Source organism: Notechis scutatus, chromosome 2, assembly GCF_049901735.1.
Source record: "Notechis scutatus isolate UNSWTSFEM ecotype Mainland chromosome 2, rNotScu1.2, whole genome shotgun sequence".
Lineage (NCBI taxonomy): Eukaryota > Metazoa > Chordata > Lepidosauria > Squamata > Elapidae > Notechis > Notechis scutatus.
In genome coordinates this window covers 9,279,356-9,409,624 of record NC_142010.1, presented here as the reverse complement: position 1 = coordinate 9,409,624, position 130,269 = coordinate 9,279,356, and the positions used below count along the sequence as shown (strand labels likewise).

Sequence of the window (130,269 nt, the reverse complement as noted above, 5' to 3'; positions counted from 1 at the left end):
CCCGGCCACTTGCCTCAAAGGAACAGGCAGGATTCAGCCAGTTGGGACTAATCCCATCACTGCCTGGCTCCACCCTCACCTGTTTTTCGGCCTGTTTTTGGAGCATATTCAAGTTGCTTTTGGGGCCATTATCAGGCTACTTTTCAGGCCGTTTTTGGCTGTAAAAAAGGCCTGAACACAGCCCAAAAAACAGGCCGCAAGTGACACTTTGAGGAAAATTAAGATTTGTATTGATTCCCCCCCCCCCCCAATTATTGTAGCTGCCTTTTCAAATTCATGCATCTGGGGTGCCCAAAGGCAGCCTGTGAATAATCCTTAAGAATAGATCCCGATAAAAAAGAGGCATCAAAATAAAAGTTCCAAAATGCTCAAACTTGTGGACCTTTAAAAAATTTTTACTTCAAAACAAGCCGCCATGATGGAGAAATGAAGATAGGGAGAATACAGTCTCATTTGTGACTAGAGAAAAAGTGGAATTACAAAGTAAAGGAAGGCAAATACTGAAAAATAAATATAAAGCTCAAATACCACAAGGCAAAAGAGAGAGAGAGAGAGACATGAATAGTTTTATTTTGGTGTTGAGTAACAAATATGCCTCAGGAAATTTTAGTAGGACCTTTAAACCTTTGGAGTAAAAGATTTTTTTCTAGCCAAAAATAATGAAGATTTCACTGGTTTGAAAAGATTTGGACACAACAGTTCAAGAAAAAAGAGATTTAGCTACAATTAATGAAACCACTCACTGGGTGAGGCTGACTTGGGACAGCTGGGTGGGGATGGAATAAGTCGTACTGGCTAACTCAAGGTGGGGAAAATTCATTGTCTTGTTCCCAGCCTAGGCATGATTAACAGTTTGCAAGCTCAGATGTGGATAAGACTCCAAGCTTGGTGTGTGTGCATGTGCATGCACAGCATGCCAAAGAAGACATTCTTCTCCCAATTTCAGAGGTTGGGATTTATTTCCCTGTCCGGTACCCCCTCCCAGCAAAGAAAGAGGCGGAGGAGGACATTGCTGAGCGAGGAAGGTTGGAAGAGGAAGCTTGCGGGGAACAGTTTCCTCTGAACCCAACTTCTGCCTTGACAGATCTCTGGAGAGCAAGAGGTAGTGGCAGAGGAGCAGCACTCCTCAGTCCTGCATGAGGGAGGCTGGCCCTTTTTGAAAGGAAATCCTTGTTTCCAGCCCTGTGTTGTAAAGATGCTGGCTTGTTGGGCAGTCTTCCCTCACACAGCTCCCCTGCCACCCTTCTTTCCTCTCCAGAGATCTGTCAAGGCAAAAGATGGACCTGGAAGAAACTGCTTCCTACAAACTTTCTCCTCCGTGCTTCTACATGCAGCAGCAGCAGCACCCTCCAACTTCTGTGAGGGGGGCAGGTAAGGCTGGACAGGGGGATCCAGAGGTCTCCAGCAGAGGAAGGCAAGACCAGGACAAGCACCAAAGCCTCGTCCACGAGATAAACCTCACCATCCCTCTCAGGCCACACAGAGGACCCTGGATGGTGGCGTGGACTGCCCGGAGCCCTGGGCAATGGAGGGCAAGCACCCAGACCGGATCAGACCAGCTTTCCCAAAGGGGTGCTTGGCCATGCTTATCTCCTCGAGGTTGCTGCTGCTGTGCTCGCTCTTCTTAGCCAGATTGCTCATAGTGGGTGTGGGAGGGCAAAGTGTGTGAGTCAGAGGGAGGCTCACTCCCTTTCGATGCAAGGAGACCCGACTTTGGAAGCAAAGCATCCTCACTGTTAGATGGGAGAACGTGATAATTGTATTTAGTATTTTGGAATGAAACAATATAATGAAAAACAATAATATTTCTACATGTAGAAAAGTCCTTTGTCTATTTGGACTTAGCAAAAAACCACAAGCAGGATTAGGGATCCACACTGTTCAGGTTTGCACGAGAAAGGCAATTTATGCATACATATCTAAGAAGGTCTACAATTTATTTGGATTATGACTCAAATGGTGCTTGTATGAGATTTTAGACAACTATGGGTAGTCCTTGATTTATTACAGTTCATATACAGATTATTCAGTTACAGAAGCACTGAAAAACGTGACTTAGGACCATTTTTCACACTTATAAACAACATCCCGATGGTCACCTGATCAAACTTCAGATGCTTGGCAACAGATTCATGACAGCTGCAGTGTCCCTGGATCATGCGATCACCTTCTGTGAACTTCTGACAAGCCAAGCCAAGCCAAACCAATGGGGAAGCCAGATTCATTTCACTATAGTGTTACTAACTTAACAATTACAGTGATTCGGAATCACTGGGCTCAATTGCAGTCATAAACTTGAGGACTACCTGGATTTCTCATGGAACTCTACCCACATTTCTTGATATGGTTTCTCCCACGTGTGGTTCCTTCTATGGCAAGTAAGAGCATTACTCCCTGCAAAGCTCTTTCCTCACTACATGCATACACTATAGTTTCATATGGTTTCTCACCTGTATGGATTCTTTTATGAGAAGTGAGATCACAACTGTTTGTAAGGTCCCTTCCACATTCCACACATTTATATGATTTATCTTCCATCTGGCTCCTCTTGTGGGAATGAAGACCATTACTACGAGTAAAGATCTTTCCACACTCCATACATTGATATGGTTTCTCTCCTGTGTGAGTCCTATTTTGGGAGGAAAGATGACTACTCTTCCTAAAACCCTTCCCATGCTCCATGCCTCAATATGGCTTCTCTCTTGTGGGAAGTAAGATGACGGTTGTGAGTAAATGTCTTCCCACACATTCATTTATAAGGTCTTTCTCCTGTGTGATTCCTTCGATGGATTATAAAAGAACTCCATGAATTCATATGGTTTTTTCTCCTGTATGGATCCTTTTATGGGACCTGAGAATACAACTCTTTCTAAAGCCCTCTCCACACTGCAAAGATTTATATGACTTCTATTCTGTGTGGCTCCTTTTGTGGTAAGTAAGACCATTGCTACGAGCAAATCTCTTACCGCACACTATGCATTGATATGGTTTCTCTCCTGTATGGATCCTTTTATGAGTGATAAGAGCAGAATTCCATATGAAGCCCCTTCCACATTCCACACATTTATATGGCTTTTCTCCTGTGTGCCTGCTCTTGTGGGCATTAAGATCACTTCTATAATTAAAGCTCTTTCCACACTCCATGCATTGATACGGCTTCTCTCCTGTGTGGATCCTTTTATGGTTGGTAAGACCAGATTTCCACCTGAAGGTCTGTCCACATTCCACACATACATATGGCTTCTCTCCAGTGTGGCTCCTCTTGTGGGCATTAAGACTACTGCTGCAAGTAAAGGTCTTTCCACACTCCATGCATCTATATGGTTTCTCTCCTGTGTGGATCCTCTTATGGATAGTAAGATTACTACTCTTCGTGAAACCCTTTCCACACTCCATGCATTTATAAGGTCTTTCTTCTGTGTGATTCTTTTGATGGATTATAAGTGACTCAGAAGAACAGAAGATCTTTTCACACTCATCACTTTTTGGTTGCTTCTGTTCTACACATTTCCTTTTCCCCACTTTCAGATGGATCGCTTGGCATTCCTCCTTGCAATTCTTATTCTCTTGCCCATTAAAGCCTTGAAAAAGGAAAATGAGAACTGTAGCAAGAATAGGGGAACAGTCAAAACTTTTCTTCTGAAATTTAGCCAAAGAATCATCAATATATTTCAGCTGTTTTGTGGGCAAACATGAAAAGTCCAAACTAAGATTATAACAGACCCAATTCCAACTGTATCCCTAATGATCTTCCTATAATAGGATTGGATCACAACTCTGATCTAACCTTTGACTTGGGACAATTCCATGGTGCCACAAACTCCCAAAGTGTATTGGACAGTGTATCATGCTAGGGCAGCAACGTACTCAGCACTTCCTAACTTCAATCAAAGTCTCGGCTCCACTTGTCCGCAGAGCAGAATCTTTGAAAGTCAAAGGGAATTTTTGGATGGCGATTGTTCCCCACCCTCAACTTAGTCTAATGTCAAACTCGGTACACAAGTGGGCATATCTCTAGGAAGGGAACAAACCTCTCAGAGGTCATCCGATAGCAGCTCAGGGCTATCAGGAACCCAGTGACCAGGGTAGCGAATCCTGGTAGCCAGAACCTTCCTCAGTACATTCAGCCTCTTCCTCACAGTCTTCCTAATATCTTCAATAAAATGCCATTTTGCATTTCATGAGCAGAAAGTTATTTTAAAAAACAACAATTTCCTTTATGCAAAAAGCCAGATTATGCAGTTTTTCAGTTTTGTTTCAATAAATTTCCTTCTTCCATAACGTCAGTTTGGTCAAAAGGTTAAGACACCAGGATAGAAAGTAATAAATTTACAGACATTTCTAAAATTTTGTTTTCCCTTTGTCATTATTGGGTACTCAGTGTAGATTAATGAGAAAAAAATCATTTCCATCAACTGTAGAATCAAGCCGCAGCATAACAAAATTGACAAAAGTGAAGGGAATCTGAACGTCAACTCATAAAACATTTTCTATGCCCGTTTTATAGTTGCCAACAGAAAGGGGGGGGGGGAGGAAGGAGTTTGAAAGAGCAGTGCAGCAGTTTGGAAGCGAAAGCACATTCCATGCATACTTTGCAAAGATTATACTAAAAGACTGGAGTTTCTGCCGCATAAAACTCCAATTGGAGAACATGATTGATGACACTTGGCTATGGATGTGTTTCGTTGGAGAATATTATGATACACCCAGAGAGGTGGGGGAAAACCAGTCTCAAGGATGATGGTGAATTACGTGTCTCAAAATCGGCTACATCCAGGTCATGCCAATATGTCGCTCATAATGAATTCTTTGAAGCTTTTTGAAGTTTGGCTCAAGGCTCATGATTTAATTAAGATGATCATTGGAATCCTGACACTGAATACCTTCTGAATGCACTGTATATCCTTCCTTTATTTTTTGCAAATAATAAAGGCAGCAGACAAACCCAATATTCCTTCCTCCTGCTATTTTCCCAACAAAAACTCTGTGAAATGGGTTGAGCCGAGAGACTTTTGGCCCAAAGTCACCCAGCCAGCATTTATGCCTACTATTCACAGTCACCAAGTTTCTAGCCTGGTTATCGTAACCATTTGCCCAAAATGATGTTATTGAAGAAGGAAATACATTTGAAGAAAAATTGGAAAACTACATAGCCTTCCTTTTTACATAAAATAAATTATTTTTTTAAAAAAATGCTTTCTGCCCATACAATACCAAATATTCATTTCAGCAACTGTAGAATCATGCTGCAGCATAATAAAATTGATAAAAGTAAAAGGGGTCTGAATACTTTCTGAATGCACTGTAAATATGTGATTTTATTCAGAAGTCAATTTTTCCTGAGCACAGAAAGGTTTTCTTACCCAGAGAAAGGAGATTCCTGGAATTCTCCAGCATGACTGCTGTATAGAGCTCTTTTTGGTCAGCATCCAGTTGAGACCACTCCTCCTCGGAGAAATACACCGCCACTTCCTCAAAACATACAACATCCTGAACAAGGAAAAAAGTTTCCCTATTAACAGATAATCCCAAGAATAATTTGATAGTTTTAGTTCACCAATTCTAGGACAGAGATCATGTGAACATAATGGGCATCCTCTGCAGAATTAAGAATAGGATCTCACCGCTTTTGGCTGATGGCACAACTAAATCAGGTTTGATCAAGCTGGAAGTGTTTGGAATGTCTTACGGTGCAATCAGCTAAAATAGCGTTCTTGGTCAATTTATAGCTGGGTCTTAAATCCACTAGTTATCAGTGACTCACATTCTTCCGAGGATGGGCAGAGGAAAATACTGGCAAAACCCACCTGAGAGGTTTCAAAAACCAACAAAAAATGATATTTTTTTGGAATGGTCTGTGAGAATAACCCTGGGAGACAGGAGGAGGAGCCCTGATGCTGACAAAAGTCTGGTCAATGAAATCTGATGTTGAAGCAGGACAGGTGGAGAAAACAGCTCACAAAGGATCCCCTCAGAAGGGAGAATGTTCAGTGACCTGATATCAAATTTGTATTGCTTAGAAACAGCAATTTTATACACTGAACTCTAGAACAAAATGAAATCCATCCAAGATTCAGGGACCTTTTCCAATGTTTCTTCTTACCTGAACTAGCAGTTCAGCTAACCCTTCAGCTCCAGCACTAAGAGGTGATTCTAAAAACTCCAAGGACAGCTTTCTACTCTCTATGAGAAAGAGAAAAATTATGGAAGCAGATTTGTTAAAGAGACAATACAATGAAGTGGAACGAAAGAATCAGCTAAATGTTGAAATCTCACCTCACACAGAAGGAACTTTTCTTACCTTGCGTAGCATCTTGACTTTGACCTTCCTGGAAGTTCTCCCTGAAGAGCAGCTCTTGAGAAGGTCTGAATGAATCTTTCCTCCCCTTGGGATACTCAGTCACAGCTTGCCCGCATTTCTGGACATGGTGTGATACGAGAAACAAGGGAAGAACAGACACAGAAATGAATTATCATACTGCATCTTCGAACTAGCAGTCCCCAATGTCCATTACTGAAACTCGAAAGAGAATGGAAGAATTGCCCCAAATACATCCTCTGGAAGAATAGAACAAATTCTCTTAGAAGTTAATAATCTCAGAAAATTCTGCCAGAAAGGAATTTACAAATTCAGAGAGATCCTCTTTAGAGCTCTCATGATTACATTCTCCCACCTGCAACTCTTTTTGCATGTTTTCCTCTTCCTGAGTCAGCAAGAAGCCTTCAGCCAGGGACACCGCCTGGGAACTGGTCTCTGCTCCACACTCCCGCACCCAATTTGCCATCTCTGGGGGAAGCACGGCCAGGAATTGTTCCAGGAGCACCAGGTCAAGCATCTGAGCCTTTGTGTGTTTTTCTGGTTGCAGCCACTGACAACAAAGATAGTGAAGCTGAGTGCAAACATCTCGGGGACTGCTCCCCTCTGCACTGATGTATGCCTCTTCGGGGATCTTCTGCCCGGGATTCATTGTCCCCCGGGATTCATTCCTCCCACAGCTCCAAGGCTGAGCAGATGGAGGGGCTTTTCTAATTTCGGCATCTGCTGGGTGTTGTCCCTCCATCTTCTCTCTGGTCTTTAATACAGCCCCAAAATAGACCCTTGGATCTCTACTGGTCTTTCTGTTCACAAGAGATCTGGCCAAGCTTTCCAAGGTCACTCAGCTCCCTTCCCAGACAAGATAATTAAGATTCCAGAAGAACCAGTATTTCCAGCTAACATACCTGAAATTGAAAACAAATAATTTAGGGTGTTTGCTAATGTGATTAATTGAACTACTCAGCATCCTTATCAAGAGAGGGAAGGGAAGGGAGAAGGAAGGAGGGGAAAAAAGAGCGATTTGAATGAACCTACCTCTACATATGGGGAAAATTGCAGAGATTGATTATTAAATTTTAGTTTTTATTTTTGTGTCTTATTATTACTATAAATTAATCTAGGCAGCAATTATACATAATGGTCCTTCTTACTATTTCCCACCAAAATCCCTATGACGAGGATTGGGCTGAGAGTTGGGATGGTCTCAAGGCTTTCATGCCAAAGGGTGGACTAGATGTTAATTTCTTGGTTTCAAGCCTACTGCTTTCACCACTGAACCAAATGGCAAACTATAATTTTATTTAATATAATTTAATAGACAGTTTAATATCATTTCTATGACTGCATAGTTAAGAACGATTGGCACAGTCCAATTCATAAATGTCCCAGGTCACAAACAGCAACTGGCATGGAGGACTCTTAAAATCCACTTAATAACCAAATAAATAAACAAGGGATTGGAACACCCAGGCTTTACAAAGGCCAAGCTTAACAAAACAAAAACAACTGGCCTAATCGGGGACATAGTAACAATGAGACACCTCCCTCCCCTCCTCTGATACCTTCCTTATTTATCTGCAGACACAGCCAGCTAGTGATAGTGGGGAAAGGCGGGGAAAGGCGGGAAAGCAGGAAACCGAGTTCCAGTCCTTGCACACCTTGCACACCTTGCACCTCCTTGCACATGGCAGTTAGTTGCAGCCTTTGTACTCTCGCTTCTCTGTGCCTAAGAAGGGGGAGGCGAGGGGAACCCCTTCTGAAAACGGGGCCAATAAATATGCAGGAAACTGTGCAGAAGTCAAGGCTTGGAGGCACAAATCTCTGCTTTGCAAAGACGACCTCTCCTCCTCTCCCTCCCACGCAGAGCTTTTCCCATAGAAATGGAGAGTAAATGGCTCCCTCCTTTCTCACACACTGATTTTTTTCTCTCTAGGGGCAGCGGGAAGGATCCGAAGCTCTGCTACCTCCCCTACCTGGCCCGTGCATGCACAGGGGCGGTAGGAGAACATGAGACCCCCTGCCTCCCCCCAACCCACGACTCCAAGCCTGATGGAAGTTTTGCGGGTCTCCATGCGAACCTCCAGCACGGGAGAGAAGCGCCATCACTGAACCCCGACTCACGTCTGGATCTCGGACCGTGGACTCTTCCCTGCAGCCTCTTCCTTTGCTAGAAAGACTCAGGGGGCAGTAGAATCGGACACCATGGAAACAGCGGATCAGCTTTCCAGCCTTTCCGGGAAAATGATTCAGGAAGAACACCTCTCTCTTGACTTGGGAAAGAGACCGGCGCATGCTCAGTTCTATTCTAAGGGGGGGGGCGGAAGAGCTTCCCGGCTCTTCTATGGAGCCCCCTAGAGGATCCTGTGCGCATTGCGAGAAGACCCTGCAAGGGCGCGGGACGTCATATTCCACGCGGGTCTGGGATGATCGGCGTTAGGCTAGAAGGAAAGGTTCCCTGTAAAATTGCCTGTCTAGAAGGGAAGCGGCAGGCGTCAGTTTCTAGATTTTCCTCTTTTTAATCTCTAAGAACCGTCTGTGATCTTGTGAAGATTGAGAAAATCTCTGTGGAGACTCAAAAATCCCTTTCCTGAAGAGCAGCTTCTCTGAAGGGTCTCTAGGGATTCCCAGAAGGCATCAAAATGAGCAAAATCCTGTCAGAAATGGCAGGGCGGTCAAAAGACAACGAACGAAACTCTATGAAATCCAGCCTGTGTCTTGTGCCTGATGGCAAACTCAGCCTTGAAGTGAGGGGAGGTGGGTGGGTGGGAGCTGGCAGAGACACAGAGGAAAGCTACTTGTTGAGGAAAATTAACATTTGTATTGGTTTTTCTTTTTCAATTATTACAGCTACCTTTTCAAATTCATGCCTCTGGGCAGCCAAGGGGGCTTGGAAACCCTAAAGTCAGCCTGTAATAATAATAACCAATGAAGATCCCAATGAAACAGAAGCATTGAAAGAAAGTACCAGTGAAGATCCCAATGAAACAGAAGCATTGAAAGAAAATACCAAAATGAAGGGAAAATTCAACCTTTAAAAAGTTGACCTTTAAAATTCAAGGCGCCATGATGGAGAAATAAAAATGGGGAGAGTACTCATACGTGATTAGTGAAAAAATAGAATTACAAAACGAATTTACTAAAAATAAATATAAATACCACAAAGCAAAAGAGAGAGAGAGATAATTATTTTTGTTGTTGAGTAGGGAATACGATTCAGGAAATTTGAATATGAACCTTAAGACCTTTGGAGTAAAAGATTTTTTTTTCCTAGCCAAAAGAAATGAAGATTTCAGTGGTTTGAAAAGATTAGTCTGGACTTGGAGGTGGACAGTGCAAGAAAAAAGAGATTTAGCTACAATTACTAAAAGGAAGGCTGCAGGGAAAATTGTGGTGAAGAAACAATTTTAAAAGAATGGCTTTAACTTCTCATTCTGCCTCAGTTCTTTTTCAGACCATTTCTTGATATATAAAGGTTCCTTTAAGTCCCACCTGACTAATTTTGTCAGTCTTCCATTATGAAAAAAAATCACATGATTACAAAACCGAAATCACTGCCATGAGCCAGCAGTGTGCAGCAGCAGCGAAAAAAGCTAATGCAATCATAAATTGTATTAACAGAGGGATACAATCAAGATCAAGGGAAGTGCTAATACCACTCTATAAAGCCTTAGTAAGACCACACCTAGAGTACTGCATCCAGTTTTGGTCACCACATTATAAAAAAGATGTTGAGATTCTAGAAAAAGTACAGAGAAGAGCAACCAGGATGATGAGGGGACCGTAGGCTAAAACATACAACAAACCGTTGCAGGAACTGGGCTTGGCTAGTCTGGTAAAGAGAAGGACCAGGGGAGACATGATAGCAGTCTTCCAATATTTGAGGGACTGCCACAGGGAGGAAGGGGTCAAGCTATTTTTTAAAGCGCCTGTAGGCCAGACAAGGAATAATGGATGGAAACTGAACAAGGAGAGATTTAACCTGGAAATAAGGAGAAATTTTCTGACAGTGAGAACGATCAACCAATGGAACAGCTTGCCCTCGGAAGTTGTGGGAGCTTCATCACTGGAGACTTTAAAGAAGAGATTGGACTGCCATTTGTCAGAAATGGTGTAGGGTCTCCCGCTTGGGCGGGGGGGTTGGACTGGATGACCTACAAGGTCCGTTCCAACTCTGATTATCTGTTATCTGTTATCTAAATGTTTTCAAAGTAGCTCAGTCCTCTGAAATATCGGATCCAGTGCTGGGCTGCACATTTTTTAACAACCGGTTCTCTGGCTGGGTAGATGTGGCCGGTTGGTCATGTGATGGGGGGGTGATGTCACTCATCACACCCACCCCTGCCTCCTCAAAGGAACAGGCAGGATTCAGCCAGTTGGGACTAATCCCATCACTGGCTGGCCCCACCCTCACCTGTTTTTCGGCCTGTTTTTGGAGCATATTCAAGTTGCTTTGGGGGCCATTATCAGGCTACTTTTCAGCCCGTTTTTGGATGTAAAATAGGCCTGAACACAGCCTAAAAAACAGGCCGTAAGCGACACTTTGAGGAAAATTAAGATTTGTATTGATTTTTTCCCCCAATTATTGTAGTTGCTTTTTCAAATTCATGCCTCTGGGGTGCCCAAAGGCAGCCTGTGAATAATCCTTAAGAATAGATCCCGATAAAAAAGAGGCATCAAAATAAAAGTTCCAAAATGCTCAAACTTGTGGACCTTTAAAAATTTTTTACTTCAAAACAAGCCGCCATGATGGAGAAATGAAGATAGGGAGAATACAGTCTCATTTGTGACTGGAGAAAAAGTGGAATTACAAAATAAAGGAAGGCAAATATTGAAAAATAAATATAAAGCTCAAATACCACAAGGCAAGAGAGAGAGACATGAATAGTTTTATTTTGGTGTTGAGTAACGAATACGCCTCAGGAAATTTTAGTAGGACCTTTAAACCTTTGGAGTATTTTTTTTTTTTTCTAGCCAAAAATAATGAAGATTTCACTGGTTTGAAAAGATTTGGAGACAACAGTTCCAGAAAAAAGAGATTTAGCTATAATTAATGAAACCACTCAATTGGTGAGGCTGACTTGGGACAGCTGGGTGGGGATGGAATAAGTCGTACTGGCTAACTCAAGGTGGGGAAAATTCATTGTCTTATTCCCAGCCCAGGCTTGATGAACAATTTGCAAGCTCAGATGTGGATAAGACTCCAAGCTTGGTGTGTGTGCATGTGCACGCACAGCATGCCAAAGAAGACATTCTTCTCCCAATTTCAGACATTGTTGGAATTTATTTCCCTGGCCGGCACCCCCTCCCAGCAAAGAAAGAGGCGGAGGAGGACATTGCTGAGCGAGGAAGGTTGGAAGAGGAAGCTTGCGGGGAACAGTTTCCTCTGAACCCAACTTCTGCCTTGACAGATCTCTGGAGAGCAAGAGGTAGCGGCAGAGGAGCAGCACTCCTCAGTCCTGCATGAGGGAGGCTGGCCCTTTTTGGAAGGAAATCCTTGTTTCCAGCCCTGTGTTGTAAAGATGCTGGCTTGTTGGGCAGTCTTCCCTCACACAGCTCTCCTGCCACCCTTCCTCCTCCCCAGAGATCTATCAAGGCAAAAGATGGACCTGGAAGAAACTGCTTCCTACAAACTTTCTCCTCCGTGCTTCTACATGCAGCAGCAGCAGCAGCACCCTCCAACTTCTGTGAGGGGGGCAGGTAAGGCTGGGCAGGGGGATCCAGAGGTCTCCAGCAGAGGAAGGCAAGACCAGGACAAGCACCAAAGCCTCGTCCACGAGATAAACCTCACCATCCCTCTCAGGCCACACGGAGGACCCTGGATGGTGGCGTGGACTGCCCGGAGCCCTGGGCAATGGAGGGCAAGCACCCAGACCGGATCAGACCAGCTTTCCCAAAGGGGTGCTTGGCCATGCTTATCTCCTCGAGGTTGCTGCTGCTGTGCTCGCTCTTCTTAGCCAGATTGCTCATAGTGGGTGTGGGAGGGCAAAGTGTGTGAGTCAGAGGGAGGCTCACTCCCTTTCGATGCGAGGAGACCCGACTTTGGAAGCAAAGCATCCTCACTGTTAGATGGGAGAACGTGATAATTGTATTTAGTATTTTGGAATGAAACAATATAATGAAAAACAATAATATTTCTACATGTAGAAAAGTCCTTTGTCTATTTGGACTTAGCAAAAAACCACAAGCAGGATTAGGGATTCACACTGTTCAGGTTTGCACGAGAAAGGCAATTTATGCATGCATATCTAAGAAGGTCTACAATTTATTTGGATTATTACTCAAATGGTGCTTGTATGAGATTTTAGACAACTATAGGTAATCCTTGATTTATTCCAGTTCATATACAGATTATTCAAAGTTACAGAAGCACTGAAAAACGTGATTTAAGACCATTTTTCACACTTATAAACATCCCAATGGTCACCTGATCAAACTTCCGATGTGTCTGGGTGAGATTCAGAATAATGTCAGCTGGTGCTCCGTTCAAAATCCAAGAAAGAAATACTTAGACTCTTGTAATTAGAGAAAAGATATCTTTTACTGGAAGTCAAGTGGTAGCAACAAGAGAATTCTGAATCTGAGGAAATAGGCACGTACATCACATATATCAAGGGAGTTAAATGTTCCCACCCCCAATAGTTCAAACTGTTCTTCCAATTAAAAGTTGTGAATCTCATCATGTGGACATCTTCAGGTGGTTATGATTAGTTGACCTTGGCTTACTCAGATAAAGGTTTGCAGTTGCGCAGAGAAGAGAAAGCTAAGCAAGAAATAGAAACCATCCTCAGTTTATACAATATTAGTTAATAACACTTTTCCCCTTTCCACCCCCCACCCCCCCTTATTCATGACAGCCAGAAAGAAGCAAAGCAAAGGAAGAGGATCTTAAAGGCTTACAAGATGCTTGGCAACAGATTCATGACAGCTGCAGTGTCCCTGGATCATGCGATCACCTTCTGTGAACTTCTGACAAGCCAAGCCAAGCCAATGGGGAAGCCAGATTCATTTCACTATAGTGTTACTAACTTAACAATTACGGTGATTCGGTTTAGAATTGTGGCAAGAAAACTTGTAATATGGGGAAAACACACCACTTAATAACTCTCTCACTTATCAACAGAAATGTTGGGCTCAATTGCAGTCATAAACTTGAGGACTACATAGATTTCTCATGGAACTCTACCCACATTTCTTGATAAGGTTTCTCCCCCGTGTGGTTCCTTCTATGGCAAGTAAGAGCATTACTCCCTGCAAAGCTCTTTCCTCACTACATGCATACACTGTAGTTTCATATGGTTTCTCACCTGTATGGATTCTTTTATGAGAAGTGAGATCACAACTGTTTGTAAAGTCCCCTCCACATTCCACACATTTATATGATTTATCTTCCGTCTGGCTCCTCTTGTGGGAATGAAGACCATTACTACGAGTAAAGATCTTTCCACACTCCATACATTGATATGGTTTCTCTCCTGTGTGAGTCCTATTTTGGGAGGAAAGATGACTACTCTTCCTAAAACCCTTCCCATGCTCCATGCCTCAATATGGCTTCTCTCTTGTGGGAAGTAAGATGACGGTTATGAGTAAATGTCTTCCCACACTACATTCATTTATAAGGTCTTTCTCCTGTGTGATTCCTTTGATGGATTATAAAAGAACATGAATTCATACGGTTTTTTCTCCTGTATGGATCCTTTTATGGGACCTGAGAATACAACTCTTTCTAAAGCCCTCTCCACACTGCAAACATTTATATGACCTCTATCCTGTGTGGCTCCTTTTGTGGTAAGTAAGACCATTACTACGAGCAAATCTCTTACCACACACTATGCATTGATATGGTTTCTCTCCTGTATGGATCCTTTTATGAGTGATAAGAGCAGAATTCCATATGAAGCCCTTTCCACATTCCACACATTTATATGGCTTCTCTCCTGGGTGGCTGCTCTTGTGGGCATTAAGATCACTTCTATAATTAAAGCTCTTTCCACACTCCATGCATTGATACGGCTTCTCTCCTGTGTGGATCCTTTTATGGGTGGTAAGACCAGAATTCCACCTGAAGGCCTTTCCACATTCCACACATACATATGGCTTCTCTCCAGTGTGGCTCCTCTTGTGGGAATTAAGACTACTGCTGCAAGTAAAGGTCTTTCCACACTCCATGCATTTATATGGTTTCTCTCCTGTGTGGATCCTCTTGTGGATATTAAGATTACTACTCTTCATGAAACCCTTTCCACACTCTATGCATTTATAAGGTCTTTCTCCTGTGTGGATTTTCTTATGCACATTAAGATGACTGCCACAAGTAAAGGTCTTTGCACACTCCATGCATTTATAAGGTCTTTCTCCTGTGTGGATCTTCTTATGCACATTAAGATGACTCCTATAAGTAAACGTCTTTCCACACTCCATGCATTTATAAGGTCTTTCTTCTGTGTGATTCTTTTGATGGATTTTAAGTGACTCAGAAGAACAGAAGATCTTTTCACACTCATCACTCTTTGGTTGCTTCTGTTCTACACATTTCCTTTTCCCCACTTTCACATGGATCGCTTGGCATTCCTCCTTGCAATTCTTATTCTCTTGCCCATTAAAGCCTTGAAAAAGGAAAATGAGAAGTGTAGCAAGAATAGGGGAACAATCAAAACTTTTCTTCTGAAATTTAGCCAAAGACTCATCAATATATTTCAGCTGTTTTGTGGGCAAACATGAAAAGTCCAAACTAAGATTGTAACAAAGACCCAATTCCAACTGTATCCCTAATGATCCTCCTATAATAGGATTGGATCACAACTCTGATCTAACCTTTGACCTGGGACAATTCCATGGTGCCACAAACTCCCGAAGTGTATTGGACAGTGTATCATGCTAGGGCAGCAACGTACTCAGCACTTCCTAACTTCAATCAAAGTCTCAGCTCCACTTGTCCGCAGAGCAGAATCTTTGAAAGTCAAAGGGAATTTTTGGATGGCAATTGCTCCCCACCCTCAACTTAGGCTAATGTCAAACTCGGTACACAAGTGGGCATATCTCTAGGAAGAGAACAAACCTCTCAGAGGTCATCTGGACTTGGTGATAGCAGCTCAGGGTTATCAGGAACCCAGTGACCAGGTTCAGGAGGGAATAGCGAATCCTGGTAGCCAGAACCTTCCTCAGTACATTCAGCCTCTTCCTCACAGTCTTCCTAATATCTTCTTTATGAAGTGAGTATTTTGCATTTCATGAGCAGAAAGTTATTTTAAAAAACAACAATTTCCTTTATGCAAAAAGCCAGACTATGCAGTTTTTCAGTTTTGTTTCAATAAATTTCCTTCTTCCATAACGTCAGTTTGGTCAAAAGGTTAAGACACTAGGATAGAAAGTAATAAATTTACAGACATTTCTAAAATTTTGTTTTCACTTTGTCATTATTGGGTACTCAGTGTAGATTAATGAGAAAAAAATCATTTTCATTTTCATCATTTCAATCATTTCAGTCAAGCCGCAGCATAACAAAATAGACAAAAGTGAAGGGAATCTGAACGTCAACTCATAAAACATTTTCTATGCCTGTTTTATAGTTGCCAACAGAAGAGGGGGGAGGAAGTTTGAAAGAGCAGTGCAGCAGTTTGGAAGCGAAAGCACATTCCATGCATACCTTGCAAAGATTATACTAAAAGACTGGAGTTTCTGCCGCATAAAACTCCAATTGGAGAACATTTGATGACTCTTGGCTATGGACGTGTTTCGTTGGAGAATATGAATTATGATACACCCAGAGAGGTGGGGGAAAACCAGTCTCAAGGATGATGATGAATTACGTGTCTCAGAATCGGCTACATCCAGGTCATGCCAATATGTCGCTCCTAATGAATTCTTTGAAGCTTTTTGAAGTTTGGCTCAAGGCTCATGATTTAATTAAGGTGATCATTGGAATCCTGACACTGAATACCTTCTGAATGCACTGTATATCCTTCCTTTATTTTTTGTAAATAATAAAGGCAGCAGACAAACCCAATATTCCTTCCTCCTGCTATTTTCACAACAACTCTGTGAAATGGGTTGAGCTGAGAGACTTTTGGCCCAAAGTCACCCAGCCAGCATTTATGCCTAAGGCAGAACTACTATTCACAGTCACCAAGTTTCTAGCCTGGTTATCGTAACCGTTTGCCCAAAATGATGTTATTGAAGAAGGAAATACATTTGAAGAAAAATTGGAAAACTACATAGCCTACCTTTTTACATAAAATAAATTATTATTTTTTTAAAAAATGCTTTCTGCCCATACAATACAAAATATTCATTTCAGCAACTGTAGAATCATGCTGCAGCATAATAAAATTGATAAAAGTAAAAGGGGTCTGAATACTTTCTGAATGCACTGTAAATATGTGATTTTATTCAGAAGTCAATTTTTTCTGAGCACAGGAAGGTTTTCTTACCCAGAGAAAGGAGATTCCTGGAATTCTCCAGCATGACTGCTGTATAGAGCTCTTTTTGCTCAGCATCCAGTTGAGACCACTCCTCCTCGGAGAAATACACCGCCACTTCCTCAAAACACACAACATCCTGAACAAGGAAAAAAGTTTCCCTATTAACAGATAATCCCAAGAATAATTTGATAGTTTTAGTTCACCAATTCTAGGACAGAGATCATGTGAACAAAATGGGCATCCTCTGCAGAATTAAGAATAGGATCTCACCGCTTTTGGCTGATGGCACAACTAAATCAGGTTTGATCAAGCTGGAAGTGTTTGGGATGCCTTACGGTGCAACCAGCTAAAATAGTGTTCTTGGTCAATTTATAGCCGGGTCTTAAATCCACTAGTTATCAGTGACTCACATTCTTCCTAGGATGGGCAGAGGAAAATACTGGCAAAACCCACCTGACAGGTTTTTCAATGGTTTATTTTATCCCCTGAGGGACCAAAGTGCCCCAACTCCACACCTTCATGAAGGAGTTGGAAAATCTGGTCAATGAAATCTGATGTTGAAGCAGGACAGGTGGAGAAAACAGCTCACAAAGGATCCCCTCAGAAGGGAGAATGTTCAGTGACCTGATATCAAATTTGTATTGCTTAGAAACAGCAATTTTATACACTGAACTCTAGAACAAAATGAAATCCATCCAAGATTCAGGGACCTTTTCCAATGTTTCTTCTTACCTGAACTAGCGGTTCAGCTAACCCTTCAGCTCCAGTACTAAGAGGTGATTCTAAAAACTCCAAGGACAGCTTTCTACTCTCTATGAGAAAGAGAAAAATTATGGAAGCAGATTTGTTAAAGAGACAATACAATAAAGTGGAGCGAAAGAATCAGCTAAAATTAATGTTGAAATCTCACCTCACGCAAAAGGAACTTTTCTTACCTTGCGTAGCATCTTGACTTTGACCTTCCTGGAAGTTCTCCAAGAAGAGCAGCTCTTGAGAAGGTCTGAATGAATCTTTCCTCCCCTTGGGATACTCAGTCACAGCTTCCACACATTTCTGGACATGATGTGATACGAGAAACAAAGGAAGAACAGACACAGAAATGAATTATCATACTGCATCTTCGAACTAGCAGTCCCCAATGTCCATTACTGAAACTCGAAACAGAATGGAAGAATTGCCCCAAATACATCCTCTGGAAGAATAGAACAAATTCTCTTAGAAGTTAATAATCTCAGAAAATTCATAGCTAATAGAGTAAAACAAGCTTTAAATCCACATATACACGAAGATCAAAATGGATTTCTTCCGTCCCGACAAATAAAGAACAATTTAAGAACCGTTATCGATGTCCTAGAATATTATGAAGCCCACCCGGAGAAACAATCCGCACTCATGTTTTTAGATGCTGAGAAAGCATTTGATAACTTAAATTGGCACTTTTTAATTCAAAAAATTTACAATATGAGTCTTGGCACCAAATTTGAAAACATTATAACAACTATTTACAACACACAACAGGCTAATATACTAATCAATGGCGAACAAACAGATCCAATAAATATAGAAAAAGGTGTCAGACAGGGCTGCCCTCTCTCACCTCTTCTTTTCATTTTTGCCCTAGAATCACTCTTAACACGGGTTAGACAAAATTCTGAAATTAGAGGAGTGAGGGTCAAATCAGAAGAATATAAACTACAAGCGTTTGCTGACGATATGGTTTTCTTTTGGAGGAACCCATGGAAAAAGGTTATAATCTAATAAAAGAATTAGAACAATTTGGCACAGTGGCAGGATTAAAAATTAATAGAAAAAAGACGAAATTAATGACCAAAAATTTAACAGAAAACCCGAAGGAAGAATTAGAAACAATGATGGGGATACAGGTAACAAAAAGGGTCAAATATTTAGGAATATGGTTAACACCACAAGGTAAATCACTCAAAGAGAACAATTATGATAAACTACTTCAACAAACAAAGAAAGATTTAGAATCCTGGAATAAGTTGCAGCTTTCCTTATTGGGCAGGATTGCCTCGATTAAAATGAATATATTACCAAAATTTCTTTATTTATTCCAGACAATCCCAATTAAGTTGCCAAAATTTTTTTTTGAAGAATTAAATAAGATCACACTTAAATTTATTTGGCAGGGGAAAAAACCCAGGATCAATGTAAAGGCCTTACAAGATGCGAAAAGTAGAGGGGTCTAGCCCTTCCAAATTGGGAATTATATTATTCGGCAGCTATCTTATTATGGATAAAAGACTGGGTGAACTTACTTAACAAAAGAATTTTAGCATTAGAAGGGCATGACCTCCAGAGAGGGTGGCATGCCTTCTTATGGGAAGTGGGGAAACCCAAGCAGTCTTACTTTCATAGACACCTCATTAGGGACTCATTATTAATTAATTGGAAAAAAATATGCAAAAACACTATCTAAAAATTCCGATCTGGCTATCAACAATGGAGGCAATGGTACACCCCAATAATTTGGACATAACAAAAATGATTAAATATAAAGATTTATTAGATCCGCAAGGAAAATTAAAAACTCGACAAGAACTACAGGAACAGGGATTTAAAATTGATCAGTGGTTATATATACAAATCCATAGCAGATACAAACAAGATATAAAAGACTTTGGAATTTATAACAAACTGCAGTATTTAGATAAAATTTTACTAGGATCAAACAAAAAGAACATATCCAAATTCTATAAATACTTACTGGAAGTAGAATTAGAACAAGAGATAGTCAAAGGGAACATGATAGCCTGGAGCAGGAATGTCGGAAGAAGTATTACATTATCAGAATGGGAAAAGATTTGGAACAGAAATATTAAGATTACAAAATCGGCAGCATATAAAGAAAATACATACAAAATGTTTTATAGATGGCACTTGCCCCCTTCGAGGTTGGCGAAAATGAACCCAAACATGAGTCCAAAATGCTGGAAATGTAAAAGCATAGAAGGAACCTACTTTCATATGTGGTGGTCTTGCAAAGAAACTCAGAAATATTGGCAAAAAATCAGAAAATGGTTGGAGGAGATAACCAAAGAACAAATCGAATACAAACCAGAGTTCTTCCTACTAGGGATCTCTGATAAACATTTACCCAAAAAGATGAAATATGTAACAATTCATATCCTAACTGCAGCCAGATTAGCGTTTGCCCAGTGTTGGAAATCACCCTATGCACCTACAGAACAAATGGTCATCCAGAAAATATGTGATTGTGCAGAAATGGATAAATTAACTATAGCACTTAAAAACAAAGAGTCTTCAACATTTTACGATAATTGGAACTCTTGGTATAATTGGTTAGTCCAGAGATAAACTGCTTAATGGACAATGGGTAATTTAAGCATAGATATCGATAAGATGTGTGTATTCAAATTAAGGTAGGAGAATTGGATCTTGCAGACTGTCAAAAAGGATATTGTCTGTTTTTTAAACGCATTTTTTTTTCTTTTTCTCTTTCTCTTCCTTTGTTTCTTTCTTTCTTTTACATCTCTTCTTCTCTTTTCTTTCCAGTTTGTAAGACCGAGTGTTCTTTTTTTGTTTTTTTCCCTTTTGTGTATGTAATGTCGATATGTTTTTAATTGTAAATTTAATAAAATTTATTTATAAAAAATAATAATAATAATAATCTCAGAAAATTCTGCCAGAAAGGAATTTACAAATTCAGAGACATCCTCTTTAGAGCTCTCATGATTACATTTTCCCACCTGCAACTCTTTCATGTTTTCCTCCTCCTGGGTCAGCAAGAAGCCTTCAGCCAGGGACACCACCTGGGAACTGGTCTCTGCTCCACACTCCCGCACCCAATTTGCCATCTCTGGGGGAAGGACAGCCAGCAATTGTTCCAGGAGCACCAGGTCCAGCATCTGAGACTTGGTGTGTTTTTCTGGTTGCAGCCACTGACGACAAAGGTAGTGAAGCTGAGTGCAAACATCTCGGGGGCGGCTCCCCTCCTGGAACTGCACTTTTCTGAAGTGACAGCATTGGACCTCTGAATTGTTGGATGCCTCTTCGTGGCTCTTCTGCCTATGATTCATTGCCCCCTTCCTCCCACAGCTCCATGGTGGACCAACAGTCTTTCTGTTCACAAGAGGTCTGGCCAAATTTTCCAAAGCCATTCAGATCTCTTCCCAGATAAGATACTTAAGAGCCCAGAAGAACCAGAAAGTATTTCCAGCTTACATACCTGAAATTGAAAACAAATAATTCAGGGTGCTTACTAGGGTGGTTAATTGAACACGGAGTTGCAGCCTTTGTAGGCAAAGCCAGTTGCAACCTTTGTACGATGGCTTCTCTCGGCCTAAAAAGGGGGAGGCGAGAGAAACCCCCTTCTGGAAATAGAGCTATGAAATATGCAGGAAACTGTCCAGGAGTCAAGGCTGACTTGGAGGCACAACTCTCAGTTTGCAAAATATCTTTTCCTGTCGAAATGGAGTTTAAGTGGCTCCCTCCTTTCTGCGACCCCGATTTTTTTTCTCTCTCTAGGGACAATGGGAAGGATCCGAAGCTCTGCTTTCTCCCCCGCCTGGCCCGTGCATGCACATGGGCGGCAGGGGAACATGGGACCACTGCGTCTCCCCTTCCCACGACTCCAAGCCTGATGGAAGTTTTGCAGATCTCCAATGGGAGCCTCCAGGTCGGAACAGAAGCCCCATCACTGAACCCCAATTCACTTCTGGATGTCGGACCGTGCAATCTTGACTGCAGCTTCTTCCTTTGCTAGAAAGACTCACCTGGAGGTTCAAAGCGAGTGGGGGGTGTGAGCAGAATCGGACACCGTAGAAAGAGCTGAGAAGCTTTTCCGCTGGAAAAGATATCAGGAACCAAGAAACTGACTTTGGAAAGAGGCTGGCGCATGCTCAGTTCTCTTGTAAGGCGAGGGGGGGCGGGGGGGAGAGAGCTTCACGGGTCTTCCAAGGAGCCCCCTAGAGGATCTTGTGCGCATTGCGAGAAGACCCTGCAAGGCGCAGAACGTCATGTTCCATGCGAGTCTGGGATGATGATGGACGTTAAAGTTGAAGCAAAGTTTCCCTCCAACATTGCCTGTCTAGAAAGAAAGTGGTCTCTCCAACAGGCTTAATCTCTAAGAACAGTCTGTGATCTTAACGAAGATTGAGAAAATCTCTGTGGAGACTCAAAAATCCCTTTCCTGAAGAGCAGCTTCTCTAAAGGGATTCCCAAAGGCATCAAAAATGAGCAAAATCCTGTCAGAAATGGCAGGGCGGTCAAATGACAAGGAACGAAAGTCTCTCTGTGAAACCCAGCCTGTGTCTTGTGGCAAACTCAGCCCTGAAGTGAGGGGAGATCAGGGGGCTGGCAGAGACACAGGGAGGAAAGCAACAGGTTGAAGAAAATTAAGAGTCGTATTGGTTTTTCTTTTTCAATTACTGTCTTTCAAATTAATTCCTCTGGGTAGCCAAGGAGGCTTGGAAACCCTAAATACAGCCTGTAATAATGAGAATAATCCTGAAGAATAGATCCTGATTAAAAAGAGGCATCAAAAGAAAAGTGCCAGAATGGAGAGAAAGCTCAAACTTGAGTACCTTTAAAAAAATTTACCTCAAAATAAGGCGCCATGATGTAGAAATGAAGATTGGGAGAATAAAGTCTGTGTGTGACTAGAGAAAAAGTAGAATGAGAAAATTAAGGGAAATACTGATTCCTCTGCTTGCCCCACAGAAGTCTCTCCTATCCTATCTATTGCCTTCATTCCCTCTCTCTTTCCCAAGGCCTCTCTCTCCATTTTCTATCCTCTTGGGCCTCCTTTTTCCCCCCAGCCAAGGAAGGATAGGATCCTCTCTATCGTTACCTTCCGGCCTTCCCCCCCTCCCCCCAGCTTAGAAAAAAAAAACCTCTTCTCACAGTCCTTCTGTCTCCCCCTCTTCCCTCCAAAACCTCCTCCTCCTATTGCAGTGATGGCTAATCTATGACACGCGTGTCACTCGTGACACACCGAGGCACTTTGACTGACACGCCTGTTGGTGTGGGGAAAACCTGCACATTTAGAGGCTGCCTGTGCTCTGCTCCAATCCCTGCTCCCTGCTTGTTGCGTGGAGGCGTGGTGTCACCACTGCCGCGAGATCTTTGCAGCAGAGAACCAGTTTTAACCGCCATAAACTGAGGTTTGTCAGTTTCATTACCTCAGGAACGCTACAGGAGGAAAGGAGATCCATGAGGTTCACAGCCCTGTAAGGTGGCCTTCCGATCCCCACATCCTGCACCTGCAGCCCTGAGACCAGGGAGACGAGTTTCACAGCCGTGTTTGATCACCCCAGCCCAGCCCGTCATAAACCAAATTATTGATATTTCTTGAAGTGACACACGACCCGAGGAAGGCTACACTTTTTCCCGATTTTCGACACACCAAGCTGAAAAGGTTAGCCATCACTGTCCTATTGCCTTCTTTCCCACCCACTACGTACGTATGTATGTAAAAATTATTTTCAAATTAAACCTTTCTTTCAATTACACATATCAAGCAAAGAAAAATCCATTCTAATTCCAGTTAACTCATTAAATTTAATTCTTCCAGCTTATATTCATGTAGTAAAATCTTTTTCTTCTCTGGAAGTTTTATTAAGGAGTTATAGGCCTGTATATGTCTATGGAGACTCTCAATCACTAGCTCACGGTTGTGTCAACTGTCCCATTGATTTAGACAGCAAAAGAAACTCCTGGGACATTATTTTACCAAGAGAATAACTTCACTGAAAATTCCATAGGAGTACAGAAGTAGAAAAGTTTTAACATTTTTGCCTGAAAACAGCATAAACTTTCCTTTTGTCCCCTGGACCTCTCACTGTCAATTGTTCATCAATTATTTGTATTCGTTTTGTTCGGAAACAATCTGACTACTTTGGACTTTCCCAGCTGATGACTTTGGGTGTCAGGTCTGTCTCAGGCTTTCAATTGACTCACTTGCATTACTCATTTCCCTCCATGAAATGTGCCTTGAATTCCAATGCCTTCCCTCCCCGCTCCCATTACTGTTGTCTGGTTACGAGCAAGGTTCCATTGCGAATCAACCAAAACATGCCGACCTTCCAAAAAGATTAATTCTACAAGGAAACAATCACATACATTCCTAGACCCAAATCTTCTTGAATTACATAACTTATCAGGGTTGATCTGGGAACCTAACAAGAAAACTATGGATCGGTCTATGGCCCAAATATCCGTCGCTGCAACTCACTCTGCATCTGTCTGGGGAAATCCCTTGCTTAAGACTAAGTCCTTAACCTCACCTTGTAGCATTGAGAGTCAAGGATCTCCTTGACCTCAAAATGCTTTTCTGCTTCTAAACTTTTTGGGGAGGGGGGTTGGTTCAATAGCCAGTCTGAATAGTTAGGTGCAGAAGGGCTTCAACAAACTTGCAGTGAATGATGAGTGGATGCGGCTGAGATTTTTGGGCAACTTCAATTCTACCATCATTGGATTCACAATCTGGATGATAGGAAAAGGGCATACATTGTATACTTAAGCCTCAACTTGCAGGGGTGCCCCAATTTTAGGAACTTTATGGGCAGGTACACCTCGTCCCCTATTGTAATCTATTTCTCGGGTACCCTCTTTTGTGCTTGCTTATTCTAAAGCCTTGCATAGCAGGAGCCAGGGGGGAGTTAAAGTATCCAGTCAGCCAATGAGGCTGTCAAAGGGGTCCCTTCGGGGAGTTCTGGCATAGGCATGAACTCTGCACAGTGGCCATTTGAAAGGGGGTAAATTGATGCTGCTGTTTACAGAGTTATTGTATGCCACCTCAGCAAAAGGTAAAAGTTCAACCCAATTGATTTGCTGGTGGTTCACGCGACATCAAAGGGAGTCCTCCAGGACTGCATTCGGACATTCAAAGATTCCATTTGTATGAGGGTGATGAGCTAAAACCCTATCAAATCAGCGGCCCAGGGACCAGATGTGTCACGCACAGGCCAGACCCACCCCGGCTCCGCAAATGCAAAAACCATCACAATATGTCACAATATGTCACATGACGCGATTGAGTTTTACACCTGTGCCCTAGGAGGAGCCTAACAACAAGGTTGTTGAGCACATGCATACAATGCTCAATTTATGCACCGGCCATTTAATGCAAATGGAGCTGCACGCACTTGTGCGCACCTGCCACTCACACAAAGCCATCCCCTCTTCCCCCTCCCCCCTGGGCCATCAAGCTGGAAACGGTGGGGACCACTGTTGTATAATATAAATATACTGAAAAGAAGAAACAAAAGAAAACAAGCAAAAAGAACTTGCACATTGTATGTTTCCCTTTTGTACCTCAGATATTTTTTTCAGAATAAAATATCCCCACAACCCTAATGGGGAGACAGAGAACTGAAACTGTATAGAATCCAGTACTTTTGATGACTGTTTGGATTCAATTCAATCAATTCAATTCTGGCTTGGTAGCCTAGTGATGGGAGGATGAGGTGGAGGATGGTTCTCTACAAGCAGCAGGACCATTCATGCATGCACAGCTCCATTTGTGGAAGCAGCTGGCTCACACATCCGCCTCTCACACCAAATGGAGTTTTCCGTGTGAGCCTGCCACTTGTGCAAGTGGAGCTATGCAAGCGCACACTCAATCATTACTTCCACAGCCCACTTCCAAATAGGCCACAGCCCAGGTGTTGGGCCCTCCTGGATTAAAACGAACCCATGACAAATTGGTGGCAGTAGTGGGATCGGTTCAGACTCAAGAGGCTTATTACGTTAGTACTGTGTATGAAAACAAATCTTAGCTTCTAAAGGAACAGAATTTAGCTCTCACAAACTGCAAGACTTTGCAAGCAACAGCCAACAATCTGGATACAGAAATCAGACGTCTCACTTGAGCCTTCCTCAGATAAGCAAGGATGGAAAAGGTAGAACCACAAAACATAATAACTGTCTCATACAAGCAGAAATTTTGGGCTCAATTGCAGTCACACACATCTGAATTTCTATTGAAGCTCCTCCCACAGTTCTTTTATTCATATGGTTTCTCCTGTGTGTGGATGTTTCTATGGCAAGTAAGAGTGTTGCTCCTTGCAAAGCTCTTTCCTCACTCCATGCATTGATATGTTGTTTTTTTCCCATATGGATCCTTTTATGGGAAGTGAGATCACAACTCTTTCTACAGCTCTCTCTCCACATTGCACGCATTTATATGACTTCTATCTTGTGTGGCTCCTCTTGTGGGAATTAAGACCATTATTACGAGCAAATCTCTTTCCACACTCCATGCATTGATATGGTTTCTCTCCTGTGTGGATCCTTTTATGGGAAGTAAGATCACAATGCCACCTAAAGGCCTTTCCACATTCCACACATTCATATGGCTTCTCTCCTGTGTGGCTCCTCTTGTGGGAATTAAGATCATTATTACGAATAAAGGTCTTTCCACACTCCATGCATTTATAAGGTCGTTCTCCTGTGTGGATCCTCTTGTGGCGATTAAGATTACTGCTACAAGTAAAGGTCTTTCCACACTCCATGCATTTATAAGGTCGTTCTCCTGTGTGGATCCTTTGATGTCTTACAAGATAGTAATTATCACAGAACATCTTTCCACACTCCATGCATTTATAAGGTCGTTCTCCTGTGTGGATCCTTTGATGTCTTATAAGATAGTAATTATCACAGAAAGACTTTCCACACTCCATGCAGGTAAATCGTTTCTCTTCTGAATGTGTCTTTTTATGAGAAATGAGATGGTCAGATTTATTAAACCACTTTCCACACTCCATGGATTTATATGGTCTTTCTCCCGCATCAATCACTGTATGGTTAGAAAGCCAACTGACCCAAGGAAGACTTTGTGATTGCTTTGTTTCATCACTCTTTAGTTGCATCTGATCTACAAATTTCCTATTCCCCCCTTTCGAATGAATCACTTGGCATTCCTCCTTGCAATTCTTTTTTTCTTCATCGTTAAAACCTTGAAAAAGAAAAATGAAAACTGTAAGAAGAATAGAGGAACAAACAAACTTTTCTCCTGAAATTTAGCCAAAGAATCATCAATATATGTCAACGGTTTTGTTGGCGAAGATGAAGAGTCCAAACTAAGATTATATAGCAAAGACCTATTTCCAAGTGTATCCCTAATGATCCTCATATAATAGGATTGGATCACAACCCTGAACTAATCTTTTGACCTGGGATGATGGCAGTGGTGGGATTCAGCCAGTTCGGACCAGTTCAGGCATACCTGTTAATTTTCTGCGCAGTTCGGTGAACCAACTGATTGCACCACTGGATGGCCTTGCCCCACACCGGCCGGCCCCTCCCAGCCTCTCCTTATCTCACCTTGGCCACCTGCCTCGAGTCACACCCAGGGCCCAGCTTCTCTCTGGCTACTCTCTTCTCACCCAGGCCCAGCCTTAGATCTGCAGCAATGCCTTGGGCCCGCTCCCTGGGTGTCGGCACAGGTGCTCGTGAGCACACAGGGCCTGGCGTCCCTGGGCACTGCTTACCGAGTGCTGCCCTTCACCTAGGATGCCAGTCCAGTCCTCGTGCGTTTGGAGACTCCTGTGTGCACACCCAGGGGGTGGGACCAAGACGGCAGCATGGATCTAAGGCTGGCCGCGGGTGGTACTGGCACCTCCATGCCCCGCTTGCTGGCCTTTCCCTAGGACCGCCCCACCCCCATGAGGGAAAACCATGTCCTTACCTGTGCATGGAGGAAGGAAGAGGTAGGAAGAAGAGGGCATGGGACCCAGGGGGCTTCTATATGCCAGCGCGCCATGGGCAGCAGATCACATGGGCTGTGCGGGGGATGTGGAAGACGCACGGCAGTCGCATGCAGCTTCTGGCATTGCGGGAGGGGAGGGGGTGGCAACAGAGGGGAGGGTGGACAAGACGGGAAGCTCTGCAGGTTTTGATTTCTTTTTTTTTTCTTTTTTAATGGACAGAGGCTTCCCATTTTTATCCCCTTTCCCCTGTTGTTGCCTCTGTGCCTGACGGACCTCTGTGTGACTCTCAGCTCACCTCTCCAACCCGTGCGTGTGTGTGTGTGTGTGTGTGCGCTCGTGCGCTCGCTGCCCGGAGCTGTGACAATGGAGAGGAAAACATTGGGAGATGCAGCTGTGGGCTGAGAAAAACAAACATTGCAAAAAAAAAAAAAAAGAGCTTTCGTTAGTTTGCACTTTTCAGCCTACCATCACAGATATTTTGTGTTTGTGTGTGTGTGTGTGCGGCGCGGGGGACGGACAGGGGGAGGTGTCTCCCTCATTGCAGCCTGCAAGTTCATTGTAGGCTGCAAGCTAACAAAAGCTCTTTTTTTGAAATGTTTGTTTTTCTCAACCGCCTCAGCCCAGACTCTCCTGATCTTTTCCTCTCAATGTCGGGCAGCAAGGGGCACGCACACACACACACACACACACACAAACATATATGTGAGCTAAAAATCACGCTGAAGCAACGATGAGGGGGAAGGGAGGGAGGGAGGGAAGGGAGGAAGGAAGGAAAGAAGGAAGGAAGGAAGGAAGGAAGGAAGGAAGGAAGGAAGGAAGGAAGGAAGGAAGGAAGGAAGGAAGGAAGGAAGGAAGGAAGGAAGGAAGGAAGGAAGGAAGGAAGGAAGGAAGGAAGATTATAATGAAAGGGGGTCAGATTCTGAGGGGAGTCCCGCCTTAGCACTTGGCCACCAGAAGCCCTGCTGCCCTTTCACCATCCCCTTGTCCCCTTCTCCTGACCTCTCCTTGTGGTTTCCCATCCTATTACTGAGGATGCTTTGGTTACAAAGCCGGGTCATCTCACATACAGAGACAGTGGGACTCCCTCTGGCCAACACACTTTACCCTTCCGATTACACCATGAGCAAAGTGCCAAAGGAGAGCGAGCACAGCAGCAGCAGCCTTGAGGAGGAGGTAAGTACAGCCGGGTGCACCCTCGGGGAAGCGGGGCAGGGCTGTGGGGTCCCAGTGCCCTGGGAGCTTGAGGGCCAGGCTGCACTCTTGCCCTCCGCTGCCCAGGGCACTGGGCAGCCTGCGCTGCTGTCCAGGGCTCCTTTGCATGATCCGAGAGGGACGGCGAGGCTCCTCTGGAGGACAAGCTCTCACCCTGGTCTCATCTTCCTCAGCTGGAGACAAAGGATTCAGTCCTGCCTGGACCACCACAGGCGCCCCCCCCCAACACAAACAATGTCGACCTGGCGACGCGCTGCCACCCGGACCACGCTCAGTTTGGCCACACCCATCCAGTCACATGACCCACCCACCACGCTCACCCAGCCAGTCGTTAGCGCAGAGAAACAGTTGTTAAATTATTTGAATCCCAACCACTGGGTAATTCCATGGGGCCGCAAAATCCCAAAGCGTATTGGACACCATATCATGCTGGGGCAGCAACATATTCACCAGCTCCCAACTTCAATAAAACTCTCACCTCCACTCATCTGCAGAGCAGAATCTTTGAAGTCAAGGGAATTTCTGGATGGCAATTGCTCCCCACCCTCAACTTAGGCTGATGCCAAATTCTGTACACAGGTGGGCATATGTCTAAGAAGGGAACAAACCCCTCAGAGGTCATCCGGTCTTGGTGATAGCAGCTCAGGGCCATCAGGAACCCAGTGACCAGGTTCAGGAAAGAATAGCAAATCCTGGTAGCCGGAACCTTCCTCAGTACATTCAGCCTCTTCCTCACAGTCTCGCTAATGTCTTTGATGAAATGAGTATTTTGTATTTCATGGGCAGAACACTTTAAAAAAAAACACATTTCTTTTATGTAAAAAGCCAGGCTATGCAGTTTTCCAATTTTTCTTTCAATAAATTTCCTTCTTCCATACAGTCAGTTTGGTCAAAAGGTTAAGACATCAGGCTAGAAAGTAATAAATTTACACACATTTCTAAAATTCTGTTTTCACTTTGTCATTATTGGGTACCCAGTGTAGATTAATGAGAAAAAATAAATTTCAACAAATGTAGAATCAGGCTACAGCATAACAAAATTGAAAACAGGGAGTCCAAATACCTTCTGAATACACTCTCTATCCTTCATTGTTTTGTAAATAATAAAGGTAGTGGAAAAACCCGATATTCCTTCTTCCTGCTGTTTTGTGTACAACAACAACCCGGTGAAATGGGTTGAGCTGAGAGTGTTTTGGCCCAAATTCACCCAGCCAGCATTCATGGCTAAGGCAGGACTACTATTTACAGTCACCCACTTTCTAGCCTGGTATCTTAAACCATTTGATCAAACTGACTTTATGGAATAAGGAAATGTATTCAAAAAAAAATTGGAAATCTGCATAGCCTCCCTTATTATATACATTGTTTTCTTTAAAAGAATGGGTTCTCCTCATAAAATACAAAATACTCATTTCAACAACTGTAGAATCATGCTGCAGCATAACAAAAACGAAAAAGTGAAGGGGATCTGAATACTTTCTGAATGTACTGTAAATGATTTTTTCCCCAGAAATAACATTCAAGCCCCTACTCTACGTTCCTGATCATAGAAAGGTTTTCTTACCCAGAGAAAAGAAATTATTGGAATTCTCCACCATGACTTCTCTATAGAGTTCTTTTTGGTCAGCATCCAGTTGAGTCCACTCCTCCTCGGAGAAATACACGGTCACTTCCTCTAAACAAACAACATCCTGAACAAGAAAACAAGTTTCCCTATTAACAGATAATCCCAAAAATAATGGGTTAATTTTCTTCCACCAATTCTAGGATAGAGATCATGTGAACAAAATGGGCATCCTCTGTAGAATTCAGAATAGGATATCACCACTTTTGGCTGATGGCACAACTGAATCATGTTTGATCAAGCTGGAAGTGTTTGGAATGCCTTACAATGTAACCAACTAAAATATTCTTGGTCAATTGGTAGCTGGGTCTTAAATCCACTAGTTATCAGTGACTCCCATTCTTCCTAGGATGGGCAGAGCAAAATACTGGCAAAACCCACCTGACATGTTTTCCAATGGTTTATTTTATCCCTTGAGGGACCAAAGTGCCCGAACTCCACACCTTCATGAAGGAGTTGCAAGAGCTTGTAACAGAACTCTATATGTTTATAGAGATTCTCAATCATCAGGTCATGGTTGTCCCAAAGATGCTTTTCAAAACGCAAAAAAATCAGTATTATTATTATTTTTTTTGCAATGGTGTGTGAGAATAACCCTGGGAAAGAGAAGGAAGAGTCCCAATGATGACAACAGTCTGGTCAATGAAATCTGATGTTGAAGCAGGACAGGTGGAGAAAGCGACTCACAGAGGATCCCCTCAGAAGGGAGAATGTTCAGTGACCTGATATCAAATCTGTATTGTTTAGAAACAGGAATTTTATACATTGAACTCTGGAACAAAATGAAATCCATCCAAGATTTATGGACCATTTCTGATGTTTCTCCTCCTTACCTGAAGTAGCGGTTCAGCTCCAGCACAAAGAGGTGATTCTAAAAAGTCCAAGGTCAGCTTTCCACTCTCTATGAGAAAGAGAAAAATTATGGAAGCAGATTTCTTAAAAAGAGACAATCCAATAAAGCGAAAGAATCAGCTAAATGTTGAAATCTCACATCACGCAGAAAGAGCTTTTCTTACCTTGCGTAGCGTCTTGACTTTGATCTTCCTGGAAGTTCTCCCTGAAGAGCAGCTCTTGAGAAGGTCTGAATGAAGCTTTCCTCCCCTTGGGATACTCAGTCACACCTTCCACGCATTTCTGGACATGGTGTGATATGAGAAATAAAGGAAGAACAGACACAGAAATGAATTATCATATTGCATCTTTGAACTAGCAGTCTCCAATGTCCATTGCTGAAATTCGAAACAGAATGGAAGAATTGTCCCAAATACATCCTCTAGAATAATAGAACAAATTCCCTTAGGAGTTAATAATCCCAGAAAATTCTGCCAGAGAAGAACTGAGAAATGCACACAGATCCCCTTTAGAGCTGCCATAATTACATTCTCCCACCTGCAACTCTTCTTGCATGTTTTCCTCCTCCTGGGTCAGCAAGAAGCCTTCAGCCAGGGACACCGCCTGGGAACTGGTCTCTGCTCCACACTCCCGCACCCATTTTGCCATCTCTGGAGGAAGCACAGCCAGCAATTGTTCCAGGAGCACCAGGTCCAGCATCTGAGCCTTGGTGTGTTTTTCTGGTTGCAGCCACTGACGACAAAGGTAGTGAAGCTGAGTGCAAACATCTCGGGGACAGCTCCCCTCCTGGAACTGCACTTTTCTGAAGTGGCAGCATTGGACCTCTGAACTGTTGGATGCCTCTTCGTGGCTCTTCTGCCCAGGATTCATTGCCCCATTCCTCCCACAGCTCCAAGGCTGAGCAGCCGGAGGGCCTTTTCTAATTTCGGCATCTGCTGGGGGTTGTTGTCCCTCCATCTTCTCTCTGGTCTCTAAAAAAGCTTCAAAAGGAAAAGGAAGGAAAAATAAAAAACACACGAATGAACCTAATGACTGGAACAGGGAAGGGAGCAAGTTATTAGTTAGCTTGATTTCTCCCTATGGGGAAAATTGCAGAGAACCCTTCAGGATGTCGATGTCTATGAAAATATTAGAAAAATATATTTAAATGTTTTTGATTTCTATTTCCTAGTTTTGTTAAAATTTAATTTTTATATCTTCTGTATTATTGTAAATAATGATAATTAAATCACTCTAGGCAGTCCTTCTTACTATTTCCCCCACAACAGCTCTGTGAGGTGAACTGGGCTGAGAGTTGGCATGGGCTCAACGCTTTTATGCCAAAGGCTGGTCTAGAAGTTAATCTCTTGGTTTCAAGCCTTGTGCTTTCATCACTGGACCAAATGGCTCTCTATGGCTAACTGTAATTTTATTTAATATGATTTAATAGACAGATTAATATCATTTCTATGGCTGCACCATCCAAATCATAAATGTCCCAGGTCACAAAGAGCAATTGACGTGAGGGGCTCCCTAAATCCATTTAACAAGTAAATAAATCAACTAGGGGATTAAATACCCAGACTTTACAAAGGCCAAGCTTAACAAAACACTGGCCTAACCATAGTGTGTGAATGATGCATCTCAGCCCAAGGACCACCTCCTTCCTCCAACATCTTCCTCATTTACCGTGAGGCAGAACCAAACTGGTGACAGGGGGGAAAGGCGGGAAAGCAGGTCCTTGCACACCTTGCACCCAACACCTTGCACACGGAGTTGAAGCCTTTGTACGCTCGTTTCTCTCGGCCTAAGGAGGAGGCGCCGAGGGGAACCCCTTCTGAAAACGGGGTCAAGAAATATGCAGGAAAATGTGCAGGAGTCAAGACTGACTTGAAGGCAAAAATGTCTGTTTTGCAAAGACGGCCTCTCCTCCTCTCCCTCCCACGAAGAGCTTTTCCCATCCAAACGGGTTTAAATGGCTTCCTCCTTTCTGTAATTCCCTTTTTTCCCCCTGGGATCCGAAACTTTGCTTTCTTTCTTCCCTGCCTCCACAGGGGCGGCGAGGGAACATGGGACCCCTGCTTCCCCCCTTCCCACGACTCCAAGTCGGATGGAAGTTTTGCAGGTCTCCATGCGAGCCTCCAGCGCGGAAGAAAAGCCCCATCACTGAAACCCGACTCACGTCTGGATCTCGGACCGTGCAAACTTCCTTGCAGCCTCTTCCCTTGCTAGAAGTGGGTAGAACCGGACACTGTAGAAAAAGCGAAGAAGCTGGAGGAACACATCTCTCCTGACTTCGGAAAGTGGACGACGCATGCTCAGTTCGCTTGTAAAGGTGAGCGGAAGTGGGAGGGAGCTGCCCCGCTCTTCAAGGGAGCCCCCTAGAGGATCCTGTGGGCAACGCCTCAGCACCCTGCAAGGGCTCAGAACATCATGAGAATTTTTTAAGAGATTAACAGTTGGAAGGGAGCTTGTAGGTCATCTAGTCCAACCCCCCACCCAAACAGGAGACCCTACACCGTTACGGACAGATGGCAGTCCAGTCTCTTTCTGAAAGTCTCAAGTGATGAAACTCCCACAACTTCTGAAGGCAACTTCTATTCCATCAGTTGATTGGTTTCACTGTCAGAAAATTTCTCATTGCCAGGTTGAATCTCTCCTTGTTCAGTTTCCATTATTCCTTGTCTGTCCTTCAGGTGCTTTGGAAAATAGCTTGACCCCCTTCCTCTCTGTGTCAGCCCCTCAAATACTGAAAGACTAGTATTGTGTCTCCCCTAGTCCTTTTCTGTGCACTCTTTCCAGTGTCAACATCTTTTTTATAGTCTGATGACCAAAACTGGATGCAGTGCTCTAGGTGTAGTCTCACTAAAACTTTCTAGAGTGGCATTAGTACCTCACTTGATCTTGATTGTATCCCTCTGTTAATGCAATTTAGGAATGCACCGGCTTTTTTGGCTGCCGCCCCACCGTTGTCTCATATTTAATTGGTTGTCCACTAAGACTCCAAGGTCCCTCTTGCTATCAAACCTGGTTTTAACCAGTCTATATGTGTATTTTTGGTTTTTCTTGCCCAAGTGTAAGACTTTACTCTTCTCCTCATAGAATTACATTTTGTTAGATAGAGCCCAGTGTTCAAGTCCATCATGATCCACCTGGATCTTGAGCCTATCATCTGGGGCCGTGATGGCAAACCAATGGCACACGTACCACACGTGGCATGCAGAGTCATTTGTGTGGCACGCAAGCCCCAGCCAAACGTACCTTGCACTGCGCATGCGTGCACCTCCCAGCTGATTTTCGGCCTGTTTGAGGCCTTTTTCGGACTCCCAGAGGCTCAAGGGAATCCTCTGCAGACTCGGGAGGCCGAAAAATGGGCCTTCCGAAAATACCAGAATTTCCCATTTTCAACCTCCAGAGGGCCTCAGGAGTCCGGGGGAGGATGTTTTTACCCTCCCAGGGGCTCCAAAAAAGCCTCTGCATTATGGTTGCCCTCAAAGGGCATGTTAAGACTGAAAACTCAGACTGGCTGGGTGGGAATAGTTGGTTCCTGCTCACTGGGCGCAGCCGACTTTGGACAGCTGGGTCAGGATGGAGTAAGTTGCACTGGCTAACTCAAGTTGGGGAAAATTCGTTGCCTCCTTCTCAAGCCCAGGCATTGGCAGTTTGCAAGCTCAGATGTAGATAAGTCTCCGAGCTTGGAATGGTGCGTGTGGGCGCTTGAACAGCATGCCGAAGGAGACGGTCTTCTCCCAATCTCAGACACCGTTGGTGTTTGTTTCCCTGTCCGGTACCCGTCTCAGCAAAGCAAGAGGAGGAAGAGGATATTGCTGAGTGTGGAAGGGTGGAGGAGAAAGTTTGCAGAAAGCTCCAACTTCTGCCTTGACAGATCTCTGGAGAGCAAGAGGAGGTGGCAGGGGAGCAGCCCTCCTCAGTCCTGCACGAGGGAGGCTGGCCCTTTTGAAAGAAAATCCTCGTTTCCAGTCGTGTGAAGTAAAGATGCTGGCTTGTTGGGGCAGCCTTCCTTCACGCAACTCGCCTGCTACCCTTCCTCCTCTCCAGAGATCTGTCAAGGCAAAAGATGGACCTGGAGGAAACTGCTTCCTGCAAACTTTCTCCTCCGTGCTTGTACATGCAGCAGCAGCATCCTCCAACTTCTGCGAGGGGGGCAGGTAAGGCTGGGTGGGAGGATCCAGAGGTCTCCAGCAGAGGAAGATCAGACCAGGACAACCACCAAAGCCTTGTCCACCAGAGAGGCCTCGCCATCCCTCTCAGGCCACACGGAGGGCCCCCGATGGTGGCATGGACTGCCCGGAGCCCTGGGAAATGGAGGACAAGCACCCAGCCAGGCGCAGACCAGCTTTCCCAAAGGGGTGCTTGGCTGCGCTTATGTCCTCCTTGAGGTTGCTGCTGCTGTACTCGCTCTTCTTGGCGAGGTTGCTCGTACTGGGTGTGGGAGGGCAAAGTGTGTGAGTCAGAGGAAGCCCACTCCCTTTCCATACGAGGAGACTTGGCTTTGTAAGGAAAGCATCCACACTGTGAGATGGGAACGTGATAATTATATTTGGTATTTTGGAATATTTGAAACTATAATGAAAAACAATAAGAATATTGTAATTAAAGAATTAAGAATATTTCTACATGTAGAAAAGGCCTTTCTGTATTTAGACTTATCAAAAACCACAAGCAGGATTGGGGATCCAGACTGTTCGGGTTTGCACGAGAAAGGGAATTTATGCATACATATCTAAGAAGGTCTACAATTTATTTCGATTACTACTGAAATGGAACTTGTATGATATTTTAGACAACTATAGGTAGTCCTCATTTTTTTTACAGTTCATATAGTGATTATTCAAAGTTATTGAAGCACTGAAAAATGTGAGTTATGAACATTTTTCACACTCAGGAACATCCGATGGTCACCTGATCAAACTTCAGATGCTTGGCAACGGATTCATGTCAGCTGCAGTGTCCTTGGGTCATGTGATCACCTTCTGTGAGCTTCTGAGAAGCCAGGCCGATGGGGAAGCCAGATTCACCTCAGGACAGCGTTACTAACAATTACACTGATTCTGTTAAGAAATGTGGCAAGGAAACTTGTAATATGGGGAAAATACACATTTTAATAACTCTCTCACTTAGCAACAGAAATGTTGGGCTCAATTGCAGTCATAAACTTGAGGACTACCTGGATTTCTCATGGAACTCTACCCACAATTCTTGATATGGTTTCTCCCACGTGTGGTTCCTTCTATGGCGAGTAAGAGCATTACTCCCTGCAAAGCTCTTTCCTCACTACATGTATATGGTTTCATTTGGTTTTTCCCCTGTATGGATTCTTTTATGGGAAGTGAGATCACAAGTCTTTCTAAGGTCCCCTCCACATTCCACACATTAATATGATTTCTCTTCTGTTTGGCTTCTATTGTGGGAATTAAGACCTTTACGAGTAAAGATCTTTCTACACTCCATACATTGATATGGTTTCTTTCCTGTGTAAGTCCTATTTTGGGAGGTAAGTTGACTACTCTTCCTAAAACCCTTCCCATTCTCCATGCCTCAATATGGCTTCTCTCTTGTGGGAAGTAAGATGACGGTTACGAGTAAATGTCTTTCCACACTACATGCATTTATAAGTTCTTTCTACTGTGTGATTCCTCAGATGTGTTAAAAGTGTCTTATAATAACAGAAGGTCTCATCACACTCCATGCACTGATACGGTTTCTCTCCTGTGTGGATCCTCCTGTGGGTATTAAGATGACTGCCATGAGTAAAGGTCTTTCCACACTCCATGCATTGATACGGTTTCTCTCCTGTGTGGATCCTCCTGTGGGTATTAAGATTACCACTCTTCCTAAAACACTTTCCACACTCCATGCATTGATATGGCTTCTCTCCCGTGTGAATCAAGTTGTGGGATTTAAGACTACTGCTACCAGTAAAGCTTTTTCCACATTTCATGCATTTATAAGGTCTTTCTCCTCTGTGATTCCTTTGATGGATTATAAAAGTCTTATAATAACAGAAGGTCTCATCACACTCCATGCACTGATACGGTTTCTCTCCTGTATGGATTCTCCTGTGGGTATTAAGATGACTGCCACGAGTAAAGGTCTTTCCACACTCCATGCATTGATATGGTTTCTCTCCTGTGTGGATCCTCCTATGGATATTAAGATTACTGCTACGAGTAAAGGTCTTTCCACATTCCATGCAGGTAAATTGTTTATCTTCTGAATGTGTCTTGTTATGAGAAATGCGATGATCGGATTTATTGAACCACTTTCCACACTCTATGAATTTATATGGTCTTTCTCTCGTATCAATCACTGTATGGTTAGGAAGCCTACTGACCCGAGGAAGACTTCTCTTAATTCCACTTTGTGATTGCTTTGCTTCATCACTCTTTGGTTGCATCTGATCTACAAATTTCCTTTTTCCACCTTTCGAATGGATCACTTGGTGTTCCTCTTCGCAATTCTTATTCTCTTGCCCATTAATGCCTTGAAAAAGAAAAATGAGAACTGTAGCAAGAATAGGGGAACAATCAAAACTTTTCTTCCGAAATTTAGCCAAAGAATCATCAATATATTTCATCTGTTTTGTGGAAAAACATGAAGAGTCCAACGTAAGATTATAGCAAAGACCCATTTCCAAGCATATCTCTAATATGGTCCTATAATAGGATTAGATCACAGCCCTTAACTAATCTTTGACCTGGGACAATTCCATGGTGCCACAAACTCCCAAAGTATATTGGACAATGTATCATGCTAGGGCAGCAACGTACTCAGCACTTCCTAACTTCAATCAAAGTCTCAGCTCCACTTGTCCGCAGAGCAGAATCTTTCAAAATCAAAGGGAATTTCTGGATGGAAATAGCTCCCCATCCTCAACTTAGGCTAATGCCAAACTCGGTACACAAGTGGGCATATGTCTAAGAAGGGAATAAACCCCTCATAAGTCATCTGGTCTTGGTTATAGCAGCTTACGGCTATCAGGAACCCACTGACCAGGTTCAGGAAAGAATAGCGAATCCTGGTAGCCAGAATTTTGCTCAGTATATTCAGCCTCTTCCTTAGATTCTTCCTAATATCTTCGATGAAATGAGTAGTTTGCATTTCATGAACAGAAAGTTATTTTTTTTAAAAAAACAATTTCCCTTATGCAAAAAGCCAGGCTATGCAGTTTCTCAATTTTTCTTTCAATACATTTCCTTCTTTCCATAAAGTCAGTTTGATCAAAAGGTTAAGACCCCAGGCTAGAAAGTAATGAATTTATACACATTTCTAAAATTTTGTTTTCACTTTGTCATTATTGGGTAACAAGCGTAGATTAATGAGAAAAAAAATGAATTTCAACAACTGTAGAATCAGGCTGTGGCATAACAAAATTGACAAAATGAAAGGAGACTGAATACCTTCTGAATGCACTGTATATCCTTCCTTTGCTTTATGTAAATAATCAAGGCAGCAGACAAACCCATTATTCCTTCCTCCTGCTATTTTCCCTACAACAACTCTTTGAAATGGGTTGAGCTGAGAGAGTTTTGGCCCAAAGTCACCCAGCCAGCATTCATGCCTAAGGCAGAACTACTATTCACAGCCACCCATTTTCTAGCCTGGTATCTTAACCATTTGACCAAACTGACTTTATAAAAGAAGGAAGTTTATTCAAAGAAAAATTGGAAATCTGCACTGTTTCCCTGATATAAAAGAAATTGTTTTTTTTTAAATGTTTTCAGGTCATAAAATACAAAATACTGATTTCTACACTTGTAGAATCATGCAGCAGCATAACAAAATTGAAATAAGTGAAGGGGGTAGGAATATTTTCTGAATGCACTGTAAATAAATGATTTTTTTAAAAATCAGAAATAACATTCAAGGCCCCACTCTACATTCTTGATCATAGAAAGGGTTTCTTACCCAGAGAAAAGAGATTCCTGGAATTCTCCACCATGACTTCTCTGTAGAGTTCTTTTTGGTCAGCATCCAGTTGAGACCACTCCTCCTCGGAGAAATACACAGCCACTTTCTCAAAAGAAACAATATCCTGAAAAAGGACACAATCCCAAGAATAATGGGATAATTTTCTTCCATTCTAGGAAAGAGGTCCATTGAAAAAAATGGGAATCTTCTGCAGAATTCAGAATAACATTAATGGATGAATTAAATATTCAAATTACAAAAAAGTGAAATATTTAGGGATACAAATAACAGCTAGATGTGGAACACTTGTGGAAGATAATTATGAGAGATTGCAACAACAGATTCTGATAGACATGGAAAAATGGAAAAATTTACAGCTATCTTTAATAGATAGAATAGCGACAATTAAAATGAATGTATTGCCAAAAATATTATATCTATTCCAGACGATTCCAATAAGACTGAAAAAAAATATTTTGAAGATTTAAATAAAACGATGTTGAAATTTATCTGGCAGGGGAAAAAGACAAGAATTTTAAAAAAATTATTGCAGGATTCAAGAGTGAGAGGGGGTTTTGGATTACCCAATTGGCAACTATACTGATGTGGATGAAAGAATGGATTGTATTGAAAAATGTTAGATTATTAACACTAGAAGAGCATGATTTACAATTGGGGTGGCATGCATTTTTATGGTATAAAGAAAATAATGTACATGGATATTTTAGGAGACACTACATTAGGGACGCCTTATTGACAGTATGGGAAAAAATAAGAGGCTATCATCATATGAAAATACCAGTCTGGTTATCAACATTAGAAGCTTTTAAATATATACAGCTTTTTAAATAGGAACACATTATTAGATATGACAAAATTTTAAATGAAAAAGGTGAGCTCAAAATAAAGCAAGAATTAGAGTTACAAGGCATAAATATAAATTGGTATTCGTATTTGCAAATACATACAAGGTATGAAAAAGACATCAAGATGGCTAGGTTTTATAACGAACTGACTGTACTGGATAAAATCCTAACAGGCACTGAAGAGAAGTTGATCAAAAAATTATATGGTTATTTATTAGGAGTGAAATTAGAGGAAGAACAAGAATCAATGGTTGCGTGGCGGAAAAATTTTGGAGATGGGATAGACTTGGATAAATGGCAGATATTATGGTCTAGAAACTATAAATTAACTATGTCAACGGCCTATAAAGAGAATTTGTATAAGAAGTATTACAGGTGGAATCTACCCACAACGAGAATTGCCAAGATGTTTCAAGATAAGTTGGCGAAGTGCTGGAAATACCAGAAGATACCAGGATACTACCAACCATATGTGGTGGATATGCACAGAAGCTAAAAAGTATTGGACTGGAATACACATGTGGCTGGAGAAAATGATAAAACAGCGTATAGATTTAAAACCAGAGACATTTTTATTGGGAAATTTGCCTGAGAGTTAAAACAAAGAGTTAATGTATTTGATTATTAATGTATTAACAGCAGCTAGGATTGTATTTGCACAAAATTGGAAAAATGAGAAAATTACGATGGACGAGGAAATAATTAAGAAAATAATGGAATGTGCAGAAATGAGCAGATTGACAGTGGCAATTCCAAATTTATAATAATCTTTTCCTTCTTGTTCTCTAAGAAGAAAAAGATTATTATAAATTTGGAATTTGTTTTATGAATGGTTGGATAAAAGAGTAAGAAATTGAAATATGTGTACAGTGTAACATACCATTACTGATAAATGAATGAGTTAGACAGAGTAAGAAAATGAATGTGAAATATAACATTGAAAGACAACAATTACAAGGTTAAGGATAATATAATAAGTGATACACGTGATATAAAATACTGACTAGAACAATGATAGACATAAATAAGTAAAATATGTATGATAATGTTATTATGTGCACAAAGATATATGTATCCAACTGACACACTGTTGAATAGAACGGTTTTATTTGTTTTTGTTTTTGTTATAAAAATAAAAACTTTTTATATATAAAAAGAATAAGATCTCACCGCTTTTGGCTGATGGCACAACCAAATAATGTTTGATCGAGCGGAAAGTGTTTGGAATGCCTTACAGCAGGGGTGTCCAACCTTGGCAACTTTAAGCCTGGAGGACTTCAACTCCCAGAATTCCCCAGCCAGCAAAGCTGGCTGGGGAATTCTGGGAGTTGAAGTCCTCCAGGCTTAAAGTTGCCAAGGTTGGACACCCCTGCCTTACAGTGTAACGAACTAAAATATTCTTTGTCAATTGATAGTTAGGTCTTAAATCCATTACCTGTCAGTGACTCCCATTCTTCCTAGGATGGGCAGAGCAAAATGCTGCCAAAACCCACCTGACATGTTTTCCAATGGCTTACTTTATCCACTGAAGGACCAACATACCCAAACTCCAAAGCTTGACAAAGGAGTTGGAAGAGCTTGTAAAAGAACTCTTATGTCTATAGAGATTCTCAATCATCAGGTCACGGTTGTCCCAAAGATGTTTTTTAAAAGACAAAAAAGGATATTTTTTTTGTAATGGTGTGTGAGACTAACCCTGGGAGACAGAAGGAGGCGCCCTGATGCTGACAACAGTCTGGTCAATGAAATCTAATGATGAAGCAGGACGGGTGGAGAAGGCATCTCACAAAGGATCCTCTTAGAACAGGTGTATCAAACTCAAGGCCCGTGTAGTGGTTGGATCCTGCCCGTGGAGCCGTCCTGGTCTACCCAATGTGAAGAGGAAAAAGTGGACCAGCCTGGCTTAGGCCTGTTCTACCCAATATGAAGAGGAAGCAGCAGTTTGGCGAACTAGCCACGCCCACCCAGTCGGCCATGCCCGCCTGGAACCCCGGTCAATCACAGCCCTGAGGCGCCCGTCAATGAAATTGAGTATGACACCCCTGCCTTTGGAGGAAAGAGTAGACTAAGCTGAGTGTGAATGTTCAATGACCTGATGTCAAATTCATATTGCTTAGAAACAGCAATTTTATACATTGAACCCTGGAACAAAATGAAATCCATTCAAGATTTATGGACCTTTTCCAATGTTTCTCCTTACCTGAAGTAGCGATTCAGCTCCAGCACAAAGAGGTGATTCTAAAAACTCCAAGGACAGCTTTCTACTCTCTATGAGAAAGAGAAAAACAGTGGAAGCAGATTTGTTAAAGAGAGACAATCCAATAAAATGGAGGGGAAAAAAATCAGCTAAATGTTGAAATCTCACCTCACACAGAAAGAGCTTTTCTTACCTTGCGTAGAATCTTGACTTTGATCTTCCTGGAAGTTCTCCCTGAAGAGCAGCTCTTGAGAACGTCTGAAAGAATCTTTCCTCCCCTTGGGATACTCAGTCACAGCTTCCCTGCATTTCTGGACATGATGTGATATGAGAAACAAAGGAAGAGCAGAGAGATAGGAATGAATTATCATAGTGCACCTTCAAACTAGCAGTCTCCAATGTCCATTGCTGAAATTCGAAACAGAATGGAAGAATTGCCCCAAATACATCCTCTGGAAGAATAGAACAAATTCTCTTAGGAGTTAATAATCCCAGAAAATTCTGCCAGAGAAGAACTGAGAAATGCACACAGATCCACTTTAGAGCTGCCATGATTACATTCTCCCACCTGCAACTCTTCTTGCATGTTTTCCTCCTCCTGGGTCAGCAAGAAGCCTTCAGCCAGGGACACCGCCTGGGAACTGGTCTCCGCTCCACACTCCCGCACCCATTTTGCCATCTCTGGGGGAAGGACAGCCAGGAATTGTTCCAGGAGCACCAGGTCCAGCATCTGAGCCTTGGTGTGTTTTTCTGGTTGCAGCCACTGACGGCAAAGATAGTGAAGCTGAGTGCAAACATCTCGGGGGCGGCTGCCCTCCTGAAACTGCACTTTTCTGAAGTGGCAGCATTGGACCTCTGAACTGTTGGATGCCTCTTCGTGGCTCTTCTGCCCAGGATTCATTGCCCCATTCCTCCCACAACTCCAAGGCTGAGCAGCTGGAGGGCCTTTTCTAATTTCGGCATCTGCTGGGGGTTGTCCCTCCATCTTCTCTCTGGTCTCTAAAAAAGCTTCAAAAGGAAAAGGAAGGAAGAAAAAAAAAAGAATGAACCTACTAATGTCTGCAACGGGAGGGGGAACTTATTAGTTAGCTTGATTTCTTCCTATGGGGAAAATTGCAGAGAACCCTTCAGGATGTCGATGTCTATGAAAATATTAGAAAAATATATTTAAATATTTTTGATGTCTAATTTCTATTTTTTGTTAAAATGTAATTTTATATTTTGCAAAGACGGCCTCTCCTCCTCTCCCTCCCACGAAGAGCTTTTCCCATCCAAACGAGTTTAAATGGCTTCCTCCTTTCTGTAACTCCCTTTTTTTTCCCCTGGGGGAAACGCGCAGGATCCGAAACTTTGCTTTCTTTCTCCCCTGCCTCCACAGAGGCGGCGAGGGAACATGGGACCCCTGCTTCCCCCCATTCCACGACTCCAAGTCGAATGGAAGTTTTGCAGGTCTCCCTGCGAGCCTCCAGCGCGGGAGAAAAGCCCCATCACTGAACCCCGACTCACGTCTGGATCTCGGACCGTGCAAACTTCCTTGCAGCCTCTTCCCTTGCTAGAAGTGGGTACAACCGGACACTGTAGAAAAAGCGGAGAAGCTGGAGGAACACATCTCTCCTGACTTCGGAAAGTGGACGGCGCATGCTCAGTTCGCTTGTAAAGCGGGGCGGCGGACACGGGGGGAGCTGCCCTGCTCTTCAAGGGAGCCCCCTAGAGGTTCCTGTGCGCAACACCTCAGCACCTTGCAAGGGCTCAGAACATCATGAGAATTTTTTAAGTGATTAACAGTTGGAAGGGAGCTTATAGGTCATCTAGTCCAACCCTCCCCCCCCCCCAAACAGGAGACTCTACACCATTACGGACAGATGGCAGTCCAGTCTCTTTCTGAAAGTCTCAAGTGATGAAACTCCCACAACTTCCGATGGCAACTTCTATTCCATCAATTGATTGGTCTGTCAGAAAATTTCTCCTTATTTCCAGGTTCAGTTTCCATCCATCATTCCTTGTCTGACCTTCAGGTGCTTTGGAAAATAGCTTGACCTTCCTCTCTGTGGCAGCTCCTCAAATATTGGAACACTGCTATCATGTCTCTCCTAGTCCTTCTCTGAACTCTTTCTAGAGTCTCAAGAACTTTTTATAGTGTGGTGACCAAAACTGGATGCAGTACTCTAAGTGTGGTCTTACTAAGGCTTTATAAAATGGTATTAGTACCTCACTTGATCCCTCTGTTAATGCAACTTAGGATTGCATTAGCTTTTTTGGCAGCTGCTGCACACTGCTGGCTCATATTTAGCTGGTTGTCCACTAAGACTCCAAGATCCCTCTCACAGTTACTGCTATTGAGCCTGGTTTCACCCAGTCTGTATGTGTACTTTTGGTTTTTCTTGCCTAAGTGTAAGACTTTACTCTTCTCTTCATTGAATTACATTTTGTTAGATAAAGCCCAGTGTTCAAGTCCATCATGATCCACCTGGATCTTGAGCCTATCATCAGGGGCCATGATGGCAAACCAATGGCACACGTACCACACGTGGCATGCAGAGCCATTTGTGCGGCACGCAAGCCCCAGCCAAACGTACCTTGCACTGCGCATGCGTGCGCCTCCCAGCTGATTTTCGGCCTGTTTGAGGCCTTTTTCGGACTCCCAGAGGCTCAAGGGAATCCTCTGCAGCCTCGGGAGGCCGAAAAAAGGGCCTTCCGAAAATACCAGAATTTCCCATTTTCAGCCTCCGGAGGGCCTAAGGAGACCGGGGGAGGCTGTTTTTACCCTCCAGGGGGCTGCAGGGAAGCCTCTGCATTATGGTTGCCCTCAAAGGGCATGTTAAGACTATGACAACTCAGACTGGCTGGGTAGGAATAGTCGGTTACTACTCACTGGGCACAGCTGATTTTGGACAGCTGGGTCAGGATGGAGTAAGTTGAACTGGCTAACTCAAGTTGGGGAAAATTCGTTGCCTTCTTCTCAAGCCCAGGCATTGGCAGTTTGCAAGCTAGATGTGGATATAAGTCTCCAAACTTGGATTGGGGTGTGTGTCTGTACGCGTGTGTGTGCATGCACAGCATGCCGAAGGAGACGTTCTTCTATCAATATCAGACGTCATTGGGGTTTGTTTCCCTGTCCGGTACCCGTCTCAGCAAAGCAAGAGGCGGAAGAGGATATTGCTGAGTGTGGAAGGGTGGAGGAGAAAGTTTGCAGAAAGCTCCAACTTCTGCCTTGACAGATCTCTGGAGAGCAAGAGGAGGTGGCAGGGGAGCAGCCCTCCTCAGTCCTGCACGAGGGAGGCTGGCCCTTTTTGACAGGAAATCCTTGTTTCCAGTCATGTATAGCAGTGATCCCCAACCTTTTGACGCCGCGGCCCGGTACCGGCATCAGCTGGGCGCCGGCCCTTCCGGCATCAGCTGGCGCCGCCATCTTTTGATGAAAAAGTGCTTCCGGTGAGCTTTCTACCCGAAAAGCTCACCAGAAGCACTTTTTCATGAAAAAAAGATGGCGGCGCCCAGCAAGCCGCGGACCTGGTAGGAGTTGTTCCGCGGACCGGTCCCGGTCCGCGGACCGGTGGTTGGGGACCCCTGGTGTATAGTAAAGATGCTGGCTTGTTGGGGCAGCCTTCCTTCACGCAACTCACCTGCCACCCTTCTTTCCTCTCCAGAGATCTGTCAAGGCAAAAGATGGACCTGGAGGAAACTGCTTCCTACAATTTTTCTCCACCGCGCTCCTACATGCAGCAGCAGCATTCTCCATCTTCTGTGAGGGGGAAGGTAAGGCTGGGAGGGGGGGTCCAGAGATCTGCAGCAGAGGAAGATCAGACCAGGACAAGCACCAAAGCCTCGTCCACCAGAGAGGCCTTGCCATCCCTCTCAGGCCACACGGAGGGCCCCCGATGGTGGGGTGGACTGCCCGGAGCCCTGGGAAATGGAGGGCAAGCACCCAGACCAGACCAGAGCAGCTTTCCCAAAGGGGTGCTTGGCCGCGCTTATCTCCTCCTCGAGGTTGCTGCTGTGCGCGCTATTCTTGGCGAGGTTGCTCATACTGGGTGTGGAAGGGCAAAGTATCCTTTATTTGTGGGACGCCCACTCCCTTTCCATTCAAGGAGATCCGACTTTGTAAGGAAAGCATCCTCACTGTTAGATGGGAACATGATAATTGTATTTAGTATTTTGGGATATTTGAAAGAATAAAAAAGAACAATAAGAAATGTTATTAAACAATTAAGAATATTTCTACATGTAGAAAAAGCCTTTCTGTATTTGGACTTGGGAAAAACCACAAGCAGGATTAGGGATCCAGACTGTTCGGGTTTGCATGAGAAAGGGAATTTATGCATACATATCTAAGAAGGTCTACAATTTATTTCGATTATTACTGAAATGGAACTTGTATATTTTAGACAGCTATAGGTAATCCTCAATTTATTACAGTTCATATAGTGATTATTCAAAGTTATACAAGCACTGAAAAACGTGACATGACCATTTTTCACACTTAGGAACATCCCGATGGTCACCTGATCAAACTTCAGATGCTTGGCAACGGATTCATGTCAGCTGCAGTGTCCTTGGGTCATGTGATCACCTTCTGTGAGCTTCTGAGAAGCCAGGCCAATGGGGAAGCCAGATTCATTTCACAACAGTGTTACTAACTTAACAATTACAGTGATTCGGTTAAGAAATGCGGCAAGAAAACTTGTCATATGGGGAAAATACACATTTTAATAACTCTCTCACTTAGCAAGAGAAATGTTGGGCTCAATTGCAGTCATAAACTTGAGGACTACCTAGATTTCTCATGGAACTCTACCCACACTTCTTGATATGGTTTCTCCCACGTGTGGTTCCTTCTATGGCGAGTAAGAGCATTACTCCCTGAAAAGCTCTTTCCTCACTACATGCATACACTGTAGTTTCATATGGTTTCTCACCTGTATGGATTCTCTTATGAGAAGTGAGATCACAACTGTTTCTAAGGTCCCCTCCACATTCCACACATTTATACAACTTCTCTTCCGTCTAGCTCCTCTTGTGGGAATTAAGACCTTTACGAGTAAAGATCTTTCTACACTCCATACATTGATATGGTTTCTCTCCTATATGAATCCTATTATGGGAAGTAAGACGACTATCCTTCCTAAAACCATTTCAACGCTCCATGGATTCTCTCCTGCGTGGAACCTCTTGTGGGAATTAAAGATGACAGCTACAAGTAATCGTCTTTCAACACTACATGCATTTTTAAGTTCTTTCTCTTATGTGATTCCTCTGATGGGTTAAAAGTGTCTTATAATAACAGAAGGTCTCATCACACTCCATGCATTGATACGGCTTCTCTCCTGTGTGGATTCTCTTGTGGGTATTAAGATTACCACTCTTCCTAAAGCTCTTTCCACACTCCATGCATTGATAAGGCTTCTCTCCTGTGTGGATCAAGTTGTGGGATTTAAGACTACTGCTACAAGTAAAGGTTTTTCCACATTTCATGCATATATAAGGACTTTCTCCTCTGTGATTCCTTTGATGGATTATAAAAGTTTTATAATAACAGAAGGTCTCATCACACTCCATGCATTGATATGGCTTCTCTCCTGTGTGGATCCTCTTGTGGCAACCTAGATGACTGCTACGAGTAAAGGTCTTTCCACATTCCAAGCATTTATATGGTCGTTCTCCTGTGTGGATTCTCCTGTGGTTATTAAGATGACTACTATAAGTAAATGTCTTTCCACACTCCATACATTTATACGGTCGTTCTCCTGTGTGGATCCTTTGATGTCTTACAAGGTAACTGTAAGAGAAGGTCTTTCCACACTCCATGCAGGTAAATCGTTTATTTTCTGAATGTGCTTTTTTATGAGAAATGAGATGATCGGATTTATTAAACCTCTTTCCAAACTCCATGTATTTATATGGTCTTTCTCCTGTATCAATCATTGTATGGTTAGGAAGCCAACTGACATGAGGAAGACTTTTTTTAATTCCACTTTGTGATTGCTTTGTTTCATCACTCTTTGGTTGCATCTGATCTACAAATTTCCTTTTTTCCCCACCTTTCGAATGGATTGCTTGGTGCTCCTCCTTGCAATTCTTATTCTCTTGCCCATTAAAGCCTTGAAAAAGAAAAATGAGAACTGTAGCAAGAATAGGGGAACAATAAATTCCTTCTGAAATTTAGCCAAAGAATAATCAATATATTTCATCTCTTTGGTGGGCAAACATGTAGAGTCCAAACAAAGATTATACCAAAGAACCATTTCCAAGCATATCTCTAATGATCCTCCTATAATAGGCTTGGATCCTAGCCCTCATCTAATCTTTCACCTGGGACAATTCCATGGTGCTACAAAATCCCAAAATGTACTGGACAATTTATCATGCTTGGGCAGGAACATACTCAGCACTTCCTAACTTCAATCAAAGTCTCATCTCCATGTGTCTGCAGAGCCGAATCTTTGAAAGTCAATAGGAATTTCTGGATGGCAATTGCTCCCCACCCTCAACTTAGGCTAATGCCAAACTCAGTACAAAGGTGGGCATATCTCTAAGAAGGGAACAACCCTCTCAGAGGTCATCCGGTCTTGGTGATAGCAGCTCAGGGCTATCAGGAACCCACTCACCAGGTTCAGGAGGGAATAGGACAATCCTGGTAGCCGGAACCTTCCTCAGTACATTCAGCCTCGTCCTCAGAGGCTTCCTAATATCTTCTGTATGAAATGAGTATTTTGCATTTCATGAGCAGAAAGTTATTTTAAAAAAAAACACAATTTCCTTTAGGCAAAAAGCCAGGCTATGCAGTTTTCCAATTTTTCTTTCAATACATTTCCTTCTTCCCTAAAATCAGTTTGGTCAAAAGGTTAAGACCCCAGGCTAGAAAGTAATAAATTTACACACATTTCTAAAATTTTGTTTTCACTTTGTCATTATTGGGCAACAAGTGTAGACTAATGAGAAAAAAATGAATTTCAACAACCGTAGAATCAGGCTGCGGCATAACAAAATTGACAAAATGAAAGGAGACTGAATACCTTCTGAATGCACTGTATATTTGCTTTATGCAAATAATAAAGGCAGCAGACAAACCCATTATTCCTTCCTCCTGCTATTTTCCCAACAACAACTCTGTGAAATGGGTTGAGCTGAGAGTTTTGGCCGAAAGTCACCCAGCCAGCATTCATGCCTAAGGTACAACTACTATTCACAGCCACGCAGTTTCTAGCCTGGTATCTTAACCATTTGACCAAACTGACTTTATAAAAGAAGGAAGTTTATTCAAAGAAAAATTGGAAATCTGCATAGCCTCCCTTACTAAATAAATTGGGTTTTTTATGTTTTCATCTCATAAAATACAAAATACTCATTTCAACAACTGTAGAATCATGCAGCAGCATAGCAAAATTGAAAAAGTGAAGGGGGTCTGAATACTTTCTGAATGCACTGTAAATAAATGATTAAAAAAATCAGAAATAACATTCAAGGCCCTACTCTATATTCCTGATCATAGAAAGGGTTTCTTACCCAGAGAAAAGAGATTCCTGGAATTCTCCAGCATGACTTCTCTGTAAAGCTCTTTTTGGTCAGCATCCAGTTGAGACAACTCCTCCTCGGAGAAATACACAGCCACTTCCTCATAAGAAACAATATCCTGAAAAAGGACACAAGGTTCCTTATTAACAGATAATCCCAAGAAAAATTGGATAATTTTCCTCCAACAATTCTAGGAAAGAGATCCATTGAAAAAAAAGAGAGAATCTTCTGCAGAATTAAGAATAAGATCACACCGCTTTTGGCTAATGGCACAACCAAATCATGTTTGATCAAGCTGGAAGTGTTTGGAATGCCTTACAGTGCAACGAACTAAAATATTCTTTGTCAATTGATAGCTGTGTCTTAAATCCATTACCTGTCAGTGACTCCCATTCTTCCTAGGATGGGCAGAGCAAAATACTGGCAAAACCCACCTGTTTTCCAATGGCTTATTTTATCCACTGAAGGACCAACGTACCCAAACTCCAAACCTTCATGAAGGAATTGGAAGAACTTGCAAAAGAACTCTTATGTCTATAGAGATTCTCAATCATCAAGTCACGGTTGTCCCAAAGATGTTTTTTAAAAGACAAAAAAGGATATGTTTTTTGTAATGGTGTATGAGACCCTGGGAGACAGAAGGAGGCACCCTGATGCTGACAAGAGTCTGATCAATGAAACCTAATGATGAAGCAGGATGGGTGGAGAAGGCATCTCACAGAGGATCCTCTTAGAACAGGGGTATCAAACTCAAGGCCCGTGAAGTGGTTGGATCCTGCCTGTGGAGCCATCCTGGTCTACCCAATGTGAAAAGGAAGCAGCAGTTTGGGGAGTGGCGTCAAACTAGCCATGCCCTCCCAGTTAGCCATGCCCGCCTGGACCCCCATGAGGTCAATCACAGCCGTGAGTCGGCCCTGAATGAAATTGAGTTTGACACCTTTGCCTTAGAAGGAAGAGGGGAGGCTATGCTGAGTGTGAATGTTCAATGACCTGATGTCAAATTCATATTGCGTAGAAAAAGCAATTTTATACATTGAACTCTAGAACAAAATATAATCCATTGAAGATTTACGGACCTTTTCCGATGTTTGTCCTCCTTACCTGAAGTAGCGGTTCGGCTAATCCTTCAGCTCCAGCACAAAGAGGTGATTCTAAAAAGTCCAAGGTCAGCTTTCCACTCTCTATGAGAAAGAGAAAAATAGTGGAAGCAGATTTGTTAAAGAGAGACAATCCAATAAAGTGGAGCGAAAGGACCAGCTAAATGTTGAAATCTCACTTCACGCAGAAAGAGCTTTTCTTACCTTGCGTAGCGTCTTGACTTTGATCTTCCTGGAAGTTCTCCCTGAAGAGCAGGTCTTGAGAAGATCTGAATGAATCTTTCCTCCCCTTCGTATACTCAGTCACAGCTTCCCCGCATTTCTGGACATGATGTGATACAAGAAACAAAGGAAGAGCACAGAGATATAAATGAATTATTATATTGCACCTTCCAACTAGCAACCCTCAATATCCATTGCTGAAAGTAGAAATAGAATGGAAGAATTGCCCCAAATACATGCTCTGGAAGAATAGAACAAATTCCCTTAGGAGTTAATAATCCCAGAAAATTCTGCCAGAGAAGAATTGACAAATTCGGAGAGATCCTCTTTAATGCTGCCATAATTACATTCTCCCACCTGCAACTCTTCTTTCATGTTTTCCTCCTCCTGAGTCAGCAAGAAGCCTTCAGCCAGGGACACCGCCTGGGAACTGGTCTCTGCTCCACACTCCCGCACCCATTTTGCCATCTCTGGAGGAAGGACAGCCAGCAATTGTTCCAGGAGCACCAGGTCCAGCATCTGAGCCTTGGTGTGTTTTTCTGGTTGCAGCCACTGACAACAAAGGTAGTGAAGCTGAGTGCAAACATCTCGGGGACGGCTCCCCTCCTGGAACTGCACTTTTCTGAGGTGGCAGCATTGGACGTCTGAACTATTGGATGCCTCTTCATGGCTCTTCTGCCCAGGATTCATTGCCCCATTCCTCCCACAGCTCCAAGGCTGAGCAGCTAGAGGGCCCTTTCTAATTTCGGCACCTACTGGAGGTTGTCCCTTCATCTTTTCTCTGGTCTCTAATACAGCTCCAAAATGGACCCTTGGATCTCCACAGGTCTTTCTGTTCACAAGAGGTCTGGCGAAATTTTCCAAGGCCATTCAGCTCTCTTCCCAGACAAGATACTTAAAACTCCAGAAGAACCAGAAAATATTTCCAGCTTACATACCTGAAATTGAAAAGAAATAATTCAGGGTGTTTACTAGGGTGATTAATTGACTACTGAGCATCCTTATCAAGGGCGAAATGGGAAGGGGGAACAGAAGGGGGGAAAAAGACAGATTTGGATGAACCTACCAATGTCTGGAATGGTGGAGGAGGGAACGTATTAGTAAGCTTGATCTCTCTACTTATGGGGAAAATTGCAGAGAACCCATCAATGTCTATCAATATATTAGAAAAATACATTTAAATATGCTTTTGATTTCTGCTTCCTAGTTTTTATTAAAATTTAATTGTTATGTTCATGTCTTCTGTATTATTATAAATTACTCTAGGCAGCAATTATACATAATGCTCCTTATTATTTCTCACACAAAAGCCCTGTGTGGTAGATTGGGCTGAGAGTTGGGATGGGCTCAAGGCTTTCATGCCAAAGTTTGGACTAGACCTAGAAGTTAATCTCTTGGTTTCAAGCCTTGCGCTTTCATTATTGAACCAAATGGCTCTCTATGGCTAACTATAATTTTATTTCATATAATTTAATATACAGTTTAATATCATTTCTATGGCTGCATAGTTAAGAACAATTTGCACAATCCAAATCATAAATGTCCCAGATCACAAACAACAATTGACATGAGGTACTCTCTAAATCCATTTAATAAGTAAATAGCACTAAGACTTATATACCACTTCACAGTGCTTTTACAGCCCTCTCTAAGCAGTTTGTATACAGAGTCAGCCTATTGCCCCCAACAAGCTGGGTCCTCATTTTACCCACCTCAGAAGGATGGAAGGCTGAGTCAACCTTGAGCCTGGTGAGACCCAAAGTGCCAAACTGCTGGCAGCCAATAATCAGCAGAAGTAGCATGCACTCAAACCACTGCACCACCAATAAACCATTCTAGGAAGTTCAACACCTAGGCTTTACAAAGGCCAAGCTTGACAAAAAACACTGGCCTGTTGGCCCTCCTCCAACATCTTCCTCATTCATTGGGCAGCAGAACCAAACTGGTGACAGTGGGGAAAGATGGGAAAGCAGGAAACCGAGTTCCAGTCCTTCCACACCTTGCACCCTGCCCCTTGCACACGAATTGCAGCCTTTGTTCGTTCGCTTCTCTAGGTCGAAGAAAGGGGAGGCGAGGAAAAACCTCTTCTGAAAATGGAGCCAAGAAATGTGCAGGAAACTGTACAGGAGTCAAGGCTGACTTGGAGGCACAAATCTCTGTTTTGCAAAAACGACCTCTCCTCCTCCCTCCCATGCAGAGCTTTTCCCGTCGAAATGGAGCATAAGTCCTCTTTTCTGCGACCTTGTTTCCCTCCCTCCGTGGATAAATCCGAAGCTTTGCTTTCCGCCCTGCCTTGCCCTTGCACACACAGGGGCGGCAGGGGAACATGGGACCACCACAACCCCTTCTCACGACTCCAAGCCTGATAGAAGTTTTGCATGTCTCCATGCGAGTCTCCAGCACGGGAGATAATCCCCCGCCACCCATCAATGACTTCCGACTCACGTCTGGATCTCCAAGTCCAAGACTTCCCTGCAGCCTCTTTGCTTGCTGGAAAGGCTGACCCAAAGGCAGAATCGGGCACTGTAGAAAGAGAGGACACGCTTTCAAGCCTTTGCTGTTAAATGCCTCGGGAACCACACAGCTCTACTGACTTGGGAAAGAGGCAGGCGCATGCTCAGTTTTCTTGTAAGGCGGGGGCGCGGAAGGAGCTGCCCGGCTCTTCCAGGGAGCCCCCTAGAGGATCCTGTGCGCATTGCGAGAAGACCCTGCAAGGGCGCACGACGTCATGTTCCATGCGGGGCTGGGATGATGATGGACGTTAAAGTTGAAGGAAAGTTTCCCTCTATCATTGCCTATCTAGAAAGGAAGTGGCCTCTCCGGCAGGCGTTAGTTTGTAGATTTGCCTCTTTTTAATCTCTAAGAAGCGCCTGTAATCTTGTGAAGACTGAGAATATTTCTGTGGAGATTCAAAAATCCGGTTCCTGGAGAGCAGCTTCTCTGAAGGGATTCCCAGAAGGCATCAAAAATGAGCAAAATCCTGTCAGAAATGGCAGGGCGGTCAAATGACAAGGAACGAAAGTCTCTCTAAGAAACCCAGCCTGTGTCTTGTGGCAAACTCAGCCCTGAAGTGAGGGGAGATCAGGGCGAGACACAGGGAGGAAAGCGACAGGTTGAAGAAAATTAAGATTTGTATTGGTTTTTCTTTTTCAATTACTGCCTTTCAAATTAATTCCTCTGGGCAGCCAAGGAGGCTTGGAAACCCTAAATACAGCCTGTAATAATGAGAATAATCCTGAAGAATAGATGAAAAAGAGGCATCAAAAGAAAAGTGCCAAAATGGAGAGAAACTTGAGCACCTTTAAAAAAGTTTACCTCAAAATAAGGTGCCACAATGTAGAAATGAAGATTGGGAAAATAAAGTCTTATAAGTGACTAGAGAAAAAGTATATTGTGTCTTGTGCCTGATGGCAAACTCAGCCCTAAAGTGAGGGGAGCTCACAGGGCTGGCAGAGACACATAGTTGAGGGAAATTAATATTTGTATTGGTTTTTCTTTAGTGAGTTCAATTCTTATAGCTGTCTTTTAAAATTCATGTTCTGGGCAGCCAAGGAGGCTTGGAAACCCTAAAGTCAGCCTGTAATAATAATAACCATAGATCCCAATGAAAAAGAAGCATTGAAAGAAAGTACCAAAATGAAGAGAAAGTTCAACCTTTTAAAAATTGACCTTTAATTTTTTTTTACCTCAAAAAAAGGCACCATGATGGAGAAAAAGGACTCATATGTGATTAGTGAAAATGTAGAATTACAAAATGAAGCAAGGCACCTACTGAAAAATAAATATAAATAGCACAAAGCAAAAAGAAAAGAGAGAGAGAGACATGAAGTTTTATTTTTGTTGTTGAGTAGGGAATACTACTCAGGAAATTTGAGTAGGAACCTTAAGACCTTTGGAGTAAAAGAATATTTTTTTTCTAGCCAAAAGTAATGAAGATTTCAGTGGTTTGAAAAGATTAGTCTGGACTTGGAGGTGGACAGTGCAAGAAAAAAGAGATTTAGCTACAATTAGTGAAAGGAAGGATGGAGGGGGAAATGTGAAGTTAAAGCCATTTTTAAAAAATGGGTTTAACTTCTCATTCTACCTCCAATCTTTTCAGCCCATTTATTGATATATAAAAGTTCCTTCTACGTCCCACTTGACTAATTTTGTCAGTCTTCCATTATGAAAAAAAAATTCACATAAGAATTACAAAACCAAAATCACTGCCCTTTCACCATCAGTGAACAATATTTGAATAAATATTTTCAAAGTAGCTTGATCCTCTGAAAGCCTGAAGTTTCGGATCCAGTGGTGGGCTGCAAATTTTTTAACAACCGATTCTCTGGCTGGATAGGCGTGGTCATGTGAATGGGTGGGTGATGTCACTCATCACACTGAGCCCTGCCACTCGCCTCAAAGGAACAGCTGGTTCAGCTGGTTTATGTCTCTGTTTATGCAAAGGTTTCAGCTGATTTATGCCTCTGTTTATGCAATCAAGGATTGTATTGGCTGGCTAATATTTAAGTGATTGTCCACTAGGACTCCAAGGTTCCTCTAACAGTTACTGTTTTCAAACTAGGTTTCGCCTAATCTGCACTTGTATCTTTTGGGTTTTTGGTTCAATTTCATTTTCTTGGATAGGGCCCATTCCTCATGTTTGTCAAGATCTTTTTGGATTCTGAACTTGTCTTCTGGGGTATTGGCTATTCCTGACAGCTTAGTGTCATCTGCAAATTTGATGAGTTCCCCTTCTATTCCCTCATCTAGATATTGTAGAGTACAGGGCCTAAAACAGAACCACTAATTTAGTCACTTTGTCAAAGAATAAAATGATTATTTTGGCACAATCTTTTCAACAAACCCATGCTGGTTTTCTGTGATTTGTGAGTATGGTGATCTACACATCCCAGAGCCAGTCCTTCTGACCTCTATCAATCTATTTGTCAGGAGAAACTGAAAGTTGCTGAATATGATCCCTGTGCTGGTTAGACAGTATATAGTTTGGGAATGAGAGCTGTCCCCTTAAGGGAATGCCTCATGGGAGATGTAGTTAATGCCTCATGGGAGATGTAGTTCATGTCATGTGGTCACATCTGTAATCCCGATTGGTCACTGAATTGACCTCTGGTTGGGTTAGGGGGAGTTTTGTTCATTCTTACTTTTGTTCATTCTCCTGGGTCCTCACAGGGTTGCTCAGCCCTTTTATTCACAGGTCTCTCTGTCTGGGTAGAAGAGCTTTCCCCCTTATGAGGCCGAAAAACTTCACCTCCTGTACACTGAACTCAGCGGTGGTGTCTACCAAAAGGAGAGTGTGTCGTCCTCTAAAGGGAAAGAAAGTCTTATTCCTGAAAACCACATAAAAAGAAAACCCTTTTAATATATTTCAGAAGGTCCCTGTTCGGGCGCCATTTCTCAGAAAAATAAAAAAGACAGCTAGGAACAAATTCAGAGCTGTTTATTAAACTTTTGCAAAAGTGGAATCCCAATGTCAAGAGATATTGAGAATCAAGTTTCCAATCTTACAAGATTTTTATACAATTTCCAAAGGTCTAACATCTCTTTCTGTTATCATATTCTGCAATCTCATTGGTCAGAGGTGGGGTATGAATCTGTTTCCAGGAAAGTTTGTCCTACATGGTTTTCCCCTTTAATTCCAGTAATAACACTGGGCATACCCCATATCATTTGACATCTTTCACTAAACATTGGGTGACTGTTGTAATGTCGAGGCAGCCAAGTTGTTGGATTATGCTCAACTGAATTATGATGATCTTTACTGGAGTATAGTCTTGCATTTATATACATTTTTAGTTATCCTTCATCATTGGTTAACTTTGGTTACTGCTTAACTTTCGTTACTGTTTAGTACAGTAATCCATACAATTAATAGTTAAAGTCTAACATATGTCTACTTCCCCTCTCTAATCCTCCTTTATCCATAGATTAGTGACTTTGTTTGCCTGAGTTGTATTTGCTTGGAAACATTCTTTATCTGAGGTTTGCCATCCGAGATTGGAACATTCCTGCAATTACAACTCTACATATCCTCGTTTTTTATTTTAAATGGAGGATTCAAAGATTTATAAATGTATCGCAATTGAAGAGGGTTAAGAGAGGGGGAAGCGGGACGAAACAATGCGAATAAATTTGGAATACATTGAATAAAACAACAGGTTGCAATTAATACAATAATAATAATTATAGCATAGAAAAACTGTCTGAGCCAAGACCAATCAGGGAGTCAATTGGTTAGCCACTCAAAAGGTGAGTAATGAGCATGGATATTATTTTGAATGTATGATTGTAAATTGGCAAGCTCATCCTCAATAGTTCTATTCAAAGAATGAAAATGCACAGCACATCCACGGCGTCCAACTAACGTACAGAACCCTCCCTGACGGGCTAAAAGATAGTCTATGGCAAAACGCTGCTGTAAAACAGCTTGATTTAAGTCTTCTATTTCATGCTGCAAATCACGAATAATAGCAGTGGTAGCATTGATGGATTTTTCAAGTCTGCAGGTGAGACCAAGAATAGATAATCTGTTTTCTTGAGCAATTATGCCAGGATAAGAGCCTAAAGGACTCCTGTAACGGCCCCTGCCAATGCACGGCCAAATGTAGAACCAGAAGACAATTGTGTGTCAATAATGACTTCATCATTACATGTAGGCCCCAGAGAGGAATGCCGCTGTCGAGTTGATGGGAGCGTACCTATTTGAACAGGTAGAGTAAAATAACCTATAGTTGCACATTGATAATTCTGAGGATGAACATTAGTAGCATATTTATCAAAAAAGAACCACATATTAGGATCCTTAAGCTGCCAACCAGCGCATATCGATCCTGTCTTAGATTGTTCAGAGGCATTAAAAATAGGAAAATTGTCAGGATACATATCAGGAGCTATATTAATTCCATGCAAAGAAGAATTAAAGGTACCTGACAACCAATAGTAGTCAGAACAATAACTATAATTCCCTAGCTTTTTTAATATGTGCTGAGCAGCATCATAATCAGACCAATTCTGAAGTCAAGTGTATTTAGCGTGACAACAGAAACACTGACCCCTTGTAAACTGACTAACTTTCAAGTAACGCCAACGGACAGAATTCAATTGCATAGCGGGCGTAGAAAATAGCCAGGAGTGTGAAATAGATTGTAGTTGTGAAACAATAAATGTAGAAGACATGATCAAGTTAGGGGTAAAAGAAATTTGACCAAATGCCATTGGGGGCTCATAGTATAAAGTAATATTTGTGCCATGGGTCATAAACATGTATTGGGCATGACGAACCCACAAATTAGGGTTAAGACGAACCACAGAAGTGACATTTTGAGCAGAAACACCATTAACCATAAACAAGAAAATACAAAGTAAAATGGTAACAGAATTAGCAGTAATAATAGCAAAAACAGCAGCAACAAGATTTTCAGGAGTCTGAGGTAATGAGGCCTGTTGCAGTTGTTGTTGAGCTTGATATGTAGTAGATTTAACCTGGGCCCAAGTGATGGTTGCGGGCGCGTTGACCTTGGAAGACGTACTTCCGTGTTCAGATGAAGATTGAAATCCGGAATCGGGTTGTGAAGGCCCTGATGCCATACCATGATACGGACGAACACAGTGCGCTGGAACCCACATTGCTTGTCAAGTAGAAGGATCTTCCATGGCGACCCCAGGTGGTCAGCGGTGTAGGCCTTTCCAGGTTGGATCTGGAGCTTGGCGATACTTTACCAAAGGCCTTGCTAAATATTCAGTAGTTCGAAAATGCAAATTAACAGGTGAGTCTGCAAGAGAATCTAAAAAGGTTAAATAATTCCAAGTATATAATGCTACAGCAATGAGATTTTGAATCTTTCGCAGATGGTAAGGGCCAAACTCAGTTTGTAATTGTTTCTGAAGCAATGCCTTAAAAGTACGATGAGCTCGCTCAACTATAGCTTGACCCTGAGAGTTGTAAGGAATTTCGTGCACTAAAGTAATATTCCATTTCTGACAAAAGGTTTGAAATTCCTTACTAATATAAGCGGGGCAATTGTCAGTTTTAAACTGAGAAGGCCGACCCATTACAGCAAAAGAGGATAGGCAATGAGAAATAACATCTGAAGTACGTTCATGTTTTGAAGCAGTAACCCAAAGGAAGTGTGAATGAGTGTCAATAGACGTATGAAGATAACAGTATGGCTTAAAGGTTGAAAATTGAGTTACATCCATTTGCCAAATTTGATTAGCTTGGGTTCCTCGTGGGTTGACACCCACTGGAAAGGGAACTGCCAGTTGCTGACAAGCTGGACAAGCACGGACAATATCCCGGGCTTGAGCTAATGAAATTTTAAATTGCTTTGCAAGCGATTTGGCATTTTGATGAAAATAAGAATGACTAGCAACAGGATCAGCAAACAAAGACGCAACATCCTTTAAGGATTCATCTGCCTTCCGATTTCCTTCAGTCAAGGCATTAGTAAAGGGAGTATGACTTCGAATGTGCTCTACATACAAAGAATACAAGCTAGTTTCCAAACTATTCTTTAAAGATAAAAACAAGGATAACAAATTCTTATCCAAAGAGAGCACAATAAGAAAAGGGAAGAGATTGCATAGCTAAATACACATATTGAGTATCAACGATCAAGTTAATAGGTTGGTCATTGAACAATCGTAAAGCCAAAATCACAGCAGCCAGCTCAGCACGTTGAGCTGAAGTCTGCGTGGCAGTAAATTTAGAATACCATTGTTGTTGAATCTGCCAGACAACCACACCCCTTGTAGGTGATCCATCAGTAAAGACTGTAAGAGCTTTAGAAATAGGATTTCGCACAAAAATGGAAGAAAAGGCGGATTTAAAGTAGTAGTAACCACTATTCTAGGATCCTTGGGTAAAGAATACAACAAGTTTCCCACATATTGAGAAAAGGCTATCTGATATGATTCTGAAATCATCATCAAATGCTCATGTTCAACTTTTGTACGAGTGAAAGCTATGCTAATGAGATCCTGTCCTGTAAGATGTAAGGCTCGTTTACGACCTTTAATAATCAAATCCTCTAATGCTGATTGATAAGGATAAATGTTTCTAGGCGGAGTAGCTGACAAATTAATCCATTCATGAATGTTGACCGCTTGCGGGGACGCATTAGAATAAAGACATCCCGTGGGTAAGGGTGCAGTGGGAAGAATCGCTAAGCAAAGTCCTATTGTTAAGGATGTTATCCTGTCCACATATCGATGCTTAAACTTATTCAATATTTCTTGAAGACATGTTCTTTGAGGATCAGTTAATACAACTAGATCTCCTGGTGATTGTGCTCCCTTCAAAGACTGAAATAAGGGCAACATATCACCAGTTGTAATGTAGAAGAATGGGCGTGCCCAATTAATAATGCCAAGTAATTTTTGCCATTGTACTAAGGTATATGGTTTCTGTACTTGTAATTCAGGAAGAATTGGAATGGAGGACTTGTGCAACATTCTATGTCCTAAGTAGGTATAAGGTTCTACCTTTTGAATTTTGTCTTGAAGCTATATACAATCCCTGCTGTGCCACAATATCCGTTAACTCTTTTAACAACTTAGATTCATCAAAATCCGGGGCTACTATCAATATATCATCCATATAATGATAAGACTAAATAGGAAGAAAATTTATTCCGAAAGGGTTGAAGGGCATTATCCACGAAATATTGACAAAGTGTAGGGGAATTAAGCATTACCTGAGGCAACACTCGCCAATGATATCGTTTTGTGGGCATGCTATTATTAAAAACTGGGACAGTAATTGCAAATTTTTCTTTGTCTTGAGGCTGCAAAGGTACAGTAAAAAAGCAGTCTTTAAGATCAACTACCAATAACTTATAAAAATTAGGAATTAAGTTAGGATTTGGTAGACCACATTGTAAAGGACCCATGGGTTGGATACATTTATTAATTTCTCTTAAATCATGAAGGAAACGCCATTTCCCATTTTTCTTTTTTATAACAAAAACAGGAATATTCCAAGGACTAGTAGAAGGTTCTATATGACCAGCAGCCAATTGTTCTTGAACCAATTGTTGTAAAGCAGCGAGTTTTTCCCTTGATAATAGCCATTGTTCCACCCAAACCGGCGTAGAACAGAGCCATTTAAGAGGAAGAGCCATCATCAAGAATCAAATGGGCATTAAGAAGAGAAAGGATATCACGGCCCCAAATATTAGTATGAATATCTAGAATGTATGGTTGTAGGAAAAAAGACTTACCAGCAGATGTTGTAACATTAATTTCTTGAACACTCTGCCAAGCAGCTGTAGAACCTCCTATTCCCCACAATGAAGAAACTCATTTTTGGCCACTGTACTGGCCACTGTAAAGAGGAGATGACAGTAACATCGGCTCCAGTATCCAGTAACCCTTGAAATGGTTGTTTATTAAGGAAGAGCGTTAACAAAGGACGAGAGGAGTTCAGCTGATGAAGTAAGCCTACAGATAAAGAAGTTGATCCAAATCCTGCATCCACACGATTACCTATACCAGGAGATGGAATTTCATATGGAAGAAGAAGCAATTGAGCAACAGAAGAATTACAAGGAAGAACTTGAAGATTCACCCAAATCTGAATCATGAGGATACCAGTGTAATCTGAATCTATTACCCCAGGCACAACAAAATAGCCCTTTTTATGTGCAGAAGAACGAGGCAAAATTAAGCCAACTAATCCCGAAGGAAGAGGACCTTTAAATTGAAATGGAACTATTTTAACTTCCATGGGAAATTTAAACTCAATTTCCTCTTGAGTGATTAAATCGATCCCAGCGCTACCGGCTGTGGCTGGGGAGGAGTGAGAGAGACTGCTGGAGGAGTCAGAGTGATGGGAAAGGCACGCTTTGGATTCTGGGTGGGTGCCACACCCATTGGCAAGTTTCCTTACCGAAACCGACATTGATTGGCCCAATAAAATCCCTTTTTACAAATAGGGCACTTCTTAGAAGGACGATTCTGAGGCATAGAAGGTGTAGAACGACAGTCTTTCTGAAAGTGGCCAGGCTTCTTACACTTAAAACAGTTACCAATTGGTCGCTGTCCTTTCTGAATAGCAGCTGCTAACATATGCATTTTATAAGTTTGTGATCCAATATCCTGGCAGACTCGCAGCATATCTGCCAGAGTGTAATGAGCAGTAGCCTTTAACGGCTGTAAAGCTCTTTTACAATCTGCATTAGCATTTTCAATAGCTAACTGGCGAAGAAGTTCACCAGCAGCTTCCTGATCAAACTGCTGTCTAATTGCTTTGGACAGACACTCAACAAAGTCAGCATAAGGCTCATTGGCATTCTGTCGAATGTTTGAAAAATTTGCTCTAGGTTCTCCAGCTTGGGGTACCTTAAGAAAAGCACGAAAGGCACATTCAGAAACAATAGTTAACGTAGCTGGAGGAAGAACAACTTGAGTAGGAATTGTACCAAACAGTCCAGAACCAAATAGCTGCTCAACTGTATATGCTCCTCCTCCTCCTAAAGCAGCAGCTTGAGCATGTCTCATATATTCACTCTCCCAAACCACATATTGCATGGATGTTAAAATCATGCAAAATATTTGCTTCCAATCTTCAGGGATCATTGTATAACCATTTTTTATTCCTTCTACAAGTCCTCTTGTAAAATTACCACTAATCCCATAGTCTGTAACTGCCTTTTTTAACTCTCTTAAGATCTGATAAGGCAGACCCTCCCATTCTGCTACTTGCAGTCCAAGCTGTGGCCCCTGACCAGGATGATATTGTACTGGACAAACAGACAGTAATTCTGCAAGTTCTGTTCCTGAGACAGAGGCATCCTTTATACAATTCTCAAACATTTTCTGAAAAGAGGACTGAACAATAGAGTCAGGAGGCTTTTGCCCTGTATCTGCAGGAGCTGAGGGAATTGAAGACATATATTCAGGTGAAGAAGGGGGACAAATGACAGCATTAGTATAACGTGAAGGTGGAGGTGTTAAAAGAGAAAGTTCATTGTAACCAAATGTTTCAATTGCATGCCTACATAAATGCCACACGTGCAAAACTTCTATTTTTGCTCGAGGTTCAGCATGCAATGTTTTCCCAATACGTTCCCAATCAGTTAATCTTAAAGACCCCTTTTCTGGGTACCACAGGCACTGAGCTGCAATCTCCTGGACCAGCCTTAAGAATTTCTCTGTGGTACCTCGGTATTATTTTTCTTCAACAAATAGCCTAATTCATCTACATGCTTCCTTTGTTCCTCAGAAAGCGAAGACCCCATACTTACAGAAACCAAATGGTTGAAGAAACCACAAAGGGTTGAAGGTGCACCAAATCCTTGCCAGACGAAGTAAGAGGGTCCCTGTTCAGGCGCCACTTGTTGTAATGTCGAGGCAGTCGAGTTGATCATGCACAACTGAATTATGATGATCTTTATTGGAGTATAGTCTTGCATTTATATACATTTTTAGTTATCCTCCATCATTGGTTAACTTTGGTTACTGCTTAACTTTCATTACTGTTTAGTACAGTAATCCATACAATTAATTATCTCTAGTTAAGTCTAACATATGTCTACTTCCCCTCTCTAATCCTCCTTTATCCATAGATTAGTGACTTTGTTTGCCTGAGTTGTATTTGCTTGGAAACATTCTTTATCTGAGGTTTGCCATCCGAGATTGGAACATTCCTGCAATTACAACTCTACAGGTGACCTTCCAAAAATCCCCCAATGACCCAAGAATTATTATGTGCCCTGCCAACAATGTTCTTGCAAAATCAGGAATAAACATGTTTTCGTCAAAAATAAGACCTGTTACTTAGCATGTTATCTTGGTTCGTTCTTAGGCTAAATATGGAGTCCAAATGGTTTATCTTTGCAGGAATAACTATAACAAACTTATATCATTTCTCACATATGGTTTCCCTCCTGTATGGGTCCTCTTATGGGAGGTAAGATTACTACTCTGACGAAAAGCCTTCCCACACTCCATGCATTGATACGGTTTCTCTCCTGTGTGGATCCTCTTGTGGGAATTAAGATTACCACTCTTCCTAAAACTCTTTCCACACTCCATGCATTGATATGGCTTCTCTCCTGTGTGGATCAAATTGTGAGATTTAAGACTACTGCTACAAGTAAAGGTTTTTCCACATTTCATGCATATATAAGGACTTTCTCCTCTGTGATTCCTTTGATGGACTATAAAAGTCTTATAATAACAGAAGGTCTCATCACAGTCCATGCATTGATATGGTTTTTCTCCTGTGTGGATCCTCCTGTGGGTTTTAAGATGACTGCTACGAGTAAAGGTCTTCCCACACTCCATGCATTTATACGGTCGTTCTCCTGTGTGGATCCTTTGATGGGTTATAAGATAGCAACTGTAAGAGAAGGTCTTTCCACACTCCATGCAGGTAAATTGTTTCTCTTCTGAATATGTCTTGTCATGAGAAATGAGATGATCGAATTTATTAAACCATTTTCCACACTCCATGGATTTATATGGTCTTTCTTCTGTATCAATCATTGTATCGTTAGGAAGCCAATTGACCAGAGGAAGACTTCTCTTAATTCCACTTTGTAATTGCTTTGTTTCATCATTCTTTGGTTGCATCTGATCTACAAATTTCCTTTCCCCCACTTTCGAATGGATTGCTTGGTGTCCCTCCTTGCAATTCTTATTCTCTTGCCCATTAAAGCCTTGAAAAAGAAAAATGAGAACTGTTGCAAGAATAGGGGAACAATAAAACCTTTTCTTCTGAAATTTAGACAACGAATAATCAATATATTTCATGTCTTTGATGGGCAAACATGAACAGTCCAAACAAAGATTATAGCAAAGACTCTTTTCCAATTGTAACCCTAATGATCCCCATACAAAAGGATTAGATCACAGCCCTTACCTAATCTTTCTCCTGGGACAATTCCATGGTGATACAAACTCCCAAAGTGTATTGGACAATGTATCATGCTAGGGCAGGAACATACTAAGCACTTCCTAACTTCAAACTAAGTCTCAGCTCCACTTGTCTGCAGAGCCAAATCTTTGAAAGCCAAAGGGAATTTCTGGATGAAAATAGCTCCCCATCCTCAACTTAGGCTAATGCCAAACTCAGTACACAAGTGGGCATATCTCCAAGAAGGGAACAACCCTCATTAAATAGTTTTTTTTAATGTTTTCGGCTCACAAAATACAAAATACTCATTTCAATAACTGTAGAATCATGCACCACCATAACAAAATTGAAAAAAGTGAAGGGGGTCTGAATACTTTCTGAATGCAATGTAAATAAATCATTAAAAAAAATCAAAAATAACATTCAAGGCCCTACTTTAAATTCCTGATCATAGAAAGGGTTTCTTACCCAGAGAAAACAGATTCCTGGAATTCTCCAGCATGACTTCTCTGTAAAGCTCTTTTTGGTCAGCATCCAGTTGAGACCACTCCTCCTCGGAGAAATACACAGCCACTTCCTCATAAGAAACAATATCCTGAAAAAGAACACAAGGTTCCTTGTTAGCAGATAATCCCAAGAAAAATGGGATAATTTTCCTCCACCAATTCTAGGAAATAGATCCATTGGAAAAAAAAATGAGAATCTTCTGCAGAATTAAGAATAAGATCACACCGCTTTTGGCTAATGGCACAACCAAATCATGTTTGATCAAGCTGGAAGTGTTTGGAATGCCTTACAGTGTAAACCAATTAAAATATTCTTGGTCAATTAATAGTTGTGTCTTAAATCCATTACCCTGTCAGTGACTCCCATTCTTCCTAGGATGGGCAGAGCAAAATACTGGCAAAACCCACTTGACATGTTTTCCAATGGCTTACTTTATCCACTGAGGGACCAACATACCCAAACTCCAAACCTTCATGAAGGAATTGGAAGAGCTTGTAACAGAACACTATATGTCTATAGAGATTCTCAATCATCAGGTCACAGTTGTCCCAAAGATGCTTTTTAAAAGGCAAAAAAAGGACATGTTTTTGTAATGGTATGTGAGACTAACCCTGGGAAACAGAAGCGCTCTGATGCTAACAACAGTCTGGTCAATGAAACCTAATGATGAAGCAGGATGCGTGGAGAAGGCATCTCACAAAGGATCCTCTTAGAACAGGGGTATCAAACTCAAGGCCCGTGTAGTGGTTGGATCCTGCCCGTGGAGCCATCCTGGTCTACCCTATGTGAAGAGGAAGCAGCAGTTTAGGGAGTGGCGTCAAACTAGCCATGCCCTCTCAGATAGCCATGCCCGCCTGGACCCCCATGAGGTCAATCACAGTCCTGAGGCACCTGTCAATAAAATTGAGTTTGATACCCTTGCCTTCAAAGGAAGAGGGGAGGCTAAGCTGAGTGTGAATGTTCAATGACCTGATGTCAAATACGTATACATAAAAGCAATTTTATACATTGAACTCTAGAACAAAATATAATCCATTGAAGATTTACGGATTTCCGGTTTGTCGGCTTTGCGAGCGGTAGGGATTCGCGAAGCTGCGCGATCCCTGCCGCGCTAGCCGCTTATGGGGCTCCGATCCGAAAGGCTGCGGAGCAAGGCTGCCTGCAGGGGCAGCTGAAGGTAGGGGAGATCCGGAAAAGGGTTTGGGGTGTTGCAGACCCCCTCCCTGGCCGGCAGAACCCCTTTTACCAAGACGGCGTAGCGGCGGTCCGTAATGGCCGCCACAAAGAAGCCGGCAGCTGGGCAAGTATGCGAGGAGGAAGAGGAGAAAGTTTTTAAAAGTGAAAGTCTTCTTGGTCGATCCAGGACTCTGAGATATATTTAATTTAATTCCTGGAAGTGATGGCTTTTTGGATGATTCTTTCCACAAGAGAAAGTAAGCGGCAATTCTGAGGTGCTGAAAGGAAAGTTTACTCTCCCCCGACGGAATTAACAAACGGATATTGAGAAACCTGTTTTCTTTTCAGGTAAAACTAGCTTTATGGGATAGTCGGAAGGGAGAGGACAAAAAATATATTTATCTGGTTGGATTTTGTTGGAGGAGATGCCTTAAGGATTTGGAGACAGAAATAAAATTTTAATAAGGCTTCAAAACACAGATTTGGATTTTCTTTTTCCTTTGTCTGATACTACCCCTGGAAGAGAAAGAGGAAATTTTGGCTTGGCTTGGATTGATTGAGGATTGTGGACTTTGGGATTGTCTTACTTTTCTTTTGGAATATTTTGGTTGGAGTAAGAAGAAAGAGGGAAAAAGAAAAGAAAAGATTTATAATGGCTTTCTCCTTTGAGGAACTGAGGGATGAATATGAGCAAACAAAAGCAGCCTGTAAAGATGGTATGGAAAAAGCTTTTTATTTTTAGAAATGGCGCTGGTTAACTATGAACAGACAATGCGACAGATGGAACAACAACAAGAAGAGGACGAAGACACCATCTTTGGTGAATCCCAAAATTTATCTAAGAAAGAAGGAAGGAAGAAAGCGAGGAAAATGAAGGACTTAAGATCTAAAAAAACATTTAAGAAAGAGAAAAATATGATGCAAAATAAATACAATGATAGCAAACAAGAGAAGGAGGAATACAGCGGAGAGGGGATGCCAGCAAGACAGAGGTTAGAAGAAGGGGGTAGGAAGATCTGGTGGGGGAAGATAGAAAGGGGAAAGGCGGAGAAAAGCCACAAAGTTTTAAAATTGGATGGGAAAAGAGGAATCTTTTTTAGGGATAAAGGGTGAAGTATAAATTTTCTTAAAAAAGATTTTGCAAGGTACATAAGACGGTATTGTAATATTTGTATTAGAAATAGAAAATTAGAATGGCTTAAGAGTTAATAAGAAATTAAAATGTTGAAATGTTTAATAATGATTGATTTTTAAAATGTAATAAAATATTGAAGGGAAAGGCAATGAGAATGCTATAAGATTTATTATTTAGATTTATTATTTAACTATGTATTTAGGAGGATACTATGTATTTAAACATTTTTGATTTATTACTCTGTTTTTATTGTTATTAAAAGTAAAAATTAATAGATAGAATGTACCAAGCAGAATCAGATTGGGTATTAGGTGTTATTTTAAATGTTAATCTAATATTTAGGGAGAGGATAGAAAGGCATCATACTCTGATTAGAGATTTCAGGAGAAATTCTTTTTTTTTTTTTCATTATAAGGAATGAGATAGAGGGATAATAAAGGATGGGCAAAAGATACAAATATAATGATTTAAATTAAGATGGATTGAATAAGATAGAATTATGAAGAGTGAAATGTGTGGAGAAGTATATATAGAAGATACAGAATGGTAAATAAAATAGGTAATGATCTGTAAGATGAGCATGAATATAATTAAAGCCCATATAAAGAGAGGTATGGGGGCCAAGTTACTTTACTAAAAGATTTTTATATGTTTGTTTGTGTCTGTTTATGTTTTTGAGAAGTATTGGTGAAACCTTCTAGAAACACAGAAAGAGAATGACGATAATCAAGTCAGAAAGAAATAGAGGACAAGAGATGTTTTTATGCTCATTTAGAAATGGTTTAAAATAGAATTGTATTGTATAAGATAAGGTTTATCTGACTTGTAAAATTTATAATGGAAAAAGGTTCAAATATGTAATGGTTGATGATGATTTGTTTGTTTCTGAAATTAATAAAACTTGTTTTTTTTTTTTTAAAAAAAAGATTTACGGACCTTTTCCAATGTTTGTGCTCCTTACCTGAAGTAGCGGTTCAGCTAATCCTTCAGCTCCAGCACAAAGAGGTGATTCTAAAAAGTCCAAGGACAGCTTTCTACTCTCTATGAGAAAGAGAAAAATAGTGGAAGCAGATTTGTTAAAGAGAGACAATCCAATAAAGTGGAGCGAAAGGACCAGCTAAATGTTGAAATCTCACTTCACGCAGAAAGAGCTTTTCTTACCTTGCGTAGCGTCTTGACTTTGATCTTCCTGGAAATTCTCCCTGAAGAGCAAGTCTTGAGAAGATCTGAATGAATCTTTCCTCCCCTTCATATACTCAGTCACAGCTTGCCCGCATTTCTGGACATGATGTGATACAAGAAACAAAGGAAGATTACAGAGATATAAATGAATTATTATATTGCACCTTCCAACTAGCAACCCTCAATATCCATTGCTGAAAGTAGAAACAGAGTGAAAGAATTGCCCCAAATACATCCTCCGGAAGAATAGAACAAATTCTCTTAGGAGTTAATAATCTCAGAAAATTCTGCTAGACAGGAATTGACAAATTCGGAGAGATCCTCTTTAGAGCTGCCATGATTATATTCTCCCACCTGCAACTCTTCTTGCATGTTTTCCTCCTCCTGAGTCAGCAAGAAGCCTTCAGCCAGGGACACCGCCTGGGAACTGGTCTCTGCTCCACACTCCCGCACCCATTTTGCCATCTCTGGGGGAAGCACAGCCAGCAATTGTTCCAGGAGCACCAGGTCCAGCATCTGAGCCTTGGTGTGTTTTTCTGGTTGCAGCCACTGACGACAAAGGTAGTGAAGCTGAGTGCAAACATCTCGGGGACGGCTCCCCTCCTGGAACTGCACTTTTGTGAAATAAAAGCATTGGACCTCTGAACTATTGGATGCCTCTTCATGGCTCTTCTGCCCAGGATTCATTGCCCCATTCCTCCCACAGCTCCAAGTCTGAGCAGCTGGAGGGGCTTTTCTAATTTCGGCATCTGCTGGGGGTTGTCCCTCCATCTTCTCTCTGGTCTCTAATACAGCTCCAAAATGGACCCTTGGATCTCCGCAGGTCTTTCTGTTCACAAGAGGTCTGGCGAAAGTTTCCAAGGCCATTCAGCTCTCTTCCCAGACAAGATACTTAAAACTCCAGAAGAACCAGAAAATATTTCCAGCTTACATACCTGAAATTGAAAAGAAATAATTCAGGGTGTTTACTAGGGTGATTAATTGACTACTGAGCATCCTTATCAAGGGCGAAATGGGAAGGGGGAACAGAAGGGGGGAAAAAGACAGATTTGGATGAACCTACCAATGTCTGGAATGGTGGAGGATGGAATTTAATAGTTCGCTTGATCTCTCTACATATGGGGAAAATTGCAGAGAAACCTTCAGGACGTCAATGTCTATCAATATATTAGAAAAATACATTTAAATATGCTTTTGATTTCTGCTTCCTAGTTTTTATTAAAATTTAATTTTTATGTTCATATCTTCTGTATTATTATTATAAATTACTCTAGGCAGCAATTATACATAATGCTCCTTATTATTTCTCACACAACAGCTTGTGTGGTAGATTGGGCTGAGAGTTGGGATGGGCTCAAGGCTTTCATGCCAAAGTTTGGACTAGACCTAGAAGTTAATCTCTTGGTTTCAAGCCTTGCACTTTCATTTTTGAACTAAATGGCTCTCTATGGCTAACTATAATTTTATTTCATATAATTTAATAGACAGTTTAATATCATTTCTATGGTTGCATAGTTAAGAACAATTTGCACAATCCAAATCATAAATGTCCCAGATCACAAACAGCAATTGACATGAGGTACTCTCTAAATCCATTTAATAAGTAAATAGCGCTAAGACTTATATACCGCTTCACAGTGCTTTTACAGCCCTCTCTAAACAGTTTGTATACAGAGTCAGCCTATTGCCCCCAACAAGCTGGGTCCTCATTTTACCCACCTCAGAAGGATGGAAGGCTGAGTCAACCTTGAGCCTGGTGAGACCCGAAGTGCCAAACTGCTGGCAGCCAATAATCAGCAGAAGTAGCATGCACTCAAACCACTGCACCACCAATAAACCATTCTAGGAAGTTCAACACCTAGGCTTTACAAAAGGCCAAGCTTGACAAAAAACACTGGCCTGTTGGCCCTCCTCCAACATCTTCCTCATTCATTGGGCAGCAGAACCAAACTGGTGACAGTGGGGAAAGATGGGAAAGCAGGAAACCGAGTTCCAGTCCTTCCACACCTTGCACCCTACCCCTTGCACACGAATTGCAGCCTTTGTTCGTTCGCTTCTCTAGGTCGAAGAAAGGGGAGGCGAGGAAAAAACCCTTCTGAAAATGGAGCCAAGAAATGTGCAGGAAACTGTACAGGAGTCAAGGCTGACTTGGAGGCACAAATCTCTGTTTTGCAAAGACGACCTCTCCTCCTCTCCCTCCCATGCAGAGCTTTTCCCGTCGAAATGGAGCATAAGTCCTTTCTGCGACCTTGTTTCCCCCCCTCCGTGGATAAATCCGAAGCTTTGCTTTCCGCCCTGCCTTGCCCTTGCACACACAGGGGCGGCATGGGAACATGGGACCACCACCACCACCCCTTCCCACGACTCCAAGCCTGATAGAAGTTTTGCATGTCTCCATGCGAGTCTCCAGCACGAGAGATAATCCCCCGCCACCCATCTATGAACCCGACTCACGTCTGGATCTCCAAGTCCAAGACTTCCCTGCAGCCTCTTTGCTTGCTGGAAAGGCTGACCCAAAGGCAGAATCGGGCACTGTAGAAAGAGAGGACACGCTTTCAAGCCTTTGCTGTTAAATGCCTCGGGAACCACACAGCTCTACTGACTTGGGAAAGAGGCAGGCGCATGCTCAGTTCTCTTGTAAGGCGGGGGCGCGGAAGGAGCTGCCCGGCTCTTCCAGGGAGCCCCCTAGAGGATCCTGTGCGCATTGCGAGAAGACCCTTCAAGGGCGCACGACGTCATGTTCCATGCGGGGCTGGGATGATGATAGGCATTAAACTCGAAGCAAAAGTTCCCTCTATCATTGCCTATCTAGAAAGGAAGTGGCCTCTCCGGCAGGTGTCAGTTTATAGATTTGCCTCTTTTTAATCTCTAAGAAACGCCTGTAATCTTGTGAAGACTGAGAATATCTCTGTGGAGATTCAAAAATCCGGTTCCTGGAGAGCAGCTTCTCTGAAGGGATTCCCGAAGGCATCAAAAAGGAGCAAAATCCTGTCAGAAATGGCAGGGCGGTCAAATGACAAGGAACGAAAGTCTCTCTAAGAAACCCAGCCTGTGTCTTGTGGCAAACTCAGCCCTGAAGTGAGGGGAGATCAGGGCGAGACACAGGGAGGAAAGCGACAGGTTGAAGAAAATTAAGATTTGTATTGGTTTTTCTTTTTCAATTACTGCCTTTCAAATTAATTCCTCTGGGCAGCCAAGGAGGCTTGGAAACCCTAAATACAGCCTGTAATAATGAGAATAATCCTGAAGAATAGATGAAAAAGAGGCATCAAAAGAAAAGTGCCAAAATGGAGAGAAACTTGAGCACCTTTAAAAAAGTTTACCTCAAAATAAGGTGCCACAATGTAGAAATGAAGATTGGGAAAATAAAGTCTTATAAGTGACTAGAGGAAAAGTATATTGTGTCTTGTGCCTGATGGCAAACTCAGCCCTAAAGTGAGGGGAGGTCACAGGGCTGGCAGAGACACATAGTTGAGGGAAATTAATATTTGTATTGGTTTTTCTTTAGTGAGTTCAATTCTTATAGCTGCCTTTTAAAATTCATGTTCTGGGCAGCCAAGGAGGCTTGGAAACCCTAAAGTCAGCCTGTAATAATAATAACCATAGATCCCAATGAAAAAGAAGCATTGAAAGAAAGTACCAAAATGAAGAGAAAGTTCAACCTTTTAAAAATTGACCTTTAATTTTTTTTTTTACCTCAAAAAAAGGCACCATGATGGAGAAAAAGGACTCATATGTGATTAGTGAAAATGTAGAATTACAAAATGAAGCAAGGCACCTACTGAAAAATAAATATAAATAGCACAAAGCAAAAAGAAAAGAGAGAGAGAGAGACATGAAGTTTTATTTTTGTTGTTGAGTAGGGAATACTACTCAGGAAATTTGAGTAGGAACCTTAAGACCTTTGGAGTAAAAGAATATTTTTTTTCTAGTCAAAAGTAAGGAAGATTTCAGTGGTTTGAAAAGATTAGTCTGTACTTGGAGGTGCTGTACTTGGACAGTGCAAGAAAAAAGAGATTTAGCTACAATTAGTGAAAGGAAGGATGGAGGGGGAAATGTGATTTTTAAAAAATGGCTTTAACTTCTCATTCTACCTCCATTCTTTTCAGCCCATTTATTGATATATAAAAGTTCCTTCTAAGTCCCACTTGACTAATTTTGTCAGTCTTCCATTATGAAAAAAAAAATTCACATAAGAATTACAAAACCAAAACCACTGCCCTTTCACCATCAGTGAACAATATTTGAATAAATATTTTCAAAGTAGCTCGATCCTCTGAAAGCCTGAAGTTTCTGATCCAGTGGTGGGCTGCAAATTTTTTAACAACAGGTTCTCTGGCTGGATAGGCGTGGTCATGTGAATGGGTGGGTGATGTCACTCATCACACTGAGCCCTGCCACTAGCCTCAAAGGAACAGCTGGTTCAGCTGGTTTATGTCTCTGTTTATGCAAAGGTTTCAGCTGATTTATGCCTCTGTTTATGCAATCAAGGATTGTATTGGCTGGCTAATATTTAAGTGATTGTCCACTAGGACTCCAAGGTTCCTCTAACAGTTATTGTTTTCGAACTAGGTTTCGCCTAATCTGCACTTGTATCTTTTGGGTTTTTGGTTCAATTTCATTTTCTTGGATAGGGCCCATTCCTCATGTTTGTCAAGATCTTTGTGGATTCTGAACTTGTCTTCTGGGGTATTGGCTATTCCTGACAGCTTAGTGTCATCTGCAAATTTGATGAGTTCCCCTTCTATTCCCTCATCTAGATATTGTAGAGTACAGGGCCTAAAACAGAACCACTAATTTAGTCACTTTGTCAAAGAATAAAATGATTGTTTTGGCACAATCTTTTCAACAAACCCATGCTGGTTTTCTGTGATTTGTGAGTATGGTGATCTACACATCCCAGAGCCAGTCCTCCTGACCTCTATCAATCTATTTGTCAGGAGAAACTGAAAGTTGCTGAATATGATCCCTGTGCTGGTTAGACAGTATATAGTTTGGGAATGAGAGCTGTCCCCTTAAGGGAATGCCTCATGGGAGATGTAGTTAATGCCTCATGGGAGATGTAGTTCATGTATGTGGTCACATCTGTAATCCTGATTGGTCACTGAATTGACCTCTGGTTGGGTTAGGGGGAGTTTTTTGTTCATTCTTACTTGGACCCCAGCAACCTGCTGGAGTCTTCCTTTGCTGTATCATTATGGGATGAAGATAACTATCTTTTCACACTATGAAGACACTGCAAAGATTGGACATTAGATGAATCTCAACATAACTCTGAGTTATACCTTGAGGATGCCTGATATAATCCAATAAAGAAATTTTGTATGAAAGCCTTTGTAGTGTTTAACTCCTTATCTCAGGTATTTTGAGAAGATAAATATAGCCTGAGACAAGACAATCCCACTGGCATAAATATGAACCAGTTGTCAAGCATTTGATCTCATGTTCATGGGGATGGTGCAAAGCAGGAGTGTCAAACTCAATTTCATTGAGGGTCACATCAGTATTATGGTTATCCTCAAAGGGTCAGTTGCATATAAGACTATGACAACTCACACTGGCTGGGTGGGCATGGTCGGTTCATTACCACTCACTGGGCACAGCCGACTTTGGACAGCTGGCTCACGATGGAGTAAGTTGCACTGGCTAACTCAAGTTGGGGAAAATTTGTTGCCTTCTTCTCAAGCCCAGGCATTGGCAGTTTGCAAACTCAGATGTAGATAAAAGTCTCCAAGCTTGGATTGGTGTGTGTGTGGGCGCTTGAACAGCATGCCAAAGGAGACGGTCTTCTCCCAATCTCAGACACCGTTGGTGTTTGTTTCCCTGTCCGGTACCCGTCTCAGCAAAGCAAGAGGAGGAAGAGGATATTGATGGGTGTGGAAGTTTGCAGGGAGCAGTTTCCTCCAACTTCTGCCTTGAGAGATCTCTGGAGAGCAAGAGGAGGTGGCAGGGGAGCAGCACTCCTCAGTCCTGCATGAGGGAGGCTGGCCCTTTTTGAAAGGAAATCCTTGTTTCCAGTCGTGTATAGTAAAGATGCTGGCTTGTTGGGGCAGTCTTCCCTCACGCAACTCACCTGCCACCCTTCCTCCTCTCCAGAGATCTTTCAAGGCAAAAGATGGACTTGGAGGAAATTGCTTCTTGCAAACTTTCTCCTCCGTGCTTCTACATGCAGCAGCAGCATCCTCCATCTTCTGTGAGGGGGATAGGCAAGGCTGGGAGGGGGGATCCAGAGGTCTCCAGCAGAGCAAGACCAGACCAGGACGAGTAGCAAAGCCTCGTCCACCAGAGAAGCCTCGCCATCCCTTTCAGGCCACACGGAGGACCCTGGATGGTGGCATGGACTGCCTGGAGCCCTGGGAAATGGAGGGCAAGCATCCAGCCCGGCGCAGACCAGCTTTCCCAAAGGGTTGCTTGGCCATGCTTATCTCCTCCTCGAGGTTGCTGCTGCTACATAAACTATATGTATATGTAAACTGTATGTGTATGATTTTAAAAGTCTTGCTTCAATCTTCAACCGGAGAGGGATCCATTGGTCCCTTAACTCTAGAGTAAGGTGTCCATCCTTTCTCCTTGGTCCTCACAGCAGACTCAGTGGTTAACAGCACCTGGTATGATCCTTCACAAAAAGGCCTCAATTTCTCCACTGCTCTCCGACGCTTTATCAGGACCCAGTATATGTTGTAATTCTACAAATGTATAGGTATTAGGACCTAGAAACAAATCCAAAGACAAAACTATAGGATCAGACAGTAGAGATGGCATATTCATTTTATATTTCCTCAAATCTGATGGTGTAAGAGGTACATTTACAAAAGTAGTAACAGGTGCTCCTGTATCTGACATTCCATTAGACATTTCTCTTAAAGGATGCAGTCTATTCTATTTCTTGGCTCTGGATCTAGTTACAGACCCTGAAGAGGTAGTTGGTTGACCTTCAGCATTTAATTCCATTGTATCCAACTCCCTTTTTAACTCCTGATTGCTTGCTTAGTAGCTGAAACATCCCCTCCTTCCACAGCCTCTTCTACTGCTTCTTGATTATAAGGAGGAGGACATGGGCACATGGCATATGCAAGTGGATCCTACCTTTGATCTTCCTCTTCCTTCTCATACAATATTTGTTTTGTTTGAGGAGGAAAAGGATCAGACCGTTGTACATGGTACCAGGGCTCCACATATGATAGTTGTTTTTCCAATTCCATATTTAACAAAACCTTTTTTAATGCATTTATCCAATAAATATCAGATTCACCATATTTATTGCACCTATAATTTGGAGCAATTAAAATAAACTCTGGCCAGATTCCAGTACAGTATTCTATCTAAATACCTTATTTAAACATTTCGTATAAGCACTCATCCAAGGATCTTTCCATTGAATAAGTAACTTCTCCCAATGGAGAATTTGGCAGAATTGAAGGGATTTCTGTTTGTCTTAGCATTTTTAGACATAAACACCACATTTTGGGGCTCCATCTTAACAACCCAAAACTCCCTCCTTGAAGTTAGAGAAAGAAAAATATGCCACTCATTCAAAACATCTGGTTTCTCTCCCTAACACTGTATATCATAGACACAGTTCAATCATTCAAGGAGTTATAAATCACCCAGTGAGACCCCTCAATTCCAAACACAGCAATTCTGTTCCTCAAGAGAAAAGAAAAACAAATACTAACGAGTGATGGTGCACCAAGATATCGTTTGGGTTGCTCAGCCCTTTTGTTCACAGGTCTCTCTGTCCGGGTAGAAGAGCTTTCCCCCTTATGAGGCCGAAAACTTCACCTCCTGTACACTGAACTCAGTGGTGGTGTCTACCAAAAGGAGAGTGTGTCGTCCTCTGGAGGGAAAGAAAGTCTTATTCCTGAAAACCACATAAAAGGAAAACCCTTTTAATATATTTCAGAAGGTCCCTGTTCGGGCACCATTTCTCAGAAAAATAAAAAAGACAAAGAAAGCTAGGAACAAATTCAGAGCTGTTTATTAAACTTTTGCAAAAGTGGAATCCCAATGTCAAGAGATATTGATAGACAAGTTTCCAATCTTACAAGATTTTTATACAATTTCCAAAGGTCTAACATCTCTTTCTGTTATCATATTCTGCAATCTCATTGGTCAGAGGTGGGGTATGAATCTGTTTCCAGGAAAGTTTGTCCTACATGGTTTTCCCCTTTAATTCCAGTAATAACACTGGGCATACCCCATATCATTTGACATCTTTCACTAAACATTGGGTGACCTTCCAAAAATCCCCAATGTCTCTTCTAAAAATCCCCCACTGACCCAAAATTATTATGTGCCCTGCCAACAATGTTCTTGCAAAATCAGGAATAAACACGTTTTTGTCAAAAATAAGACCTGTTACTTAATATGTTATCTTGGTTTGTTCTTAGGCTAAATATGGAGTCCATATGGTTTATCTTTGCAGGAATAACTATAGCAAACTTATATCATTTCTCACATATGGTTTCTCTCCTGTATGGGTCTTCTTATGGGAGGTAAGATTACTATTCTGACTAAAAGCCTTCCCACACTCTATGCATACATATGGCTTCTCTCCTGTGTGGATCCTCTTGTGGGAATTAAGATTACCACGCTTCCTAAAGCTCTTTCCACACTCCATGCATTGATATGGCTTCTCTCCTGTGTGGATCAAGTTGTGAGATTTAAGACTACTGCTACAAGTAAAGGTTTTTCCACATTTCATGCATATATAAGGACTTTCTCCTCTGTGATTCCTTTGATGGATTATAAAAGTCTTATAATAACAGAAGGTCTCATCACACTCCATGCAATGATACGGTTTTTCTCCTGTGTGGATCCTCCTGTGGGTATTAAGATGACTGCCATGAGTAAAGGTCTTTCCACACTCCATGCATTGATATGGTTTCTCTCCTGTGTGGATCCTCTTGTGGCAATCTAGATGACTGCTACGAGTAAAGGTCTTCCCACACTCCGTGCATTTATACGGTCGTTCTCCTGTGTGGATCCTTTGATGGGTTATAAGATAGCAACTGTAAGAGAAGGTCTTTCCACACTCCATGCAGGTAAATTGTTTCTCTTCTGAATATGTCTTGTCATGAGAAATGAGATGATCGGATTTATTAAACCACTTTCCACACTTCATGGATTTATATGGTCTTTCTTCTGTATCAATCATTGTATGGTTAGGAAGCCAATTGACAAGAGGAAGACTTCTTTTAATTCCACTTTGTGATTGCTTTGTTTCATCATTCTTTGGTTGCATCTGATCTACAAATTTCCTTTCCTCCCCTTTCGAATGGATTGCTTGGTGTTCCTCCTTGCAATTCTTATTCTCTTGCCCATTAAAGCCTTGAAAAAGAAAAATGAGAACTGTTGCAAAAATAAGGAACAATAAAACCTTTTCTTCTGAAATTTAGACAACAAATAATCAATATATTTCATGTCTTTGGTGGGCAAACATGAAGAATCCAAACAAAGATTATAGCAAAGACCCTTTTCCAAGTGCATCCCTAATGATCCCCATACAAAAGGATTAGATCACAGCCCTTACCTAATCTTTCTCCTGGGACAATTCCATGGTGCCACAAACTCCCAAAGTGTATTGGACAATGTATCATGCTAGGGCAAGAACATACTCAGCACTTCCTAACTTCAGCCAAAGTCGAAGCTCCACTTGTCTGCAGAGCTGAATCTTTGAAAGCCAAAGGGAATTTCTGGATGAAAATAGCTCCCCACCCTCAACTTAGGCTAATGCCAAAGTCAGTATACAAGTGGGCATATCTCCAAGAAGGGAACAACCCTCTCAGAGGTCATCCAGTCTTGCTTAGCAGCTTAGGGCCATCAGGAACCCAGTGACCAGGTTCAGGAGGGAATCCTGAATCCTAGTAACAAGAACCTTCCTCAGTACATTCAACCTCTTCCTCAGATTCTTCCTAATATATTTGATGAAATGAGTATTTTGCATTTCATGAGCAGAAACTTATTTTTTTTAAAAAAAAAAAACAATTTCCTTTATGCAAAAAGCCAGGCTATGCAGTTTTCCAGGTTTTCTTTCAATAAATTTCCTTCTTCCATAAAGTCATTTTGTTGAAAAGGTTAAGATCTCAGGCTAGAAAGTAATAAATTTACACGCATTTCTAAAATGACAAAGTTTTCACTTTATCATTATTGGGCAACAAGCATAGATTAATGAGAAAAAAATGAATCAGGCTGCAGCATAACAAAATTGACAAAATAAGGAGACTGAATACCTTCTGAATGCACTGTATATCCTTCCTTTGCTTTATGTAAATAACTAAGGTAGCAGACAAACCCAATGTTCCTTTCTCCTGCTATTTTCCCTACAACAACTCTGTGAAATGGGTTGAACTGAGAGAGTTTTGGCCCAAAGTCACCCAGCCAGCATTCATGCCCAAGGCAGAACTACTATTGACAGTTACCCATTTTCTAGCCTGGTATCTTAACCATTTGACAAAGCTGACTTTATAAACGAAGGAAATTTATTCAAAGAAATATTTGAAGTCTTCATAGCCTCCCTTATTAAATAGTTTTTTTAATGTTTTGAGCTCATAAAATACAAAATACTCATTTCAATAACTGTAGAATCATGAACCACCATAACAAAATTGAAAAAAAGTGAAGGGGGTCTGAATACTTTGTGAATGCACTGTAAATAAATGATTTTTTTAAAAAATCAGAAATAACATTCAAGGCCCTACTCTACGTTTGTGATCATAGAAAGGGTTTCTTACACAGAGAAAAGAGATTCCTGGAATTCTCCAGCATGACTTCTGCATGGAGTGCTTTTTGGTCAGCATCCAGTTGAGACCACTCCTCCTCGGAGAAATACACAGCCACTTCCTCAAAAGAAAAAATATCCTGAAAAAGGACACAAGGTTCCTTATTAACAGAGAATCCCAAGAAAAATGGGATAATTTCCTCCACCAATTCTAGGAAACAGATCCACTGAAAAAAAAATATGAGAATCTTCTGCAGAATTAAGAATAAGATCTCACCGCTTTTGGCTAATGGCACAACCAAACCATGTTTGATCAAGCTGGAAGTATCTGGAATGCCTTACAGTGTAACCAATTAAACTATTCTTGGTCAATTGATAGTTGGGTCTTAAATCCACTACTTATCAGTGACTCCCATTCTTCCTAGGATGGGCAGAGCAAAATACTGGCAAAACCCACCTCACATGTTTTCCAATGGCTTACTTTATCCACTGAGGGAGAAACGTAGCCAACCTCCAAACCTTCACGAAGGAATTGGAAGAGCTTGTAACAGAACTCTATATGTCGATAGAGATTCTCAATCATCAGGTCATGGTTGTACCAAAGACGCTTTTTAAAAGGCAAAAATGGATATGTTTTTTAGTCTGGTCAATGAAATCTAATGGTGAAGCAGGATGGGTGGAGAAGGCATCTCACAAAGGATCCTCTTAGAACAGGGGTATCACACTCAAGGCCCGTGAAGTGGTTGGATCCGGCCCTTGGGGCCATCCTGGTCTACCCAATGCAAAGAAGAAAGATGTCAAATTTGTATTGCTTAGAAAAAGCAATTTTATACATTGAACTCTAGAACAAAATGAAATCCATTCAAGATTTATGGACCATTTCCAATGTTTCTCCTCATTACCTGAAGTACTGGTTCAGCTCCAGCACAAAGAGGTGATTCTAAAAAGTCCACGGTCAGCTTTCTACTCTCTATGAGAAAGATAAAAATAGTGGAATTAGATTTTTAAAGAGAGACACTCCAGTAAAGTGAAGCGAAATAATCAGCTAAATGTTGAAACCTCACTTCACATAGAAAGAGCTTTTTTTTTTTTTACCTTGCGTAGCGTCTTGACTTTGATCTTCCTGGAAGTTCTCCCTGAAGAGCAGCTCTTGAGAAGATCTGAATGAATCTTTCCTCCCCTTGGGATACTCAGTCACAGCTTCCACACATTTCTGGACATGATGTGATACGAGAAACAAAGGAAGAGCATAGAGATAGGAATGAATTATCATAGGGCACCTTCAAACTAGCAGCCCTCAATGTCCATTATTGAAACTCTAAACAGAGTGAAAGAATTGACCCAAATACATCCTCCGGAAGAATAGAATAGAACAAATTCCCTTAGGAGTTAATAATCCAAGAAAATTCTGCCAGAGAAGAATTGACAAATTCAGAGAAATCCCCTTTAGAGCTGCCATGATTACATTCTCCCACCTGCAACTCTTCTTCCATGTTTTCCTCCTCCTGAGTCAGCAAGAAGCCTTCAGCCAGGGACACTGCCTGGGAACTGGTCTCTGCTCCACACTCCCGCACCCATTTTGCCATCTCTGGAGGAAGCACAGCCAGCAATTGTTCCAGGAGCACCAGGTCCAGCATCTGAGCCTTGGTGTGTTTTTCTGGTTGCAGCCACTGACGACAAAGGTAGTGAAGCTGAGTGCAAACATCTCGGGGACTGCTCCCCTCCTGGAACTGCACTTTTCTGAAGTGACAGCATTGGACCTCTGAACTGTTGGATGCCTCTTCGTGGCTCTTCTGCCCAGGATTCATTGCCCCATTCCTCCCACAGCTCCAAGGCTGAGCAGCTGGAGGGCCTTTTCTAATTTCGGCATCTGCTGGAGGTTGTCCCTCCATCTTCTCTCTGGTCTCTAATACAGCTCCAAAATGGACCCATGGATCTCCGCAGGTCTTTCTGTTCACAAGAGGTCTGGTGAAATTTTCCAAGGCCATTCAGCTCTCTTCCCAGACAAGATACTTAAAACTTCAGAAGAACCAGAAAATATTTCCAGCTTACACACCTGAAATGGAAAAGAAATAATTCAGGGTGTTTATTAGGGTGATTAATTGACTACTGAGCATCCTTATCAAGGGAGAAAAGGGAAGGGGGAACAGAAGGAAAAAAAAGACAGATTTGGATGAACCTACCAATGTCTGAAATGGTGGAGGAGGGAACGTATTAGTAAGCTTGATCTCTCTACATATGGGGAAAATTGCAGAGAACCCTTCAGGATGTCAATGTCTATCAATATATTAGAAAAATACATTTAAATATGCTTTTGATTTCTGCCTCCTAGTTTTTATTAAAATTTAATTTTTTATGTTCATGTCTTCTGTATTATTTTTATTATAAATTACTCTAGGAAGCAATTATACATAATGCTTCTTATTTCCCATACAACAGCCCTGTGTGGTAGATTGGGCTGAGAGTTGGGATGGGCTCAAGGCTTTCATGCCAAAGTCTGGACTAGACCTAGAAGTTAATCTCTTGATTTCAAGCCTTGTGCTTTCATCATTGAACCAAATGGCTCTCTATGGCTAACGTTAATTTTATTTAATACAATAGACAGTTTAATATCATTTCTATGGCTGCATAGTTAAGACCAACTATCTGTCCCATAAACAGCAAATGATACAGGGGCTCTCTAAATCCACTTAATACGTAAATAAACCAACTAGGCTTTCAACACCCAGGCTTTACAAAAGCCAAGCTTGACAAAAAACGCTTGCCCAATCATATCTTAGGAGCACCTCCCTCCTACATCTTCCTCATTTACCGGGTGGCAGAACCGGTCAGTGGAGAAAGGCAGGAAACCAAGTTCCAATCCTTGCATACCTTGCACCCAACTTCTTGCACACGGAGTTGCAGTCTTTATACGCTCGCTTCTCTCGGCCTAAGGAGGAGGCGAGGCGAACCCCTTTCTGAAAACGGGGCCAAGAAATATGGAGGAAACTGTGCAGGAGTCAAGGCTGACTTGGAAGCACTCCTCCTCTCCCTCCCATCCAGAGCTTTTCCCGTCGAAATGGAGGGTAAATCCTCTTCTCTGCGACCCTGTTTTTTTTTTTCCCCTTCCTGGAGGAAAATCCGAAGCTTTGCTTTCTCCGCTGCCTGGCCCGTGCATGCACAGGGGTGGTAGGGGAACTTGGGACCACCACCACCCCTTCCCACGACTCCTGATGGAAGTTTTGCATGTCTCCATGCGAGTCTCCAGCACGGGAGATAATCCCCCGACTCCCATCAATGAACCCCGACTCACATCTGGATCTCCAAGTCCAAGACTTCCCTGCAGCCTCTTTGCTTGATAGAAAGGCTGACCCGGACACCGTGGAAAGAGCGGAGAAGCTTTCAAGCCTTTGCTGGAAAATGCCTCCGGAAGCACGTATGTCTCTTGACTAGGAGGGAAGCCGGCACATGCTCAGTTCTCTTGTTAGGCGGGGGCGCGGAAGGAGCTGCCCGGCTCTTCCAGGGAGCCCCCTAGAGGATCCTGTGCGCATTGCGAGAAGACCCTGCAAGGGTGCAGGACGTCATGTTCCATGCGGGGCTGGGATGATGATGGGCATTAAAATTGAAGGAAAGTTTCCCCCTAACATTGCCTATCTAGAAAGGAAGTGGTCTCTCCGGCAGGCGTCAGTTTGTAGATTTGCCTCTTTTTAATCTCTAAGAAGCGCCTGTAATCTTGTGAAGACTGAGAATATTTCTGTGGAGATTCAAAAATCCGGTTCCTGGAGAGCAGCTTCTCTGAAGGGATTCCCGAAGGCATCAAAGGAGCAAAATCCTGTCAGAAATGGCAGGGCGGTCAAATGACAAGGAACGAAAGTCTCTCTAGGAAACCCAGCCTGTGTCTTGTGGCTGATGGCAAACTCAGCCCTGAAGTGGGGAGGTCAGGGCCTCGCAGAGACACAGGGAGGAAAGAGATTTGTATTGGTTTTTCTTTTTCAATTATTATTGTTCCGTTTTCAAATTCATACCCTGGGCAGTCAAGGAGGGTTAGAAACACCAAAGGCAGCGTGTTATAATGTGAATAATCCTGAAAAGTGGATCGTGATGAAAAAGAGGTATCATAATAAAATTTCCAAAATGGAGTGAAAGCTCAAAATTGTGCACCTTAAAAATTTTATACTTCAAAACAAAGCACCATGATGGAGAAATTAAGATTGGGAGAATAAAGTCTGATATGTGACTAGAGAAAAAGTGGAATTACAAAGTAAAGGAAGGCAAATACCGAAAAATAAATATAAAGCTCAAATACCACAAGGCCAAAGAGAGATTAGTGAAAAAGTAGAATTACAAAATGAAGAAAGGCAAATATTGAAAAAAATATATAAATACCACAAGATTAGAAAATAATATGAGGGACTTTTGAGGAGAAAGCCCTGCACATTTGTGGTGTTGGAATGGATTATATGGCAACTCCTAGTGACACTATAGATTTTTTAAATGTTGAAATTAAGCTCTTGGAAACTTTTGGAAGTATTCACTTTGGTGACTGAGATCAAAAAGTATTTAATGGCAGTGTTAGAAGTGCCTTAGAATTGAAAGGAATTATTTTTGGCAACAATGCTTTATGAAAATAAAAACATCGGACCCTGTTTCCACACACTTACTTTGTACTGTATTTTCCAATTATTTAAATAAGCTCATGTGATAACTTTTCCTACAAACTGTTCATGTTGACTATTTTGATAGGCTTTCTGAATTTGCAGAAGCGATCCTCTGAGAAGGCTGGATTTTATTTAAAAAAAAAAAAGACAGAGAATGGTGATTTAATGACTACTGCATCTCTAACCACAGAGTTGCGTGTTGAGTCCCTTACTCTATACTCTTTATGTGCATGACTGCATTCCCACTCACGTTAGTAATACTATTGCTAAATTTGCAGATGATACAACAGTGGTGGGACTTATCTCCAGGGGGATGAGTCTGCCTACCGAGATGAGGTGGACGAGTTGCTTTAAGTGGTGTGGAGACAACAACTTGGTCCTCAACACCAATAAGACCAAGGATCTTATAGTGGATTATAGAAGGAACAGACCAGACATACAGCCCTTGCTTATTAATTGAGACCAAGTGGCCAGTTTTAAGTTTCTGGGTGTTACCCTAAAGAGGACCTAGGGTGCCCACATTGCAGCCCTGGTCAAAAGGGCCCAGCAGAGATTATACTACCTGAGGCTTCTCAGAAAACAACTGAATGAGAAACTGCTGGTGACCTTCTACCGCTGCACCATAGAGAGCATTTTAACATGTTTCACCTCTGTATGGTGTGCCAATTGCACAGTGGCAGATAGGAAAGCACTCCAGAGGGTTAATGTCATTGCCCAGAAGATCATTGGTTGCCCTCTCCCCTCTTTGGAAGAGCTTTATAGCTCCTGCTGCCTTAAGAAAGTTCAAAACATTCTCAAAGATCCATCTCATCCTGGGAACCCTTTTTGAACTATTACCATCTGGCAGATGGTACAGAATAATAAAAACAAGGACAAATAGGCTGAAAAACAGCTTCTATCCCAGGGCAGTAGCTCTTTTGAATTCTGCTGTATATAGTGCAGTGTTGGTGTGGTGTCAGGGGTTTCCGGTTCAATGTGTGAAGGGTGAAGGATGTGTGTTTGTGTTTATTTTCATGCTCATGGTCATGATGTGCACTGAAGATGATGTTTGATTTCGTTGTACGAGGTGCAATGACAATAAAGCAAACTAAACTAAACTATATGCTCTACCAATTATCTGAGGCCTGCAGTCCCCATTTGTACCACCCAGAGGGCCAATGTATGCCTGTAGATATCTCGCTAGTTGCTTGGCAATTTATCTATTCCACCTGTATTTATATATTCTTCAAAATATGTTTAAACTTTTTAAAAATGGGAAGCTGACTTGCCACAAAAAAAAAAACCATCCTCCAGAAAAATCATTTACTTCTTTATTTATATTCCATCATTACTTTTATAAGTAATTCAAAGCAGCGAACATTCCAAATATCCCTCCTCCTCCTATCCCCACCACAGTCCTTTGAGGTAGGCTGGGTTGAGAGAGGAATGACTAGCCCAAAATCAACCAGCCAGTTGTTAACTCACTGAACCATTTCTGAGCGTGCAATGTGAAAAAGAGAGCTATCATAGCCAGTGTTTTGTTTAGAAGTGTGTTCACCTGTCTTGAAAAGGCAGAAAAATTATAGGCGTAGGAATGTGCATTGCTACAGGAATGCATTTGTCTGCAATTCTTCAAACAAAATATGGCCTTTTCTGGAGAAGAAAGACAGCTGCATAATCCCAGGGGGGAAAAATGCAGTTGCCTTAAAGAATTGTAAACAGGTGCAGCATTCCTTTCTCTGTGCTCTCCAATTTTTTATTATTTTTTATTTGCATTTGAATCCAAAATGCAGTGGTACAGTACAAGAGGCCAAGTAAGAATACACCATCAAGAAAAGTTATTTGAAGTAGGTGCTTTGTAAACTTATTTGTGGCAAATCTTCCCAGCCACTGTTTTGCAAAATCATTCACAATAATAAATATCCATCAGAATCCAAATATATGGTTCCAACTTTAGGTGAAATTTATGGCTGCTTATTTTGTTTCTACTACTAGTAAAGAAATGAGTTATAAATCATTTTTATAATTATTCCTGAAGTAGAAGAAACCATTATATAAAATGCTTCAAATTTAACTGAATATATAATTACAATTAAGCCAAAAATGCAATTCCAGTAAATTAGAATTTGCTCATAGAATTTCCCAGATTAACCCATGACATCTCCAGCAAGTGATAGGAAAGCTCTTTTTCCACCTAAGGTCCAGAAGAAATAGTACTGAATTAAATAGACTAAAAGCATAAAGGTAAACAAAAAAAGAGATATGCAGTGTTATCTTCATTTTAGATGTCTCAAGGGTTTTGTATCTCCCCGTGTTTACTGTGGGAAACAGGTCCAAATGACACTTTGAGTGTTTAAGGTTGCAAATCCCTAGTCTGGTGTGTGTGTAGGTGTGTGTGTGTGTGTGTGTGTGTGTGTGTGTGTAAAAGGCAGCACTGATCACTGATTATAACAGCACAAGAACAGGAACTAAACACCAGATTTATAAAAGCAGGGATTTACCATACTAGATAGAACCCAAAGGGTAGATCAGTGTAGATTGTGGAGAATAATAGAGCTAAGAATCTGTGGGAGTTCCGAATCCAGAAGGACAGGCGAGCATTAGATAATCAACCAGACTGTAGTAGTAGACAAATTAATAGACAAAGACCAGAAGGGCTCAGGAGGCCAGGCGAGACGCCCTTGACGTATGTGATGTCAAGTTGGCAATGCCCACTGAGTCACATGACCACCCAGCCACACCCACCCAGCCAGTCATTTAGGGCAGAAAACTGGTTAAATTATTTGAATCCCACCACTGGTCATAACTATGAAAAACAGTCATAAGTCAAACTTTTCATTGCCATTGTAACTTTGATGTTTTGTAAATGAACTGTTGTGAGGATTACCTGTATATGTCTAGTGAGATTCTCTTTTTTAAAAAAAAAAATTGTTTTATTATATAAAATAAAAAGAAAAGAAAAATAGAAAATAGAAAATTAAGGGAAGGAAAAGGAGTGTGATGACCCGTAGTCTCTCAAGATAACCCAAAACCCAAAACGTACATTAAAGTCCGGTAATATCTTCAACTTAACTTCACTGTTTTATTAGGCACAGTTTAAAGTCACAAAAGTAAATAATGAAAATGCAAAAGAAAACCAAAACAAACCACATTGACGAGAGTTCCTAAGCAAGCCAAGATAATTAATCATACATTCCAGGAACGAACAGAAAATAAAAAAGGGGGAAGTCAGGACAGATCAAATAGGAAAAAAAAAAAACTACCGTGTTTCTCAGAAAATAAGGCTGGGCCTTATTTTTTTTTGACCCCCCAAAAAAAAACAGCTAGGCAGTCTTTTCGAAGGGTGCCTTAATTCCCCCCTCCTGTACCCTTGCCTCTCCATCGGGCCGTTCTTTAGCGGCTGTTAGGAGCACATCATGCGCACCTTTGCTTGCCTACCTATAGCCTGCCATTGTCCACTCTGGAAAGCCTGGCCACTGTGCCGCTGCTTTTGATCCTTGCTTTCCCTGCCACAGTCGTCGCTCATCCAAAGCCACCACCCCACTTTCTTTCTCACACACAAGAAAAGCAAATAAGAAAAAAAAAAATGCAGGGGGAGGCACTTTTGAACACGTCTAGGACTTTTCACTTTTCAGAGGCGTCCATTCTCCTCTAGCCTCTGCCTTTTCTTTGGCTCATAGCTTCCAGAGTTTTCCCAGTCTCTGAATATGCGCGCACACTTGCACACACACACCGGGGGGGAGGGGGCCTGCCGTCCAATGCAGTGTCTATGTATTAATCGGTATTATTCTGCTGTTATTCTCCTCGCTCTTAGAGTTGGAACAACTTTTCTTTAGAGATGTGGGGTGGGTGGGTGGAAGGATCCATTGGAATCACCCGGTCTTTGCAAACCTGAATCGGTTAGCTTTTCAGTGGCCTGATTTCAAAAACGGCAGGTGGGATTGGAGAAAGGAGAATTCAAATACAACAAGGCGTGTGGATTCTAAAGAAACAAACGCTTGCTGTCTTGGGTGGCCTTCTGAGTTTGTTTGTCTTTTTCTGCAGCCAGGTGAGGAGCCAAATGGGGGAGTGAGGGGGGACTCTCGGTTAAGTAAGTTGCAGGAGCTGCTATTTCTTCTCCCCTCCCTGCCCCCATTTGACGTTGCCTTTGATCACAAAGCAGATCTTAATGATAAACAACCCTTTTGTAACTTATCAACTGTATGCCAAATCCCAGCCACCTCCCCCCCCCCAGGGGAACCACAAAGCAACACCCCAATTTATTAAAAATCCACCATTTGATTAAAAATAAATAAATAAACCAACCCACTTATTTATTCAAAACCCACAATTTATTCAAGTACAGGAACAATTTATTCAAATAGTTATTCATCTTCTTCTGGAACATCGTCCTAACTCTCCAAATCCTGAATTCTGGCTGGAATCTCTTGTGATTCCATTGCCTGGAAAAGGATTGGTCCCAATCGCTGATGTCTAGCAATAGAGATCTCCTTAAACGAGCATCTCTTGTCCGTGCATCCTGCTCGTAGTGTGTTGGCAACACAGGTGTCAGTGATGGTATCCCATGCCTTCTTCACCCAGCTCACAACCTCTGCCAGGCTAGGCTTCACGAAGTTTTCACGTTGGTTTCTCTCCATGTGATTCTCAATGTAGTCGTTGATTTGTACCTGCAGATGGTCCTTGAATGGTTTGTTTACTGCAATGTCTAGGGTTTGAAGATGTGCCGTCATTCCTGCAGGAATCATTATTTGATCCACTCTTCTCTGTGTGCAAGAAAACGCTTCATATCTTTGGCATGATGAGTGCTGGCTGCATCCCATATCAGCATGCCTCTTTGGCCACCTCCCACAACAAGTGGCAGTACTAACTCGACCCACTTCCTTATAACCCAAACGCATTAAGCCTGAGGTGGTGGCTGGGATTTGCTTTGTGGTTCCCCTGGGATGGTGGGGGGGATTTGGCATACAGTTGGTAAGTTACAAAAGGGTTGTTTATCATTAAGATCTACTTTGTGATCAAAGGCAACATGAAATGGGGGCAGGGAGGGGTGAGGAAATAGTAGCGTGCACAACTTACTCTAAGAGCAAGGAGAATAATAGCAGAATAACACCGATTAATACAGAGAAACTGCATTGGGCAGCCCCCACCCCGCCGTGTGTGCGCGTGTGCACGGGCATATTAGGAGACTGGGAAAACTCTGGAAAATGTAAGCCAAAGAGAAAAGGCAGAGTCTAGAGAATGGATGCCTCCCCCCCACCCTGCCCCAGCAAGCGAATTGGGAAAAGTCAAAAATCCACCATAGAAAAGTTTCCCCGAAAGGGAAATGGGGGCAGGGAGGGGAGAAGAAATAGCAGCTCGCACAACTTACTTAATTGAGAGTTTCTGAAAGTCCCCCTCACTCCCCTATATGGCTCTTCACCTGGGAAAGAAAAAAAACTCAGAAAGCCACTGAGGAAAGGAAAAAAGAAGCCTTGCCCTTTAAGGAATAGGCAAAGTTCTTTCCTTTTGTGGATTTCAAATTTCCCGGCTGGGAGAAATGCAAACTGATTTGGTCAGCTGCGTTGAAAGTCAGAATCAGTTTATTAATAGGAAGGCAGGTAAAAAGAAATCTCACAGTGTTCCTAGGATTAATCTAATAAGTGAGTAGGAAAACTTCTCTCTTATACACTTCAGGTTCTTTGATTTTCTTTGAAGTCTTTGATTTGTGTTCGAGTTGAATTCCTGTCTCTTTCCGATTGGGATCTTTTTCTGGGATCTTGGTTTTATTGTCCTGATCCTTTGTAGTTGCTTGTTTGCTAACATGGTTCCTTCCTGCCATGCCTTTTGGTTTGCTTTTCACAAGTTTTTTATAGCTTGCCATCGATTTGATTTTAGCTAGTTTGTAGGGTTTTTTCTCTATATCTCATGCCTGTAATTTTCTCCTTCCTTTGTTGTGAAAAGTAAGCTGGCTCCACCTATTTTAATAGTCCTACTTGACAAAGGGTGGGGGCTGTTTTCCTAGAAGAGAGGGGAATCGTAACTTCCAACACCACCCAAGACAGCAAGTGTTTGTTTCTTTAGAATCTACACGCCTTGTTGTATTTTAATTCTCCTTTCGCCTCTCCCACCTGCTGTTTTTTTGAATTCGGGCTGCTGAAAAGCTAACCGATGCAAAGACCCAGTGATTCTAATGGATCCGCACCCCCCAAACTCTTTCTCTAAATAAAAGTTGCTCCAACTTTGGAAGGGAGCTTATAGGTCATCTAGTCCAACCCCCACCCCCACCAAGCAGACCTTACATGATTTCTGACAGATGGCAGTCCAACCTCTTCTTGAAAGTCTCAAGTGATGACCTCCCACAACTTCTGAAGGCAAAGCTGTTCCATTGGTTGATTGTTCTGTCAGAAAATTTCTCCTTATTTCCAGGTTGAATGTCTCCTTGTTCAGTTTCCATCCATTATTCCTTGTCTGGCCTTCAGGTGCTTTAGAAAATAGCTTGATCCCCTCCTCCTTCTCTGGGGGCATACCCTCAAATATCAGGACACTGCTATCATGTCTCCCCTGGTCCTTCTCCTCACTAGACTAGCCAAGCCCAGTTCCTACAACCATTCATATTTTAGCCTACAGTCCTCTAATCATCTTGTTTGCTCTTCTCTGCACTTTCTAGAGTCTCAACAACTTTTTAATAGCGTGGTGACCAAAACTGGATGCAGTACTCTCAGTGTGATCTTACTAAGGCTTTATAGAGTGGTATTAGTACTTCCCTTGATCTTGATTGTATCCCTCTGTTAATGCAACTTAGGATTGCATTAGCCTTTTTGACTGCTGCTGCACACTGCTGGCTCATATTTAGCTGATTGTCCACTAAGACTCCAAGATCCCTCTCACAGTTACTGCTATTGAGCCTGGTTTCATCCAGCCTATATGTGTTTTTTTTATTTTCCTTGCCTAAGTGCAGGACTTTACTTTTCTCTACATTGAATTTCATTTTGTTAGATAAGCCCGTGTTCTAGTGTATCACAATCCACCGGGATCTTGAGCCTATCATCCAGGGCCGTAATGATAAACCTATGGAACACGTGCCAGAAGTGGCACGCAAAGCCATCTCTGCGGGCATTCCAGCCATCACCCCAGCTCAGTTCCACTGCGGATGTGTGTGTGTGCCTCCCACCAGCCCGCTGATTTTTGGGTATCTGCCGTGCATGCATGAGGAGCGGGGCGCATGCGGGAGACGCGTGTGCATGCACAGGGGGGCAGGGGTGTGTGGTGATGGTCGTGCATGCATTGCATTATGGGTGCAGGCACTTTCGGCACCAGCGACAAAAAGGTTAGCCATCACTGATCTAGGGTATAGGCCAGTGGTAGTCAACCTGGTCCCTACCGCCCACTAGTGGGCGTTCCAGCTTTCATGGTGGGCGGTAGGGGTTTTGTCCCCTACTTTATAAATCACCATTACTGTGGAACCGGTGGGCAGTTAGAGAAAACTTTACTACTAACAGAGATACAAAAGTGGGCGGTAGGTATAAAAAGGTTGACTACCCCTGGTATAGGCTATCCCTACCAGCTTAGTATCATCTGCAAATTTGGTAAGTTCCTTTCCCTCATCTAAGTTGTTTATTAAAATATTGAAGAGCACAGGGCCTAAGATGGAATCTTGTGGTACCGCACTGCTTACTCCTCTCCATGTAGAGGTAGTACCATTAAGGACTACTTGTAGGGTATGGTTTGTCAGCCAGTTGCAAATCCATCGGATGGTGATGCTATCTATCCCACGTTTTTCTAGCTTACCAAGAAGTTGCAGTCTACTTCGCCGAATGCCTTGCTGAAATCTAAATATATTATGTCCACAGTATTTTGCTGGTCTACTAATTTAGTCACTATGTTAAAGAATGAAATAAGATTGGTTTGGCATGACCTGTTTTTAACAAACCCATGCTGACTTCTAATTATTTTACTCGTTTCTTGATGTTGGCATATCTGTTTTTTATTACATTTTCCAGTATCTTCCCAAGTATCGATGTTAGGCTGATTAGCCTGAAGTTTCCTGGGTCTTCCCCCCGCACCCCTTTTTTTGAAGATGGGAACCACATCAGCTCTTTTCCAGGCCTCTGGTAGTTCCCCAGTGCTCCAGGATTTTTGAAAGATGTGGTACAGTGGTTCTGAGATGACATCTGCCAGCTCCTTTATGTTCTGACCCATGTCCTTTTCCAACAAATCAAACACAATCCAAAAGGGAACAGAAACCTTGTAATGCTTCTGCAAAATAATTAGTGTGATAAGCACAAACTGTGCGAGACTTGCCAAGATAACAGACAAGAAATAATTTGCAATACAAGAATCTTCAAATACAGTACAAACTCAGGATACTGGAATGTCTACGAGACTGGAGTTCCAAAATGTCTTTGCCTTCTGCAAAGTAAGTTCGTTTCACAGCTGGCTTTTATCTTCTTGAAGGAGGGGCCATTACCTTGCAGCCTTACTCCCGAGTCGCCCGTGCTGTTGTAGTTGTCTTTCTTACGAGCAATCCTGCGCAAACGTGCACTTGGCACTGGCTCCTCAGGAACCTCATCGCTGCTGCCAGCTCCCTCCCAATCTCTGAAGGCAGCAGTCAACTCCCTAATGGTCCTGGCCCGTCATCTGAATCCTCGCTCTCCTCAGCCGTCTGCACCTGCTGCCGGCTAACCACAACACTTGAGAACTTGGGGATGTAATCAGGGGTGGGATTCAAATTTAACAACTGGTTCTGTGGGCATGGCCTAATTTGTGGGTGTGGCTTGGTGGCCATGTGACTGGTGGGAGTGGCTTGCTGACTGGGCGTGACTAGGTGGTCATGTGATGGGTGGATGTGGCCAGGTGGCCATGTGACTGGCAAACCAAATGTAAGTGGTCATCACCTAATGGCCAGTTGCTTAACAAGTGTTCTAATTTATGACTGACTTCCACAGAGCTACGTGGCCTATTTTTGGAGTGTTTTTTTTATTTTAAAAAATACTTTATTTAACACAAAATATTAAAATGTACAAATATACAGGTATACAAGAGTAAAAAGTAATCATACAAAAAAAAATCAAGACATCAGTACAAATCATATCTCTAATACATTTGATAGTGGTTTAAATAACTGATAACAGATATTGAATGGCAAGTATTCCTTATCCCTTATAAACTAAATACTATTTAATAAATATTAATAATCTATTGTTATTGTTGGTTTATAACTGTTGTTTTATAAATAAATCCTTCATAAGGCTTATTCAGTGAGAAAGATAAATAAAGCTAATATTGTATAAATTCCTGTCATTCAATATATATGTAGTAATGTTTCCTAGGTTCATTTATTTTATACATTCTTTTTCTTATGGTCTATCCAGTTATACCATTTATCCCAAATCGAGTAATAGTCAGAATCACCTTTTCCTTTTAGTTTTAGTGTAAGTCTCTCCATTTTGGAAAATTCATAAATTTTCTGAATAGTAATATGTATAGGTGGTAAATTAGGCATTTTCCAATATTGCGCCAGTGAAATTCATGCCGCTGTTAGATGAATAATCAAATATCTTGCTTTGGGAGGATACTCCCCTTTCATTATCCCCAAGAGGTACAATTCAGATTTCTACTCCAATCCACTTTGGATAATTTCCTCTATCCATATTTTGGTCCTTATCCAAAAAAATTTAACCTCTGGGCATGTCCACCAAAGGTGGAAGAGGGTACCATGTTTTCCCTTATATTTCCAACAGCTCGGGTTTGCTGTTGGATATATTTTTGCTAATCTGGAGGGTGCCAGGTGCCATCTGTATATCATTTTATATAGATTTTCCTTATAGGATACTGATTTTGTTGAAGTGAGATTCCTTTGCCAAATTTCCTCCCAGTCGTCCAGATCTATATTGTGACCGAAATTTTTTGCCCATGCTAACATTGGTCCTTTCACAATTTCCTCAGCCAATTCTTATTCTAATAAGTAATTGTATAATTTAGACATCATATTTTTTTCTGGGCCCAAAAGTATTTTATCAAATTGAGTGTCTTTTGTTTCTAGTCTGTATTCTTTTAAGTCCCTATTGTATCTCAGGAAATAGGACCAAAAGTGGAATTAGAAAGTGAAGGAAGGCAAATACTGAAAAATAAATATAAAGCTGAAATACCACAAGGCCAAAAAGAGAGAGAGACATGAATACTTTTATTTTGGTTGTTGAGTAACAAATACGCCTCAGCAAATTTTAGTTGGAACCTTAAAACTTTGGAGTAAAAGAATTTTTTTTCCTAGCCGAAAATAATGAAGATTTCACTGGTTTGAAAAGATTAGTCTGTATTTGGAGACTACAGTTCAAGAAAAGGGAGATTAGCTACAATTAACGAAAGAAAGCATGAAAGGGAAATTGTGGTTAAGAAGTAATTTTAAAAGAATGGCCTTAACTTCTCATTCTGGCTCCATTTTTTCCAGCCCATTTTTACATTTCAAGGCTCCTTCTAATTCCAAACTGTCTAATTTTGTCAGTCTTCCATTATGAAAAAATTGACATGATTAGGAAACCATCTTCAGTGCCCTTTAACGACTTTGATGCATCAATGAACAATATTTGAATAAAAATTTTCAAAGGAGCCAGGTATTGCCTCCCACAAATCTTTTCAAAAGTTGCATGTATTTTTAATTTTTAGTTAGAACAAAATGGAATTTAATAATGTCTCATGAATAACCATACCAGTGATATTTAAATTTAAACCACATTTAGACTTTTTCTTAAGTCTTGTCATATAATAGAAAGGCAAAAAGTGCTGAAAAAAGGTGTTTTTGGACATGCATTTCATGGGCTTCCCTTCATTTTGCCTTATTTTGGGAGAGAAATTCTTCATCCTGAAGCTTTCTCCATATATAATGATATATCAGTGATGAGGCCTTTGATCAAATAAATGTCAATCAATCAGAATATAGCTGGCAAGGACCTTGGAGGTCTTCTATCTGCAGAAGATCCTATACCAGTGATGGCGAGCCTTTGTTGTGGTGTGCCATAAGCACGCGCACGCATGCCGGCACCCATAATGCAATCCCCACACCCCCTTACCTGCACTGCACATGTGTATGCCTCCCAGCTGATTTTTGGCCCATTTGAGGCCTTTTTTGCTCTCCCAGAGGCTCGACGGAAGCCTCTGTAGCTTCAGGAAACCGAAAAACAGGCCTTCCGGAAATACCGGAAATGCCCGTTTTCAACCTCTGGAGCCTAGGGGAGGCCGTTTTCGCCCTCCCGGATGCTCAAGGGAAGCCTCTGCAGCCTTTGGAGGCCAAAAAGCGGACCCGTTTCAGCACTTCCAGTATTTTCAGAGGTCTCCAGTAGAAGAACGCAAGACCAGGACGAGTACCAAAGCCTCGTGCACCAGACGGGCCTCGCTCTCAGTCTCAGGCCACACAGAGGATCCCCGGATGGTGAGGTGGACTGCCTGGAGCCCTGGGCAATGGAGGGCAAGACCAGATGAGATTTCCTAAGGGGGTGCTTGGCTGTACTTATCTCCTCCTCAAGGTTGCTGCTGCTGTGCTCGCTTTTCTTGGCCAGGTTGTTCATACTGGGTGTGGGAGGGCAAAGTATGTGAGTCGGAGGCAGGCCCACTCCCTTTCCGTGCGAGGAGACCCGACTTTGTAACTAAGGAACCTCACTGCTAGATGGGAAATGATGTGATAATTGTATCTGGTATTTTGGAATATTTGAAACAATATAATGAAAAACAATCAAGAATACGTCTTCATGTAGAAAAGTCCTTTCTCTATTTGGACTTAGCAAAAAACCACAAGCAGGATTAGGGATCCACACTGTTCAGGTTTGCACTAGAAAGGCAATTTATGCATACATATCTAAGAAGGTCTACAATTTATTTGTATTATTACTCAAATGGTCCTTGCATATTTTAGATAACTATAGGAAGCCCTCAATTTATTCGAGTTCATATAGTGATTATTCAAAGTTATAGAAGCACTGAAAAACGTGACTTATGACCATTTTTCACACTTATGAACATCCTGATGGTCACCTGATCAAACTTCAGGTGCTTGGCAACTGATTCATGACAGCCTCAGTGTCCCTGGGTCATGTGATCACCTTCTGTGAGCTTCTGAGAAGCTAGGCCAAAGGGGAAGCCAGATTCATTTCACAACAGTGTTACTAACTTAACAATTACAGTGATTCGGTTAAGAAATGTGGCAAGAAAACTTGTAATATGGGGAAAACACACCATTTAATAACTCTCTCACTTAGCAACAGAAACGGGCTCAATTGCAGTCATAAAGTGAGGACTACCTAAATTTCTCTTGCAGTTCTACCCACAATTCTTGATATGGTTTCTCCCACGTGTGGTTCCTTCTATGGCAAGTAAGAGCATGCAAAGCTCTTTCCTCACTACATGCATATGGTTTCTCACCTGTATGGATTCTCTTATGAGAAGTGAGGTCACAACTCTAAGGTCCTCTCTACATTTCACACATTTATATGACTCCTCTTCCATCTGGCTCCTCTTGTGGGAATTAAGACCATTACTATGAGTAAAGATCTTTCCATACTCCATGCATTGATACGGTTTCTCTCCTGTGTGAATCCTATTATGGGAGGTAAGATGACTACCCTTCCTAAAACCATTTCAACGCTCCATGCTTCGATATGGCTCCTCTCCTGTGAGGATCCTCTTGTGGGAATTAAGATGACAACTATGAGTAAATGTCTTTCAACACTACATGCATTTATAAGGTCTTTCTCCTGTGTGATTCCTCTGATGGATTATAAAAGACTTTGAATTACAGGTCTTTTCACACTCCTTGCATTAATACAGTTTCTCTCCTGTGTGGATCCTCTTGTGGATATTAAGATTACCACTCTTCCTAAAACTCTTTCCACACTCCATGCATTGATATGGCTTCTCTCCTGTGTGGATCAAGTTGTGGAAATCAAGACTCCTGCTAGAAGTAAAGGTTTTTCCACACTCCATGCATTGATAAGGCTTCTCTCCTGTGTGAATCAAGTTGTGGGATTTAAGGCTACTGCTACAAGAAAAGGTTTTTCCACATTTCATGCATATATAAGGACTTTCTCCTCTGTGATTCCTTTGATGGATTATAAAAGTCTTATAATAACAGAAGGTCTCATTACACTCCATGCATTGATACGGTTTCTCTCCTGTGTGGATCCTCCTGTGCGTATTAAGATTACCACTCTTCCTAAAACTCTTTCCACACTCCATGCATTGATATGGCTTCTCTCCTGTGTGGATCAAGTTGTGGGAATCAAGACTCCTGCTAGAAGTAAAGGTTTTTCCACACTCCATGCATTGATAAGGCTTCTCTCCTGTGTGGATCCTCTTGTGGATATTAAGAGAAGTGTTACGAGTAAAGGTCTTTCCACACTCCATGCATTGATATGGCTTCTCTCCCGTGTGAATCAAGTTGTGGGATTTAAGGTTACTGCTACAAGTAAAGGTTTTTCCACATTCCATGCATTTATAAGGTCTTTCTCCTCTATGATTTCTCTGATGAGTTTTAAGAGTCTTAGAATAACAGAAGGTCTCATTACACTCCATGCATTGATACGGTTTCTCTCCTGTGTGGATCCTCCTGTGGGTATTAAGATTATCACTCTTCCTAAAACTCTTTCCACACTCCATGCATTGATATGGCTTCTCTCCTGTGTGGATCAAATTGTGGGAATCAAGACTCCTGCTAGAAGTAAAGGTTTTTCCACACTCCATGCATTGATAAGGCTTCTCTCCTGTGTGGATCCTCTGATGGCTTATAAGAGTATTATAATAACAGAAGGTCTCATCACACTCCATGCACTGATACGGTTTCTCTCCTGTGTGGATCCTCCTGTGGGTATTAAGATGACTGCTATGAGTAAAGGTCTTTCCACACTCCATGCATTTATAAGGTCGTTCTCCTTTGTGAATCCTTTCATGTCTTCTAAGAGAATGATTATCACAGGTCTTTCCACACTCCATGCAGGTAAATCGTTTCTCTTCTGAATGTGTCTTTTTATGAGAAACGAGATGATCAGACTTATTGAACCTCTTTCCACACTCCATGGATTTATATGGTCTTTCTCCCGTATCAATCACTATATTTTTAGGAAGCCAACTGACCCAAGGGAGACTTTTTTTAATTCCACTTTGTGATTGCTTTGCTTCACCACTCTTTGGTTGCATCTGATCTACACATTTCCTTCCCCCCACTTTCGAATGGATCGCTTGGCGTTCCTCCTTGCAATTCTTATTCTCTTGTCCACTAAAGCCTTGAAAAAGAAAAAAATGAGAACTGTAACAAGGATAAGGGAACAATCAAAACTTTTCTTCTGAAATTTAGCCAAAGAATCATCAATATATTTCATCTGTTTTGTGGGCAAACATGAAAAGTCAGGATAAGATAATAGCAAAGACCTATTTCAAAGTCAATCCCTAATGATTCCCATACAATAGGATTGGATCACAGCTCTTACCTAATCTTTTACCTGGGACAATTCCATGGTGCCACAAACTCCCAAAGTGTATTGGACAATGTATCATGCTAGGGCAGCAACATACTCAGCATTTACCAACTTCAATAAAAGTCCCATCTCCACTTGTCTGCAGAGCAGAATCTTTGAAAGTCAAAGGGAAGTTTTGGATGGCAATTGCTCCCCACCCTCAACTTAGGCTAATGCCAAACTTGGTACACAAGTGGACATATCTCTAAGAAGGGAACAACCCTCTCAGGGCTCATCCGGTCTTGGTTATAGCAGCTCAGGGTCATCAGGAACCCAGTGACCAGGTTCAGGAGGGAATAGCGAATCCTGGCAGCCAGAACCTTCCTCAGTACATTTGGCCTCTTCCTCAGAGTCTTGCTAATGTCTTCCATGAAATATTTGTTGTATTTTATGAGCAGAAACTTATTTAAAAAAAATAAAACAATTTCCTTTATGCAAAAAGCCACTTACAATTTTTCTTTCAATAAATTTCCTTCTTTCATAAAGTCAGTTTGGTCAAAAGGTTAAGGCACCAGGCTAGAAACCAATAAATTTACACACATTTCTAAAATGTTGTTTTCACTTTCTCATTATTGGGTACCAGTGATGGAATTCAAATTTTTTTTACTACTGGTTCTGTGGGCATGGTTTGGTGGGCGTGGCAGAGGATATTTTCTGAATACTGTAAAATCTCCAATCAGAGGTGTATTTGCCGGTTCTCCGAACTACTTAAAATTTCCGCTACCGGTTCTCCAGAACTGGTCAGAACCTGCTGAATACCACCTCTTTTGGATACCCAGTGTTGATTAATGAGAAAAAAATGAATTTCAACAATTGTAGAATTAGGCTGCAGCATAACAAAATTGACAAAATGAAGGGAGGCTGAATACCTTCGGAATGCACTCTATATCCTTCTTTTATTTTTGTAAATAATAAAGGCAGCAGACAAACCCAATATTCCTTCCTCCTCCTGTTTTCCCTACAACAACTCTGTGAAATTGGGTTTGGCCCAAAGTCACCCAGCTAGCATTCATGCCTAAGGCAGAACTACTATTCACAGTCACCCAGTTTATAGCCTGGTATCTTAACCATTTGACCAAACTGACTTTATAAAAGAGGGAAGTTTATTCAAAGAAAAATTTGAAGTCTGCATAGCCTCCCTTATTACATAAAAGAAATTGTTTATTTTTAATGTTTCAGCTCATAAAATACAAAATAATCATTTCAACAACTGTAGAATCCTGCAGTAGAACAAAATTGAAAAAGTGAAGGGGATCTGAATACTTTCTGAATGTACTGTGAGTAAATGATTTTCAAAAAAATCAGAAATAACATTCAAGGCCCTACTCTATATTCCTGATCATAGAAAGGCTTTCTTACCCAGAGAAAACAGATTCCTGGAATTCTCCAGCATGACTTCTGCATGGAGTTCTTTTTGGTCAGCATCCAGTTGAGACCACTCCTCCTTGGAGAAATACACAGCCACTTCCTCAAAAGAAACAATATCCTGAAAAAGGACACAAGGTTCCTTATTAACAGATAATCCCAAGAAAAATGGGATAATTTTTCTGTTTCTAGGAAACAGATCCATTGGAAAAAAAAAAAAAGAGAATGTTCTGCAGAATTAAGAATAAGATCACACCGCTTTTGGCTAATGGCACAACCAAATCATGTTTTGATCAAGCTGGAAGTGTTTGGAATGCCTTACAGTGTAACGAACTAAAATATTCTTGGTCAATTGATAGTTGGGTCTTAAATCAATTACCTGTCAGTGACTCCCATTCTTCCTAGGATGGGCAGAGCAAAATCCTGGCAAAACCCACCTGACATGTTTTCCAATGGCTTACTTTATCCCCTGAGGGACCAACATACCCAAATAACACACCTTCATGAAGGAATTGGAAGAGCTTGTAACAGAACTCTATATGTCTATAGAGATTCTCAATCATCAGGTCACAGTTGTCCCAAATATGCTTTTTAAAAGGCAAAAAAGGATATGTTTTTAATAATGTGAGACTAACCCTGGGAGACAGAAGGAAGTGCCCTGATGCTGACAAGTCTGGTAAATGAAATCTAATGGTGAAGCAGGACGGGTGGAGAAGGAATCTCACAAAGGATTAGGGCTGTCTTGGTCTACCCAATGCAAAGAGTAAAAACTGGGCCAGGCTGGCTTAGGCCTGGTCTACCCTACACGAAGAAAAAGCAGCAGTTTGGGGAGTGGCGTCAAACTAGCCACGCCCACCCAGTCAGCCATGACTGCCTGGCCCCCCCACAAGGTCAATCACAGCTCTAACCCTGTTTCTGAAAAAACCTGGGAGACAGAAGAAAGTGCCCCGATTCTGACAACAGTCTGGTCAATGAAATCTGATGTAGAAGCTTTTCTGATGTTTCTTCTTACCTGAAGTAGCGGTTCAGTTCCAGCACAAAGAAGTGATTCTAAAAAGTCCAAGGACAGCTTTCTACTCTCTATGAGAAAGAGAAAAATAGTGGAAGCAGATTTCTTAAAGAGAGACAATCCAATAAAGTGGAGCGAAAGGACCAGCTAAATGTTGAAATCTCACTTCACGCAGAAAGAGCTTTTCTTACCTTGCGTAGCGTCTTGACTTTGATCTTCCTGGAAGTTCTCCCTGAAGAGCAGCTCTTGAGAAGATCTGAATGAATCTTTCCTCCCCTTGGGATACTCAGTCACAGCTTCCATGCATTTCTGGACATGATGTGATATGAGAAACAAAGGAAGAGCAGAGAGATAGGAATGAATTATCATAGTGCACCTTCAAACTAGCAGCCCTCAATTTCCATTGCTGAAACTCGAAGGAGAATGGAAGAATTGCCCCAAATACATCCTCTGGAAGAATAGAACAAATTCTCTTAGGAGTTAATAATCCCAGAAAATTCTGCCAGAGAAGAATTGACAAATCCAGAGAGATCCTCTTTAGAGCTGCCATAATTACATTCTCCCACCTGCAACTCTTCTTGCATGTTTTCCTCCTCCTGAGTCAGCAAGAAGCCTTCAGCCAGGGACACCGCCTGGGAACTGGTCTCTGCTCCACACTCCCGCACCCATTTTGCCATCTCTGGGGGAAGCACAGCCAGGAATTGTTCCAGGAGCACCAGGTCCAGCATCTGAGCCTTGGTGTGTTTTTCTGGTTGCAGCCACTGACGACAAAGGTAGTGAAGCTGAGTGCAAACATCTCGGGGACGGCTCCCCTCCTGAAACTGCACTTTTCTGAAGCGACAGCATTGGACCTCTGAATTGTTGGATGCCTCTTTGTGGCTCTTCCTCCCAGGATTCATTGCCCCATTACTCCCACAGCTCCAAGGTTGACCAGCTGGAGGGCCTTTTCTAATTTCGGCATCTACTGGGGGTTGTCCCTTCCTCTTCTCTCTGGTCTCTAATACAGCTCCAAAATGGACCCATAGATCTCCGCAGATCTTTCTGTTCACAAGAGATCTGGCCAAATTTTCCAAGGCCATTCAGCTCTCTTCTCAGACAAGATACTTAAAACTCCAGAAGAACCAGAAAATATTTCCAGTTTACATACCTGAAATTGAAAAGAAATAATTCAGGGTATTTTCTAAGGTGATTAATTGAACTACTGAGCATTCTTATCAAAAAAGGAAGGGAAGGGAAAGGGGAAGGAAAAATCAAAAAAGAAAATTGGATGAACCTACCAATGTCTGGGAGGGGGGGAAATCTTATTAATTAGCTTGATCTCTCTAGATATGGGGAGAATTGCAGCGAGCCCTTCAGGATTAAATGTCTATCAAAATATTAGAAAAATACATTTAAATATGTTTTTGATTTCTACTTCCTAGTTTTTATTAAAATGTATTTTTTATTTTTATGTCTTCTGTGTTGTTATTATTATGATAAATTACTCTAGGCAGAATTATACACAATGCTCCTTCTTACTATTTCCCCCCAAAATTCCTGTGAGGTGAATTGGGCTGAGAGTTGGGATGGGCTCAAGGTTTTCATGCCAAAGGTTGGACTAGAAGTTAATCTCTTGGCCTTGCGCTTTCACCATTGAACTAAATGGCTCTCTATGGCTCTACTGTCTATCAGAATATTAGAAAAATACATTTAATTATATTTTTGATTTCTACTTCCTAGTTTTTATTAAAATGTAATTGATTTCAAATGGCTCTCTATGACTATAATTTCATTTAATATAATTTAATAGACAGTTTGATTTCATGTCTATGGTTGTATAGTTAAGAGCAACTATTTGCATTTTCCAAATCATAAATGTCTCAGGTCACAAACAGCAATTGATATGAGGGGCTCTTTAAATCCACTTAATAAGTAAATAAACCAAATAGGAGTTCAACACCCAGGCTTTACAAAGGCCAAGCATGACAAACACTGGCCTAATCATAGTCTGTTATTTTCAGCCCAAGGGGCACTTCCCTTCTCCAACATCTTCATCAACCGGGCAGCAGAACCAAACCGGTGACAGGGGGAAAGATGGGAAAGCAGGAAACCGAGTTCCAGCCCTTGCACGCCTTGCACCCAACTCCTTGCACTCGCAGTTGAAGCCTTGCACGCAAAGCCAGCAGGAAGGGCTACGACCGCTCGCTTCTCCCGGCCTAAAAAGGGGGAGGCAAGGGAAACCCCTTTCTGAAAATGGAGCCAAGAAATGTGCAGGAAACTGTGCAGGAGTCAAGGCTGACTTGGAGGCACAAATCTCTGTTTTGCAAAGACGACCTCTCCTCCTCTCCCTCCCAGGAGGAGCTTTTCCCGTCGAAATGGAACCTAAATCTTCTTCTCTGCGACCCTGGTTTCTCCCCCCCTCCCCAGAGGCAAACCCGAAATTTTGCTTTCCGCCCCGCCTTGCCCACAGGGGCGGCAGGGGAACATGGGACTACCCCTTCCCACGTCTCCAAGCCTAATGGAAGTTTTGCATGTCTCCATGCGAGTCTCCAGCACGGGAGAGAATCCCCCCAATCAATGAACCCCGACCCACATCTGGATCTCCAAGACTTCCCTGCAGCCTCTTCGCTTCCTAGAAAAGCTGACCCAAAGGTAGAATCGGGCACTGTGGAAAGAGCGGACACGGTTTCAAGCCTTTGCTGGAAAATGCCTCGGGAAACACGTATCTCTCCTGACTCGGAAAAGCTGGCGCATGCTCAGTTCTCTTGTAAGGCGGGGGGGCGGGCGGGCGGGAGCTGCCCGGATCTTCTATGGAGCCCCCTAGAGGATCCTGTGCGCATTGCTAGAAGACCCTGCAAGGGGGGAAGACACGATGTCCCATGCGGGTCTGGGGTGATGGGCATTGAAGTTGAAGGAAAGGTTCCCTCTAACCAGTGGTGGGATTCAATTTTTTTTTTTACTACCGGTTCTGTGGACGTGGCAAGGGAAGGATACTGTAAAATCTCCAGTCAGAGGTGGTATTTGCCAGTTCTCCGAGCTACTCAAAATTTCCGCTATCGGTTCTCCAGAACTGGTCAGAACCTGCTGAATACCACCACTGCCTCTAACATTGCCTATTCAGAAAGGAAGTGGCCTCTCCAGCAGGCATCAGTTTCTAGATTTTCCTCTTTTTAATCTCTAAGAACCATCTCTGATCTTGTGAAAATTGAGAAAATCTCAATCTGTGGAGACTCAAAAATCCCTGTCCTGAAAAGCAGCTTCTCTGAAGGGATTCCCAGAAGGCATCAAAAATGAGCAAAATCCTGTCAGAAATGGCAGGGCGGTCAAAAGACAAGGAACGAAAGTCTCTCTATGAAACCCAGCCTGTGCCTTGTGGCTGATGGCAAACTCAGCCCTGAAGTGAGGGGAGATCAGGGGGCTGGCAGAGACACAGGGAGGAAAGCCACAGGTTGAGAGGAAAATTAAGATTTGTATTGATTCCCCCCCCCCCCAATTTATTATAGCTGCCTTTTCAAGTTCATGCCTCTAGGTAGCCAAGGAGGATTGGAAACACCAAGAGGCAGCCTGTAATAATGAAAATACAGGTAGTCCTCCAGGTAGTCCTCAACTTACAATAGTTCATTTAGTGACCTTTGAAACTTAGAATGGCACTGAAAAAAGTGACATGACCATTTTTCACACTTATGACCATTGCAGCATCGCTATGATCATGGTTGCATCCCGGGGATCATGTGATCCCCTTTTGCAACCTTCTGACAAGGAAAATCAATAGTGAAGCCAGATATTTTACTATTTTTAACAACTGCAGTGATTCCATTGTGGCATGAAAGGGTGTAATGTGGGAAAACACACTTAACAAATGTCTCACTTAACAACATACCTTTCTGGCTCAATTGTGGTCATAGGTAAAGGACTACCTGTGATACTGAAGACAAGATTCTGATGAAAAAGAGGCATCAAAAGAAAAGTTCCAAAAATGGAGAGAAGGCGCAAACTTGTGGGCCTTTTAAAAAAAATTTTTACCTCAAAACAAGGTGCTATGATGGAGAAATGAAGATTGGGAGAATAAAAGTCTCATATGCATATGCATGTATATGGAATTGAAAATTATGAAACGAAGGCAAATGCTGAAAAATAAATATAAAGCTCAAATACCACATGAATAGTTTTATTTATATGTTGAGTAGGAAATATGCCTCAGGAAATATAAGCAGGAACCTTTGGTACTAAAAGAATGTACTTTTTTTCTAGCCAAAATAATGAAGATTTCACTGATTTGAAAAGATTATTCTGGATTTGGAGGTGGCAGTGCAAGAAAAAAAAGCAAATTTAGCTACAATTAGTGAAAGTAAGTGTTGAAAGAAAAATCCAATCCGGTTCCAAGCTGGGAGAAAGATGCTGAAATAAAATGGAGGCTGGTTGCAGGAAAGATCTGCATATACAAATACAGGTAAAGATTAGGTGTGTGTATATGGCATAAATTAAGGGGGGAAAAGGAGATCTTACAAACTGTTGAAGATGAGAATGTTTTTAATTGCTTTCTATTTTTTCTTTCTATTTTCTTCTCCTTTTCTTTTCTTTTCTTTTCTTTCATTTGTTGTATGTGTTGTTGGTTTGCTTTAATTGTAAAATTAATAAAATTTATTTATAAAAAAAAATTATCATGGATGGGTACTTTCAGACTTGCACCATTCAATTAATAAATTAGCCTATCCGGCCATGTTTCCTATCGGATTACCTTGGAGGACTGACAGAATATTGTTGCTTTTTGTGTAATTGATTTCAAGTTGCCATGAGATTCCAAAAACCCCATGTAGGCCTTCTAAACATAACCCACTTGTAATTGATAATCAGCCCAAAGTTCATTAACTGCGTAATTAGAAAGAAATCATACCAACTGCACTTAATTTAATCTAAAGCTACAGGTGCATGTGCCAAAAAAATCCATTTTAGCTTTTGTTTGGGACAGGAAAGCAGAACTTGGTACCTTCGCTGCAGAAAAACTCTGGCATGTACATTTATAGGACTTTTCACCATTGTAGTTCCTTTCAGAGCTCTTCCTCTGAGGCTTCTTCCTGGACAGGAAGGCTGGACAGATCCCTAAAGGGCAATTAACATCATTGATGTCCACTGATACTCATGTTTTAGTTTTAACCTCCGACCTAGCAAAAACCACAAGCAGGATTTAGGATTCACCTTGTTCTGATTTGAACTAGAAAGGCAATTTATGCATGCATATCTAAGGAGGTCTAGAATTTATTTTGATTATTACTCAAGTGGTCCTTGTATGAGATTTTAGATAACTACAGGTAGTCTATGACTTACAATAGTTTGTTTAGTGAGGGTTCAAAGCTACACCACCACTGAAAAAAGTGACTTGTGACTGTTTTTCACACTTATGACCATTCACTGCATTCCCATGGTCACCTGATCAAGCTTCAGGCGCTTTGCAACTGACTCATATTTATAAGGGTTGCAGTGTCCCCGGATCATGTGATCACCTTTTGTGATCTTCTGACAAGCAGAGGCAAGTGGGAAGCCAAATTCAATTAACAACAGTGTTACTAACTTGACAACTGAAGTGATTCACTTAACAAATGTGGCAAGTAAACTCGTAAAATGGATCCAAAGTTACTTAACTGTCTTGCTTAGCAACAGAAATTTCAATCGCAGTCATAAACCGAGGATTTTCCTTATTGCTATTGAAGCTTTTCCCATACTTCTTCAGCTGATACGGTTTCTCCTGTGTGTGGATCCTTCTGTGGCAAGTAAGAGCGTTACTCCTTGCAAAGCTCTTCCCACACTCCATGCATTCATATGGTTTCTCTCCTGTGTGGATTCTTTTATGGGAAGTGAGATCACAAATCCACCGAAAGCCCTCTCCACAGTCCGCACATTGATATCGTTTCTCTGTTGTATGGATCCTCTTGTGGGAATTGAGGCTACTGCTAAAACTAAAGCATCTTCCACACTCCTTGCATTTGTATGGTTTCTCCCCTGTGTGGATCCTTTTATGGGAAGTAAGATCACAATTCCACCTAAAGCCATCTCCACAGTCCACACATTGATAGGGCTTCTCTCCTGTGTGGATCCTCTTGTGGGAGTTAAGGTAACTGCTATGAATAAAGGTCTTTCCACACTCCATGCATTTATATGGTTTCTCCCCTGTGTGGATTCTCTTGTGGGAACTAAGGTTACTGCTACAACTAAAGGTCTTTCCACACTCCATGCATTTATAAGGTCGTTCTCCTGTGTGATTCCTTTCATGACTTCTAAGAGAGTGATTATTACAGAGGGTCTTTCCACACTCCCTGCAAGTAAATTGTTTCTCTTCTGAATGTGTCTTTTTATGGGAAATGAGATGAGCAGATTTATTAAAGCTCTTTCCACACTCCGAGCACTTGTATGGTTTTTCTCCCGTATTAATGCTTGTATGGTTAGGAAGCCATCTGATCCAAGGAAAGCCTTTTATAATTCCACTCTGTGATTGGCTTGTCTCATCGCTGTTTGGTTGCATCTGATCAGCAAACTTCCCTTTTCCCTCTTTTGGATGGAGCGTTTGGCCTTCCTCCTTGTAATTCTTATTGTCTTGCCGATTATAGCCTTGAAAAAGAAAAATGAAAACTGTAGCAAAAATGGGGTAATGATCAAACCTTTGCTTCTGAAATTTAGCCAAAGAATCATCAATATATTTTGGCAAATGCCAAGGTGCCAAATGAAGATGTTATCAAATACCCATTTCTAAGTGGGCTCCTATGAATCCTGATATATTAGGATTGAATGACATCACAACAAACCAAAGACAATTCCCTGATCTAGTCTTTGTGATGACCTACCGGTAGGACAATTCCTTGGTGCCATGAACACCCAATGTTTTGGACACTATATCATGCTGAGCAGGAACATACCCACCAGCTCCCTAACTTCAATGAAGTCTCACCTTCACTTGCCTGCAGAGTAGAAACACTGAAAATCAATAACTTTTCTGGAAGGTAATAACTCCCCATCCTCAACCTGGATGGATGCCAAATAAGAGTACACAAATGGGCCCATTTCTGAGAAAGGAATGGACACAAATTGATCTTTGATATGCATGCCAATCTGGTACTTCATCCACCTTCAGACTATGGCTGTGGACAGTCATACTACCGTATTTTTCAGTGTATAAGACGCACTCCCCCCCAAAAAAGTCTGTACATCTTATACAGTGAATCTTGCTGAAGCCCCGCCCATACGCTGACCCCCACCCTTCGCCCTCTACCTCCCAGCAATTTGCCTCCTTGCAGCAAACAGCCTGGTCAGCTTCAGCACAGCCTGATTTAGCATAAGCAGCTGATTGTCGGTTGGATTGGCCTCGCACGTGACCCATTTTTGGCTTCCGTGTCCCATTTTCGGCCTCTGCACGCCCCATTTTCAGCATCTGCGCACCCCATTTTTGGCCCATTCTGATTCCCACCGCCTGGAACGGGCCGAAAATGGGGCGCGCAGAGGTCAAAAACAGGATCCTGAATTCAAAAACAGGGTGCGCGGAGGTGGCGATAGGCGATGGCGATCCCTGCAGCCTGAACAGCTGATTATCGGTATTCCAGGAGGCCGATCCAACTGACGATCAGCTGCCCGTGCTAAGTCAGGCTGTGCAGAAGCTGACCAGGCTGTTTGCTGCAAGGAGGCAGAGGCAGATTTTTTTTTTCGTGTTTTCCTCCCCCAAAGCTAAGTGCATCTTATAATTTGGAGTGACTTATAGTTCAGAGCGTCTTATAGTCTGAAAAATACAGTATTTATCAAGCTGGCATTCAATAACATTTGGCTTTGAATAGCAGCTCAGGCTACTCAGGCCCATCAGGGACCCAGGGACCAGGCTCAATATTAAGCCCTGGAAGGCAGGACCTTGCTCAAAGAAAGCCGCACCATCCCTACGTATAGCCTCTCCCCCAGATTCCTGCTAATATCTTCTATAGCGGGGGTCTCCAACCTTGGCAATTTTAAGCCTGGTGGACTTCAACTCCCAGAATTCTGGGAATTGAAGTCCGCCAGGCTTAAGGTTGCCAAGGTTGAAGACCCCTGTTCTATGGCATGGAAATGAGTATTTTTCACTTTATGAGCAGAGAGCATTTTGAAAGAAAGCGACTTCCTTTTATGTAAAAAGGGAGCCCATGCAGTTTTCCAATTTTTCTTTCAATACATTTCCTTCTTCCATAGAGAGCCATTTGGTCCAATGGTTAAGGCACTGAGGCTAGAAACTGAGTGACCTTGAGTACTAATTTTGCCTTAAGCATGAACGCTGACTTTTGGCCTATGTCCCTCAACCCAACTCATGTCACAGGGTGGTTGTTTAGGAAAAACAGCAGAGAAAGGAGTATTAAGTATGCCTGCTGTCTTTTATTTACAAAAAAAATGATAAAGGCAGGATAGAAATAAGTGATTTTTTTTTCACAGAAATAACATTTAAGCCTCTCATCCCATGCCTTCTCTACGTTCTTGAGCACAGACAGGGGTTCTTACCGAGAGAAAGGAGATTCCTGGAATTCTCCAGCATGACTTCTCCATGGAGTGCTTTTTGGTCAGGATCCAGCTGAGACCACTCCTCCTCGGAGAAATACACGGCCACTTCCTCCAAAGACACAAAATCCTGAACAAGGAAACAAGTTTCCCTATTAACAGATAATCCCAAAGATAATTGGACAGGTTTCTTTCACCAGTTCTAGGAAAGAGATGCCGTGAACAAAATAGGCATCTTTTGCAAATTCTGAATGAGATCTCACTACTTTTGGCTGACAGCACAACTGAAGCACATTTGATCAAGTAGGAAGGACTCAGAATGCCTTTTTTTTATTATTTTATAAATTTTCATTCATAAACATCTTTGAATAATAATGCATTGGCAGAGCATTATTTACAAATAAAACATGACCAACATACATTGGTAATAAATCTCAACATACAAATTAATAGCAATAGTAATGGTAGAATACCAGTACTAATAGCATAACCAAAAGAGTTGATCTAGATTTCTTCTCATATTAATTACATTTTTATCAATTACTACATTTATATTTATCTACCTGTTTACTTTCAGTATATATATTAACCTTCATAATCTTACTTTCTCTTTCTACCTTTTCTCTATCCATTCATATAATTTATTCCATGTCTGAAAGTATTCTGAATCATCTTAGTCTTTAATTTTTAAAGTTAATCTATCCATTTCAGCACAGTCCCAAATTTTCCTAATTATAGCCTCGTCCAGTGGAGTATTCATATTTTTCCAGTATTTAGCATATGTCATCCTTGCTGCCGTCAATATGTATAACACTAAATATGTGGTCGCTTTGTCAAAATCTTCTGATAGTATACCAGAATGCCTTTCAACGAAGCCAGTTAGCATCGCTTTCTTGGCCAATTGGTCTTAAACCTACTACTTATCAATGGCTTCCATTCTTCCTAGAGTGAGCAGAAGGAAACCCAGGGAAAACCCATTTGAAATTTTTGCCAATGGTTTATTTATCAACGGAGGGAACCAACTCTTCCCCCCAACCCACACCTCCATGAAGGTGTTGGGGGAGCTGGTAATGATATATGAGAATGACCCTGGAGACAGAAAGAGTATCTCCAGCCAAGATAACATCTGGTCAAGTGAGTCTGAGCCTGAAGCAGGAGAGTGGAGAAACCTTATCAGAAGGGACAAGTTAAGCTGAGTTTGAATTTTCAATGACCTAATCTAAATTTTGAGGTGCTTAGAAACAGCAACAGTATACACTGAACTCCAGAACAAAATGAAACCAATCCAAGATTCATGGATTTTTATCAATGTTTCTCCTCCTACCTGAGGCAGGGGTTCAAGCACTCTTACAGCTCCATCAGAAACAGGAGACAGTTCTAAAAAATCCAAGGACAGAAAATGTTAGAAGCACGTTTGTTAAATAGAGAGATTACAATCAAGATGTCCAAACCTGACATCACATGTAAGGTGCTTCTGTTACCTGGCGTGGTGTCCTGACTTTGATCTTTCTGGAAGCTGTCCCTGAATTGCAGCTCTTGGAAGAATTTGGATGACTCTTTCCTCTCCTTGGTATAATCGGATATATCTTCCAAGGACTTCTGGAGGTATTGTTCCAGGAGAAGCAAGGAAAGAGGGAAAGAAACGAATTATCACACTGCATTCTCAATCTAGCAGACCACAATATCCAACGCTGAAGCTGGAAAGCAAGAACAGAAGAATTGCCCCAAATATATCTTCTGGAACAAGAACTGAACAACTGACTTTAGGAGGTTATAATTCCAGAAAACTCTGCCAGGGAGGAATTGAAAATTTCAGAGAGATCCTCTTTAGAGGTGCCACGATTACATTCTCACACCTGCAACTCTTCTTGCACCTTTTCCAACTCCTGGGTCAGCAGGAAGCCTTCTGCCAAGTCCACTGCTTGGGAACTGGTCTCCGCTCCACACTCCCGCACCCATTTCTCCACCGTTGGGGGAAGGACAGCCAGGAACTGCTCCAGGAGCACCAGGTCCAGCATCTCAGCCTTGGTGTGTATTTGTGGCTTCAGCCACTGACAGCAAAGGCGGTGAAGCTGAGTGCAAACATCTCGGGGACTCTTCCCCTCCTGGAACTGCACTTTGCTGAAGTCACAACATTGGACCTCTGAACTGCTGGCTTCATTGTTTTGGGTCTTCTGCCCAGGATTTGCCCCATTCTTCCCACAGCTCCGAGGCTGAGCAACTGTAGGGCATTTTCCAACTCCTGCATATGTTGGGTGTTGTCCTTCCATCTTCTCCCCGGCCAATAATCCAACTCCAAAATGAACTGATGGATCTCTACACGACTTCGCTTGCACAAGAAGTCTGGACAAAACTCCCAAGGCCTTCAGCTCTATTCCTTCACAAGATACTTAAGCCACCAAAGGAACCAGGAAAGATTTCCAACTAACAAATCTGAAATGGAAAACATGGGGTGCTTAATAGGGTTCGTAAAGTAACTACCGAACAGCCTCCACCTCCTCAAAAAAAAACAACCCTCTCAAAATAAGAAATTCTTATGGAAGTCTCAATGTCTGGGAAGAAGGCAGGAATCTTATTAGGAAGACTGACTTTTCTATGTTTGAAGAAAATTCCAGTGAGCCCTTTTGTATCAGCTACTATCCACCCCACCCCTTTATTCCCCCCCGGCAGCCCACCCACCCCCCCCCCCCCCCCCCCCCCCCCCCCCCCCCCCCCCCCCAACCCCCCCCCCCCCCCCCCCCCCCCCCCCCCCCCCCCCCCCCCCCCCCCCCCCCCCCCCCCCCCCCCCCCCCCCCCCCCCCCCCCCCCCCCCCCCCCCCCCCCCCCCCCCCCCCCCCCCCCCCCCCAAACCCCCCCCCCCCCCCCCCCCCCCCCACCCCCCCCCCCCCACCCCCCCCCCCCCCCCCCCCCCCCCCCCCCCCCCCCCCCCCCCCCCCCCCCCCCTTACTGCCTACTGGATGAATATGTTAAAATATGTTTTGGATTTCTGTCCCCTAATTATTTATTCACCTAATTTCAATGGCTGCTTATAAATTTAACAACTATCTCAGCACAATCCAAATCAAAATGTCTAGAGCCATTGAGATGAGAAACTATCTAAATCAATTTAATAACGAAACCAATGAATGTTTAGTCTAGTACATAAAGCTTTAACTAACAGAACCCCGTTAACCTCCTGGCCATAAACCCTGGGTGAACTTCAGAAGCCAGAATTAACAAACCACCATCCAGCACACATAGAACTAATATCCGAATGAATCAACCATCTATGCCAGTGGTGGCTAACCTTTTTGGGCTCCTGTGCCAAAAGTTGCATGCGCTCACACGCTCGCGCTCCAGCACCCAGAAAGCAATGCGCCCCCCCCATGCCCCCTACACATGCGCACTCAACCCACCCACCCACTGCCGCCCTGCACTGCGCCTCACAGCTGATTTTCGGCAGGTATGAGGCTTTTTTCAGCCTCCCAAAGGCTTGAGGAAGGCTTCTGCAGGGCCAAAAACTAGCCCCATTTCATCATTTCCAGTAAGTGACGAAACGGGGCTAGTTTTCGGCCTGCAAAGCCTGCAGAAGCCTTCCTCAAGCCTTTGGGAGCCTGAAAAGGACCTCAAACCTGCCAAAAATCAGTTGTGAGCCGCGCACATGTGCAGTGAGGTAAGTTTGCCTGCAGCTCGCGTGCACAAACGGTTCTGCGTGCCACCTGTGGCACGCATGCCATAGGTTTGCCATCACGGATCTATGCTTTAACATGATGTTTTGAAATTCAGGCACATCCTTAGAAACATTTCCCACTTTTAGCCTAATCCTGTCTTTTTTTTCAAAATTGTCCAATTGAAAACGTCCTGATTTAAACTCCAGGAACTTACACTGGCCAAGATTTGAAAAAAGACAACAACACTGGCCTAATCGAACAAACAGTGTAGTGTGTGAATGATGGACCTCAGCCCCAGGCGCACCTCCGTCCTCCAGCTGGGAAAGCAGGAACCTGAGTCTTTGCACCCCTTGCACGCAACTCCTTGCACCCCTTGCACGCAACTCCTTGCACACGCAGTTGCAGCCTTGCATGCAGAGAGCCAGCAAGAAGGACTCAGACCTCTCGCTTCCTCCGGCCTAGGAAGTGGGGGGGGGGAGGAGGAGGCAGGGGAAATGGTCCCTTCTGAAAACGAGGCCAAGACATTGGTAGGAAATTGTCCAGGCGTCAAGACTGACTTGAAGCAACAAATCTGCAAAGTCGACCTTTCCTCCCCACCCCCCGCAGCTACCCACGCAGGTTTTCCCCAACGGAACGGAGGCTAAACGTCTCCCACGTTTCTAGATAGCCTGAGCTGGTTCCCCACCCTCTCCGGGGTCACAATTTTTGCTTTCTACCCTATGTGGCCCGTGCACGCCCAGGGGACCATGGGAACCCTCCCCCGGGTTTCCTTCTTTCTCACGACCTCGAGCATTTACGTGTCTCCTAGAAACCCTCCGCCGCGAGATAAAAGACCCACCAAGCTCACTGAAACGAGTGGATCGCCATCCGCTAAAATCTTCCTTGACAGGCTCAGGGGGATAAAAGCTCCGCCTAAAGGCTCGCAACGAGGCGAGAGCAGAATCGGAAACTACAAGGAAAGGCTGACGCTCTTCCAACCTTTTCCCGGAAAAAAAAAAATGCCTCGCGAACGTCACGCGTATCTCTTGAACGACAGAAACAGCCAGGCGCATGCTCAGTTCCCTCCTTGAAGCGTGGTGGGAAGGCGGGTGGAGGCGGTTCGATTTTTCCGACGGCTGCGGACAGAGCCCCCTGCTGGATTCTGCACGCAATTGCCGCAGTTTTCCGCGAGGGGAGAAACGATTATATGGTCCCTATGGGCCTGGGGACGATGGGTCTGGGAGTCGAAAATGAGTCAAAAAAACCAAACAAAACAAAACAAAAATCCTGTCAGAAACGGCAGGGCTGTCAAAAGACAAGAAATCAGGAGCCTCTCTTGATGAAACCCAGCTTTTGTCTTTGTGACTGATGGCAAAGTCGCGAAATGAGGGGAGGATTTGAGGGGGGGGGGGTGGCTGGGAAAGCACAAGATTAGGAAAATTAAGGTTTATATTGATTGTCCAAGTTTGACAGCCGCCCTTCTCAAATCCATGCCTGTGGGTGGCTAAGGAGGGTTGGGAGCACCAAGAGGCAGCCTGTAATAAGGAGAGCAATCGTGAGAAGAAAAGATCCTGATGAAAAAGAGGCATTGAAGTAAAAACAAGTCCCAAAATGGAGAAAAAGCTGAAACCCATGGAGATTTTAGATTTTTTTTTACCTCAGAACAAAGCGCTATGATGGAGAATGGGAGAACGCGTCTCATCTGTGACTGGAGAACAAGTGGCGTTACAAAACGAAGAGAGAAGAGAATGATAACTTTATTGTCACTTTGAATGTACACTAATCGGCATATATTAACATGAAATTTCATTGCATACAGCTCTCAAAGGATCACCACCTCCAATATACAGTACATAAACATGACAAAATAAATAAATACAAAACTATGCATATACCCACATATATTATGGGACTCAGAGAAACAACACAGTCTGGTTCAGATATATTCATGTACATGGTGAGAAAAACGAATCTTGTGAGTTTACCAGATGGATGGCATAGGGAACACAGCTGTTTCAGAATCTGGTAGTTCTGCTAGAAATACTTTTAAACCTCCTCCCAGAGGGGAGCAACAGAAACAGACCGTGATATGGGTGTGTGGGGTCTCTAACAATGCTTTGAGCTCTAAGCACATAGCACTTATAAACAGTATCCTGAATAACAGGAAGTGATTTTCCTATAATCTTCTCAGCTGTCCTTACCACTCTCCCTATGGATTTTCTATCTGAGGCACTGCTGCCACCAAACCAAACAATGATGCAGTTTGTTAAAACAGAAAAGGAGGCAAATACTAAAAGTAAATACCAAGTTCAAATACTATAAGGCCCCCTCCAAAAAGGACAACAACAATAGGTTTATTTAGGTGCTGAATAGGAAAATTGCGGCAGGAAATATAAATCATAAGCTTAAGACCTTCAAAGTAAAACAGAGGTGTCAAAATGTTGGCCCACAGGCCAGATGCGTCACATGTAGGCCACGCCCACCCCAGCTCCACCAAAAGGAAAAACATCCCGAAACGTCACACAACGGCAATGTGACATGGCAAGTTTGACACCCATGAAGTAAAAGAAGGTCGTGTCAAGACCGACTTGCACTTTTACCTACACACACAGCTTGACAATAACAGGGAGGGGTGGATGGAATGCAAGGGTGGGAGAATGGTATTCAAGCATCCATCAGCACCGTGGGACATTGCTGGAATGTTTCCCATAACAAAAATGAACAGGAATGATTGATGGACATTATGAACTGTGGGTGGCCTGTAAAGAAAAGGAGAAATTAACTATGCCTACTTTTGCGGGGGGGAAACCCAGAGCTGGTTTTGTTTCTTCTGCGCCAATGTGGTTTATTCAATAAAGTTTTATACTCTTGATAAAATAATGTCCCAGGAGTTTCTTTTTCTGGATTCGCTAACTGGACAGTTGACAGGTCTTTTTTTTTCTTGCCAAAAGAAATGATGGCTTCACTGTTTTGAAGAGTAGTCTGCATTTGAAACTGGCAGTGCAAGAAAAGAAAGAGATTTTGCCACAATTAACAATGAATGTGAACGGAAGGAAAATTAAGAAGCAGTTTTTTAAAAATGGAATTAACTTCTCTCTCTTACCAACAGCATGGCTCTTTTTGGCCTTTAAAAAAAAAACTTATCAAGGCTCCTTCTATCTCTAACCTTCTCCTCCTTCTATCTCATTTTGTTTTCCCTAATGAAAAAAAATTAACAAAATTGACGGAAATGGCCGCAGAACAAAAATTGGTGCCCTTTCTACAATCTCAACCAGAACCAACAATGGGCAATATTTCAATAAATAGCTTCAAACCACCATGAACTGTCAGATGCAAGAAGTCAGGAATTGGAAAGTACCACATGTTCATTTCATGTTACCTACACACAAGAATCTGAACTAATGAACTGCAAATTGATACCAGATAAGAGTGAACACGCTTCAAAGAGGGGATGGACAAAGAAAAAAAAAATAAACTCATCAAATTTGCAAATGACAGTTTGCAGTTGTTGAACCAGGTACCATCTATTCTATACCTGTGCGTTTGGTTTTTCTTCCTAAGTGTAAAACCTTACTTTTCTCACCACTGAACTGCATTTTATTGAATCGAGACCAGTGTTTAAGTCTGTCAAGATCATTTTAGAACTTGAGTGTAATCATATGGACGCAAATCGGCAATACGATTTTTAAACCAGCCATTTCTTGTCTCCTCTTGATGAGATTATCAAAGTTCCTCTAAAGGGTTTTTGTGAGAGAACTTGGGAGCTGCCTTTATCTTCTCTAAAACTTTTGCACTGAAAGGACAGTTTCCTGTAGCTCAACTAAAGGGGTAAATTATGATCCTAGGTTTTCTGACTTGTAACCTAGGCAAAGCCTTGGCTACTGTTGAACTCCATTGCGGGATTTTATAGTATCCTTCCCCTGGAGTGGGGAAGGAATGGAGATTTTACATTATCCTTCCCCTGCCACGCCCACCAAGACACACTACGCCCACCAAGCCACGCCCACAGAACTGGTAGTAAAAACAAAAATGAATCCCACCACTGTAGGTGACTTTTAACCTATCTCTTTCAGCCCAACCCATGTCACAGGGTTGTAGTTGTAGGGGAAAATAGCAGGAGGAAGGGATATTGGGTATGTCTGCCGCCTTGAGTTATTTCCAAATATTAATGAAGGCAGATTATAAATGAGTGATCCTTTTTATCAGAAATAAAATCTAAATTCCCACCTTCTTCTCTACGTTTCTACCATAGACAGGGGTTCTTACCCAGAGAAGCCAGATTCCTAGAATTCCCCAGCACTTCTCGGTGGAGTGTTGTTGGTCAAGTTCCAACTGAGGCCACTCTTCCTTGGAGAAATATACAACACCTTGAACAAGGAAACAAGTTTCCCTATTAACAGATAATCTCAAGAATAATTTGACAGTTTTCTTCCAACCAATTCAAGAAGAGAGATCCAATGAACAAAATGGGCATCTTCTGCAGAATTCTGAATGAGATCTCGCAACTTTTGGCTGACAGCACAGCTGAAGGCCATTATGGGTGGGAAACCTTCCCTTTTCCCTCATGCTCAGAATTCTGGGAGTTGAAAACTCAGACAGGCTTTAATTTTTCACTGTCTGCTCACCTGGGATAGCCAGCCCTTCTTGACTGGTGGCTTGACATAAGCCTTTCCTCATTCATTCCCTCTCCATTAAAATAGAAAAGGGAATGAGGTTCTTTGCTTGTCTCAGTGCAGCCTTTTCCTGCCCTTTCTTTGAGTGAGGAGTGGCTCTGATGCTGAGAAAACATTGTGTTTCTGCCTGGTTTTGAATCAGGGTCCTTTTGTGTGTGAGGCAACTGTGATAACCACTACACCACAGAAACAGACTGTTCTCATCCAGCATGCCCATATCTTTTGCTGGCCATTCCAGTCTGATATCTACAGCATCAGAGGGGTTAAGGAGATGTTATTCTTTATGTTTCCTCCCCCTTTTGCATTCTGGAAGGTAAAAAAATAAGATAAATATTTAAATCCTAGTGAGAAAAAGCATTGACAGTGTGGGAATCAAAGCCCACAGACCTTCACGTCTGAATCATGCCACCAAGCAGGCCATCCCTGGGTAGGCTCGAACCACCATAATTCTAGTTAACAGCCAGATGTGCTAACCCCTTGCACCACAGAGACTTGGCATCAGCCTCTCTCAGTCAGGAGATGCATACCTGGTGCCAGGGCTTCTTTTTGGCTTTGGTAGTGTGGCTTTTTTCTCCTACTGAAAATAAAATCTGGGATGAAAGCTAGAAGGGATTATTCTTATACTACAGTGGTATAAGGCATTGTGTCTTCTGACCAGCATATCTTATTGCTTATTGACTATCCAGCCTCAGCTACAGATGCTCAGGTAGAAGGAGCCGAGGGGGAGGCCTGTGCCAGGTCTCTGTGGCGCAATGGGTTAGCGCGTCTGGCTGTTAACCAGAAGGATGGTGGTTCGAGCCCACCCAGGGACGGCCTGCTTGATGGTTCAGATATGAAGGGGTGGGTTTTTAATGCATCAGGCTTTCCATGTGAGAGCTTCAATTCCCATCCTGCCAATGCTTTTTTGTTACTGAGGCATAAATATTTGTTTATCTGTTGTATCAGCTTTATCTTCCAACATGCAAAAGTGGGATGAAGACACCCTACAGCAGGGTTGAGCAACGACGGCAACTTTATGACCTGTGGACTTCGACTCCCAGAAGTCCAAAATTTGTAATGTTGCCATAGTTGCCCACTTCCGGCTGAACCTGTGCTGGGCGCTCTCCGTGGTCCTGAAACACTTGCCCTTTTCCCATAGCAAGCTCTTTCTTTGTGCCTGTCCTTATACTATCCACGGCTGGCTTTCCTGGGGCTCCTTGAATTAGAATCAGAATCAGAACAGAGCTGGACCTTGGAGGTCTTCTAGTCCAACCCCCTGCTCAAGAATGAGACGCTGCCATTTCAGACAAGTGACTGTCCAGTCTCTTAAAAACCTCAAGTGATGAAGCACCCACAATTTCTGACTGCAAGCTGTCCTTCTAATTAATTGTCCTCGCTGTTAGGAAGTTTCTCCTTAATTCCAGGTTCCTTCACTCCTGAATTAGTTTCCATCCATTGTTTTTTATCCTGTCCTCTGGTGCTTTGGAAAATAAATTGACCCCCTCTTCTTTGTGGCAGTGTCTCAAATACTGGAATACTGCTATGATGTCTCCCCTAGTCCCTTTTTTCTCTACGCTAACCAAACCCAAATCCTGGGTTGAATGGTCAGGGACATTTTGATAATTTGCATGGATATCCATATTTTTAAAAATATATATATGGATGTTCTATTTCTTTTTTCTGCTTTTCTGGGTTGCTGGAGTGTGTTTGGGCTCATTTAAATAAAGTCCTTATCAGCCTCTCTTGTAGGAGGTTGGGTTGTTGCTTTGGTAGTGGAGCCCCTGATTAGTATGGGTGGTTTTTCTGTAGGCGTGAGTTTCTAGTTTGCCATGGCTCCGGTAGTTACCCCCATTTAAATCATGAGTCTCTAGCCAGATTTTCAAAGCTTAGAGAAGATTTATTAGGAGAAAACATGCCGGTGCTGCCTGGGTGTAGCCGACTCTGAGACACATCATTCATTGTCACCCTTGACCCTGGTTTTCCCCCATCCCCTGGGTGTATCATAATTCATATTCTCCAATGGGACATATTCATAGCCAAGAGTCATCAATCATACTCTCCAGTTAGAATTTTCCGCGGCAGAAACTTCGGTCGCCTGGAAACTATCTATGAAAACATTTATGGAATGCAATTTCGGTTTTGCAAGCTGCTCCACTACTCCGCTCTCCCTTTCTGTTGGCAACTCTAAAAGATCAGATAAATATTTTATGAGTTGACAGTGGTCTCTGCTGATCAGGATGCAGTATGCATCTACGAACATCAACTAGCAGTCAGAAGACACAATGAAAATTCTTTAATTTCACAACATATAGAGAGATTTAACCATAATTTCAGTTGAGAAATTGTGACCATCTTAGACCAAGCCAAATCCCAAAATACCAGGGAATTTCTAGAAGCCTGACACTCTGACAAATCAGCCATCATTAGTCACACAGACATTAACAACATCTATAGACTATGCAAAAAAGACAATCAACCAAGCCAAAAGGCAGGGGTTTTCAAACTGGATAGCTTTAAGACTTGTAAATTCCCAGAATTCCTCCTCCAGTCATGTTAGCTCAGGAATTCTGGGAGTTGAAGTCCACAAATCTTAAACTTGCCAAGTTTGAAGACCCTTGCCAAAAGGGAACAAAAATACCCAAGCATCTCTCCACCTGCATCAGCACCTAGATCACTATAGATTAACTCCAAGGTTAACATCAGACCAACAATCTAGTAAGCATTACCCCAATCAAGAAAGAGCCAACAGTAAACAGCCAACCAAAGAATTTCTAAGACTACCCACACTGACAGGGTAAGCCACCAGATATAAACTAACAGCAAATTGCACTCTACTAGCACTGATGACCCTTACCTAATTTTGGCAAATAAACTTCTGCAAGAAAACAAGCAAGCTCAGACAGCACCAAGAATCCCTCATATCAACCCTGAGTTACAAACATTCTCCTTCATTAGTGCCAGTGTAAACATTTAGGACACCTACAAACTTTTATCATCATGCTCTCTAGTTCTCCTGTAAAGTTTTATTATAATTTTTTTTAATTAAAAAGCATTAATCTGGATTTGGAGGAAATAAAATCTGCCATGGTTCAGAGCAACGGTTTCCAATTTGCATTAGGGTGGCCATTCCTTTTGAGCATCAACAGCTGGTCTTCCGTGGACTTTCTTTGCTGGGAGCAAAATTATATGAGACATTTGGAGCTTCAATTTCCTGGCTTGCATTCATTCTCCAGGCAATTTGGTTTCATATCACCCTACCCAGCTGAGAAGTGACCGTTTCTTTGCCTGGTTGCATTCACAGTGGCAGCCTTTTTCTGAGTTACCCATTGATCTCCACTCAAAATCACAAATATGACAACAACAAAAAACTAAAATAGGTTTGGGCTTTACTGATGGGATCCGCTTTTGAGTGTCCCTGCCAGAAATGGAACCCTTGGTCCAGTGGTGGGATTCAAATTGTTTTACTACTGGTTCTGTGGGTGTGGCTTGGTGGGCATGGCAGGGGAAGGGTACTATAAAATCTCCAGTCAGAGGTGGTATTTACCAGTTCACTGAACTACTCAAAATTTCCGCTACCGGTTCTCCAGAACTGGTCAGAACCTGCTGAATAACACCTCTGCCTTGGTGAACGTGTGGGACAAAATTGGACCTTTTTCCAGCTGATGGAAGTTGGAGGGGTTAAAATGTGACTGTCAGTAATATGTTTAATTGTTGGGAAATTAAAATTAGAGATAAGCAGTTAGTTTCAGAAAGGTTGTCTACATTTTTAAGTCTAACAAAAGTTATAGGGGGAATATTTTGCAAAAAAACTCAAAAACCCTCTCCTGGACAACAGGTGTCATGCCCCTGTCAGAGTCTGAATCCAAGGAGGAAGACAAACAGCTGACAGGGAGTGGGAGTGTGGCTCCGTTGGCTGTGGAGGAGGCTGGGGAAGGGCAAAGTCCAGCTGGGCAAAGCAGGGGAGAGGTAGAACAAGGGAGAGGGAGTTCAGAGGAAGACCCAGGCCCACCCCCTCTTCACCCTTGGGCATGCAGGGAGGAACAGAAAAGAGAGCAACATTGGTTGTGTGGCTTACGAGGAAGGAAAGGGCCCTGATTCCCTTCATTACTCACAGCTGGGAATGAAAGTTTATAAGAACTGAATGCTGACTGCAGCAGTTGCTGTGAGCAAACATGACTTTATCTTGTGTTGTCTTTGCTTATCTGTGTTCTTGGCATCTTTCCAACTGTGTGAGTTTTGTTGTGCCTTCATGTCTGGAATTCTTGCTTCTGCCCTGCCAAACTAATTACCTCAGTTTGGCTTGATTGGACTTATAGTTACCGTTTTTGTTGACCATGTTTTGGACTTGATTCTGTACAGTTAAAGGCTGTTCCTGAGAAAGTTTTTCTCCAGCCAGAAGGTAACCTGGACATTGGGGGCAAAGTTGGAGCTATTAAAGGGACTCTTATTGATTATCTGACCGTGTTGCCTTTATGCCATGCCACGGGTCATCACAACAGGATTCAACCAGCAGCCTGAAAATGCCTTAAATTATGCTCCCTCATCCTTTAATCTGCCACGGAGCTCTGTAAAGGCACAAAACACTAAAGAATAGCAGATCTTTAATCCATCCCCAACTTCAGGGACCTCCAAACCTGGCAAGACTTTAAGACTTGTGGACTTCAACTCCCAGAATTCCCCATCCTGCATGGCTGGCTGAGGAATTCTAGGAATTGAAGTCCACAGTCTTAAAGTTGCCACACTTGAAGACTGTTGCCCTACTGCAAGCATCCATCTGGGACAGCCAGTAAAACATATGAGCATGCCGGTTGAATCTAACCCATACCTGTGGTTTCTGTGGTGTAGTGGTTATCACATTTGCCTAACACGCAAAAGGTCCTTGGTTCAAAACCAAGCAGAAACACATCTTTTTCTCAGCATCAGAGCCATTTCAAGTTCCAAGCCCTGTACAGGAAATATCTCCCTGCACCACTTTCTGCCTGAGTTCTTGGAGTGCAGCAGACTGTTCCTCCTTCCTCATGTGCAAAACAAATATATTTTGCCTCAGCAATGGCCTACCAAGAACTAATCTTGCAAAAAATTAAGAAAAAAGAGATGCTGTGTAATTATGGGTTTGCTTTAAGTCCTTCTCTTCTTGACTTTGCTGGAGCTTGGCTGTGAATTCCTACAAAAGCTGTCTGAAGATTGGCTAGCCAGGAAAGGAGCTTTGAGAAGTCAAACCCTTCATCCACATTGGATTAGCCCTTTGAGCCAACTGCTAATCCAGTCTGGGAAAGGAGGTCCCGGAATTCCCTCATTCTGACAACTTCCAAGCTAACTTTATTTTGGATAAAAGTGGAAGGGGGACTCTTCTCATCCCCTCTTTTTTTTTACCTTTCTTCCTCCTTGAATGGAGGTTCTGGGCATCGGCTTTGACCAATGACTCATTACATCTGGGATGTGGAAGAAAGAGTATATAAGCCTCTCATCCCCAGGCCTCCAGTGCAGGGGATGCCAAGAGAGAGCTGCCATCTGCATCAAGTTAGCTGGAAGATAACAAGCCAGGTAACATTGGCAATAGTAGATGCTCTGAAAAAAATTTGAGGAAGCTTCTCCATCCCCACCCATCCTTCTTCTGCCTAAAATCCTGGGTGGTGAGGCAGGGGTCTCTTCACAGGCCACCAGAGAAAGTCCAGAAATATTTCACAAGAAGAGTTCTCCACTCCTCTACTCGTTGTAGAATACCTTATGCCACCAGACTTGAAATTCTAAAACTAGAAAACCTTGAATTACGCCGTCTTCGGTCTGACTTAAGCATGGTATATAAAATCATACATTGCAATGTCCTACCTGTCAATGAATACTTCAGCTTCAACCATAACAACACAAGAGCACACAATAGATACAAACTCAAAGTTAACTGCACCAAACTTGATTGCAGGAAATACGACTTCAGCAATAGAGTGGTCAATGTCTGGAATACTCTACCCGACTCTGTAGTCTCTTCCCCAAACCCCAAAAACTTTAACCTTAGACTGTCTACTATTGACCTCACCCCTTTCCTAAGAGGTCTGTAGGGGGCGTGCATAAGCGCACCAACGTGCCTACCGTCCCTGTCCTATTGTTTCTCTTATTCTTCTCTTATTTTTCTTATATGTACCCATTTCATGTATTCACAACTATGTATACACTTATACTTATTATCTTGTAAACAATTGGCAAATCAAATAAATAAATAAAAATAAAATAAACTAGGGAGGATGTGAAAGACTTGCTGGAAAAAAATGTCCATCTGGGTCCAGTTCCAAGTGGGAAGAAAGATACTGGAAACATGGAGGCTGTTTGGAAAGATGGTTTAATGGTTGAGCAGAACCACCAAGCATGTGTGATTCTGGGTAGCTGACCACATGGAGTGGAGAATGAGAGAGATTTATACACTCTGTTGGGCTTTGAACTTGCTTCCTGTTCCTGGGGCAAGAAATGTATCCTGATTGGTTGTCAGACTCCCATGGGGCCATACAGGGGTAACTTTGTAGGTTGTCTTGAGTCCCAAGCTTGGTTGAATCTTGCTGGGTGATGTAATGGAGGGGCTTTGGGCAATTCCTATTATGGCTTAATGGCTTTGTCCTGGTTAGTGATTGCTCTGAGTTCTTCCTTCCTGCCCTGATAATCTAAACCTGTTTCAATCTTTTGTCTTTTCCTATTTTGGGAATTAATCTTGTCAGGGGGCAGGAAAAAGGGAGTTTTGGCTTACCTCGGATAATTTATTTTTAGCCTGATTCCCCTTATTTTAACAGCTCTAATTATGTATTTCTGTGGTCAGCTTTTGTTACTTTTGTAACAGCAGGCTGCTCTGAGTTGTTTCTTTCAGCTAGTGATTCTTGGTTTTCTTAAAAGGGGAAAGGCTGGCTTGAGTTTTCTTGGCACTATTTTCTGAGGTTTCTGGTGTGTGAGGTTTCTGGCACTGTCCTTTTGGGGTATACTTCCCACAGTCTCAAAGGAAGAGATTCTCTGGCTGTTTTACAAACCTTCCCACTTGCAGGACCTGAGGCTGGGGTTGATGCACCTTCCAAGGAGAAGCTGGAGGGATGAAGGCCCCTTGTCCTTCCCTGGTTGTCTAGTGGTCAGGTTTAGCACTTTCACTGCTGTGTCCCAGGTTCATGGGAAGCTTTTACTTCCAAATCATTCATCATCCTACAGGTGAAATTTTCAGGAAAGTTCATTTTCATGGCAAAATATTGGCCAGAAAATTGCTCTAAATTTCCTTCTTTTCTCTGTTCCACCATCCCACACCCCACCGTTTGGTCCTCCAAGAAGGCTTGATAGAGTCTTCATCCAACTGGTTTAACTACCGGTTCAATGATTTACGATTTGCTTCCCTGCACACTGTGCGCGCATGTAAATCTTCATCAGCTTGCTGCCTGGACAGCTGAGCACCGCTGTGTGCAGGGAAGCAGCATTTGAAAAAGCACTTTGTTCCTGCTTTTTCAACCGCAGCTGTGCCTCGCATGGCAGCTGAGTTTGAAAAATCAGCAAATAAAGGTCAGGTAAGAGCCCGGGCAGGCAGGTGGGCCAAAACAGCTACTGGTTCTACAGAGCCAGACAGAACCGGTAGAATCCCACCCCTGTTTCCATCCAACCAGCCTGGCTTGGACCTTCAAAGAAGACGGATGCTGAGTGCAGGAATCACAAGTGACTTAGATGGTCCAAAGCTGTCTATGAGCCACTAGGGGGGGACAGGTGGGTGTCAGCTCTTCATATAGGCTGAGGTGGAGCTGTATCCAACATTTCTGGAGCACAAGGGGTCAAAGGGTCCGGCTGTTGAACAGAAGGATGGGCTGGTTCGAGTTCACCCAAGAACACCTGCAGGTACCTTTCGCTTACTTAGCAAGATAGCTGAATGGGGAAATTGAAAGACAACTCATGCCATGTAGTCTGTATGCAGGGATTCGATTCTCATTCCTGTGGGCACTTCTTCCAGCTGACAAGTGATTCTGGGGCTTAGGCCACAGTTATCCTCATAAGAGTTAAACCAAAAACAGAGAGAATGCAAGGTGATGTCAGTGCCATCCATCAAGAGCATTTCTCTTCTTCTCCCACTAAAACAGAATCGGAGGTGCAAAACACCATCCGGTGATGCTGCCTGTACATCCTAGAAGAGCAAAAGGTGGAAGGAGACGTGCGCCAGCCGGGACTCGAACCCGGGTCACAAGATTGGGAACCCTGCATGATGCCCCTACACCACTGGCACAGCTATTGGGAGTCTGTCTCAAGCAATATTTACATCCAGGTTTTTCTCTTTTCCCATCTGATGGCGAGAGCGAGGAACACACTGTGTCTTGAGACCAAGGTATTCGATTGCTGTCTAGCCAGCCCAGCTATGGATGCTCAGGTGTGGGGAGCCAAGAGGGAGGCCTGTGCCAAGTCTCTGTGGCGCAATGGGTTAGCGCGTCTGGCTGTTAACCAGAAGGATGGTGGTTCGAGCCCACCCAGGGACGGCTTGCTTGATAAATTGAACAATATATGGCAGCAATCCATTGTTTATCCATTTGGTTCTTCATCTTGCCATGCTGTCAGTATTTTTTTCTGATAGATTTAATTATTTAGCCATCTGCTGGAATATTTTTACCGCCCAGAATTAAAAAGTGGTGCACTGTCCACAAAAAAATGTTGGTTGTTAAAGGAAAAACCACAAATAAAATATATACAAAAAAAAAACCCACCAAAAGAAATGTAAATTCTTTTGAATTGTAAAGCAGGAGAAGGCCCCAGGCTTAAAGAAGGGGAAATCTAGAAGTTATTTCTGCATTTAGTTCCTGCTGAGAATACAAGGTCAGGTCAATGCCAGCCTCAGATTGTATACTGGTTGCAAGTTAAGAAAGCTGAGTGACAGCTTCACAGCATTGTGCTACTGTGGGAATATTATGCTTTTTAGGGCAAAATGTTTCTGCAGAAGAAACGGGCAGCTGCAGGATCCCACAGAAGTCCTTTACAGCAGTGATCCCCAACCTTTTGACGCCGCGCCCGGTACTGGCATCAGCTGGTGCCGCGCCCGGTACCGGCATCAGCTGGCGCCGCCATCTTTGATGAAAAAGTGCTTCCGTGACCTCACCGGAAGCACGCTTTCATCAAAAAAATGGCGTGTTAGCGCTTCGGTGAGCTTTTCCGGTAGAAATGGCTTTCTATCCGGAAAGCTCACCGAGAGTGGCGCCGCCATCTTTTTGATGATGCGTGCTTCCGTGAGCTTTCTACCCGGAAAAGCTCACCGGAAGCACTTTTTCATCAAAAAGATGGCGGCGCCCAGCAAGCCGCTGCCCGGTAGGAGTTGTTCTGCGGACGGTGCCGGTCCGCGGACCGGTGGTTGGGGACCCCTGCTTTACAGGAGATGAGGATTTGGCAATTTCACCAAGACAGAATGCAGGGGGAAAAAATCTCAGATAGACTTTATGAAATCAGCTGCTTGCCTTGAACCTCCCAAAAGTCAAATCCACCCAGCTGGGCAAATCCCTGGAAGATCAGTGCCTCCATTCCACCAAACTGCACACATGACCTCTTCAATCAGTTTCTTTCCACGTATTACGCCTGTAATAGCTTGTTTGGGGGAATCTTGTGGAAAGGAAAAACTCTCCTGAAATGCAGGATTTAACCAGTAACCAGACAATGACAATACATTTTACTCCTTCATCCTTCACTTTATCGTTGACTTTTGGAGGGCACGAATCTCTAAGGAACATCAGCTCTTTAAGCCCTCTTGTACTGCAAACATCAGTTGGGATTGGTCCACCAAAGAAATGGGCATGCTTATTAAGATATGGTTTCTGTGGTGTAGTGGTTATCACGTTTGCCTAACACACAAAAGGTCCCTGGCCTGAAACCAGGCAGCAAAACATCTTTTTCTCAACACGGGATCATTTCAAATCCCAGGCATATACAGGAAGTAGCATCCTGTTTTCTTTTTGTTATGTCAATGCCATCCATCAAGAGCATTTCTTCTCCCACTAAAACAGAATCTGGAATCAAAACTTCATCTGGTGATGCTGCCTGTACATCAGACCAAAAGGTGGAAGGAGACATGCGCCAGCCGGGACTCGAACCCGGGTCACAAGGTTGGAAACCCTGCATGATGCCCCTACACCACTGGCACAGCTGTTGAGAGTCTGTCTGAAGAGAAGCAATACTTATATCCAGGGTTTCTCTTTTCCCATCCGGGTCTTGGAACAAAGGTATTCAATTGCTGTCTAGCCAGCCCAGCTATGGATGCTCAGGTGGGAGGAGCCGAGAGGGAGGGCTGTGCCAGGTCTCTGTGGCGCAATGGGTTAGCGCGTCTGGCTGTTAACCAGAAGGATGGTGGTTCGAGCCCACCCAGGGACGGCTTGCTTGATAAACTGAACAATGTATGACAGCAATGCATAGTTGATCCATTTGGTTCTTCATCTTGCGATTGCAGTTCCCAATCTCTCAATATTTTTTTCTGCTAGACTTAAATATTAAGGCATCTGCTTCATTAGGCTTTACCTCCCAGAAGAAAAAGCAGACAAGGCCCCAGGCCTGAGAGAAGGGAAATTATTTCTACATTTTGGTTCCTGCTGAGTATACAAGAGCAGATCAATAGCAGCCACAGTTTGTACATAGGTTGCAAGTTAAGAAAGTTGAGTGATGATAGCATTGTGTAACTGCGGGAATCTTGTTCCTTTTAGGACAAAAGGTTTCTGCAGAAGAGACAGGTAGGTAGCTCCAGGATCTCACGGAAGCTCTTTATGGGAGGTGAAGATTTGGCAATTTCACCAGAAAAAAATTCCTAGATAACCTTTCTTTCTTTTTTTTTTTAAATAAAGTTTTATTTGGGTTTTCACACATACAAAATACAAGTAAAACATCTTTTTTGAAAATAGCATGGTCCCGGCTTGAACTTCTTTATACAGACACAAAACTCAATTTCATGCTCCTTTTTTGTATTCTATTCTATATCTTATACTATTTTACATTTTCTATATAGTTTTTCCCCTCTTTTAATTTTCTCAATTTTATTTTGATTATCTCATCTCAATTCAAATCATTATATTTATACTTTTGTCTGTTCTGTTTCAATTTCATATTATCTTTTCTCATTAAACAAATTTTCTCCTGTAGTACTAATTAGAGTATGACACCTTTACATCTTTTAATTACATCCATTCAACTCTTATTTAAGCTTCAATATATACCTTAATATATAACACATAACTTCCAATCGAATTCTGCTTGGTACATTCTTATAATACACACTATATTCTTTAAAAAAAAGATTGTAAATATATGTAATTATAAACCCTCATTCCATTCCAGTTTTCTATCATCAATAATCATTAAAATCTTAACATCTTTAACACTTCTTTTCAATTAAATATCATACTTCCTTAAAAACACATATAATCTCCATAATTAATTTTTCCCTTATTTCTCTTCACATATGTTTTATAAATCATTAAATATACCTTTTATTACATTTATTTATTGACAAGCATTCCACTGAATTACGATAGCTATTTTATCAGACATTTTAATCATACATTGTTTCATATTTTCTAAAATTATTTCTGTTTCTAATATAACCATACTATCTTATGTACCTTTTGCAGAATCCCCTTTTCCATTAAATTTTCACCCATTATCTCTAAATAGGCCCTGTTTCTCTATATTTTGTTTCTGTCCTTTATGACTTCTTTTCCTTTCTTTCTTCCCTCTCATCTTCTCCCTCCCCTTTTTACCCCCTTGTCTCTCTACTTCTAATTCTCTCTTCTGCATTTCCCTCTTCTGTTGCTTTCTGATTTTATACTTATTTTTCACTCTATTTTTTTTTAGTTGTTTTTCCCAATCTTAAACTTTCCATTCTTTCCTTCCCCCCCATCTATGATTACTTGTTCATTAAAGATGGCTTCTTCTTTGTCGCAATCTTCTTGTTCTGCAGGCATTTCTTGTTGTTTCTCATAATTCCAAATCTCCATTTCTAAAAACTGAAATACGAAGCCAAAAGAACCTCTCCCTTCTTGTGCATCTACTTTGTACTTTTTAAGTTCCATTTTCAGTTCTTCTAAAAGTGGAGCTATTTTAAACAGTTTTAAACAACCACCCAATTGATTTTAGTCATTCAAAACAATAACCAAGAATCCAGAAATCATCAAGTAATCCAGATAGTCCCGAGTTATATCTTCTTATTTCTTTTTTGACTTTCTCTTCCTGGGGTTTTTGTTGCGATATTTCAGTTAAGATGTATCTTTTGGAGGTCTTGTTGAGATTTTGCTGTAAGTTCTTTTTTAATTCCAGGCAGTCTCCTCCCTTCCAGATCCTGCCCTTTTATTCTTTTTCTCTCCTTTCCTGTTTTCAAAAGCTTTTAATTATCCAGAAATCTTTATTATCCCTTTGACTTTTTATTTTCAGCATTAAATGCCTATTGATGTCAAAGTGGATTTTTTTTCCAATTTCTTACTTAAGTCTCTTAGCTGTCAGTATAGGAAAAGGAGAAAAAAAAACCAAATCTTTTCCCTTTTCTCTCTCCTTCGCAACTTAAAAATCTTCTTAGGGAACAATG

The 130,269-nt window shown here is 42.2% G+C and overlaps 4 protein-coding genes, 5 non-coding genes and 2 pseudogenes across 12 annotated transcripts; 4 read left to right on the top strand and 7 right to left on the bottom strand.

Moving 5' to 3' along the window:
• Positions 1–2,806: 2,806 nt before the first annotated feature.
• LOC113432458 (putative zinc finger protein 75C) lies at positions 2,807–8,616 on the bottom strand. Of its 2 annotated transcripts, none has more exons than XM_087953238.1 (6): positions 8,438–8,616; positions 6,675–7,221; positions 6,302–6,419; positions 6,104–6,183; positions 5,364–5,490; positions 2,807–3,581 (listed from the first exon to the last, which is right to left on the bottom strand). In XM_087953238.1, exons 2-6 carry the CDS (start codon positions 7,059–7,061, stop codon positions 2,908–2,910), a joined length of 1,386 nt encoding a protein of 461 aa, XP_087809364.1. In that variant the 5' UTR covers positions 7,062–7,221; positions 8,438–8,616; the 3' UTR covers positions 2,807–2,907. The 2 variants fall into 2 exon arrangements, with proteins under 2 accessions (XP_087809364.1, XP_087809365.1); XM_087953239.1 differs by having other exon boundaries at positions 8,395–8,591.
• A 5,360-nt stretch (positions 8,617–13,976) lies between these two features.
• On the bottom strand, positions 13,977–32,093 carry LOC113428676 (uncharacterized; annotated as a pseudogene). The gene is made up of 9 exons (XR_015747379.1): positions 31,654–32,093; positions 31,281–31,398; positions 31,098–31,165; positions 30,205–30,331; positions 25,688–26,674; positions 17,670–17,787; positions 17,467–17,546; positions 16,744–16,870; positions 13,977–14,919 (listed from the first exon to the last, which is right to left on the bottom strand). The product of XR_015747379.1 is annotated as an uncharacterized LOC113428676 (transcript).
• Positions 32,094–35,840: 3,747 nt separating this feature from the next.
• LOC148131718 (uncharacterized) lies at positions 35,841–53,526 on the bottom strand (annotated as a pseudogene). The gene is made up of 11 exons (XR_015747378.1): positions 53,367–53,526; positions 51,279–51,859; positions 50,904–51,021; positions 50,704–50,783; positions 49,594–49,720; positions 47,319–48,188; positions 42,659–43,098; positions 42,284–42,401; positions 42,094–42,161; positions 39,025–39,151; positions 35,841–37,599 (listed from the first exon to the last, which is right to left on the bottom strand). The product of XR_015747378.1 is annotated as an uncharacterized LOC148131718 (transcript).
• Positions 53,527–63,596: 10,070 nt separating this feature from the next.
• LOC113427073 (uncharacterized) lies at positions 63,597–82,942 on the bottom strand. Its single transcript, XM_087954116.1, has 12 exons — positions 82,789–82,942; positions 80,972–81,552; positions 80,592–80,709; positions 80,399–80,466; positions 79,510–79,636; positions 77,209–78,106; positions 71,231–71,308; positions 69,131–69,644; positions 68,756–68,873; positions 68,556–68,635; positions 65,245–65,371; positions 63,597–64,579 (listed from the first exon to the last, which is right to left on the bottom strand). The coding sequence occupies exons 2-12, from the start codon at positions 81,482–81,484 to the stop codon at positions 63,765–63,767; spliced, it is 3,456 nt and encodes a 1,151-aa protein (XP_087810242.1). The 5' UTR covers positions 81,485–81,552; positions 82,789–82,942; the 3' UTR covers positions 63,597–63,764.
• A 12,242-nt stretch (positions 82,943–95,184) lies between these two features.
• Positions 95,185–103,892, bottom strand: LOC113427078 (uncharacterized). The gene is made up of 6 exons (XM_087952956.1): positions 103,536–103,892; positions 101,530–102,110; positions 101,155–101,272; positions 100,967–101,034; positions 99,949–100,075; positions 95,185–98,358 (listed from the first exon to the last, which is right to left on the bottom strand). Exons 2-6 carry the CDS (start codon positions 102,040–102,042, stop codon positions 96,899–96,901), a joined length of 2,286 nt encoding a protein of 761 aa, XP_087809082.1. The 5' UTR covers positions 102,043–102,110; positions 103,536–103,892; the 3' UTR covers positions 95,185–96,898.
• A 1,698-nt stretch (positions 103,893–105,590) lies between these two features.
• On the bottom strand, positions 105,591–115,851 carry LOC113427074 (uncharacterized). Its single transcript, XM_087953368.1, has 6 exons — positions 114,728–115,851; positions 111,298–111,874; positions 110,913–111,040; positions 110,766–110,838; positions 109,445–109,571; positions 105,591–107,545 (listed from the first exon to the last, which is right to left on the bottom strand). Exons 2-6 carry the CDS (start codon positions 111,709–111,711, stop codon positions 106,578–106,580), a joined length of 1,710 nt encoding a protein of 569 aa, XP_087809494.1. The 5' UTR covers positions 111,712–111,874; positions 114,728–115,851; the 3' UTR covers positions 105,591–106,577.
• Positions 115,852–118,481: 2,630 nt separating this feature from the next.
• TRNAN-GUU (transfer RNA asparagine (anticodon GUU)) lies at positions 118,482–118,555 on the top strand. Its single transcript has one exon. It is a non-coding gene; the product is annotated as a tRNA-Asn (tRNA).
• Positions 118,556–122,552: 3,997 nt separating this feature from the next.
• On the top strand, positions 122,553–122,625 carry TRNAV-AAC (transfer RNA valine (anticodon AAC)). The gene has a single exon. It is a non-coding gene; the product is annotated as a tRNA-Val (tRNA).
• A 3,500-nt stretch (positions 122,626–126,125) lies between these two features.
• TRNAN-GUU (transfer RNA asparagine (anticodon GUU)) lies at positions 126,126–126,199 on the top strand. Its single transcript has one exon. It is a non-coding gene; the product is annotated as a tRNA-Asn (tRNA).
• Positions 126,200–127,774: 1,575 nt separating this feature from the next.
• Positions 127,775–127,845, bottom strand: TRNAG-UCC (transfer RNA glycine (anticodon UCC)). Its single transcript has one exon. It is a non-coding gene; the product is annotated as a tRNA-Gly (tRNA).
• Positions 127,846–127,998: 153 nt separating this feature from the next.
• On the top strand, positions 127,999–128,072 carry TRNAN-GUU (transfer RNA asparagine (anticodon GUU)). Its single transcript has one exon. It is a non-coding gene; the product is annotated as a tRNA-Asn (tRNA).
• The last annotated feature ends 2,197 nt before the right edge of the window (positions 128,073–130,269 follow it).

Bases quoted from the DNA above. Each gene is read 5' to 3' on its own strand.
- LOC113432458 (XM_087953238.1), bottom strand. From the start codon at position 7,061: ATGGAGGGACAACACCCAGCAGATGCCGAAATTAGAAAAGCCCCTCCA. The intron at 6,420-6,674 runs GTGGGAGAATGT...CACCATGTCCAG, and splicing joins ACATGCAAAAAGAGTTGCAG to AAATGCGGGCAAGCTGTGAC. The intron at 5,491-6,103 runs GTAAGAAGAAAC...TTCCTTGTTCAG, and splicing joins TAGCTGAACTGCTAGTTCAG to GATGTTGTATGTTTTGAGGA.
- LOC113427073 (XM_087954116.1), bottom strand. From the start codon at position 81,484: ATGGCCTTGGAAAATTTCACCAGACCTCTTGTGAACAGAAAGACCTGC. The intron at 80,467-80,591 runs GTAAAAAAAAAA...TCTTTCTCATAG, and splicing joins AAGTCAAGACGCTACGCAAG to AGAGTAGAAAGCTGACCGTG. The intron at 68,874-69,130 runs GTGGGAGAATAT...CATCATGTCCAG, and splicing joins ACATGCAAGAAGAGTTGCAG to AAATGCGGGCAAGCTGTGAC.
- LOC113427078 (XM_087952956.1), bottom strand. From the start codon at position 102,042: ATGGCCTTGGAAAATTTGGCCAGATCTCTTGTGAACAGAAAGATCTGC. The intron at 100,076-100,966 runs GTAAGAAGAAAC...GTCCTTTTTCAG, and splicing joins GAACTGAACCGCTACTTCAG to GATATTGTTTCTTTTGAGGA. The intron at 98,359-99,948 runs GTAAGAAAGCCT...TTCTTTTTCAAG, and splicing joins CAGGAATCTGTTTTCTCTGG to GCTTTAGTGGACAAGAGAAT.
- LOC113427074 (XM_087953368.1), bottom strand. From the start codon at position 111,711: ATGGAAGGACAACACCCAACATATGCAGGAGTTGGAAAATGCCCTACA. The intron at 110,839-110,912 runs CACCTTACATGT...CTTCTAACATTT, and splicing joins ACCACGCCAGGTAACAGAAG to TCTGTCCTTGGATTTTTTAG. The intron at 107,546-109,444 runs GTAAGAACCCCT...TTCTTTTTCAAG, and splicing joins CAGGAATCTCCTTTCTCTCG to GCTATAATCGGCAAGACAAT.